Raw genomic sequence first — 144,179 nt, 5'->3', positions numbered from 1 at the left:
ATCGTTCCTTGGATTACCAGATGCTGCCTGGTGAATGCATCTCTCACTTGCCTGGACCGCCTTCTCAGGCACCACGTTCTATGCTCCAGTTATCTACTGGCTGAAAAAAAAAGTTCTTCCTTATTTATTCATTGGGATACAGCGAGGAATTGGCCCTTCTGACCCTTCAAGCCACACTGCCCAGTAAACCCCCGATTTAATCCTAGCATAATCACGGGTCAACTTACAATGACCAATGAACTTACCTACCAATTTATCTGAATGGTGGCCGATTAGGAAAAGGGGAGGTGCAACGAGACCTGGGTGTCATTATACACCAGTCATTGAAAGTGGGCATGCAGGTACAGCAGGCGGTGAAAAAGGCGAATGGTATGCTGGCATTCATAGCAAGAGGATTCGAGTACAGGAGCAGGGAGGTACTACTGCAGTTGTACAAGGCCTTAGTGAGACCACACCTGGAGTATTGTGTGCAGTTTTGGTCCCCTAATCTGAAGAAAGACATCCTTGCCATAGAACGAGTACAAAGAAGGTTCACCAGATTGATTCCTGGGATGGCAGGACTTTCATATGATGAAAGACTGGATCAACTAGGCTTATACTCTCTGTAATTTAGAAGATTGAAGGGGGGATCTTATTGAAACATATAAAATCCTAAAGGGATTGGACAGGCTAGATGCAGGAAGATTGTTCCCGATGTTGGGGAAGTCCAGAAAGAGGGGTCACAGTTTGAGGATAAATGGGAAGCCTTTTAGGACCGAGATGAGGAAAAACTTCTTCACACAGAGAGTGGTGAATCTGTGGAATTCTCTGCCACAGGAAACAGTTGAGGCCAGTTCATTGGCTATATTTAAGAAGGAGTTAGATATGGCCCTTGTGGCTAAAGGGATTGGGGGTATGGAGAGAAGGCAAGTACAGAGTTCTGAGTTGGATGATCAGCCATCAAATCAAAGGCTCAATGTTTCCAAATTATTTAGATACATCTACAATTTTTTTGAGGAGAGAGAAAAGTGTGGACAGTAGTTAAATGCTAGTACATTGTAGTATGGACACCATCCCTGCCATACTTTTTCCACTGGAGACACAAGCAACTGCAGATGCTGGAAGCTGGAGCAACACAGAAGAAGCTGGAGGAATTTTGCAGGTCAGGCAGCACCTGTGGGAGGAAATGGACAGTCAAAGTTTTGGGTCGTGACCCTTCTTCTGGACTAAAGATAGAGGAGATGGCCAGTTTTCCATTTCCATAGAGTAATTTCCCCATATTCAGTGTTTTCCAATCCTTTCTCACCCATCTCAGTAACCTCTCCGGATCCACAACCCTGCAAGATCACTGTGCTACTATTACACCTCACTTTACCTCTGATTTACTTATTCCACCATTAATATCTGTGCACTCAGCTGTACAAAACTCTGGAATTCTTTCCCTAAATTTCTCCTCACTCGCTCCCACTTAAAGGTGTTCCTTAAAACCTTCCTTTTTGACTGAACTGTTAATCATCTGCCCGAACATCTTTTTACGTGCCTCAGTGCTGATTTTTGTTTGATAACACTGCTAGTAATCATCCTCACAGTTTTTATTTTGTTAAAGGCACTGTAGAAAAGTAAGATATCATTACAGTTTTCACAAGACCATTCAGGGTTTTTTATGTAACTTTAGTATCCAGCCAGCCATTTCTGGATTAATGTATTACTGTGTCTGTGATTTACAATATACCCTGGCAGGACTTGTGCTAAGCTCTTTTACAATTAAACAAGCAACTAAGCCCAAGAGAACATTAAAAGCGCCACACACAAAATGCTGGACGAACTCAGCAGGTTGGCAGCATCCAAGGAAATGAATAAAGAGTGGAGATCCTACTTCAGGACTGAGAAGGAAGGGGGAAGATGACAGAATAAAAAGATGGGGGGGAGGGGAAGGAGGCTAGCTGGAAGGTGATAGGTGAAGCCAGTTATGTGGAAAAGGACAAGAGCTGGAGAAGAAAGAATCTGATAGGAAAGGAGAGAGGACCATGGGGAAAAGGGTAAGAGGAGGGGACCTAGAGGGAGGTAATGGGCAGAGTGGGGATGGGGGGGGGAATTCTTTGAACTAGAGGCAGAAATCGATATTCATGCCATCAGGTTGGCGACTACCTAGCTGGAATATAAGGTGTTGCTCCTCCACCCTGAGGGTGGCCTCATTTTGGCACAACAGGAGGCCATGCTCTGACATGTCAGAACTGGAAAGGGAATTGGAATTAAAATGTTTGGCAACCTGGAAGTCCCGCTTGTGGCAGATGGTATGGAGGTGCTCGACAAAGTGGTCCCTCAATTTGCGACGGGTCTCACCCATGCTGAGGAGGCCACATCGGGAGCACCAGACACAATAGGTAACCCTAGCAGATTCACAGGTGTAATGTTACCTCATCTGGAAGGACTGTTTGGCACCCTGAGCAGAGGTGAGGGAGGAGGAGATGGGCAGATGTAGCAGTTAGGCCACTTCTCGGGATAAGTACCAGGAGGGAAATTAGTGGGGATGGACGAAAGGACAAAGGAATTGTGGAGGGAGTGATTCCTGTGGAAATCTGGAGGGGGGGAGGTGATGGTAATGATAGGTTTAATGGTAGGATCCCTTTGGAGATGGCAGAAGCTATGGAGAATGTGTTGAATACAGAAAGTGATGGGGTATTAGGTAAGGACAGGAGGAACCCTCTCACTGTTAAGGTAGTGTGAAAATGGGGTGAGCGCAGATGTTCAGGAAATGGAGGAGATGCTGGTGAGAGCAGCATCAGAGGTGGAGAGAGGGAAACCCCATTCTTTGAAGAGGGAAGACATCTCTGATGCCCTAGTCTGGAAAGCCACGTCCTAAGAACAGATGCGGCGGAGCCAAATGAACTGAGAAAAAGGAATAGCATTTTTACAGGAGATAGCGTGGGAAGAGGTCGAGATAACCATGGTAATCAGTAGGTTTATAAAAGATGTCGGTTGACAGTTTGTCTCTAGAGATAGAGGCAGAGAGATTGAGAAAGGAGAAGGAGGTGTCAGAAATGGACCAAGTGAATTTAAGGGCAGGTGGAAGCTAGAGGCAAGGTTGATAAAATTGATGAGCTCAGCATGGGTACAGGAAGCAACACCAATGCGGTCACCAATGTAGTGGAGGAAGAGTTGGGGAGTATTAACAGGAAAGGCTTCAAACATGGACTGTTCTAAGTAGCCAATGAAGAAGCAGGCCTCGCTGGGGCCCATGTGGTTGCCTATGGCTACCCCTCAAGACTGGAGAAGGTTGGAGGAGCCGAAGGGAGATTGTTGAGGGTGAGGACCATTTCTGTCAGATGGAGTAGGGTGGTGGTGGAGGGGAATTGACTGGTTCTTTTGTCAATGAAGAAGTGAAGGGCTTTGAGGCCTTCTTGATGGGGAATAAAAGTGTGTCAGGACTGAACATACTGGTGGAAATAAGGTGGTCAGGACCAGGGAATTGAAACTTACTGAGGAGATCGAGGGTGGATGTAGGTGGGAAGGGACTGAACCAAGGGGAAGAAAATGAAGAGCTGAAGGATGAGGATAGGAGTTCAATGGGGCACCAGCAGGCAGAGACAATAGGCCTAAAGAAACATTGCTAAATCTGACTTGGACCCAATACTATCCAAACAAGATACAATCTTGAATAATTCCCATGGAAAACTTTGGAAACATGACAAAGCCCCAACAAAATATGTTCAAATGAAAAACTTGAGGACTGAAGTTGTGATGAAGAGGACTATTTGTTGCTTGAGTGCCATTAAAGGTCAGAGTTCAAAGTTCAAAGTAAATTTATTATCAAAGTACATATATATCACCATATACAACCCTGAGTTTCATTTTCTTCTAGGCATACTCAATAAATCCAAAATAGGAAGAACACACCAACTTGGTGTTCAACTAGTGAGCAAAAGGCAACAAACTGTGCAAATATAAAAATAAAGAAATAATAATAATAACAATAAATAAATAAGCAATATATAGCAAGAAAATGAGATGAAGAGTCCTTGAAATTGAGTCCATAGGTTGTGGAAACATTTTATTGATAGGGCAAGTAAAGTTATCTGCTTTTGTTGAAGAGCCTGATGGCTGAGGGGAAATAATTGTTCCTGAGCCTGGTGGTGTGAGTCCTGAGGCTCCTGTACCTTCTTTCTGATGACAGCAGCGAAAAGAGATCATGTCCTGGGTGTTGGGGGAGGGTGTGGGGTCCTGATGATATTTTTGCAACAACATTTCATGTAGATGTGCTCAATGGTGGAGAGGGCTTTACCCGAGATGGACTGGGCTGTGTCCACTACAGCCCAGTCCATCAGCATCGATTAGTGTCCCAAGACAGCTTCTGCAAAACAAAGGGTTAATCTGACTTGGTTAATTCTTTGGGATCACCTTTTTCTCAGGGAATTCTCTGAAACACTGACAGACTTATGCAGCCACTCGACCTCCCCTTTGCTTCCCCACTGGAATCAGACCAGTGAGTCATGTGCTTAGAGCAAACTCTGCAGGTCAGGCAGCATCTGTGGAGGCAGAAGGATAATTGACACATTGATTTGAGACCTTACATCAAGGCTGAGAGTGCATAGGGGACATCTTCCACGTGTTCACACACTTCAAAGGGCATTCGATAGGGTGTGGCATGATGCACTCTGGGCCACAATGAAGAAATACCACGTGGGCCAGACACCGATCCAAACCATCAAGCATCTCTACACCAAAGCTAGCAGTGCGGTACTTGTTCAAGGCACATTTGGAGAGTGGTTCTACATATCAGTTGGAGTCCAATAAGGCTGCCTCATTTCACCCAGGCTGTTCAATATTTTCCTGGAACAAATAATGACAGATACCCCAGAAGACCATATTGGCGCAGTCAGCATCAAAAGACAAATCATAACCAACCTCAGGCTTGCCGAGGACATTGATGGGCTGGCAGGAAGTGAGGATTAATTGGCCTGCCTCGTGAACCACCTGGACAATACATCTATCAGATATAGCATGGAGACCAGCACAAAGAAAACCAAGCTGATGAGAAACAGTGAGTAGCCAATCACGACAAAAATCACAGTTAGTGGACAAGAACCAGAGACTGTCAAACAGTTCAAGTTTCTTCACACCATCATCAAGCAAGAAAAGTCAAGTCTGAAATCCTTGCAAGGACAGCCCAAAGGACAGCAACACTGACTAAACGAAAACTAATCTGGAGAGACAATTACATTGCTCTCAGATCCAAGTTTGAACTCCTGCAAGCATTTTTCTCTCCATCTTCTTGTGCACATGCAAATCATGGACTTTGAGACAGAACTGCAAAAGAAGGTCCAGGCAGTAGAAATGAGATGCTTCAGACAGCTCCTCGGCATCTCTATACAGACAATCATGAAGTACAAAGAACCATCACCCAGCACATGAGGCACTGCGAAGATCTACTGTCCATACTAAAGAAGAGGAAACTGAGATGATCTGGCCTTATAACAAGATCAAGTGGACTCTGAAGAACCATTCTTCAGGGAACGGTGTAGGGGAAAATTGAAAAAGGGCAGACAGAGGGAGAAACAGGCAGACAACACTGCAGAGTGGACCAGAGGGAGCTTTGCCGCAACCAAGGGATTTGCCCACAACCGTGAGAGATGGAGGCAACTTGTGCAGTGCTCATCTGTATAGAGTCCCTACGACCCAGTTGGATTGCGGGATCCATAACCGTAACCATTAGTGTAATTAGACCTATCTCTCAACAGCTCATTCCACATATGCACTATAATATATGTGAAAATTTTGCCACTCAGGGCTCTTTTAAATCTTCCCACCCCCTCACTTTAACCCTATGTCCTCTAGCTTTGGACTCTTCTACCTTGGGGAAAAGACTTTGGTTATTCACCTTATCTATTCCCCCGATGGGTTTATCAGATGGAATCCACTCCAATAACTTTCCCAACACTGATGTTTGGTTCACTGCCCTGTAGTTTCTTGGCCTGTTCTTGAAAGAAAAGCATAATGTTAGCCACCCTTCAAAACCAGATCTCATCAGGAGCTATCAAGGATACAATATCTCCACGAGAGCACACATACCTCCCGCAATTTCTCCCACCTTTACCAAACTGTCAGTGCTACTGACATGGCATTGGAGAGTTTGGTGTTGATGTGGGGAGGGGATGATAGACAAAGAACTGGAGAGATTGCTGTTGATAGGGGAGGTGGGAAAGAGAGGAGCATTCCAAAGGGGGCCAGCGTGGGCAGGACAGTCTGGCATTTTGTCTGATTACTGAATGTTGGCATTAGCAAGGGAAGCAAAATATTTCCCAAAGCTTGACAAACAAGACATTCTTTATTCTATTCTGTATATGATATCCTTTTATGGGGTAGTACTCGAATACATTATATCAAATATTTACTCAAATAATTTATCATTTGAACTGTGCCTGCTGCCTGTTAACTTGTTGTTTCATTAAATGATAGGGAAATGCAGAAAGTAAACAACAGAGAGACATGTTTGTGCAAAATTTTTCCTGGTTAAAATAAATTATCCTGACCTAAATAACCAGTCCATATTCCATTTACTGGAAAGACTCTCCTTTCAAATCCTTCCTTAAATGTAGTGTCACAGCTGTAAGAGTTCAAATTGTGGCTTTAAAGTCATAAGGAAGGAGGCAGTCCAAGGAAAAGCAGTCTCCAAATCCCACTTCCCAGTTCTTGAGAGTAGCGGTAGACCAGGTTATAACATGGCTCCACCTTACGCCATTCCAAAGTGGTTTATGGATAAATTTAACCAAAGTATAATTGTTCTAATGTAAGAAACCTCTGAGATTCCCAAAGCCTCTCCAGCACCAAGGTCCAAGTTGGAAATGTGATGGAATGCTTTCTGCATGGTTAGTTGATTTCTGACAGCACTCAAGAACACAGAATACAGAACATTACAGTACAATACAGGTCTTTCAGCTCATGATGCTGTGCCAATATTTTAACCTACTCTCAGGTCAACCAATAACCCTTTGCTCCTACACAACACTCAATTTTTTATTCATTCATGTGCCTACCTGTGAGTTTCTTAAATGCCCCTAAGGTATCGGCCCCACCACTACACTTGGCAGGCCGTTTCATGCACCCAGCACTCTCTATAAAAACCTTACAGTATCTTGGACATCCTCCTTGTACTTACTTCCAATCATCTTAAAATTATATCCCTTGAATTAGCCAAAAAGCTTGGATGAAGCAACCTGCTTCATTCATACCCCATTCACCACCAAGGGTGCCATCTATAAAATCTACAGCAGTTACTGGCCAAGGGTCTCTAACTGGACGTACCAAATCTATACCACTGGCCAAGAGTTTCTGACGGGACATCCCAAAATTTGTACCACTGGCTGAGGATCTCTGATTGGACATCCCAAATCTATACCACTGGCCAAGAGTTTCTGACTGGACATCCCAAGTTTGTACCACTGGCCAAGTGTCTCTGACTGGACATCCCAAATTTGTACCACTGGCCAAGGGTCTCTGACTGGATGTACCAAATCTATATGTAACCCTCAGGATCGGCCTGCGGTGTTGGTCTAGGGAAGACAGTCTCTGGCACACCAAACGTGTGAAATCTGAGGGGTAAAACTTCTTGTCTGTGTGGATGCTGCGTGATGTGTTCCCCTGTTACAAATCAGTACCATGAAATAACAAACAGTACACCATATGCAATTAAATTACTTAGTTTTATAACTCTTAATTTGACTAAAGGGTTAGTATAGAAAAACACAAAGAAAAGGGCCCATTTTAATTAAACTAATGTGCACGTTGGAGCTCACGGTGTCCTGTCCATTAGTCCTCCATCGATTTCCCCCGGGCGTCGTCGACTCCCGGCTCCTTTCCAAGTCCACTCCATCCTGGGGTTTATGACCTCTCCGTTTTGACATCTTCTCTCTCCATCTTCCACCGGACAAAAGCCCTGGAACAACTCGCTCTCAGGCACACAACAAGAAAAAAACATTCCCTTCATTGAACGGTGCACATTCCAAAGCCCCTGTTATCTCTAGTCATAACCCAAACGTTGCTGTTACAGAACAACCATTACATTTGCAGTGAAACCTTTCCCAGGACGTTAGATATACCACCAGCCAAGGTTCTCCGACTGGACATACCAAATCTGTACCACTGGCCAAGGGTCTCTGACAGGACATCCCAAATCTGTACCACTGGCCAAGGGTCTCCGACTGGACATAACAAATCTGTACCACTGGCCAAGGATCTCCGACTGGACATAACAAATCTGTACCACTGGCCAAGGATCTCCGACTGGACATCCCAAATCTGTACCACTGGCCAAGGATCTCCGACTGGACATAACAAATCTGTACCACTGGTCAAGGGTCTCCGACTGGACATAACAAATCTGTACCACTGGCCAAGGGTCTCTGACTGGACATCCCAAATCTGTACCACTGGCCAAGGGTCTCCGACTGGACATCCCAAATCTGTACCACTGGCCAAGGGTCTCCGACTGGACATAACAAATCTGTACCACTGGCCAAGGGTCTCCGACTGGACATACCAAATCTGTACCACTGGCCAAGGGTCTCTGACTGGACATCCCAAATCTGTACCACTGGCCAAGGGTCTCTGACTGGACATCCCAAATCTGTACCACTGGCTAAGGGTCTCCGACTGGACATCCCAAATCTGTACCACTGGCCAAGGGTCTCCGACTGGACACCTCAAATCTGTACCACTGGCCAAGGGTCTCTGACTGGACATCCCAAATCTGTACCACTGGCTAAGGGTCTCCGACTGGACATCCCAAATCTGTACCACTGGCCAAGGGTCTCTGACTGGACATAACAAATCTGTACCACTGGCCAAGGGTCTCCGACTGGACATCCCAAATCTGTACCACTGGCCAAGGGTCTCTGATTGGACACCCTGAATCTGTACCACTGGTCAGGGGTCTCTGACTGGACATCCCAAATCTGTACCACTGGCCAAGGGTCTTTGACTGGACATAACAAATCTGTACCACTGGCCAAGGGTCTCCGACTGGACATCCCAAATCTGTACCACTGGCCAAGGGTCTTTGACTGGACATAACAAATCTGTACCACTGGCCAAGGGTCTCTGACTGGACATCCCAAATCTGTACCACTGGCTAAGGGTCTCCGACTGGACATCCCAAATCTGTACCACTGGCCAAGGGTCTCTGACTGGACATAACAAATCTGTACCACTGGCCAAGGGTCTCCGACTGGACATCCCAAATCTGTACCACTGGCCAAGGGTCTCCGACTGGACATCCCAAATCTGTACCACTGGCCAAGGGTCTCCGACTGGACATCCCAAATCTGTACCACTGGCCAAGGGTCTCTGATTGGACATCCCAAATCTGTACCACTGGCCAAGGGTCTCTGACTGGACATCCCAAATCTGTGCCACTGGCTAAGGGTCTCCGACTGGACACCTCAAATCTGTACCACTGGCCAAGGGTCTCCGACTGGACATAACAAATCTGTACCACTGGCCAAGGGTCTCCGACTGGACATAACAAATCTGTACCACTGGCCAAGGGTCTCTGACTGGACATCCCAAATCTGTACCACTGGCCAAGGGTCTCCGACTGGACATCCCAAATCTGTACCACTGGCCAAGGGTCTCCGACTGGACATAACAAATCTGTACCACTGGCCAAGGGTCTCCGACTGGACATACCAAATCTGTACCACTGGCCAAGGGTCTCTGACTGGACATCCCAAATCTGTACCACTGGCCAAGGGTCTCTGACTGGACATCCCAAATCTGTACCACTGGCCAAGGGTCTCCGACTGGACACCTCAAATCTGTACCACTGGCCAAGGGTCTCTGACTGGACATCCCAAATCTGTACCACTGGCTAAGGGTCTCCGACTGGACATCCCAAATCTGTACCACTGGCCAAGGGTCTCTGACTGGACATAACAAATCTGTACCACTGGCCAAGGGTCTCCGACTGGACATCCCAAATCTGTACCACTGGCCAAGGGTCTCTGATTGGACACCCTGAATCTGTACCACTGGTCAGGGGTCTCTGACTGGACATCCCAAATCTGTACCACTGGCCAAGGGTCTTTGACTGGACATAACAAATCTGTACCACTGGCCAAGGGTCTCCGACTGGACATCCCAAATCTGTACCACTGGCCAAGGGTCTTTGACTGGACATAACAAATCTGTACCACTGGCCAAGGGTCTCTGACTGGACATCCCAAATCTGTACCACTGGCCAAGGGTCTCCGACTGGACATCCCAAATCTGTACCACTGGCCAAGGGTCTCTGACTGGACATAACAAATCTGTACCACTGGCCAAGGGTCTCCGACTGGACATCCCAAATCTGTACCACTGGCCAAGGGTCTCCGACTGGACATCCCAAATCTGTACCACTGGCCAAGGGTCTCCGACTGGACATCCCAAATCTGTACCACTGGCCAAGGGTCTCTGATTGGACATCCCAAATCTGTACCACTGGCCAAGGGTCTCTGACTGGACATCCCAAATCTGTGCCACTGGCTAAGGGTCTCCGACTGGACACCTCAAATCTGTACCACTGGCCAAGGGTCTCCGACTGGACATAACAAATCTGTACCACTGGCCAAGGGTCTCTGACTGGACATAACAAATCTGTACCACTGGCCAAGGGTCTTTGACTGGACACCCTGAATCTGTACCACTGGTCAGGGGTCTCTGACTGGACATCCCAAATCTGTACCACTGGCCAAGGGTCTTTGACTGGACACCCTGAATCTGTGCCACTGGCCAAGGGTCTCTGTCTGGACACCCTGAATCTGTACCACTGGTCAAGGGTCTCTGACTGGACATCCCAAATCTGTACCACTGAGAAAGAATATGTGGGAGCGCCAGTACTTGAAGATCCCACATCCACAGTCTCCTGGGTCGAATTAAACCCTGGAATTTATTAACTAAGTGTATTATGGGAGCACGTTTACCACAAGGTTGCATGTCATGGCTGGTAGGTTTGAGGAGTCACCTAGCTAAATGGACATCTTGGTCATAGTGGCCTCTCTGGGTCTGACAAATGGCATGTTGCAAGTATTTGTGCTAAGTCTACTGCTTTTGTTACATTAATTGACAGTTTAGATGAGAGTATAGCTTGTGTAACACACATAAAAACACACATAAAAATGCTGGTGAATGCAGCAGGCCAGGCAGCATCTATAGGAAGAGGTACAGTCGACGTTTCAGGCCAAGACCCTTCATCAGGGTTGAGTATGCAGCTGGCACCAGTACTGGTGGTGTGGCGGATAGAGAATCGGGTTGTATAAGTTTACAAACATGACCCAGGTCAACTAGGAATGTCGGCTGAGGAACGGCAGATGGAACTTAACCCAGACAAGTGTGAGCGATGCACCAGGGCAGGATTTACACGATGAGTGACGCTCCTGGCGAATGTTGTTGGGGCTTTGTGTTTGCAAGCTTCATGAAGTTTTGCTCTCTGTGTGATTAATTGAGGCTGAGTCTGTGGCCTACACAGGCTGCTCCAGACTTCGTGTCTATGGACCCACTTTCATTCTGACTACTAGTGCTTGCTTTTATAGTTTCCTCGATTTGTGATTTTTTTTCTCTCTCTGCACATTGGGTGTTTGTTGGTCTTTCATTCATGGGTTCTTTCAGGTTTCTTGTTTTGTGGCTACCCGTAAGCAGACGAATCTCAAGGTTGTATAATTTATACGTACTTTTATAATAAGTGCACTTTGAACTTGGAACAGAGAGACCTTGGGATGCAAGTATGTAGTTCCCTAGGGTGGTGGCATATAGCACTACCCTCATATAACAAGACGCCAAGAGTTGAGACATCATGTTGCGCTTATACATAATATTTGTTCGGCCACACTTGGATTCCTGGGCACTGTTCTGGCTGCTGCACTGCAGGAAAGTTGGGATTAAGTTCGGGAAGCTGCAGAACATATGCCAGATTGAATTTTGGCAGGGATTGGGTAGACTGAGTCTATTACCTGGAGAAAGGAGATTGCGAGATGACATGACACAACCGAAAGTGAGGCAAAGACAGATATAGATATAGGCAGAGTCCAATTCTCATGCCTAAATTAGAGTGAACAGGTTTATATGTGAGGGATGGGGTTTTAAAGGAAATCCAAGGGATAATTTTTCACATAAACATTAGCAGTATCTAGAACAAGCTGGCAAAGGAGGTGGTGCAGGCAGGAGCAGTAATGTTTAGGACTATTCTCCCCTCCATGGACTCTCCCTCCACTTCTCACTGCCATGGTAAGGCAGACGAGTCATCTTGTGTTTAGCACTCCCTCAGTCCTGCACTGAAGGAGCAACACACACGCACACACAAAAATGAAAGAACGCAGATGAAGGAAACTCTGAGCAACACGCACAAAACCCAGCAGGTCAGAGAGTATCTTTGGAGAGGAACACACAGACAATGTTTCAGGCTGAGAGATTTCATCAGGACCGGAAAAAAACAATTACTCTGCTCACATTCCCAGAATGTGTGTCAATCCTACAAACACTGGGCTCAGAACCAAGAATGCAATGCACATAACTATACTGTGATCATACAGATGTTGTGGTTCCTTGTGATCCATTGAAAACTGAAAGTAAATTTATTATCAAAATATGTATGAATGTATAAGTATGTATGAACCCTCTCCAATGTCAGTATAACCTTTCTCAAATAAGGAGCCCAAAACTGCACACAATATTCCGTGTGGTCTCACGGGTGCCTTATAGAGCCTCAAAATCTCATCCCTGCTCTTATATTCTATACCTCTAGAAATGAATGCCAACATTGCATTTGCCTTCTTCACCACCGACTCAACCTGGAGGTTAAACCTTCAGGGTATCTTGCAGAAGGACTCCCAAATCCCTTTGCATCTCTGCATTTTGAATTCTCTCCCCACCTAAATAATAGTCTGCCTGTTTATACCTTCTACCAAAGTGCATGACCATACACTTTCCAACATCGTATTTCTTTCTTTTTCAATCTTTTTATTAGTATTGTAATGATAAAGATGAGCATAACAATCATACAAAATTATTGGGATTACATTGTTGTAATTATCATATATAAGTATAAACCCAGTTAATACATGGATATTAAACCTCCCAATCTTACAGGATACAAATGTTATATATATATAGACAAATTAACATGAAAAAGGAAGAAAAATATACCCCCCAAAAAAACTAATCTACAAAATAGACCAACTAACCTACAGAAAACAAAAGACATGGGCTGTTGTGAAACATAATTAAAAAAAACCATTAGTGTCGTTGACTCTGCTCCCCTCAACATATACTAAAAAGAAGTAGCGTAGGCTTGGAAAAGGTCAAATTACATCATATGGAAGCATTGAATAAATGGCCTCCAAGTCTTTTCCAATTTAATAGAAGGATCATAAATAACACTTCTAATTTTTTCTGAGTTTAAACACAACATAGTTTGAGAGAACCAATGAAATATGGTGGGGGGATTGGTCACTTTCCAATTCAGCAAGACGGATCTTCTGGCCATTAGTGTAAGAAATGCAACCGTCCAACGAGCTGAAGATATTAAAAGATCTGGTTCTATCATTGGTAAACCAAAAATTGCAGTAATAGCGTGGGTTGTAAATCAATACTCAAAACAGTTGAAATAATATCAAAGATATTTTTCCAGTATTTTTTTAAAAGAGGACATGTCCAAAACATATGAGTTAAAGAAGATATTTTGGAATGACATCTATCACATATAGGATTTAAAGTAGTGCATAGGGTTCACATGTCCAAGGATAAATTAGCTCGTTATTACTCTCATTTTCTCTGTTTTCTCAGCACTTTCCGCTCCTCCACCTATCTTTGTGTCATCGGCAAATTTAGCCACAAATCCCTAAATACCGTAGTCCAAATCATTGACATAAACATCGTAAAAAGCAGCAGTCCCAACACTGACCCCTGTGGAACTCCACTGGTAACTGCAGCCAGCCAGAATAGGATCCCTTTATTCCCACTCTCCGTTTACTGCCGATCAGCCAATGCTCCCCCCTTGCTAGTAACTTCCTTGTAATTCCATGGGCTCTTATCTTGCTAAGCAGCCTCACGTGCAGCACCTTGTCAAAGGCCTTCTGAAAATCCAAGTACACCATGTCTACTGCATCTCCTTTGTCTACTCTGTTTGTAATTTCCTCAAAGAATTGCAGTAGGTTTGTCAGGCAGGATTTTCCTTTCAGGAAACCATGCTGGCTTTGGCCTATGTTGTCATGTGCCTCCAGGTACTCCATAATCTCATCCCTCACAATTGATTCCAACAATTTTCCAACCACTGATGTCAGGCTAACAGATCTATAGTTTCCTTTCTGCTGTCCACAACCCTTCTTAAATAGCAGAGTAACATTTGCAATTTTCCAGTCATCCAGTACAATGCCAGAATCTATCAATTCTTGAAAAATCATCGTTAATGCCTCCGCAATCTCTCCCGCTACTTCCTTCAGAATCCGAGGGTGCATTCCATCAGGTCCAGGAGATTTATCCACCCTCAGACCATTAAGCTTCTTGAGCACTTTCTCAGTCGTAATTTTCACTGCACAAACTTCACTTCCCTGACACTCTTGAATGTCCAGTATACTGCAGATGTCTTTCACTGTGAAGACTGATGCAAAATACACATCCAGTTCCTCTGTCATCTCTGTGCCTCTCATTACAATATCTCCAGCATCATTTTCTATGGGTCCTATATCTACCCTCAACTATCTTTTACACTTTATAAACTTTAAAAAGCTTTTAGTGTCTTCTTTGATATTAGTCACCAGCTTCCTTTCATTATTCAACTTTTTCTTCCTAATGGCCTTCTTAGTTTCCTTCTGCAAGTTTTTAAAAGCTTCCCAATCCTCCACCATCCCACTACTTGTCAGCCACGGTAATGTCCTTCCTCCATTTGAAAATTTCTTCTTATTTGGAATATATCTGTCTTGCGTTTCCTTCATTTTTTCACAGAAACTCCAGCCACTGCTACTCTGCTGTCCTTCCTGCTAGTGTCCCTTTCCAGTCAACTTTGGCCAGTTCCCTTCCCATGCCATTGTAATTTCCTTTATTCCACTGAAATATTGACACATTGGATTTTAGTTCCTCCTTTTTAAAGTGAACTCGATTATATTGTGAACATTTTTTTTGTGAAACTCAGTCTGTTATTTATGGGTTTCATTCCTGTTGGCTTAAAGGAGATTATTAGTTGGCAGCAGTTTCCTGACTTTTTGCTGTTTGGAGTTTAAGTATATCCAGTATCTCAACCAGTGCTCGCAACCTTTCGCAATATGGAAATATTAGTGAAGTGCGGAATGTTTTGGAAGGAGAGATGACAAGCTGCAGAATTAGCTGCTAAGAGGGAAGGCAAAATCTGGGACTTCGGCGAGAAGGTTTGGGGCCAACGTGCCTGAGGGAGCAGTTTTAAATCAAGGCTGTTTAAGATAACCCAATGTGATGCCTAAGGCAGAGTTAACACAAACGGCACATTTCACTGAGTGTTCCATGTGTTTGTGGTCTTCTGCTGCCGTAGCCCTAACACTTCAAAGTTCGCCGTCGTGTGCGTTCAGAGAAGCTCTCCTGCACACCACTCTTGTGAAGGCTTGGCTACCTGGGTTACAGTTACCTTTCTGTCAGCTTGAACCAGTCTGGCTATTCTCCTCAAAGTTCCAAAGGTTCATTATGTTAGAAAAGTATACAACTCTGAAATTCTTCAGTTCTCCGGGTAGCCATGAAACCAAGGAAGGGGGAGAAAAAAGACAGCATAGCCATCAAACCCCAAATCTCACCACCCTGCAAAAAAAATTGAACAAAAATGGAACAGGCACATCAACCCCCAAATTCCTCCCTGCAGACAAGAAAAATTAACAAAACGGATCAGGCACATAAGCCCCCCCTCCCCAAATCCCCTTCCTCGCATGAAAAAAACATGAAGTTCTGGCGAGAAAACAGAATATGAAAACACTAAAACGGAAAAAAAAAGATTTTATAATCTAAATCCTCATCCAAACTGCAGAAAAAGCCTGGGGACACTCTCTGGGTACAGCAACAGGCTCTCTCCTCTCTGGAACAGTGCAACTGCTCAAATAACAGGACTCTCTCATTAACAAGGCATTTTCGCCCACAGAACTGTCACTCACTGGGTGTTTTTCATCTTTTGCATCACTCTCTATAAACTCTAGACACCATTGTGCATGAAAATCCTAGGAAATCTGCAGTTTCTGAGATACTCAAACCACCCCATCTGGCACCAACAATCATTCCAGGTCAAAGTCACTTAGATCACATTTCTTCCCCATTCTGATATTTGGTCTGAACAACCATTGAACCTCTTGACCATGTCTGCATGCTTTTATGCATTGAGTTGCTGCCTCATGATTGGCTGATTAGATATTTGCATTAATGAGCAGGTGTACAGGCATACCTAATGAAGTGGCCACTGAGTGTATGTTTCAATTTGGCCATGATAAATATATCTGAATCTGACTGTTGCTGGTTCTGAAGAGAACTGCTGCCTGCCAGCCGTTCTGACAGACTGTATTGGGATCCCATTCATTTGAAGCACCAGAGACAATCTGTGAGTCAGATTTATTTTTTGTATCCTCTCCCTCGGTGTCGGATACACGGTCCAGTAATATGACTCGAGTTTGGTGGAAAGGCTGGTTGCATTCTGCATTGGAAGAGAGGCAGAATGGGACTGAAGGGAGCCAGTGTTGACGATGGGCCAAATCAACTGGTTCTAAGGTGAAATCATTTAGGAAGGTCATGATTGGCATGGGCATCATAGAACTGTAAAAGTGTTATAACCAGGAGGAGATCATTGGGCCCATTAGGTTGAAGACATACTGTATATCATAGCTTTGAATTCCAATGACCAATCAGAAACCGACCTCAACGTCTTTGAGTATAATGGTGGAGGAATAAAGCTGTTATTTGTACCTTGGTGAATAATGTCCCATTTTGAGTTAACGTTTGGGGCCATGAAAGGATTCAAACCCCAGAGCAAAGAGCAGAAATCTAGGCATCAACATCTCTGAGGATCTTTCCCCTGGCCCAACGTATTGCTGCAATCACAACAAAGGCATGCCAGTGGCCATAACTCATTAGGAGTTTGAGGAAATTTAGTATATCTCCAAGGACTCTATAGCAAATTTCTACAGAGGTACAGTGCAGAGTATTCTGACTACTAGCATCACCTCCTGGGATGGAGGCCCCAGTGCACAGGATTACTAAAAGCTGCAGAGGGTTGTGGATGCAGCTAGCTCCATCATGGGCACTAGCCACCCCACCACCCACAGCATCTTTAAAAGGCAACCCCTGAAGGAGGTATCAACCATCATTAAAGGACCCGTGACTCCCAGGAGTTGCCTTCTTCTCATTGCTACCATTAGGGAGGAAGTGCAGGAGCCTGAGAATGTTTCAGGAATAGTTTCTTCTCCACTGCTATCATATATCTGAGTGGTGTGTGAACCCATGAACACTATGTCACTAGTTTGCTCTGTTTTTGCACTATTCCTTATATTTCATATTGCAACTTACAGTAATATTTTATGTATTGCACTGTACTGCTGAAACAAAACAATAAATTTCATGATGCATGCCAGTGAAAATAAGCCTGATTCTGACTGTGCTGTTAGTTCCCTGGATCTGATCGAGTTAGACTTCTCACAACACTGGTCAAAGTCAAATCAGGGGTGAGTTTTTTGTCAAATACACAAAGAAATGTATGCACTGGTGCAATGAGAATCTTCCTTCACTGGTATCACGGACACACAGCATCAAATATTCAACATTCACAAGAGAAACCTAAATTAAACATCTACAGGAAAGAACACAATTGGAACCAAAACCATTGTAGTGCAAAGTGGCCATAGTGTCGTTAAACTGCGGTAGCGAAGGTTGTGCTGGCTGGTTCAAGAAGTGAATGGTTAAAGCGAAGTAGCCACTCTTGAACCTGTTGGTGTGAGGCTTCAGGCTTCTGTCCCTCCTGCCTGAAGGGACTGGAAGATAGAACGGTCTGGATTGTGGGCATTTTTGACGACAAATGTTGCCATCTTGAGGCAGTCCCTCCTCTAGATACTACAGACAGTGGGCAGGGGTGTGCCTGTGTTGTCTTTCTCCCTGGGTTACTAATGCCTGCCTTACGTACAGATCATGCTTATGACCGAATGGTTAGGAGACCACTGGGATGGACTCACTTGTTCAGACCATAGGACCATAAAGCATAGGAACAGAATTTGGCCATTTGGCCCATCGAGTCTGCTGTCATTCAATCATGGCTGATCCTGTTTTCCTCCCCTCAGCCCAACTCCCCGGCCTTTTCCCCATAAAACACCCTTCAACACCTTGTGTCTTCCACAGTAAAGACTGATGCAAAATTCTCATTTAGCTCATCTGCTATCTCCTGTTATTATTTTTCTGGCCTATATTCACTTCCATCTCTTTAATGTACATGAATAAGCTTTTTCTATCCACCTTGATATTGTTTGTTAGCTTGCTTTCATATTTCATCTTTTCCCTCTAATGATTCTTTTAGATACTCTGTAGGGTTTTAAAAGCTTTGTAATCCTCTATCTTCCCTCTAATTTTTGCCTTGTTGTATGCCCTCTCTTGTGCTTGTACATTAGCTTTGACTTCCATTGTCAGGCACAGTTGTCTATTCTGCCATTTGAGTATTTCTTTCTTTGTGGAATACATCTATCCTGCATGTTCCTCATTTTCCCCAGAAACTCAAGGCGTTGCTGCTCTGTTGTCATCCTTGTCAGCATCTCCTTCCAATTTACTTTGGCCAACTCCTCTTTCAAACCACTGTAATTTATTTTATACCACTGAAATACTACTATATCAGACTTCATTTTCTCCCTAACAAATTCCAAGTTGAACTGAATCATATTGTGATCACAGCCTCCGAAGGTTTCCTTTATCTTAAGCTCCCTAATCAGCTCTGGTTCATTACATAACGTCCAATCCGATATCGCTGATCCCCTGCAGGAGAAAATCTGCAAATGCTGGAAATCCGAGGAACTCAGTTCCTCCAGTGTTTTGAGTGTGTAGCTGACTCCCTAGTAGGCTGAACAACAACAACAAGGTGTTTCTACCACCTGGGAACGCTGTAGCCACATTTCTGAGTTGTGAACTGTCCGGATTACAAAAGATTTCCAGGAACAAAAACCCTGCTGTAACTTTGGTGAGGAGCTGTATCAGAGCAACCACTTGAAACACTAACACATGGAAAGGTACAGACCAGGGGCTGGTAAATGGAATCAATTTAGATGCTTAGTTAAACTAATCTCTACATGGCCCAGACTCTCTGACTATAGATTTTGTCAATTTCAACCAATTATTTACAGCTGCCCTGGAGAGGGATATGGGAGTTGGAGGTGGTGTGGTGCAGCATTGAAGCTGGAGTCAGTGCTGCCCCCTGTGTTCGCTTGGCAGAAGACAACTGTATTGTGTTCGACTGCAGACTGCTGCAACATTCATGGACTCAGGGTCTTGGATGATTTTTTTTTTGTGTTACTGATACCTTATATGTACTGCTGTCTTATATGCGATACATGTGCCTTGTGTTGCGTGTGACTGTTGATATTGTGTTTTCCACCTTGGCCCCAGAGTAACGCTATTTCGTTTAGCTGTATTTATGGGTATTCCATACATGGTTGAATGACAATTAAACTTGAACTACAAACTTGAACATAATATAAATCTTGCTGCATAGTTTCTGTTCTCTTTGTTTGGAGTACTGGGCCCTTCCAGTCTTTGCTATTTAGACCGTATAATTTTATGCTTCTCAGTTAAGTCGCCTCTCAGTCCCAAAACCACAGACTGGGCAGTTTGTCTGGAGCAGTAAAACTATCCAAACCTGGTATCATCCTTGTTGATCTCTTCCACAGAGAGAGAGGGGGGAAGGGGAAGGGAGTGGGAGGGATGAGAGCGAGACAGAGAGAGAGAGAGTGGAGGGGACGAGAGTTAGTATATTATATGAGGTCAAAACAATAATTTCATCAATATGGCACTTTAATATATCAGAATTATCTCAAGTTGCTTCACCAGTCTGTTCTCAAATGCAGTCAGCCAAGTAAGGATCTGTTAAGGAAGGTGATCCCTGTTCTTAGGAAGAATATCAAATGGGGAGAAAGAGATGAAGAATTGGAATGGGACCTCTCAGCCCAAAATGTCGACTGTTTACTCTTTTCCATAGATGCTGCCTGTCCTGCTGAGTTCCTCCAGTATTTTGTCTGTGTTGCCTTGTATTTCCAGCATCTGCAGATTTTCTCTTGTTTGTGATTGGTTTACTACAATGCGAAGTCTCTTCCAGGGAAGCCTACCCCGAAGAAGTTTAAATCTTCCCTTCAGTAGGAGTTCAGTGAAGCCTTCCCTCACTGAACCTCCTCTGTGATCTCTGCTGCCCTCCGATTCTTTGACCATGTGCTCACCCTGACCCGCTACCACAGTCACGTGTCCTTCCTGGGAACACGTCTTCACCGCCATCTTGTGCCACATGGCTTCCAGATCTGTTTTGAAGTTTCTCGATTTAGACCCTCTGAGGATCCAGGTACTCACATTCAGCTGACGACATCTCCCGCTGCTTCCCCCATCACATTCTATGCACCATGCTTTCTGCCACGAGGAGGTACATGGTGTCCCTACCCCAGTTGCTCCCACAACTCTGGGAATCTCTCTCTTCCACCTACAATGGACCTGTCCGATACCCTATCCTCTGCTGCTCTTCAGGATCCACGTTTTCAATCGCCGGTTCTTCGTCTACTCACGTCCTGCAAGGATTGGAAGATCGCCTGTCTACAGACTACATAACCTGTCAAATCCAACACCGGCAGCCACGGTCGTCCCCAGATCGCAACCTCTGGTCTCAATAATCCCGGACAGATTCAGAACCTCCACCAATCCGGGTTCCAATCATCCCAGACACCTTCAAAGTGCAACTGCACAACCTCCAACTCCGACTCCAACCTTGACTGGCAGCATCTCCAAGCTGGGACTGTCACTGGAACCTGTTCTCCCCTTCCCCTACCACCTCTCTGCAATCCTGTGTCTCTCAGGTCCCACTGCCCACTCTTGAATTCTTGGAGACTCCATCTTCCTCTCCCCCGCACCCCCCCACCCACCGTCCCTGGAAACCCCAACCCTCTCCTCTCCCCAGACACTATCAAACCTCTTCCCCCCTCTGATCCCAGCTCTTATCCATGCCCGGTCTTCACAATTCCCTCCGAGATTCCCCTCTCTGAGGCAGAACATTCCATTCTCAGTAAGGGCCTGTGCCTACACTCAGTGAGTTCCGTGCCTGCCATGACACTGAGGTCTTCTTCCACCACCTCTGTCTCTGTGCCTACTTCTTTGGCAAGGACTCTCCAGCCCGCACTGATGGCCCCTTCTCCCGTCTTCAACCCTCCTCCTCTGCCTGGACACCCCACTCTGGTCTTCTGCCTGCTCTGGGTCTTTTTGTTGCTAGCTTCCAACAAGACATCAACCATCTTGACTTCATCACTCCTCTCTCTAATTCTAACCTCACTCCTTCTGAAAGCACTGTTCTCTACTCTCTCTGCTAATCCTAACCTCATGGTCAAACTCATAGATAAGGGGTGTGCTGTAGAAGATTGACTGACTGACCTCCGACTTGCTGAGGCCTGGCGAAAACTGTCAGACCCCTCCTCTTACTTACCCCTCGACAGGAGCCCACTAAGGAGCATCAGGCCATTGTCACCTGCACCATTACTGACCTTATTAACTCTGGGGATCTCCCATCCACTGCCAGCAATTTCATAGTTCCCTTACCCACACCTCCCATTTCTACCTCCTAACCAAAATCCACAAACCTCCCTGTCCAGGTAGACACATTGTTCTGGCTTGATTTTGCCCCACTGAACTCATATCTGTAAACCTCGACTGTTTTATTCCCTCTGGTTCAGCACCTTCCTACCTACATCCGTGACACTTCACACCCTCTATATCTTTTCAATGACTTCAAGTTCCCTGGCCCCAGTTTCCTCATTTTCACCATGAACTTCCAGCCCCTATTGACCATCAGGAGGGCCTCAAAGCTCTCTGCTTCTTTCTAGATACCAGGCCCACCCGTTCCCCTACACCACCAGTCTCCTCTGTCTGGTGGAACTGAGCTTCAGTATCAATAATTCCTCCTTTGGCTCCTCCCACTTCCTTCAAACCAAAGGTGTAACCATGGGCTCTCACAAAGCTATGCCTACCTTTTTGTCCGCTATGTTGAACAGTCTATGTTCCAAGCCTACACCAGTATCACACTTCAACTTTTCCTATGCCACATCGACGACTGCACTGGTGCTGCTTCCTGCACCCACGCTGAGCTCGTCGACTTCACTGACTTTGCCTCCTACTTTCACCCTGCCCTCAAATTTACCTGCTCCATTTCTGACACCTCCCTCTCCTTTCTTGATCTCTCTGTCTCTGTCTCTGGAGACAGATTATCTACTGATATCTTTCATAAGCCCACGGATTTTCACAGCTACCAGAACGATACCTCTTTACACCCTGCTTTTTGTAAAAATGTCATCCCTTTTCTCAGTTCCTTTGTCTGTGCCGCATCTGCTCTCAGGATGAGGCTTTTCATTCCAACTAATGAGTCCTCCTTCTTCAAGAAAGGGGCTGCCTTTCCTCTACCATCAACACTGCCCTCACCCACATCTCTTCCATTTTGTGCACGTTTCCCCTCACCCCATCTTACCGCCACCCCACCAGGGATAGGCTTCCTCTTGTCCCACTAGCTTCTGTGTCCAGCACATAATTCTCCATAACTTCTGCCATCCCCAATGGGATCCACCACCAAGCACATCTTTCCCTTCCTTTCAGGTGGAACAAGTGCCATACCTGCCCCTACACCTCCTCCCTCACTCTCAGGGCCCAAAACAGTCCTTCCAGGTGAGGCGGCACTTCACCTGTGAGTTTGTTGGGGTTGTCTAATGTATCCGGTGCTCCTGATGTGGCCTCTTGCATATCGGTGAGGCCCAATGTAGATTGGAAGGCATCGAACACCTGTGCTCTGTCCACCAGAAAAAGTGGAATCTCCCAGTGGCTAGTCATTTCAATTCTACTTCCTATTCCCCTTCCACAATGTCCATCCATGGCTTCCTCTACTGCTGCAATGTGGCCACATTCAGGTTGGAGGAGCAACACCTTATATTCCATCTGAGTAGCCTCCAACCTGATGGCATGATCATCGATTTCTCAAACTTATGGTAATTGCAACCCTCCTTCACCATTTCCCATTCCCATTTCCCTCCCTCACCTTATCTCCTACCTGCTCATCACCTCCTTCTGGTGCTTCTCCCCCTTCCATGGTCTTCTCTCCTCTCCTATCAGATTCCTCTTTCTCCAGCCCTTTATCTATTTCACCAATCAACCCCAGCTCTCTACCTCACTTCCTCCTCTTCTCCCGGTTTCACCTACCACCTACCTCCTTGTACTTTTTCTTACCATCCCCCATCTTCTCGCTCTGACTTCTCACCTTTTCCTTCAGTCCTGATGAAGAGTCTCAGCCTGAAACGTTAACTGTTTACTATTTTCCATAGATGCTGCCTGGCCTGCTGTGCTCCCTCAGCATTTTCTGTGTGTTGCAAGAACTGGCGGGGTTTTTAAAGGGAATTCCTGAAGTCGTGCCTTGGCAGCTGAAGGTGCAGTCACCAGTGGCCAACTAAATAAATCCCGAGATTATGAAGTAGCCAAAATTGGAGGAGTGCAGAATTTTAGAAAGGTTTCAATACTGGAAGAGTTTACAGAGATAGGAAATAGAAAGGCTTGAAATTAGGATGATAATTTAAACTAAGGTTTTGCTTGATCAGGAATGGGCATCCATTTCTGGAGGCCCCACTGTAGGAAGGATGTTGAGGCTTTGGAGAGGATGCAGGAGAGGTTTACCAGGCTGCTGCCTGGCTTGGAGGGCATGTGCTGTCATGAGAGGCTAGATTAACCATTTGTTTTCTTTGGAGTGGCCGAAACTAAGGGGAGATTTTTTAGAGGTTTATAAGATTATGAGAGGTACAGTTAGAGTAGAGAGGGAGTATCTTTATCCATGGTAGAAATCTCTAATACCAGAGGGCATGCATTGAAGGTCAAAAAGGGTGGGTTCAAAGGCGATGTAAGGGGCAAGTTTTTTACTCAGAGAATGGTGGGTGTTTGGAATGTGCTGCCCGGTATGGTGGTAGAGGCAAATACATTAGAGGCTTTCAAGAGATGTTAAGTCGGCACATGGATGCAAGGAAGATGGTGGGATATGGACATGGTATAAGTAGGACGGATTAGTGGTTCAGCACAACATTATGGGCTGAAGGGCCTGTTCTTGTGCTGTACTGTCCACTGTTCTATGACTTTGTGATGTGCGTGATGTTGTGGGGATGGAACTGGACTCTCTGACGGTGGTGTCTGAAAAGAGGATGCTGTCCAAGTTGCATGCCATCTTGGACAATGTCTCCCATCCACTACATAATGTACTGGTTGGGCACAGGGGTACATTCAGCCAGAGACTCATTCCACCGAGATGCAACACTGAGCGTCATAGGAAGTCATTCCTGCGTGTGGCCGTCAAACTTTACAACTCCTCCCTTGGAGGGTCAGACACCCTGAGCCAAAAGGCTGGTCCTGGACTTATTTCCTGGCATAATTTACATATTACTATCTAACTATTTATGGTTTTATTACTATTTAATTATTTATGGTGCAACTGTAATGAAAACCAATTTCCCTGGGGATCAATAAAGTATGACTATGACTATTGGTGATGGTTGACTTGAAGGAGATAGGGTGAGGGCAGCTGTTTTGAATAAGTTCAATTTACAGGAATGGGGGGGTGGGTGTGGGGAAAATGTGCATGTGACTGGAGACTCATCAATATGTTTGGATTTTAAATGCTCCTGAAGTAATCTTACAAGGCAGCCAAGGTTCAGATTGAAGTACATTTATTATCAAAGTATGTGTAGATTATACAGCCTTGAGACTGGTCTGCTCACGGACAGCCACAAAGCAAGATACTGTACCCGAGAGGATCCAGTTTTGAAAAAAGACCAAACACCCAATGTGCAGGGAGGAAAAAAGCCACAAATCATTAAGAGCAAGCAACAGCTTTCAGAGTCGAGCTGAGTCCACAGACACAGAGCTCAGAGCAGCTGAAGTAGACCCATAGCTTCGGTCTCGGTTCATCATGCAGTGGGCAAGTCGCCATGAAACTCACAGATACGAAGCCCAGAGCAGCCTGACAGCCTCATCGTCACGGAACAGTGAGCAGAATCAGCCTGACCCTAGCCTCTGGTCCCAACATCTGACATTATTTGTGTATCTGGGCTGGTGTCTTAATTGTCCAAACACTGAGGTGTCCCCCGCACTAGGATTTGGGCCCCACCGCAGTGATACTCTCTGGGCCTCGATCCTGTCATCCAGCCCAATGCCATACTCGAGCTTTCTAATTCGGCTCGGTGCATAGGTTGATCCAACCTCACTCCCAGTTTAGGTGGACGAGCTCCAAAACTCCTCCCCACCGACTCCTCTCTGATTCGCTCACTCCATCTCCATCTCGAACATGCCTCGATCTCGCTCTGACTTTGCATCACATCGGTATGCCTTGACCTCTGAGTCAGCCTTGCCTTCGCTTGCCTCTTCATTGTTTTACAATTCACCACATTATTAATAAAGTATTTAGTCCTAATTTTTGCCTTATGAACCACCAGTAAACTGTCAGCCAACTGCAGTCAGGCCATCTTAAACCAAAACATATTTACAGGGGATCTGGGAAACAGAGGCAGGTGAATTTGAAGAGCTCATGGGAACTAAGACCCCATATGTTCAAGGATCAAATTTCAAAGTATATTTATTATCAAAATATGTCTATGTCACCATATACTACCCTGAGATTCACTTTCTTGTGGGCATTCACTGTTGAACAAAGAAACACAATAGAATGAATGAAAAACTATTCACAAAGACTGGCAAATACCCAGCTTGCAAAAGAAGACAAACTGTGCAAATACAAAAAGAGAACAAATATTAATAATTGATAAATTGTAAACAAATTTATTTGTACATGAACATGATTTGTGCAGTCCTTGAAAATGAGTCCATAGGTTGTGGAATCAGTTCAGTGTTGGAGAGAGTGAAATTATCCACGCTGGTTCAGGGGTCTGATGGTTAAAGGAGAATAACAGTTCCTGAGGCTGTTGGTATGGGACCTAAGGCTCCCAAAGCACTGACTGAGTGGAGAGGGAATGTGGCCAACATCACCCGATGAGCCAGACATAGCAGCTGCTCCTCTAGTAGAGAATGGCCTTTGTTTACAGTTCTTCATCTTGTAATTTCACTTGCGTCACTGGATTAATAAAAGATTATGGGTCTGTAATGTTACTATCCCTCAACAATTGGGCTGTTGGACAAAAGAGGATAACTACATTCACTTGCCCCATCATTGAGATGTTCCCACAACCAATGATCTCACTTAAGGGACTGTTTATCTCATTATTTTATGTTCTTGTTATTTATTGCTATCTATTCATAGTTGCATTTGGACAACTTGTTGTCTTCTGCACTCTGCTGAGTACTGATCCTGTTATAGTTACTATTCTATGGATTTGCTGAGTTTGCCCACAAGACAATGAATCTCTGGGTTGTATATGATGACATATATGTACTTTGATGGTTAAGTTTATTTGGAATTTTGATATCAACATTCATTGGAAGTAATGTGAAGTTTGTTCATTACTTATATCAAAACAGTGATTCTGGTTAACTGGACCAATGGTTAATCAGGGTAGCCACTTATTTGAGACAACTCTTAATAGGGGCAGGAGACTATTGCTGAACAGTTTCTAATTAATCACAGCCTTGTGCACTTGTTGTGGCCATTTGACACAGTAGCATGCTTAGAGCGAGCTGTTCTTAGTTTGTTTTAGTTGTGTATGTTTTTGTGATAGCAGTGATTTCTGTCACTGATAGTTGGAGAGAAATGAGCAGTAAGACTAATTCAGAACTCTTTTGCGCGCCACGGTTTCAAACATTCAGGCTTGGAGATGCCAGAATTGGCCAGGAGTGAAAATGAAACAAGATATTGACAATTATTTTATTTAATCTAGAATGCTTATTCTTCCATATATAAGAAGATACAACAGAGTCAAGAGAATCAAAAAAGGATTTAGGAATGAAAACCGGCAATGCCTGAAAAAGATAGTACTAAAAACATTGTACCAAGGTAGTCCATTATCTACAATAGGTGTCTGCACTGATGTTGTTCATTATTGTCAATCAACAGAACACAGTAGCATACACTGGATGAATTCCTTTGTTGATAACAATTAGGAAGTATATGCAGTCTGATAGTACTGTAGTAGTGTTGGTAGTGTTCTAATTTGTTTGGTATTTCATTTAAATGCATAATTTGTTACTTAGTTAAATGGGAATTTGCGTGTTTTATACCATTTTAACTATTTCCATGAATTTTTCACTATTTGGGGTAGCCACTGAATTGGGCCAGAATGTACTGGTCCTGAAGTGTCCCAATTAACTGGAATCCACTGTTCTTCTTCTGTTGACTGTATAGCCTCTGACTATATCTCTTGACTCCATAACAAAGACTCACTCATGTCAAATATGAACACAGGCCTAATATTAGTCTGGATTTATCTTGCATCAAGTTGACAGAGGAGCAGTTGGAGGCAGCGTTGGGGTGGGAGAGAGTTGTCACAGGTACTGAAGATAATGCCTTTGAGACTTGCAATGGCTAGAAGTACTTTAGTTCATGGAATCATATGTCCCCAGGATTAGTAAACTGACCGCGTTCCAGTTCAAGCTCCCATTAAATCTCTCTCTTGCTGTTTTCTCATGACCATCTGAAACGACCTTTGAATAGGTTCGTCAAAATCCCACAGCCTGGTAATCCCATCAGCCATTCTGAATGGAAAAGCATTGTGTTCAACAGAATTCTATTGACCCCACTTCATGTGGGGTGGGGTCCTGTGAAGAGGGGAATGACAAACATGTTCCTATCTCATTTTTTTTGCTTTAGATGAAGATATTGATATTGGGTTATTATTGTCACATGCACTGAGAAACAGTGATAATCTTGTTTTGCATACTGTTCAAACAGATCAGATCATTGCACAATGCATTGAGGTAGAGCAAGGTAAAGCAATAACAATGCAGAATAAAGTGTTAAGGCCACTGAAAGAGTGCAGTGCAGGTAAATGATAAAGTGCACGATCATAATGAGGTAGATTGTGAGGTCAGGAGCCCACCTTGTTGTACAAGAGTCTAATAACAGAGGGGTGAAGCTCCCATTGAGCCTGGTGGAGTGTGCTTTCAGGCTTTTGTACCTTCCGCCCGATGGGATGGGGGGTAAAGGGAGAATGTCCGGGGTGGGTGGGAGACTTTGATTATGCCGGCTGCTTTACCGAAGCAGTGAGAAATGTAGACAGAATCCACGGAAGGGAGGCTGGTTTCTGTGATGAGCTGAGCTGTGTCCACAACTCTCTGCAGTTTCTTGCCGCCACAGGCAGAGCAGTTGCCATAGCAAGCTGTTATGCATCCAAACAGATTGTTTTCTATGGTGCATGAATAAAAATTGGTCAGAGTTGTCAAGAAATGTTGACTTTCTTTAGCCTCCTTCTTGGCTGTGATGCTAGCAGGGATGTGCTCAGCTTCTCCCGTTCTTAGATGACCAGTGACCTGTGTCATTGCCAAATCACTGGATGTACTCATTCCTCAACCACACTTTACGTTACTTGTGCATCAGGAGAACAGCGTGGCCCCGTCGCCATACTGACCAGAGAATTGACTGGTAGTGACTGATACTGACCAACTGTGTACATTTGAATCCCGTACTTGCAAGAACAATCACCATTCGTAATACAGGTGTTAAAAGTCAATAGCTGACGACCGATATTGCTTTGAAGTTAGTAAAGTAATTATCCCTTAATTGGTTTGTGTCTGTTTTGCATCCTGCTGCTGAATTCTTATCTCGTCTGCAGTTAGTAAGATGGCTCTGCTGATGTGTTATGCAAAGGGAAGCTATGCCCTTCAAAGTACTTTCTTGCACTCTATCCTTGCCTGGACATTATGTTAACTCTTGCCTTGCTGTAACGTGCACACTCGCATGCACTTTGGTCTCAAGCGTCCCAGTATTTTGGCCCCAATCCCAACACTTATCCCGAGAGCTTCACACTCATGTTTGTGGGCTGCGCCTGTACCAACAGATTGTGGGTTCAAACCCCACCCTGAATGCGAAAATCCCAGGTTACAGTTTTGAGGAATTGCTGCACTTTTGGAGATACCGTCTTTTGGTGGAAATTGAAGCCTTTTTGGTCACTCAGGTGGACATAAATGGCATGACCTTGTAAGGCAAGGAAACTCTCCCTGGTGTCCTGCCCAATATCTACTAGATTATCTGCTTACTATCACATTGTCCTTCACTCAGTGCCTTGGTTGATGACTTTCTATATTACAATAGTGATAACACTTCAAAAGTATTTCATTGATTGTGAAAGCCTTTTGGCATCAAAGTCACAGAAATTAAATCGGCCTTTCCTTTGTTGTCTCTGTCTCAAAATCCTTCCAGTAACACATGTCTGATCTTCCAGCACGTAGATGTTTTTTAAGTCAGTCTGGTGCCAGACCCACACATCGACCATGGCCTTGATTAGGAATGCTGTGCATATGTCTTGTCTCTCATCTAAACAAGAGGGATTTGGAGATTTACAAGTGGGCCTTTGCTGAATCTCTCAGATGAAAACTCTAATCCTGTTATTTAGGATTAAGATAATTTGTGCGTAATAATTTCCAACAACCCAATGGTATTATTAGAGTCTGTGGAAATAAACACCCACTTGTACAAACCAGTAGAACATATATAGAGAAGGCAAGGGGAGGATTCCATACATGCAAAAGTTTTACAATGCCTTAATTTGGTGCTGTCATGACCAACATTTGGCAAAAATATTTATCCTGACAGCACTTTGCACATTTCTAGAACACTCTAAACTCTTTACTGCTAATAAAATTCTTTTGTAGTATGCTCACTGTTGAAATGCAGGAAATAAATTAGCCAAATTGTGTGCTGCAGTCTCCTTCAGATAGCAATGTGCTGGCAACCAGGCAACCCCATTAGTATGGCGTTGACTGGTTACCTGCAGAACTTTGGGTCAAGTTGAGTTTGAAACATTCAGGCACAGCTTGAAAAGTAATGTGTGCGCAACATAACATCCGAGTAATGAGCCCCTTCAACAAGGAACTGTCCAGTCATCTCAGCTTAACATTTAGTGGCATCACCACCTGAACCATATCAGATCGATTGTCAGAATGTGACAAGTGCACAGGTGGGCTGGTTGATGGCGCAGTGAATCCATCGAGCCTCCTATGTGCAGGCGGTCCTGTCTTTTTGAACGCGCCTGTTTCTGTCTTGGTGGAAATGGTTCGTTGCTCCCGTACTGTAAGATACCCAGCATGTACCATGGCTACCATTACTCAGTAGAAACGTTTAATCCTGCATTGTAGTTCTTGCCCTGTGCACATGTAACACCACCCTCCAAGAGGACCACAACCCAGCCATAGGGTTTGGAGGCTTGCGTGCCTCGATGACCCGGAGAGCTATGCTGGCTGGAGTCAGGGCTTTATGCTTTGGCTCATGGTAGGGTCACCCCTGCTGAATAGATCAAAGGGTAGAGGTCAGACTAAGAGTAGTCCGCCGGTTTCGGGGGTTTAGTTCAGGGCTAATAACTCTGACTGGTAAAACAAAATTGTTATGATAACAGGAAAGAAGAATCCTTCTACGCCTGGGTGCGATGGTATTCCTGAGCCTCCATCTGAGACTTACATGGCTGACAGGAGTGAAACCCTGACATGATGAATGAAGCCCTGAATACCACCAGAGCTGGAGGACCTTCAGTATTGCCCTAAGTGCCAGCGGTGTACTGGGTGGTAAGTAAGTAATTTAACAGCATTAATATATATTGGCGAGACCCGACGCAGACTGGGAGATCGTCTCGCTGAACACCTACGCTCTGTCCGCCAGAGAAAGCAGGATCTCCCAGTGGCCACACATTTTAATTCCACATCCCATTCCCATTCTGACATGTCTATCCATGGCCTCCTCTACTGTAAAGGTGAACCCACACTCAGGCTGGAGGAACAACACCTTATATTCCGTCTGGGAAGCCTCCAACCTGATGGCATGAACATCGACTTCTCTAACTTCCGCTAGTGCCCCACCTCCCCCTCGAACCCCATCCATTATTTATTTCTATACACACATTCTTTCTCTCACTCTCCTTTTTCTCCCTCTGTCCCTCTGACTATACCCCTTGCCCATCATCTGGGTTTTTACGCCCCTCCCCCTTTTTCTTCTCCCTGGGCCTCCTGTCCCATGATCCTCTCATATCCCTTTTGCCAATCACCTGTCCAGCTCTTGGCTCCATCCCTCCCCCTCCTGTCTTCTCCTATCATTTTGGATCTCCCCTTCCCCCTCCCACTTCCAAATCTCTTACTAGCTCTTCCTTCAGTTAGTCCTGACGAAGGATCTCGGCCTGAAACGTCGACTGTACCTCTTCCTAGAGATGCTGCCTGGCCTGCTGCGTTCACCAGCAACATTGATGTGTGTTGCTTGAATTTCCAGCAGCTGCAGATTTCCTCGTGTGAGCATTAGTAAGTATCTGCTCCCAGTTAACAGTCTGGGGTCACCACTGACCACATAAATAACGTGGAAGCAAAGTCAGAATCTGGGTACAGGTACTCAGGCTATCAAATTGAGTTTTCTCGTCGTGTACACAGTTACAGTGAGGCACAGGTACAATGAAAATCTCACTTAAAGCAGCATGCAGGGAATGTAGGTACAGATGACACACAGACTATCCTGCAAATTATACCAGACACTGAGGAGAGATTAAGAGACTGTGCAAAAGCAAGACTTTGGTGCAGAAGTATAGAAGTAACCAGAGAGTGCATGAGAGTGCAAGAGGTGATCCCTGGTGCTGCAGAGGTAGGATCTGGTTGGTTCAGGAATTTGGTGGCTGTAAGAACGTAGCATTTCCTGAACCTCCTGGATTACGATTAGATTAGTTTGCAGTGAAACATTCAGTGAAAGGCGTTTTTTTTGCGTCAAATTAAATCATCAAGGACGTGGTGGGCAGCCTGCGGGTGCTGCCACGCGTCTGGCAACAACGTAGCTTGCCCACAGCTCACTAACCCTAAGAGTACATCTTTGGTATGGGGGGAGGAAACCCACGCAGTCACAGGGAGATGGATGGACAGCAGTAGGAATCTAACCCCAATCTTACAGCTGGTGCTAGGAAGCAATACATCGACAGTTACGCTATCGTGCTGCCCACGTTGTGGGGTGGGACCTCTGCCGTGAGAAGAGGGCATGGTGGGCATCCTTGACCTTAATGCTGCCAATGGTGTTGGAAATGTCTCGCTCCCTGACATCTCAGTGTTTCTTTTCATTTACTGGGCTCAAGTGAGGAAAGGAAAGGGATGATATTCAGGAGAGGAGGGAGTAGCGTTGAAATTTGCACAGGATTCCATCAAACGTATTAATGAGCAGATGGTGGTGGCATGACATTGTCTGGGGGCCAGAAACTGGACCAGTACCTGGGGCGACTCCATGACCAGTTCTTCTGGGGATATGCAAGCAAACCGGAGCATTTGAGGATAGCCCACAGGCCGAGCTTGCAGACTCTACATTTACAGCATCAGAAATGATGATTAAACTTGGTTCATTGGAACTGTGATGTAGCAATCGTCCATCCCCCACCCCCCAGGCTAGGAGTACTTGATTTACAGGCACTCCCACATGCAGACAAGGTTCTAAAATACTCATATGTTCAAGGCTCTGATGTGCATACATATGTTCATTCATATGAATGGCAGGACTAGTTTCCTCTGGAACACAAAGCGTAGTTTGGGAGCAGACTTCTCAGCCCACAGTGTTGTGCCAAAATAATTATACTAATGACAGCTAATCCCCTCTGTCTGTATGTTTCATATCCCTCCCTTTCTCCATATTCTTGTTCCTGTCTAAGATCATCTTAAGCACCTCTATCTATCTGTCTCCTCCACCAACCCTGGCAGTAAATTCCATTCACCTGCCTCTCTCTCTCTGTAATAACTTCTTCTCATCTTAAATGCATGCCCACTAGTTTAGAGATTTTGACCTTGGGAGAAAGTCGCAGGTTGTCTATACCTCTGAAAATTGTATAAACTTCTATCAGGTCTCTCCTCAGCCTCTGCAGCTCCAAAGAGAACTACTTAGTGGGCATGGGCCACCGACAATGGCTCGCCAGAGTCTCCTGTCCTTGTCCAGTCTTTCATGTTGTTCCCAGGTGTAGCCCATTGAAGATCCTTCCTCTGTCAAGGATACGGTCCCTGGAGATTCTGTTGATGTTTCTGTAACCCTGGCTTTTTATGGGAGCGGTTACTAGCCCCATGCCCAACTCTCCTCTTTTTATAGCTAGGCTTGAGACCATCCATAGTAGGGTTCTGAGAAAACAACTCTAGTTTTTAAAATTTCAAAATTAAACTTTGTTCATAATAACAAAATACTTACAAGAATGAACCATGCAATACCTTTCATAGACAATGTTTGAAGTAGAGTTCCATTACATTTGTTAAAATCAATAAGACTATTGCAACTCATGTGGCCTTCTTGGGGTGGTACGCTACTACAGAATTGAGGGGCTTCCAATGTGGCCCTCACTGTCTAGTAGTGAATGGTCCGTGTACTGTGGTCATTCTCCAACGTGGCCCTCACTGTCCAGCAGTGAAGGGTCTGTATTCTGTGGTCCTTCCCCAATGAGACCTTGTGATGGCTGCATCAAGCTTCAGTGTGTCCTCAGCCTGGAATGTGCCAACAGGCAGCATTTCTTTATGAGCAGCAACACTAATTTGTTAACCTCTCCTTATAACACATGCCTTCTCATCCATGCATCACCCTGGTAAACCTCCTCTGAAGCCCCTCCACAGCCTCCACTTTTTTCTTTTAATGGAGTCTACAAAATTGAATGCAATACCTCAGATGCGTCCACCAGAATTTTATAAACATGACTCTCAGACTCATTCTGTCTACGTTTAGTTATCGTCCTACTGTGTGCAGCTACAGTTACCAACTTATTGAAACAAAACAACTTATAGGTGTCCATAAAAGTGGAAACGTTCATTACCAAGGGAGAGTTTATATTCTGCGACCTAATCTTCCATTTCATACCACACAGGGTGGATTATAGATGAAATTAAAACTAAATACAGACTGTATGTTTAACACAGTATTACTACAGAACAAAAGTTCATTAAGGCCACTGTTGACGTGATGAATTCAATGGTAATTCCCCCTTGCCCTGTGAACTTTGATGACTCCAGATGTCTATTTCCATTTGTGATGGATGCTGAGCCAACAGATTGGCTCAGGATTATCGAGCGATTCACATCTAATAAACTAAGTTTAAGAGTAGAGCTCCAAGGATGAATAGTAAACTTCAAAGCAAACTTTGAATGTCATCCTCATTCCCTGAGAAGAACTACTTCCAACACACCACAGGACCATTTGATGCCAAAGGATTCAGTATTCATCTGGTAAAGGCTAAGCACTATGGCAAAGTTATTACAGGTGTTTTCTCACTTCCTCAATGGGTCAGGATTAATCCTGACCTTGGGTGTTATCTGTGTGGAGTTTGCAAGTTCTTCTTGTGACTACATGGGCTCTCCCTGGTTGGTCTGGTTTCCTGCCACATACAGCATGACCATAAGACACAGCAGCATGATTAGGCCGTTTGGCCCATCAAGTCTGTTCTGCCTTTCGAGCATGGCTGATTTATTATCCCTCTCCACCCCAGTCTCCTGCCCTCTCCCCATAACCTTTGACACCCTTACTAATTAACAACTCATCATCTCAACGACAGGTTAGTTGGTGACTGTAAATCTGTAAATTACCTTTTAGTGAAGGAAAATAACAAAAGCAAATCCAAGGGAATTGACGTGTGTGCGTGTGTGTGTGCGTGCGCGTGCGTGTGGGTGTGTGAGATAGAGAGGACAGGGGTTTGGGGAAATAAGGAGAGGAGAATAGTACTGCCAGGGTAGGGGTTGAACAGCCTCATTCTATGTTATCATGTGTACAACATGTCAGGCAGCATCAGAAGGGAGAGAAATTGATTTGACCATATTTTACCAATGCAGGGAAATCTCTCTCTTTGGTGTTTCCCTTAAAGTGTCGGCAGACTTGAATAATGCTAATCCTGTTCTTAGAACTGCGGATGAAGAAATAACAGGAAGAAATCCATGTTGTGCTGTGGATAAGGAGGACCAGACCAGACCAGACATACAGGCAGCACACTTGCTCGTTGCTCTCTGTTCACGGACAGTAACAGGTCATAGTGTTCTCCGGGAGCTGATTAATTCCTCTGGTGTCAGTTTTAGCCAGCTGCTAGGGAGTATTTGCCCAAAAAAAAGTTCAAGGAGGAAAAGTTAAGTTCTTTTTTTCAAGAGTAGCTGTGACTGCAATATAATTGGAAGTATTTGTGTGTCAGAGGGTTGAAACTATCATTACCTGTCCTGCCATTTCTGATTAAATGTAAGGCTACTGTAGGGCACTTGATTTTAATTCTTAGTTTCATTTCTTTTTCCAGTCTGCCTGAACTTTATGTTAAATGAACTGAAGAAAATTATTATGGGAACATACGTCAGAACAGATTTCCAATAACAGACAGCTTTATAAACTTGCATTTGCAGTTTCGGGACATCACGAGGCACCCCACAGGCAATGAACTGCTTTCACTGCGAGTTAAAAATGACAGCCAATTTTTATTTTTTATTTTTGTCAATAAGATTGAAGGATTGCAGAGAAAATTTACAAGGATGTGGCCGGATCTGAGGACCTGAGATACTGGGAAAAGTTGAACAAGTTAGGACTTTATTCCCTGGAGCGTAGGAGAGTGACAGGAGTTTTGATAGGGGTTTACAAAATTATGGGGGCTAGAGATAGGGTAAATGCAAACAGGCATTTTCCGATGAGGTTGGGTGAGACTACAAATAGAAATCATGGGTTAAGGGTGAAAGGTGAAGTGTTTAAGGGGAACGTGAGTGAGAACTTCTTCATTCAAAGGGTAGTGAGAGTGTGGAATGACCTGTTATGGTGGATGCAGATTCAATTTCAATATTTAAGAGATATTTGGATAGGTATATGGATGGGAGGTCTATGCAGGGCTATAATCTGTGTGCAGGTCAATGGGACAAGGTAGAATAATCATTTGGCATGGGCTAGATGGCTGAATGTCCTGTTTCCGTGCTGTAGTGTTTTATGACTCTATAGGTCCATGTAGGGACCAATGACATGGGTAGGAAGAGTGAGGAGGTCCTGAAAGGTGAGTTTAGGGAGTTAGGAGCCAAGTTAAAGGACAGGACCTCCAGGATAGCAATCTCAGGATTGCTACCAGTGTCACATGCAGGCAGGTTTAGAAATAGTAAGATAGCGCAGATCAACACGTGGCTGAAGACATGGTGCAGGAGGGAGGGCTTCAGATTTATAGATAATTGGGCAGTTTTCCAGGGAAGGTGGGACCTGTTCCGGAGGGACGGTTTACATCTGAACTGGAGGGGGACAAATATTCTTGCAGGTAGGTTTGCTAGGGAGGCTGCGGTGGATTTAAACTAGATACAAGGGGGGAGGGGAACAAGAGTGTAGGAACAGATGTAGGGAAGAAGGAAGAAAAAGAAAATAGTAAAGTTGTTTGCACCGTTAGTGATAAACAGAGAGTAAGAGGTAGCAAATTTCTTAAATGCATTTATTGTAATGCTAGAAACATTATAAGAAAGGTGAAAGAGCTTACAGCATGGATTGATACCTGGAAGTATGATGTGGTAGCTATTAGTGAAACATGGTTACAGGAGGGGTGTGATTGGCAACTAAATATTCCTGGATTTAATTGCTTCAGGAGTGATGGAATCGGAGGGACAAGAGGGGGAGGTGTTGCATTGCTTGTCAGAGAAAATATTACAGCGGTGCTCTGGCAGGATAGATTAGAGGGCTCATCTAGGGAGGCTATTTGGGTGGAATTGAGGAATGGGAAAGGTGTAGTAACACTTATGGGGGGTGTATTATAGACCACCAAATGGGGGAGTGAAAATTGGAGGAGCAAATTTGTAAGGAGATAGCAGATATTTCTAGTAAGCACATGGTTGTGACTGTGAGAGATTTTAATTTTCCACACATAGACTGGGAAGCCCATACTGTAAAAGGGCAGGAAGGTTTGGAGTTTGTAAAATGTGTGCAGGATAGTTTTTTGCAGCAATACATAGAGATACCAACTAGAGAAGGGGCAGTCTTAGATCTCCTGTTAGGGAATGAGATAGGTCAGGTGACGGAAGTTTGTGTTGGGGAGCACTTCAGGTCCAGTGATCACAATGCTATTAGTTTCAATATAATTATGGAGAAGGATAGGTCTGGACCCAGGGTTGAGATTTTTGATTGGAGAAAGGCTAACTTTGAGGAGATGCGAAAGGATTTAGAAGGAGTGGATTGGGACAATTTGTTTTATGGGAAGAATGTAATAGAGAAATGGAGGTCACTTAAAGGTGAAATTTTGAGAGTACAGAATCTTTACGTTCCTGTTAGGTTGAAAGGAAAAGTTAAAAGTTTGAGAGAGCCATTGTTTTCAAGGGACATTGGAAAGTTAGTTTGGAAAAAGAGAGATATCTGCAATAAATATAGGCAGCATGGAGTAAATGAGATGCTCAAGGAATATAAAGAATGTAAAAAGAATCTTAAGAAAGAAATTAGAAAAGCTAAAAGAAGATATGAGATTGCTTTGGCAAGTAAGGTGAAAATAAATCCAAAGGGTTTCTACAGTTATATTAATAGCAAAAGGATAGTGAGGGATAAAATTGGTCCCTTAGAGAATCAGAGTGGACAGCTATGTGTGGAGCCAAAAGAGATGGGGGGAGATTCTGAACAATTTCTTTTCTTCAGTATTCACTAAGGAGAAGGATATTGAATTGTGTAAGATAAGGGAAACAGGTAGGGAAGTTATGGAAACTATGATGATTAAAGAAGAGGAAGTACTGGCGCTTTTAAGGAATATAAAAGTGGATAAGTCTCCAGGTCCTGACAGGATATTCCCTAGGATCTTGAGGGAAGTTATTGTGGAAATAGCAGGGGCTCTGACAGAAATATTTCAAATGTTATTAGAAACAGGGATGGTGCTGGACGATTGGCATATTGCTCATGTTGTTCCATTGTTTAAAAAGAGTTCTAAGAGTAAACCTAGCAATTATCGACCTGTGAGTTTGACATCAGTGGTGGGGAAATTGATGGAAAGTATTCTTAGAGATGGTATATATAATTATCTGGATAGACAGGCTCTGATTAGGAACAGTCAACATGGATTTGTGTGTGGAAGGTCATGTTTGACAAATCTTATTGAATTTTTTGAAGAGATTACTAGGAAAGTTGATGAGGGTAAAGCGGTGGATGTTGTCTATATGGACTTCAGTAAGGCCTTTGACAAGGTCCCATATGGAAGGTTGGCTAGGAAGGTTCAATCGTTAGGTATTAATATTGAAGTAGTGAAATAGATTCAGCGGTGGCTGGATGGGAGACACCAGAGAGTGGTGGTGGATAACTGTTTGTCAGGTTGGAGGCCGGTGACTAGTGGTGTGCCTCGGGGATCTGTACTGGGTCCAGTGTTATTTGTCATATACATTAATGATCTGGATGATGGGGTGGTAAATTGGATGAGTAAGTATGCAGATGATACAAAGATAGGTGGAGTTGTGGATAATGAAGTGGGTTTTCAAAGCTTGCAGAGAGATTTAGGCCAGTTAGAAGAGTGGGCTGAAAGATGGCAGATGGAGTTTAATGCTAATAAAAGTGAGGTGCTACATTTTGGTAGGACTAATCAAAATAGGACATACATGGTAAATGGTAGGGCATTGAAGAATACAGTAGAACAAAGGGATCTAGGAACAATGGTGCATAGTTCCCTGAAGGTGGAATCTCATGTGGATAGGGTGGTGAAGAAAGCTTTTGGTATACTGGCCTTTATAAATCAGAGTATTGAGTATAGGAGTTGGGATGTAATGCTGAAATTATACAAGGCATTGGTGAGGCCAAATTTGGAGTATTGTGTACAGTTCTGGTCACTGAATTATAGGAAAGATGTCAACAAAATAGAGAGAGTATAGAGAAGATTTACTAGAATGTTACCTGGGTTTCATCACCTAAGTTACAGAGAAAGGTTGAACAAGTTGGGCCCTTTGGAACGTAGAAGGTTGAGGGGGGACTTGATAGAGGTATTTAAAATTATGAGGGGGATAGATAGATTTGACATGGATAGGCTTTTTCCATTGATAATGGGGACATTGAAACAAGAGGACATGAGTTGAGAGTTAAAGGGCAAAAGTTTAGGGGTAACATAAGGGGGAACTTCTTTACTCAGAGAGTGGTAGCTGTGTGTTGTGGGCATGTGGCCAAGTGGTTAAGGCATTGGACTAGCGACCTGAAGGTCGTGAGTTTGAGCCCCAGCCGAGGCAACATGTATTCTGTCCTTGAGCGAGGCACTTAATCACACATTGCTCTGCGACGACACTGGTGCCAAGCTGTCTGGGTCCTAAAGCCCTTCCCTTGGACAACATCGGTGTCATGGAGAGGGGAGACTTGTAGCATGGGCAACTGCTGGTCTTCCATACAACCTTACCCAGGCCTGTGCCCTGGAGAGTGAAGACTGGTAGCTGTGTGAAATGAGCTTCCAGCAGAATTGGTTGAGACAGGTTTGATGTTGTTGTTTAAAGTTAAATTGCACAGCTATATGGACAGGAAAGGAATGGAGGGTTATGGGTTGTGTGCAGGTCAGTGGGACTAGGTGAGAGTAAGAGTTCAGCACGGACAAGAAGGGCCGAGATGGCCTGTTTCCATACTGTAATGGTTATATGGTTTAACTCTAATTTCTGCACAGCAAGAATAGTCAACTGACCAGAGATGATCAAAAATTGTTTCGCTAGTGATGGTTGAGTTGTAATTTTGGTGAGGAGGCTCTGAGTATCTTTGTATAATTTTATCAATCATTCACTCAGATTCAGGAGAATAATCAGTTTGTGGAACTCATGATTCTTCCCGGACTTTAGTGGTTAAATAACAAAATGATACTAAAGTACTTCCAATCTCTTGAGCAAAGTCTCTTCATTGATGGAGATGCACCTTGAGGATGTGTGCTTAGCCCACTGCTCTACTCTCTCTACACCCATGACTGTGTGACTAAGCACAGCTCAAATGCTATCTGTAAATGTGCTGACAATACAACTATTGTTGGCAGAATTTCAGATGGTGATAAGTCCAGGAGCGAGATAGGTCAGCTGGGTTAGTGGTGTTGCAGCAATAATCCTGCACTCAACGTCAGTGAGACCAAAAAAATTGATTGTGGACTTCAGAAAGGATAAGATGAAGGAACACACACCAGTCCGCAAAGTGAGCAATTTCAAATTCTGGGTGTCAGTATCTGGGAGGATCTATCCTGGACCACACATATTGATACAGCTATAGATAAGGCATGACAGTGACTATATTTCACTAAGAGATTGCATAGATTTAGTGTATCACCAAAGACACTGCAAATTTCTACAGATGTACTGTGGAAAGAATTCTAACTGGCTTCATCATTATCTGGCAAGGGGCGGGGATGGTGGTTGGAAACTACTGCACAGGATCAAAATGAGCTGCAGAGAGTTGTAAACTTAGTCAGCTCCATCACGGGCATGAGCCTCCGCAGTATCCAAGACAGCTTCAAGGAGCGATGTCTCAAAAAGGTGGCGTTCATCATTAAGGACCTCCATCACCCAGATCATGCCCTCTTCTCATTGCTACCATATGGAAGGAGGTACAGAAGCCTGAAGGCATGCACATAGTGATTCAGGAACAGCTTCTTCCCCTCTGCCATCCGATTCATGAATGGACACTGAACCCACAAACACTATCGCACTACTTTTTTGTTTCAGTTTTTGCACTACTTATTTCATTTAACTACTATATATATATATATAATTGACAGTTTTTTCTCTATTATTATGTATTGATTGTACCGTCACCACAAAGACAAATTTCACAAGGTGTGCCGGTGATGTTAAACCTGGCCTGTTTCTGAGTTGATAAGGGGAGACATGCTGCTGGTGAAGTGGAGAATCACTCCACGCACTCGTTCAGCTCCGACCTCAGGCGTTACTTGTCTGGAGTCTCCATGCCCTCCTTGGGTTTCCATTTGATGATCCGTCCTCCCCACATGTGCTGGTAGGTTATTGATGACTATAAACGACTCCTTTTTCAATGGAAAAGCTAATCAATGCATGGGGAAAGACAGTACAGCAGTCAACTTACACAGCTGACGGTAAAGCCACATTCATCTGAGCTTTATACTTCTTTATATTCAGTGCATTCACTCAGTGGCCACTTTATTAGGTACATCTGTGCACCTGCTTGCTAATACAAGTATCTAATCAGCCAATCACGCGGCAGCACAGAGGATGATGAGAAAAACAATAAACATTCTGTGGTGGCCATTCTGTGGGCGGAAGCGCCTTGTTAATGAGAGAGGTCAGAGGAGAATGGCCAGACTGGTTCAAGCTGACAGGGAAAATATAGTAACTCAAATAACCACATGTTACAACAGTGCTGTGTAGAAGACATCTCTGGACGCATAACAGATTGAAGTGGATGGGCTACAGCAGCAGAAGATCATGAGCATATACTCAGAGGCCACTTTATTAGGTACAGGAGGCCACTTTATTATACTCACAATGCGCTGGAGGAACTCAGCAGGTCAGTCAGCATCAGTCGACGTTTCGGGCCGAAACCCTTCGTCAGGACTGAAAGGAAGAACTCTGGGGAGGGTTTGAAGAATGCTGGTAGTTGAAAAAAACAGTAATTTTAAAGAGAAAGGGGTGGGGGAGGGGAAGCAGGGAGGTGATTGGCAGGAGAACAATGCGCTGTAGTAGAAGGAGGCGGAACTATGAGGGAGGTGATGTGAAATAGGGATAGAGGAGGGAGGGGGAAGGAATTACTGGAAGTTGGCGAACATAGAATGGTATGAACATAGAATTCTCCAACTTCTGGTAATTCCCTCCCCCTCCCTTCCTCTATCCCTATTTCACATCACCTCCCTCACTGTTCCGCCTCCTTCTACTACTGTGCATTGTTCTCCTGCCAATCATCTCCCTGCTTCCCCTCCCCCACCCCTTTGTCTTTAAAATTACTGTTTTTTTCAACTACCAGCATTCTTCAAACCCTCCCCAGAGTTCTTCCTTCAGTCCTGACGAAGTGTTTCGGCCCGAAACGTCGACTGATGCTGACTGACCTGCTGAGTTCCTCCAGCGCATTGTGAGTGTTCCTTTGACAACAGCATCTGCAGATTATTTTGTGTTTACACTTTATTATACACTGAGTGTATAATCTACAAGGCTGTATAAAGTAGGAACACAAGTCCCTGGGAGAAATGAGCAAGTAATTTCCCTATCGCATGCCCTGATATCGTTTTGAAGTAAGGCACGGGATTTCAATGATGTAATTTTTCTCCCCTCATTGCAGGGTATAAACCTGCTTTCAGGAGCCCTTACTGTGGTTTCAGTCATGAATCAGTTATCGGCAACTGTCTAAATAGTCCCTGTTGGCTGTGAGTTACATCCTCTACCTGTATTCACCACATCTGCTGGCAGCTTGTTCCACGTTCTCACTCTCACTTTAAAGTGGACACAGAGTGTTTATTGTAGTTTTCTATCAATTTTAAAAGGAAATGCAGAGATTTATGGTGTGTGAAAGGAAATGTTGAATCAGACCTGGGCCTTAACTTGAACCATTGTCCACGTGCACCAAATGCAAACTCATGTATTGTGTATTAGTGATAAACACAAGAGATTCTGCAGATGCTGAAAATCCACTCTCCATTCTTTTTCAGCTCTTTAACTTTTCCACCTATCACTTTCCAGCTTCTTACTTCATCCCTCCTCCTCTGCCCATCTCCACTGTCTCCCTCAACTAGTCTCCCCCTTCCCCTTCTCCTTACCATTTCAGTCCTGGTGAAGGGTCTTGGCCTGATAGCTGGACTGTTTATTCGTCTCCATAGATGTGGCCTGACCTGCTGAGTACCTCCAGCATTTTGTGTGTGTTGCTCTGGATTTCTGCATCTGAAGACTTTATTGTGTTTGTCACCTTTCACCTCACCCCATCACAGCTTCTTATTCTGACATCTGCTTCCCTTCCTCTCCAGGCCTGACGAGGGTCTCGAATGCTTATTCCTCTCCATAGATGCTGCCTGACCTGCTGAGTACCTCCAGCATTTTGTGTGTGTTGTGCTTTTATATTAATGATTTGGATGTGAATCTAGTTGGCTTGTTTAGTGAATTTGTGGATGATACCAAATTTGGTGGTATAATGGAAAGAGAATAAAGTTTTCCAAGGTTACAACAGAATCGAGATCAAACAAAAGATTTGAAGTACATTTACTTCGCGGGAGGGAGGGGAGCTGTGGGGGACTTTGAGGTTCTAACATTTAACTGTCATTCTTTGGGGCACTGCTCTGTTTTTGTGGATGGTTGCGAAGAAAAGGCATTTCAGGATGTATATTGTATACATTTCTCTGACATTAAATTGTACCTCTGAACCTTTGAAATTATACAACTTTGAGATTTGTCTGCTTACAGACAAGAAAGAACCCAATTAATAGAGAAGTCCATCACCCAATGTGCAGAGAATAAAAAACACAAACCACACGAACAATAGAAGCAAGCAACAGCATTCCGAACCAGATTGAGTCCATAGGCTCGAATCCTGGTGCAGCTGGAGTAGGCCTAAAGCCTCAGTCTCAGTTCGTCATATAGCAGGGCAAATCACCACAAAGCTCGCAGACACGAAATGTACAGCAGCCGGAGCATCTCACAGCCTCAGCGACGTGAAGAGAGCAGGTGGAATCGTCCTGGTCCTCGCCTCCGGTCCTGACATATTGCCTGTCCAGTCTATCTTGGTCCCGCATTTAAATCGTCCGAACACCAGATTAGGCCGCACACTGGGACCTGGGCCTCGCCATCTTCGAACTTAACCCAGGAAAGTGAGGAGTGTTGCATTTTGGGAAGATATTCCAGGTCAGGAGTTACACAGCAAATGGCAGAGCTCCAGGGACTGGTGTAGAACAGAGAGACCAAGGTGTACATGTACATAGTTCCCTGAAAGTGGTGAGACAGGTGGACAGAGTGGTGAAGAAAGCATTTTCCACTCTTGCCTTCATCAGCCAGGGAATTGAGTACAGGAGTTATGACGTCGTGTTACAAATGTGCAAGATATTGGTGAGTGCACACTTGGAGCATTCGGTGGAGTTCTGGTCACCTAGCTATAGGAAGGCTGTCATTAAGCGGGTTAGGGTGAAGCATAGATTCACACGGATGCTACTTGAATTGCAGCACTAGAGTTCTAAGAAAGGCTGACTTTTTCCCTGGTGAAGGAGGTTGAGGGATGACCATATAGCAGTACATAAAATCCCAGGGTACATACTTAGATGAGGTGAATTGTCACAAGCTTTTTCCCAAGGTAGGGGAGTCTAAAACTAGAAGGAATAGCTTTAAGATGACAGGGGAAAACACTTAAAAGGAACCTGAGGGTTATTTTTTCAAAAACTGGGTGGTGGGTATCTGGAATGAGCTGCTAGAAGATGTTGTAGAGGTGGGGACAATTACACCATTTAAAAGACAGTTGCACAGGTACATGGATAGGAATATTTTAGAGGAATAGGGACCAAATGAAGGCACATGGGACTAACTTGGGTACGCAAATTGGGGTCAGCGTGGATGAGCTGGATCGAAGGGTCTGATTTCCTGCTGTTTTGCTCTCTGGCTCTATGAAAATGTGCCCTGTACAACTCCAGAAGATAGTGGTCAATGCTACCACCTCCAGGTCATGCACTATCCTGGCTATTCCTACACAATGATGCAGTCTTAATAAAAATCATACTGGTAAAGTCCAGGATGTCCTTTCCCCACTAAACTGTTTAACTGTACTGAGATACAGTTAAAAACTCATCTTGCATATTGTTGATCAATGAATTAATTCCAGCAGCGCATTGAGGTGAATGAATTGTAAAGCTATTAACAGAGTGCAGAATACAGTGTAAGCAGTAGAGAGGACATGCAGTACAGATAGATAATACAGTGCAAGTTCACAATGACTGGGCTGTGATTTCTTAACGTACTAAGCAATTGCTCAGTAATAATATAACGGTGTGATAGAATTGGTTCTTCTGCCTGGCGGTATTTGCTTTCAGGCTTTTGTAGCTTCTGCCTCCTGTGAGGGTGGAGAAGAGAGGACATCCGGACTGGGTACGGTCTTTGAGTATGCTGGTTGTCTTACTGAGGCAGCGAGACGTGTAGACAAAGTCCACAGAGGGGGGAGGCTGGTACCTGTGATGTGCCGGGCTGTGTCCACAACTCTCTTGCGGTCAGTTGCCACACCGAGCCGCGATGCATCTGAATAGAATGCTTTTATGGTGCATTGATAAAAATTGGTGGCGGTCAGAGGGCATGTGCCAAATTTCTTCAGCCTCCTGAGGAAGTAGAGGTGCTGGAGAGATTTCTTGGCCGTGATCTCAACACGGTGGGACCTATTGGCGATTGGTGATGGTGAATTTGAAGTCCTTAATCCTCTTAGCATCAGCACCATTGAAGTAAAAGGAGCCTATGCACAACCTCTCCTCCCCAACCTTCCAGAAGTCAATGATCAGCTCTTTTGCTTTGATCCATTGAGAGAAAGATTATTGTCATGACACTATGTCACTAGGCTCTCTTGGACTGTTGTGGATTGAAGGGGCGTTCTCATTTCATTTCAGTTCCTTTAATATCAGAGAATGTATACAATATACAGCCTGAAATTCTTACTCCTCACAGACATCCACAAAAACAAGTGCCCCCCATAGAATAAATGCTAGTACATCGAAAACCCTCTCTCCTCTCCCCCCCAACCTTCACAAAAGCATCAACCCCACTCCATTTGCTCCAGCACAAGCACCAACCACCCCCCCCATGCCCCAACACCCCTCCACAATGCAAACAACAGCAAAAGCCTCTAAAGAGACCTTGATCTAGAGCCCATCAAAAGTACAGTCCACCACTTCGGTCCTCCAGGCAGGCTCTCTGTCTCCAGTGAGGGAGAGAGAGGTCACTCCTGCAACAACAATGCCAGAGAGGCTGACCTCAAAGCCAAGACTCGCCAGTGGTGTTCTCAATCTGACCATGACTAACAGAGCATGGAAAGATCTGACTGTTAGAGTGGATTTCTTTTTGGGTAGATGATTTGTTTACACTTAAATGACTTTGGCCACCAGACTTCTATTTTATCTGTTTGATAAAGGACTGTGGATTGAGTCCACCACAATGGGCTTCCTAAAAGGTGTAAATACCAGATGCTTCTGGTGCCTGATGCTGTAGTTTTGAAGGCAGTATCACCTATACATTATAAATATTAATTGTCTTCTATGTTAGCACGGGAAATGCCAAATAAATGTATTGTAGACTTGGCTTACATTCTTAAAGACTGTGGATACCAACCCAGACATGTTGGCGTCAGAAGGAAAGGATGAAATCCGAAGGTATGATGTTTGTATGTAGTTTCAAAAGGAAGCATTGTCTAAGCATTGACTATAACTTTAAAGTAGCGATTGCCTTTGTGTTTAGCATATAAATATCGAGCCCACATTTTAGCTAGCAGACCTTTTGGCGGAAAGCGTCTCGAGATGCCTGCTGTACTTTGTTGTGTCGAATAAAGAAGCTGCTTTGTATCTACCGGTGACTGTCTCTCCGGTAATTTCATCCACGCTACAACACTGACGAGCAGTAATTATGATAAGGCTGTGAGAGAATGGATGAAGGAGAACACAGAATTGAAAGCCAAATGGTTGTAAGTGCATAGATAATGTATTATTTAAACAATGATGAGGGAACTATAATTAGTTGTATGACATTGGTTCAGAACTCATGTTGGCTCATAAATCAGAGTGATGGGCTCTACTCTGCTTTTTGCCCCAAGAATTCTATTTAAGTTGTGAACATTTTAAATCATTTTGAATTATGTTTGGTTTTGTTTGGAACGAGAGAATTCAACTGACTGGCTCTGGAGCTAGACCATGCATTACACCGTTGGCAAGCTCCTGGGTGGGGAGTATAGGAGGGCTGATGATTGCCAGCTTGTTCATTTGGCTGTCTGCTGGTGGTGTAGTGACTTACCAGTCAGGGGTTGACCAACAAGTGCAAAACAGCAGAACAATGAGAAGATTGTAGTGCAAAAGAAATCAGCAAATACGAGTCATTGAGTCAAGAACACAGCGGCAGAGAAACAGGCCTTTCAGCCCATCTATTTCATGCCAAACTATTACCCTATCCTACTTCCATCAATCTGCATTTGGACCATAGCCCTCCATGTACTTATCCAAATTTCTCTTACACATTGAAATCGAACCCACATCCACCCCCTGCGCTGGCAGATCGTTCCACACTCTCATGACCCTCTGAATGAAGAAGTTCCTCCTCATGTTGCCCTTAAACTTTTCACCTTCCACCTTTAACCTATGACCTCTAGTTGTAGTCCCACCCAATCTCAGTGGGAAAAGCCTATCTATACCCCTCATTGTATTGTATGTGTCAGTCAGATCTCCCCCAATTCCAGAGAATAAAGGAAAAACGAGATATGCAGGAATTTCTTCACACGGTGGGGTGGTGAACCTCTGGAAGACTCTATCCACGTATTAATGAAGTGAAGATCAATGGGTCTGTTTAATAAAGGAAGTAGTTAGCAAAAACCAATCCCACACAAGGGCACATGCAAGTAACGTGAGGCCGATGCTCCAATGCAGGTCTACACTGAGCGACACTCCTCGCAGTGCATGTACTGAGGGTAGCATTCTGACCGAGATGGAGGCTTCAATGAGCAGGATCAAAAGAAGCTTCAGAGGACTGTAGACTCGGCCACTCAGCTACCTCCATCACGGGCACAGTCTTCCCCACCATCAAGCACACCTTCAAAGGGTAGTGCCACAAGGAGGCAGCATCCATCCTTAAAGATCCTCACCTTCTGGAACGTGTCCTCTTCCCATTATTACCACGAGGGAGGAGGTACAGGAGCCTGAAAACCCACACTCAACATTTTAGGAACAGTTTCTTCCCTTGGCCATCAGAGTTCTCAGCAGTCCATGAACCCATGAACACTATTTTGCTAATCCTCTTCTGCAGTCTCTTTCTTTATTTATCTGTTTATTTATTGATATGGTAATTTGTAGTTTTTTATGATTTGCACTGTACAGCTACCACAAAACAACAAATCTCATAACCTATATCAGTGATAATAAACCCAATTCTTATCCACCTGTCCACTCGAAATTTACTGTGAAAATTTCTTATTCTACTAACAGCTAACAGCTAACTGGGTGAATTGAGGAGGTGATAGACAATCAGCATCCGATAGTCCTGAATATTCATTAGTCTGGCACCAGCACTACCTAAATCCCGAGTCTGACAGATTACCAGAGTTTTACAGGACAGTAATTGCAAATTGGCTGCTGAATTTAAATGTAGTGGATTCCTATTTAATTGGGACACATCAGGACTAGTACAGTTTGGCCCAAGTGGCTGCCCCAGTTAGCCAAAGTTTCATGGAAATAGTTAAAAGGTATAAAAAAAGGCAAACTATGATTTAACTGATGAATAATTTATCAGAAGCAGGTTTAATATCATCGGCTTATGTTGTGGAATTTGTTACTGCAGTGGTACAATGCAATATATGACAAAGAAATACAGAGAACAAAAAATTCTCTACATTAAGTTTATATAGGTCTATTAAATAGTTAAGTTAAAATAAATCGTGCAAAAAACAAATAAAAAAGTGGCGAGGTAGTGTTCATGGGTTCAATGTCCCTTCAAAAATAGGATGGCAGAGGGGAAGAAGCTGTTCTTGATCACTGAGTATTTCAGGGTTCTGTAGCTCCTTCCCGACAGTATCAGTGAGAAGAGGGTATGCCCTGGGTGGTGGAGGTCCTTCCTAAAGCACCACTCCTTGAAGACTTCTTGGATACTACAGAGGCTGGACCCATAGTGGAGCTGACTAATTTTACATGGTCTGCAATTTACTTCAATCTTGTATACGTATTTAAATGAATTACAGAGCAAATTAGAACACTACAAATACCCTTACAGTACTATAAAATTGTATATTAGTTCCCTATGTTTATCGATGGAGAAATTCACCTGCTGTGTTCTTTTGATTGACTGCAAATGAACAAAATCAACACAGACACTTTGTGTAGATAATGGACTTCCTTCATAAAATACTTTAGATGACTTCATCCCCTAAATCTTCATTTTCACTGTAATGTTCAAGATGATAGCCGATACCTTTTAAGTTCATTACAGTTCCTAGCTTGTTGAAGCCTGAATGTTTGAAACCTCAGTGAGCAAAATAGTTCTGAATTGTCTTACTGTTTATTTCTCGCCTGCTCTCAGTGACAAAAATCACTGCTTTCTGAACACAAACTTATGCAATTGATGTTAATTAAAAACTGATCGCTCTGAGCATGGTGTTGTGTCTAATGGCCGTGCAAGTGCACACAATTGATGCTAGTAATAGACTGTTCGGGAGCGGTCCCGGTTTCCCAGCAGTTTTCTTCATTTAGCTTTCGTTCTTTAAGTTTTCCCAAATCAATGCCTGTCCCAATTAACCAGCTCAATTAACTGGAAGACGATATAAATCTGAGACACTTGTTAAGACATCAAGCAATTGTTTGTTGAATGTATTATAAAAGGAAATTCAACTGACATTCAAACCTTTAGTTCTTTGGCAAGCTTTGATAAACTGTTTGACCATAAATGAAAGAAAACATTTTCAATTTGCTGAATTGTTATCTACTGTACCTAATAAAGTGGCCACTGAGTGTATGTTCATGGTCTTCTGCTGCTGTAGCCCATCCACTTAAGGTTCAACATGTCGTTCTGCATTCAGAGATCCTCTTCCGCATGCCACTGTTGTATCGGGTGGTTATTTGGTGACTTCCCGTCAGCCTGAAGCAGTCTGACTTTTCTTCTCTGACAATTCTCATTCACAAAGTGTTTTTAACCATTGAACTGCCACTCACTAGATATTTTCATTTTATTTTTGCACCGCTCTCTGTAAACTCTAGAGACCGCTGTTTGTGAAAGTCCCAGGAGATCAGCAGTTTCTGAGATACTCAAACCACCCTGTCTGGCACCAACAATCATTCCAGGGTGAAAGTCACTGAGGTCACATTCCTTCCCCATTCTGATGTTTGGTCTGAACAACTGAACCTCTTGGCCCTAAATGCATGCTTTTATGATTGATCGATTAGATAACTATGCTAATGAGCTCATGAAGTGGCTACTGAGTGTAATTCTGTTTCACATAGTTCATCTACTGGCCATGTGTTAAAATCCTCTGACAAAAGACTTTATCATCGTCCGTGCATTGTGAGTAATCTTTGCTGATGTCGGTGGCAACAGCTTGTGCCCTTGATGGAAAGGAACCGCTCCCTAAACTCTGAAAATCCAGCAAATGCCTGATGGTTCGACATCTGGATTACCCATTGGTCTGCAGTGTGAGCTATGGGTTCAGAGATTAAGCAGGAATGGAGCTAGCAGCTGGGTGTCCAGAGTACAGATGGGGTTGGAGACCACACTATAGGCTGGGTGTGCGGCTGGAGATGGGGTTAGGGGGCTTGGAACACTGGAAGTCAGGAATGTGGGATGGTTTAAGGCAGGAGCTGGGGTCTGGAGTGCTTATATTCCCTATTTCTTTTCAACTTATCAGGTTTGGTCTTGGTGTTGGTGTTGGAATAGGCTTGATATTGTCACACGTACAAAGTTATTCTTTGCGTGTCACCCAGGCAGCTCATTCCATGCTTAAGTACGTTGAGGTGAGGAAGAAAAGGGTTGACTATTTCTAAACGGAGGGAAGATTAAAAAATCTGAGCTGCAAAGGGACTTGGAAGACCTCATGCAGGATTCCCTGAAGCAGGTGGAGTTGGTGGTGAGGAAGCCAAATGCAAAGTTAACATTCATTTCGAGAGGACTAGAATATAAAAGCAAAGATATAATGTTGAGGCTTTACTAGACACTGGTGAGGCCTCATTTGGAGTGTTGTGAGCAGTTTTGGGCCACTTATTTAAGAAAGGATATGCTGACATTTGAGAGGGTCCAGAGGAGATTTATACAAATGATCCCGGGAGTGAAAGGGTTACCATATGAAGAGCATTTGATGGCTCTGGGCCTGTACTCACTGGAATTTAGAAGAGTTTCTCATTGAAACCTATCATTGAGACCGAAAGAAACTGCAGAAGATTGTAAACACGGCGCAGCACATCACACAAACCAATCTTCCGTCCTTGGACTCACTTTACACCGCACGCTGTCGGAGCAGTGCTGCCAGGATAATCAAGGACACGACCCACCCAACCAACACACTTTTCGTCCCTCTTCCCTCAGGGAGAAGGCTCAGGAGCTTGAAGACTCGTACGGCCAGATTTGGGAACAGCTTCTTTCCAACTGTGATAAGACTGCTGAATGGATCCTGACCGGGATCTGGGCCGTACCCTCCAAATATCCGGACCTGCCTCTTGGTTTTTTTGCACTACCTTACTTTCCATTTTTCTATTTTCTATTTATGACTTATAAGTTAAATTTTTAATATTTACTAATTTTAAATATTTTAATATTTAATATTTGTAATCCAGGGAGTGGGAAATGCAGAATCAAATATCGCCGTGATGATTGTACTTTCTAGTACCAATTGTTTGGCGACAATAAAGTATAAAGTATAAATATTGAAAGGCCTAGATAGAGTGGTCATGGGGAGGATGTTTCCAATGGAGGAGTCTAGAACAAGAGGGCACAGCCTCAGAATAGAAGGATGTCAATTTAGAAAGGAGATGAGTTTCTTTAGCCAGAGGGTGCTGAATTTGTGGAATTTGTTGCCACGTGTGAAGTCATTTGGTGTGTTTAAGGCAGAGGTTGATAGATTAGTCAGGACTTGAAGGGATACAGGGAGAAGTTTGGAGATTGGGGCTGAGAGGGAACTGGATCAATCATGACGGAATTGCAGATTGACAGGATGGCCTTTCTCTGCTCTTATGGTCTTATGGAGGTAGTGAAAAGGAAAAACAAAAATCAGAATAGAGTGTCACAGTTACAGTGAAATAAAGTGTAAGAAGGGTCACAACAAAGTAGATTGGAAGATCAAGAGTTTTAGTGGAAGAGAGTCCTGTTCAAGAATTTGACAAAGTATCAAGAGCAGTACAAAAGATGTCCTTGAGCCTCGTGGTGCATACTGTCAGTCTTCTGTACCTTCTAGATGGGAGAGCGGAAAAGGAAGAATGACTGAGGTGGGAGGAATCCTCGATCTGTTGCCTGTTTTCCTGAGGCAGTGGGAAGTGTTGCTGGGGTCAATGGAATGGACCATTGTGTGGTTTGTGTGATGCACTGCGCTGTGTTCTTGACTGTCTGCAATTTCTTGAGCCATTATGATACAAGTCTGTAATACAGTCTATACCACCATGTATCATGCTTTTAAAAAAAGTGAAATAACATCTAATAGTCCAGAGTATCAGCTGGTCCAGCACCAACAAAACCCAAGTGTGGCAGATTATAATAGTTTTGCTCGACACAAGATCTGCCACTCAGGATATTTGCCAGTTTTTGCTCAGCGGGTTTAACACAGAGGGAATGCAGCATTATTAGTGTGCTGTCTTGGTTGGTTGAGAGGTTAAACTGTCTGTTTCTCAAGTGGTCAAGAAAAATCCTGTGATAGTTTTATGCAGCGAAGGAGGACAACTCTCCCTCGAGACCAGCGACGGTTGATAATCCCTTAGAATGATCATATTGCTGTTTGTGGAGGGCTTCCTGCTCATTACTCACATAGAACATAGACCAGTATAGCACAGGAGGAGGCCCTTCAGCCCAACGTGTCTTTCCTAACCATGATGCCAATTTAAACTGCACATGCTGTATATCCCCCATTCAAGTTCAAGTTTATTGTCATCTGACTTTATATATACACAGCCAAATGAAAGAGCATTCCTCTGCTCCATGGTGCACCCATAAAACACACTTCACACACAGCACTTAAAACAACATTTCATGTGCTCGTCTGAGCTCCTCTTAAACTTTGCTTTCACCCAAATCCCCTGACAGCTCATTCCAGATACCCATGACCCTTTCTGCAAACAAACCTGCCTTATAGATCACGTGCATGAGAAAATCTGCGGATGCTGGAAATCTGGAGCAACACACCCAGCAGCTCAGGCAGCACCTATGGAAAAGAAGTAACAGTCCATGTTTCGGGCCCAGATCCCCTGAACCCTTCCCTCACAAAAAAACAGCAACGGTAGCATCAACTCCCCCTCCTCACAGAAAGGAACAGCGACGATCAAGATGCCCTCGATGTTGTGGAGGGTTGTGGCCGTGATGGCGCTGTCTGTGTCTACAACGCTCTGCAGCCTCTGTCGGTCCTGCGTATTGGAGCCTCGTATCAGGCAGTGATCCAGCCAGTCAGAACGCTCACCACTCTGTATCTGTAGAAATTTGCTGGCGTCTTTGATGGCATACCAAATCATGTCAAACTCCTAATGAACTAGAGACTCAGGCATGCCTTTTCGTAATTGCATCAATGTGTTGGGTCTAGGGTAGATTCGGGATAGATTGGGGCCTGTCCTAAGGATAGCCAGCAGCATACAGCCACTGGTATGCTAACATTAGTGTTAAATTACATAAATGGTCCCATTGCTCTGCACTGTGAAATGGTTGCTCACTTGCTACAGACCAGTGCATTACTGATAAACACAAGGGATTCTGCAGATGCTGGAAACCTTGAGCAAAACGCACAAAATGCTGGAGGAACTTAGCAGGTCAGGCAGCATCTATGGAGGGAAATGAACAACTGATATCTCTGGTTGAGACCTTTCATCAGGACTGGAGAGGAAGGGGGCATAAACCAGAATAGGAAAGTGGGGGGAGAGGAAAGAGGGCAAGCTGGCAGGTGATAGGTGAGTCCAGGTGAGGGGGAAGGTGGGTAGGTGGGGGAGAATGAATGAAGTAAGAAGCTGGGAAGGGATAAGTGGACCATAAAGCCATAAGACCATCTGTGATAATGAATTCCATAGATTCACCACCCTCTGGATAAAGAATATTTCTACATCTCTTTACTAAGTGGATGTCCCTCAATTCTGAGGCTGTTCCTAGACTCCCCCACTATAGGAAACATTCTCTCCACATCTACTCTATCAAGGCCTTTCAATATTTGATAAGTTTCAATGAGATCACCTTCATTCTGCTAAACTAAAACAAGTTCAGGACCAAAGCATCAAGCGCTCCTCATATGTTAACTCTTTCATTCCCGGGATAATTCTTGTGAAACTCCTCTGGACTCTTTCCAATGCCAACACATCCTTTCTTGGCTAAGGGCCCAAAACTGCTCACAATACTACAAGTGCAGTCTGACCAATGCCTTATAAAGCCTCAACATTACATCCTTACTTTTGTATTCTAATCCTCTGGAAATGAATGTCAACATTGCATTTGCCTTCCTTACAACCAACCCAACCCGCAAATTAACCATGCCAGTATCTTTCCTGCAATAACATAGGCTCTTATCTTAGCAAGCACACTCATGTGCAGAACCTTGTCAAAGGCCTTCTGGAAATCCAAATAAACAACATCCACTGACTCTCCTTTGTCTATCCTATGTGTTATTTCCTCAAAGAATACCAACAGATTTATCAGGCAAGACTTCTCCTTAAGGAAACCATGCTGACTTTGGCCTACCTTATCATTCGCCTCCAAGTACCTGAAACCCTCATCTTTAATAATGGACTCCAACATCTTCCCAACCATTGGTGTCAGACTAACTGGCCTATAATTCCCTTTTTTTTCTGCTTCCCTCCATTCTTCAAGAGTGGAGTGACATTTGCAATTTTGCAGTCCTCTGGAACCATTCCAGAATCTAGTGATTCTTGAAAGATCACTACTAATGCATCCACAATCTCTTCAATTTCAGAACCCAGGTGTGTAGACCATCTAGTCCAGGTGACTTATCTACTTTCAGACCTTCAGCTTCCCAAGTGTCTTCTCATTGGTAGTAGCAACTAGAGTACATTCACTGGTGCCCCCTGACACTCGCATTTCTCACATTCTGTTAGTGTCTTCACGGTGAAGACTAATGCAAAATATGGATTAAGTTCATTGCCACTTCTTTGTCTCATTTCTACCTCTCCAGAGTCACTTTCCAGTTGACCAATATCTACTCTCGTCCTTCTATAACTCTATATATCTGAAAAATCTTTTTGTATCCTCTTCGATATTACTGGCTAGCTTACCTTCATATTTCATCTTTTACCGCTCTTTTAGTTGCCTTCTGTCAGATATTAAAAGTTTACCAAACCTCTAACTTCCCACTAAATTTTGTTATATGCCTTCTCTTTAGCTTTTATGTTGTCTTTGACTTCCCTTGTCAGCCAAGCTTGTCTCATCCTTCCATTAAAATACTTTATTTTTTGGATGTATCTATCCTACACATTCTTAAATGGCCCCCAGAGACAGCAGCCATTACTGTTCTACCATCACCTCTGCTAGTGTCCCCTTCCAATCAAGGTTGGCCTGCTGCTCGCAACAGCCTCTGTAATTCCCTTCACACTACCTAGTTGTACACCAACTGCCCCCACCTCAGCCCTGTCACTCTGGTTCCTATCCCCCTGTCAAATTAGTTCAAACCCTCCCCAACAGCTCTGGCAAAGGATATTGGTCTCCCTTGGGTTCAGGTGTAACCTGTCCTTTTTTTACAGGTTGCACCTTCCTTAGATCCCAATGATCCAGAACCTTGAAACCTTGCCCCCACACCAGTTCTTCAGTCACACATTCATCTGCCAAGTCATCCCAATCTTTACACAGGCTGGTGCATGGCACAGGCAACAGTCCAGAGACTACTGCCTCTGGTGAAAGAGGTAAAGGGCTGATGAAGGAAAAATCTGATAGGAGAGGACAGAGGGCCATGGAAGGAAGTAGGAGGGGAACCATAGGGAGGTGATGGGCAGGTGAGGAGAAGAGAAGGGGTGAGAGGTTAACTAGAATGGGGAATATAAAAAAAGAGGAGGGTGGTGGTGGGGAGGGGAGTGGGGTACGAGGAAGTGATTGCTCTTCCAACCTGAGTGTGGCCTCATCGAAGTAGTAGAGGGGCCCATGGACAGACATGTCAGAATGGGAGTCTTACTGAGTTCCTTTTTTTAGTTGTTGTTGTCTGATTGGCCACTAAAATTGCACTAAGTATGCAATTAAACGAGCTCATTTATCACAAACCAGATCGACCTGTCCAAGCTATCTTTTCCTCCCAGCAAACATTGTGTGGTTGATTGTTTTCAGAAAATACGGCACTCCTTGCAGTCGAGGAGTTCCCCTTACAGAGGCCACAATGATGGAAGGTTCGAGTGATGAGGAAACTATGTACAAACCCAATCAGAAAGGAAGTGGATGAAACCCCATTGCAACAACGGACTGCGTTCACACTTGTGAGGCAACATATTTCAAGGTGATTCACAGGAGAGTTCTCAGTTCAGATTTGAAGGCAAGTGACCTGCTTAGACTGGTCAGTCTTAGAGAGATTTAAAGAAGAAGTGGGGGAGATGGATGTATGCAGAGAGTTTAGAGAGCTGTAGAGCCTGGCAGATGAAGGTAAACTGGTAACTTGATTTATTATTGTCACATGTGCATTGAAAAACTTGTTCTGCATGCTATCCGTAAAGGGCATTTCATCACATCAGTGCTTTGAAAAGGTACAAGGAAAATCAATAACAGAAAGCAGAATAAATTGGAAGTGCAGGGTGGTCAGACATAAAGTCCAAGGTCATAATGAGATAGATTGTAAAGTGAAAGGCCCATCTTATTGTACCAGGGACAGTTCAGAAGTTATGCAACAGTGGGACAGATGCTGTTCTAGAGCCTGGTAGTAGGTCCTTTTGGGCTTTTGTATCTTCTGCCTGAAGGGACAAGGAAGCGGAGAGAATGTCTGAGCTGGGTGTGGCCTTTGATTATGTTGGCGGCTCTACTGAGGCAGCGAGGAATACCGAACAGCAGTGGAGCAAATCACAGTTGAGCAAAAGGGCAGAATCGAAGGAGTGCAGAGATGCCCGAGGGCTGAGGGAGAGCAGAGAGATAGGCGGCGTGAGATAAAGGGTTCATCTGAAACCAAGAACGAGAATTTTAAAAACAAAGTATGGTCAAACCAGGAAATCATTTAAGATGGTTTGGGTCTTCAATCTCAAAGATTGAATTTTGTCTAAAGGTGCTTCTGTTGAACTTCTGGAAATGCTTTGTGATGTTAAAGAAGAGGAAGAAATGAAGCCTGAAGCAAATCAGCCATCATCATACTGAATGATGGGCCAGACTTCACGGGCTGAGTGGTCTGCTCTTACTCAGACTTAACGGTGTTCGTGTAGAGCTGATGCTGTGTTGTTCAGTTAATGTAAAGCACCCTCTGTGAGGCACTGGCTCAAGAAGACGACATCTGATATCACAAAGGCGCATCATCCGGGTCACACCCTCTTCTTGTTGCTACCATCACTCAGGAGGTACAGAAACCCGAAGTCCTGCACCCACAGGCTCAGGAACAGCTTCTTCCCCACAGATTCTGAAGTGACTTGCACAACACTAACCAAACCTCAGCACCTCCACTTCAACGAGCATGGACTTGACTTGGAATTTTTGTACGATTGCCTTGCTTGGCATGGTCTTTTACTCTGAAGTTTTATATAATTTATATACAATTTATGTCTCATTTATGTTGTGTGTGTTGTTGTCTGAATATATGAGCCTGTGATGTTGCCGCACATAAGTTTTTCATTGTACCTGTACCCGACTGCAGTTGTGCACATGACTCGGGAGTTCAGGGAATGGATCGGATAGGCTGCGTTGTGCACAGAGGGTAGTACCACTCCAACGACCCAGGCCGGCGCTCCCTGTATGCTCCTCTCTGTGACTGTGTGAGATCTCCTCTCATCCCACAGGAGGTTAATTGGCAGTTGTAAATTACCCCAGTCTGGGTGGCGCAGCAGAACACCATGAGAGTGAATTTTTACAGAGAACGTACAGTTCACGTGACGCTATGAAAGCGTGAAGTGACCTGGGTTCAGTTCCACCACTGCCTGTAATGGGTTTGCGCGTCTCCCCATAACCCCAAGGGTTTCCTCCGGGTGCTCCTGTTTCCTCCCACAGTCTAAAGCTGTATGGGTTGGTGAGCTAACTGGTCACATGGGTGTAACTGGCTGGCACCGGCTTGTTGGGTTGTCTCTAGTTGACAACTAACTAAATAGATAGATGGAGAGATAAATAGATGAGATGATGAATAAACAAACAAATAAATAAACAGGGAAGTGTGATTGATGGGATTGATCTGAAACCTGGCATAGACTTAATGGGCTCAATGGGCTCCTATGTTGTAACAAAGCATCATAATGATGCAAATTGCCTCATTAAGACAACACAGAGAAGTCACTCGACAGAATGCAAGCAAAAAACAGAAGTAACAGTGCTGTGTTTGAGGAACAGGTGACACATGGCTGAGCCATGAGTGAAAACACAGAAAGTCCCATTGCTTGCAGAGTTCAAGGAAAGACAAGAGGTCCCCTTGCAGAGTTCAGGGAAAGACAAGAGGTCTCATTGCAGAGTTCAAGGGAAGACAAGAGGTCTCATTGCAGAGTTCAGGGAAAGACAAGAGGTCCCCTTGCAGAGTTCAAGGAAAGACAAGAGGTCCCCTTGCAGAGTTCAAGGAAAGACAAGAGGTCCCATTGCAGAGTTCAAGGAAAGACAAGAGGTCCCCTTGCAGAGTTCAAGGAAAGACAAGAGGTCCCCTTGCAGAGTTCAAGGAAAGACAAGAGGTCCCATTGCAGAGTTCAGGGAAAGACAAGAGGTCCCATTGCAGAGTTCAAGGAAAGACAAGAGGTCCCCTTGCAGAGTTCAAGGTAAGACAAGAGGTCCCCTTGCAGAGTTCAAGGAAAGACAAGAGGTCCCATTGCAGAGTTCAAGGGAAGACAAGAGGTCCCCTTGCAGAGTTCAAGGGAAGACAAGAGGTCCCCTTGCAGAGTTCAAGGAAAGACAAGAGGTCCCCTTGCAGAGTTCAGGGAAAGACAAGAGGTCTCATTGCAGAGTTCAGGGAAAGACAAGAGGTCCCCTTGCAGAGTTCAAGGAAAGACAAGAGGTCCCCTTGCAGAGTTCAGGGAAAGACAAGAGGTCCCATTGCAGAGTTCAAGGAAAGACAAGAGGTCTCATTGCAGAGTTCAGGGAAAGACAAGAGGTCCCCTTGCAGAGTTCAAGGAAAGACAAGAGGTCCCATTGCAGAGTTCAGGGAAAGACAAGAGGTCCCCTTGCAGAGTTCAAGGGAAGACAAGAGGTCCCATTGCAGAGTTCAAGAGAAGACAAGAGGTCCCATTGCAGAGTTCAAGGGAAGACAAGAGGTCCCCTTGCAGAGTTCAAGGGAAAGACAAGAGGTCCCATTGCAGAGTTCAAGGGAAGACAAGAGGTCCCCTTGCAGAGTTCAAGGAAAGACAAGAGGTCCCATTGCAGAGTTCAAGGAAAGACAAGAGGTCCCATTGCAGAGTTCAGGGAAAGACAAGAGGTCCCATTGCAGAGTTCAAGGGAAGACAAGAGGTCCCATTGCAGAGTTCAGGGAAAGACAAGAGGTCCCATTGCAGAGTTCAAGGAAAGACAAGAGGTCCCATTGCAGAGTTCAAGAAAAGACAAGAGGTCCCCTTGCAGAGTTCAAGGAAAGACAAGAGGTCCCCTTGCAGAGTTCAAGGGAAGACAAGAGGTCCCATTGCAGAGTTCAAGGGAAGACAAGAGGTCCCCTTGCAGAGTTCAAGGAAAGACAAGAGGTCCCCTTGCAGAGTTCAGGGAAAGACAAGAGGTCTCATTGCAGAGTTCAGGGAAAGACAAGAGGTCCCCTTGCAGAGTTCAAGGAAAGACAAGAGGTCCCCTTGCAGAGTTCAGGGAAAGACAAGAGGTCCCATTGCAGAGTTCAAGGAAAGACAAGAGGTCTCATTGCAGAGTTCAGGGAAAGACAAGAGGTCCCCTTGCAGAGTTCAAGGAAAGACAAGAGGTCCCCTTGCAGAGTTCAGGGAAAGACAAGAGGTCCCCTTGCAGAGTTCAAGGGAAGACAAGAGGTCCCATTGCAGAGTTCAAGAGAAGACAAGAGGTCCCATTGCAGAGTTCAAGGGAAGACAAGAGGTCCCCTTGCAGAGTTCAAGGAAAGACAAGAGGTCCCATTGCAGAGTTCAAGGGAAGACAAGAGGTCCCCTTGCAGAGTTCAAGGAAAGACAAGAGGTCCCATTGCAGAGTTCAAGGAAAGACAAGAGGTCCCATTGCAGAGTTCAGGGAAAGACAAGAGGTCCCATTGCAGAGTTCAAGGGAAGACAAGAGGTCCCATTGCAGAGTTCAGGGAAAGACAAGAGGTCCCATTGCAGAGTTCAAGGAAAGACAAGAGGTCCCATTGCAGAGTTCAAGGAAAGACAAGAGGTCCCATTGCAGAGTTTAGGGAAAGACAAGAGGTCCCATTGCAGAGTTCAAGGAAAGACAAGAGGTCCCATTGCAGAGTTCAAGGAAAGACAAGAGGTCCCCTTGCAGAGTTCAAGGGAAAGACAAGAGGTCCCCTTGCAGAGTTCAGGGAAAGACAAGAGGTCCCATTGCAGAGTTCAAGTAAAGACAAGAGGTCCCATTGCAGAGTTCAAGGAAAGACAAGAGGTCCCCTTGCAGAGTTCAAGGGAAAGACAAGAGGTCCCCTTGCAGAGTTCAAGGAAAGACAAGAGGTCCCCTTGCAGAGTTCAGGGAAAGACAAGAGGTCCCATTGCAGAGTTCAAGGAAAGACAAGAGGTCTCATTGCAGAGTTCAAGGAAAGACAAGAGGTCCCCTTGCAGAGTTCAAGGAAAGACAAGAGGTCCCCTTGCAGAGTTCAAGGGAAGACAAGAGGTCCCATTGCAGAGTTCAGGGGAAGACAAGAGGTCCCATTGCAGAGTTCAAGGGAAGACAAGAGGTCCCCTTGCAGAGTTCAAGGAAAGACAAGAGGTCCCCTTGCAGAGTTCAGGGAATGACAAGAGGTCTCATTGCAGAGTTCAGGGAAAGACAAGAGGTCCCCTTGCAGAGTTCAAGGAAAGACAAGAGGTCCCCTTGCAGAGTTCAGGGAAAGACAACAGGTCCCATTGCAGAGTTCAAGGAAAGACAAGAGGTCTCATTGCAGAGTTCAGGGAAAGACAAGAGGTCCCCTTGCAGAGTTCAAGGAAAGACAAGAGGTCCCATTGCAGAGTTCAGGGAAAGACAAGAGGTCCCCTTGCAGAGTTCAAGGGAAGACAAGAGGTCCCATTGCAGAGTTCAAGGAAAGACAAGAGGTCCCATTGCAGAGTTCAGGGAAAGACAAGAGGTCCCATTGCAGAGTTCAAGGGAAGACAAGAGGTCCCATTGCAGAGTTCAGGGAAAGACAAGAGGTCCCATTGCAGAGTTCAAGGAAAGACAAGAGGTCCCATTGCAGAGTTCAAGGAAAGACAAGAGGTCCCATTGCAGAGTTCAGGGAAAGACAAGAGGTCCCATTGCAGAGTTCAAGGAAAGACAAGAGGTCCCCTTGCAGAGTTCAAGGAAAGACAAGAGGTCCCATTGCAGAGTTCAAGGAAAGACAAGAGGTCCCATTGCAGAGTTCAGGGAACGACAAGAGGTCCCATTGCAGAGTTCAAGGGAAGACAAGAGGTCCCATTGCAGAGTTCAGGGAAAGACAAGAGGTCCCCTTGCAGAGTTCAAGGGAAAGACAAGAGGTCCCTTTGCAGAGTTCAGGGAAAGACAAGAGGTCCCATTGCAGAGTTCAAGGAAAGACAAGAGGTCCCCTTGCAGAGTTCAAGGGAAAGACAAGAGGTCCCCTTGCAGAGTTCAGGGAAAGACAAGAGGTCCCCTTGCAGAGTTCAGGGAAAGGCAAGAGGTCCCATTGCAGAGCTCAGGGAAAGACAAGAGGTCCCCTTGCAGAGTTCAGGGAAAGACAAGAGGTCCCCTTGCAGAGTTCAGGGAAAGACAAGAGGTCCCCTTGCAGAGTTCAGGGAAAGACAAGAGGTCCCATTGCAGAGTCTGGGGAATGCACAGAAGCCACTACTGCAGACTGCAGGGAATGCAGAGAGGTCTCATACAGCATTTCTGGGAAAACAGAGCTAAATCTATTGCTGCCAGGGAAAACACACTCTGCTGATTTCATGGAAAGTTTAGCTCTCACACTATAGTTCAGAAAGCACAAGATTTCACACTGTGAGTTCAAGATACAATACAGAGCAGAGCCATGCTGAGGTCACTGCCATAAAGTTCACAGTGCAGAGGTCAGGGAACACACTGCCTTCATGGTGGAGTTAAAGAGTGGAGAGTGCAGGGAGCCCACAGGGTTTGGGGAGCACTCAAGGATCACAGAGACACAAGAGGTCGGAATATCCAGCAACAGTATACTGACAGAACTCAGCAGGTTGAGCAGCATCTGTGGGAGGAATTGGGAAGTTCAGGGAACACACAGACCTCACACTGCGGAGTTCAGAAAAACACAACGGGAAGCTTCATCAGGATCATATGTCCTCATGAAGGGTTTCAGCGTGGTGTCGACTGTTTATTCTCCCCCCATAGATGCTGCCTGACTGACACTTAGTGTGTGTTATCCTCAGTGTCAAACAGCACAGAACGAGGCCCCTCAACCCACCATGTCCTGCTGCCCAGTGATTCCAATTACCTTCTAAATGAGCTCCTATTCCTTGGTAATTTAAATATTTTACTCGATGCTTCATAAATCTCATGAGAGTATCTGCCTCCTGTCAGCCGGCCAGTTGAGTGGTGGCAACCACACCAGACTTCGAGGAAAGTGGTCCAGGGTTCGAATCCAGCTGGCTCCTTGCATGCTTTCCGTTTGTGCTGGGTTGAGCAGTGAGCTAGCAACTCGGCCTCATTAAAAAAAACAGAGAAAATTGCAAAGGAAATGACAATGGTTGCCGACCAATGTACCACAAGGCACAGAAAGGAACAACAATCTGCCTTCACCCTTGCTCAAGTAACACATTCCAGGCTCCAACCACCATCTATGTGGAAAGAAACTCCCCCTCAGATCCCTTCTATATCTCCCACATCTCTCTGTGAATCCACAATCATTAAAATTTTATCTTCAGATTATTATTATTATTTCCCCTATCTATCCCTCTTGTAGTTTTGTACACCTCATTCAGCCCCCCATCCTGCTCAGGTTCAAGGTAAACAAGTCATCCGATCCATCAGGTCAGGCAGCGTTTGTGGAAAAAAGCCCTGTCAACCTTTCAGGTTGAAACATTGTCTGTGCTTTTTCCCACAGATGCTGCCTGGCCTGCTGAGTTCCCCCAGCAGTTTATGTGTTTTGCTCAGATTTCCCGCATCTGCAGATTTTCTCTTGTTCTTTCCACTGTATCCATTCTGTCTTCCTAGCTGTAATGCTCCAACCCCAATGGCAACAGAACTAGAGGAAAGGGTAAGAGATTTAGAGGGGGATCTGCAAGGCATCTTTTTTACCCAGAGAGTGGTGAGTGCTGGGAATGCACTGCCAGAGAGAGTGGAGGGTGCAGAGTCACAGACAATATTTAGGATGTGTCCAGAAGAGCATGTGGAATCGCCCAGGCATCGAACTCTCTGGGACCAAGTGCTGGGAGATGGGCACAGTCGGTTAAAAGACCTCCTTACCTGTGGGACAACTCTAGTAGAATCGCAGGTTACGGAATTCCGGCCGAGCTCATAAATGGCCCACAGGGTGAGCCACAAAGAGCTTGTCTGCTGTCTCTCACTCACAACCCCAGTAAATCCGATATGCACTAGGACCCTATACCATCTCCAGCGTAATCACATCCTTTATACAGTGTGGTGACCGGAACTGCACATTGTACAGTACTGTGTGCCCTGACTAATGTGTTAAAAAGATGGGAAAACTTAATAAAATTGAGAAGTCTTTTGAGTCATTTAGATTCCTGAAGGCTTAATGTTTGATTCATCTAATAGTGTGGCTAATTGGTCTTTAAGTACAGCTTTCATTTGTGGGTGTTTGGGAAATGGCTGTAATGGTGTTTGTCTGGCAAAAGAGTATGCCAGTGGGAACTGACCTCGTGAGCTATTTCCTTAATGTCACACAGTAGGTCTGGCCAAGTTATCATTAGGCAATAAGTGATGTTGGCAGCTTATATCCCTGAGCTGTTGGCTGGACATCCACTTGCATTTCAAAATAAGGAATTCACATTATTTGTCATTGGTCCATACAGTGAAATGTTTTGTTTGTGTAAAATCAAATTGGCCTGGATTGTGCTGGGGTCAGCCCAGGAGTGTCACCATGCTTCCGGCATTAACATAGCATGCCCACAACTCACTAACCCTAATGGCCCACAACTCACTAACCCTAACGGCCCAGAAATCACTAACCCTAACGGCCCACAACTCACTAACCCTAACTGCCCACAACTCACTAACCCTAACTGCCCACAACTCACTAACCCTAACGGCCCACAACTCACTAACCCTAACTGCCCACAACTCACTAACCCTAACGGCCCACAACTCACGAACCCTGACTGCCCACAACTCACGAACCCTGACTGCCCACAACTCACTAACCCTAACGGCCCACAACTCACTAACCCTAACTGCCCACAACTCACTAACCCTAACGGCCCACAAATCACTAACCCTAACTGCCCACAACTCACGAACCCTAACTGCCCACAACTCACTAACCCTAACTGCCCACAACTCACGAACCCTGACTGCCCACAACTCACTAACCCTAACTGCCCACAACTCACTAACCCTAACGGCCCACAAATCACTAACCCTAACTGCCCACAACTCACGAACCCTAACTGCCCACAACTCACTAACCCTAACTGCCCACAACTCACGAACCCTGACTGCCCACAACTCACTAACCCTAACGGCCCACAACTCACTAACCCTGACTGCCCACAACTCACTAACCCTAACGGCCCACAACTCACTAACCCTGACTGCCCACAACTCACTAACCCTAACGGCTCACAACTCACTAACCCTAACTGCCCACAACTCACTAACCCTAACGGCCCACAAATCACTAACCCTAACGGCCCACAACTCACTAACCCTAACGGCCCACAACTCACTAACCCTGACTGCCCACAACTCACTAACCCTAACTGCCCACAACTCACTAACCCTAACGGCCCACAAATCACTAACCCTAGCGGCCCACAACTCACTAACCCTAACTGCCCACAACTCACTAACCCTAGCGGCCCACAACTCACTAACCCTAACGGCCCACAACTCACTAACCCTGACTGCCCACAACTCACTAACCCTAACGGCCCACAACTCACTAACCCTAACGGCCCACAACTCACTAACCCTAACAGCCCACAAATCACTAACCCTGACTGCCCACAACTCACTAACCCTAACGGCCCACAACTCACTAACCCTGACTGCCCACAACTCACTAACCCTAACGGCCCACAACTCACTAACCCTAACGGCCCACAGCTCACTAACCCTGACTGCCCACGACTCACTAACCCTGACTGCCCACAACTCACTAACCCTAACGGCCCACAACTCACTAACCCTGACTGCCCACGACTCACTAACCCTAACGGCCCACAACTCACTAACCCTGACTGCCCACAACTCACTAACCCTAACGGCCCATAACTCACTAATCCTGACTGCCCACAACTCACTAACCCTAACGGCCCACAACTCACTAACCCTGACTGCCCACAACTCACTAACCCTAACTGCCCACAACTCACTAACCCTAACGGCCCACAACTCACTAACCCTGACTGCCCACAACTCACTAACCCTAACGGCCCACAACTCACAACCCTAACTGCCCACAACTCACTAACCCTGACTGCCCACAACTCACTAACCCTAACGGCCCACAACTCACTAACCCTAACGGCCCACAGCTCACTAACCCTGACTGCCCACGACTCACTAACCCTGACTGCCCACAACTCACTAACCCTAACGGCCCACAACTCACTAACCCTGACTGCCCACGACTCACTAACCCTAACGGCCCACAACTCACTAACCCTGACTGCCCACAACTCACTAACCCTAACGGCCCATAACTCACTAATCCTGACTGCCCACAACTCACTAACCCTAACGGCCCACAACTCACTAACCCTGACTGCCCACAACTCACTAACCCTAACTGCCCACAACTCACTAACCCTAACGGCCCACAACTCACTAACCCTGACTGCCCACAACTCACTAACCCTAACGGCCCACAACTCACAACCCTAACTGCCCACAACTCACTAACCCTGACTGCCCACAACTCACTAACCCTGACTGCCCACAGCTCACTAACCCTGACGGCCCACAACTCACAAACCCTAACGGCCCACAACTCACTAACCCTAACTGCCCACAGCTCACTAACCCTAACGGCCCACAACTCACAAACCCTAACGGCCCACAACTCACTAACCCTAACGGCCCACAACTCACTAACCCTGACTGCCCACAACTCACTAACCCTAACGGCCCACAACTCACTAACCCTGACTGCCCACAACTCACTAACCCTGACTGCCCACGACTCACTAACCCTAACGGCCCACAGCTCACTAACCCTAACGGCCCACAACTCATTAACACTGACTGCCCACGACTCACTAACCCTGACTGCCCACAACTCACTAACCCTAACGGCCCACAGCTCACTAACCCTAACGGCCCACAGCTCACTAACCCTAACGGCCCACAACTCACTAACCCTAACGGCCCACGACTCACTAACCCTGACTGCCCACAACTCACAACCCTAACTGCCCACAACTCACTAACCCTAACGGCCCACAGCTCACTAACCCTAACGGCCCACAACTCACTAACCCTAACGGCCCACAACTCACAACCCTAACTGCCCACAACTCACTAACCCTAACGGCCCACAACTCACTAACCCTAACGGCCCACAACTCACTAACCCTAACTGCCCACAACTCACTAACCCTGACTGCCCACAACTCACTAACCCTAATGGCCCTCAACTCACGAACCCTGACTGCCCACAACTCACTAACCCTGACTGCCCACAACTCACTAACCCTGACTGCCCACAACTCACTAACCCTAACGGCCCACAACTCACTAACCCTGACTGCCCACAACTCACTAACCCTAACGGCCCACAACTCACTAACCCTAACGGCCCACAACTCACTAACCCTGACTGCCCACAACTCACTAACCCTAACGGCCCACAACTCACTAACCCTGACTGCCCACAACTCACTAACCCTAACGGCCCACAACTCACTAACCCTGACTGCCCATGACTCACTAACCCTGACTGCCCACAACTCACTAACCCCAACGGCCCACAACTCACTAACCCTGACTGCCCACAACTCACTAACCCTAATGGCCCACAACTCACTAACCCTGACTGCCCACAACTCACTAACCCTGACTGCCCACGACTCACTAACCCTGACTGCCCACAACTCACTAACCCTAACGGCCCACAACTCACAACCCTAACTGCCCACAACTCACTAACCCTAACGGCCCACAACTCACTAACCCTAACGGCCCACAACTCACTAACCTTGACTGCCCACAACTCACTAACCCTAACGGCCCACAGCTCACTAACCCTAACGGCCCATAACTCACTAATCCTGACTGCTCATAACTCACTAACCCTGACTGCCCACGTCTCACTAACCCTAACGGCCCACAACTGTCACCGTTGAAAGTTCTCCTGAGTTAGCTCAAAGTTTCTAGTCTGCACCACTAATCTGCTTCTTAAAAAGGCATAGCAACACCTTTTAAGTGGTACATGGAGGTTCTCGAACTTGGGTGGCAAAGTACCCGGTGATTTCAGTTATCCTCAGCATTTCCAAGGCTAGGGGTAGTTCACCTTTCATGTTTGCTCATTTAGTGAACAACGCAGTTGGTCTTGCCAGTTGTTTTGGATGAGATGTCAAACAGAGGCCTTGACAAGGAGCTACAAAGAGTTTTACAAGGTGCTCCTACATTCACAAAGAGCACTGCCACAAGAATGCAACATCCATCACCACGGACCCTCACCATCAAGGCCATGCTCTCTTCTCACTGCTGCCATCTGGAAGCGGGTACAGTCGCTTTATGTCTTACATCACCAGGTTCGGGAACAGTTCAAAAATAAGGCCCCTGAACCAGCATGGACAACTTCACTCACCTCAACTCTTCACAACCTATGGATTCACTTTCAAGGACTCTGTAACTCGTGTTCTCAGTAACTTTCTTTCTTTCTTCATTTCTTTCTTTCTTCTTCTTTTTCTTTTTCTTCTTCTTCTTATTATTACTACTACTACTATTGGATAGAAGATTGGTTGACTGCCAGGAGGCAAAGAGTGTGAATAAAAGGGGACTCCTCTGGTTGGCTGATGGTGACTAGTGGAGTTCCACAGGGGTTGGTGTTGGGACTGCTGCTTTTCGCAGTACATGTCAGTGATATGGATGATGGAATAGATGGCTTTCTGGCCAAGTTTACAGATGATATGAAGACAGTTGGAGGGGTGGGTAATGTTGAGGGAAAAAGGAGTCTGCAGAAGGGCTTAGACAGATCGGGAGAATGGGCAAAGATGGTAGTGCAGGGAAGTCATGCACTTTGATAGAAGGACTAGAGACATATACTTATTTCTAAAAAGGGAGAAATTTCAAAAATAAGAGGTGCAAAGGACTTGGGAGTACTTCTGCAGGATTTCCTGAAGTTTAACCTGCAGCTGAGTCGGTGGTGAGGAAGGCAAATGCAACGTTGACATTCATTGTGAGCAGTTTTGGGCCCCTTACTTAAAATGCTCACTACTAAAATCGAGGTGAGAAGACTGCAACTAGCGGGGCACCGTCTACGCCACCCCGAGCTACCTGCCAGCCTAGTCATCATATGGGAGCCCAAGCATGGGAGGATGAACCCTGGGCACCCTCCTAAGACTATGGTCAACGCGCTCCTAGAAGACAGCAGCGTGGCTAATGTAGATGAACTGAACACACTGATGAGGGAGAGGGAGAAGTGGAGAGTCTGTCATCGTGCCTGACGCTGGACCCCTAGGCCTGAGTTGACATAGTAGTATCTAATGAAAGGTGAGCTGGCACTGGAGACCCAGAGAAGGTTCACGAGAAGGATACCGAGAATGAAAAGGTTAATGTATGAAGAGTGTTTGATGGCTCTGTGCCTGTGACTTGCTGGAATGTAGAAGAATGAGTGTGAACTTGTTGAAACCCATTGAATATTGAAAAGCCTAGATGGAATGGATGTGGAGAGGATGTTTCTTAAAGTGGGTGAGTCTAGGATCAGAGGACACAGCCTCAGAGATGAGGAGGAATTTCTTTAGCCTGAGGATGGTGAATCTGTGAATTTCATTGCTACAGATGGTTATAGAGGCAAAATCATTGGATATATATAAAGTGGAGGTTGATAGGTTCTGGATTAGTCGAGGCATCAAAGGTTATAAGGAGAAGGCAGGAGAACAGGGTTGAGAGGGACAATAAAACAGCCATGACAAAATGGCAGAGCAAACTTCATGGGCCAAATGGCCTAATTCTGCTCCGATATGGTTTTATTATTATTATATTTTAATTTTTTTCTCTGCTCAAGCTGGTAAAACCTGAGGTACAGGCATAGCCAAGCACACTCATTTGTCAATTTCTGGTAACTTCTAGACTATTCTAGTGGTGTTTAGCATTATGGCTTTCTGAAAATTTATCTATTATCTATAAAGTAAGTGTTCTTGCCTGTTTATCCTGCGATATCATATCCGGATGTTTATTACGGATTGTGCTAGCTGTAATAATGGATATATCTGTCATAATATAATTTGTGGGACTCTTACTCTGAAACTGTATCAGACTTGCATTTCCAGTAAGGTATGGTGTCTTTTATGAGTTGGTATTTTAAAGCAAGGTTTTGGTGAATGATGTCTGCCACTTGATTGTGCCTGTGTAACTAATCAGATTGGGTTAAACTGCTGCAGGCTCCTGTCGTGTATAACCTTCCTATGGTGAGGGTGCCTGTAGACACCTAGTTTGGATAAGGCTTAAAATCTTCTGTGAGTTTCGGGCTTTTTGGGCAGAGAACCCAGTAACATTACCTGTGTCGGGTGCCGATGTTGTGGGTCGAAAAGCCCATTCCTGTGCTGTCCTGCTCAATGTTTAACCTGCTGCTTCCAAAGTCAGCAAACCACGCCCCCCCCCCATTCCTAACCAGTGTGGGAATTCATTTCCATGAAGGAAGTTGACAGAGCAGCCATAAGTAAAGCTCTGTAATCAATCACACACGCACAGTGTTTGATCATCTGAAGTAAAGACCGGCGTATGTCATGAAATTTGTAGACTTTGTGGCTGCAGTACAACACAATACATAATCATAGAAAAATATGAATTACAGTAAATATATATATACAATACTTAAATCAAATAAGTAGTGCAAAAATAGAAATAAAATATTAGTGAGGTAGTGTTCATGGGTTCAATGTCCATTCAGAAGTCTGATGTCAGAATTGGATTGACTTGATTACATCCTTCATATACATGAGGAGTAAAAATCTTTATGTTACATCTCCGTCTAAATGTGCAATGTGCGATTACGTACAATAGGATAGTCAATATGACATAGAAATACAGTTGAGTAGTCTGATGGCCTGGTGGAAGAAGTTATTCTGGAGCCTGCTGGTCCTGGCTTTTATGCTGCGGTAACATTTCCCGGATGGCAGCAGCTGGAACAGTTTGTGGTTGGGGTGACTCGGGTTCACAGTGATCCTTCGGGCCCTTTTTACACACCTGTCTCTGTAAATGTCCTGAATCATGGGAAATCCACAACTACAGATGCACTGGGCTGTCCGCACCACTCTCTGCAGAGTTCTGTGTTTGCGGGAGATACAGTTCCCATACCAGGCAGTGATGCGGCCAGTCAGGATGCTCTCAATTGAGCCCCTATAGAAAGTTCTTAGAATCCGGGGGTCCATACCAAACTTCTTCAGCCGTCAGAGGTGAAAGAGTCACTGTTGTGCCTTTTTCATCACACAGCTGGTATGTACAGACCATGTGAGATCCTCAGTGATGTTTATGCCGAGGAATTTAAAGCTGTTCACCCACTCAACCCCAGATCCATTGATGTCAATAGGGGTTAGACTGTCTCCATTCCTCCTGTAGTCCACAACTAGCTCCTTTGTTTTTGCGACATTGAGGGAGAGGTTGTTTTCTTGACGCCACTGTATCAGGTTAATGACTTCTCTGTGGGCTGCCCCATTATTATTCGAGATTAGACCAATCGGTGTAGTTTCAGCAGAGGAGAAGAAGCTGTTTCTGAATCACTGAGTGTGACCCTTCAAGATCCTGTACCTCCTTCCTGGTGGTAGCAATGAGAACCATCCTGCCCTGGGTGATGGTAGGGTCCTTAATGATGATGCCACCTTTTTGAGGCACCACTCCTTAAAGGAGTCCTGGAAAGTACAAAGTCTAAAGCCCATGATGGAGATGACTAAGTTTTCAACTTCCTGCAACTTTCTTTGATCCTGCGCAGTAGCCCCCTACTTCCTGTCACATTCCCCCCCGCCACCCCCTTAACAGATGGTGATGCAACCTGTTGAAATACTCTCCACAGTGCATCGGCAAAATTTTTCTGGTAATATCAAAGTTAAGTTTATTGTCATATGCACAAGTACTTGTATGCACAGGTGCAATGAAAAAACTTGCGTACTGCAACATCACAGGCACGTAGCATCAGATATACAACCTTCACAAGAAAAGCATAAATTAAACCTAAATTATACCAAACTAGACAAGAAAGCACACACAAGAGAAAATCTGCAGAAGGGTCTCAGCCCGAAACGTCGACTGTTCTTTTTTCCACAGATGCTGCCTGTATCCTGCTGAGTTCCTCCAGCATTCTGTGTGTGTTGCTTGGATTGCACATGATTAGAACAAAAAAAAACCTAATGTTAAACTTACTGGGACCCTCACCTGGGCAGGCAGAGAGTGTCCACCATGCTCCAGTCTGGTGCTTGCCCATTAGCCTTAAACCATCCTTGGTCCACCAACCACCCGCTGACTCCTGCTTCCTCAGTTTCCATCTCCTCTTTATACTGCCCACCTCCCCTTTACTCTTACGGTTCTATAGCAGGCTTTTGACTTGAAATGTGACAGTTCCCTTCCCCTCCTCACCAACCCCAAAGATGTTGCTCGACCTGTTGAGACCCTTTAGCAAATGTTTTTGCTGCTCCAGATAAAAACATTTGTAGTCTCTTGGGTCTGGTTACTCAGCCTCTTGTTTTAACTCCCTTGCTATCCCTACCACGTCTCAGGACTTCTGAAAGCACTTTACATCCAGCAATCCATTTGGGATCTGGTCACTGCTGTAATGTAGAAAGTCCCGCAGCCAGTTAGTAGGTGGCCAGCCTCCATGAGCTGCAGTTCACCGGTGAACAAGATAATCTCTGTTTGTAAATGGCCGGGAGAACGCTCCAGTCCTGCCACAGACTAGTGCTACATATTCTTGCACATTGGTCTGTGAACCTTCCTGTCACTCTTCCTGCCTGCCTGCTGCAGAATCAACTCTCCTGCCTGCCGTCATCTTGGATTTTCGTCTTGACGAAGGGTCTGGGCCTGAAACGTCGACTGTACCTTTTCCTAGAGATGCTGCCTGGCCTGCTGCGTTCACCAGCAACTTTGATGTGTGTTGCTTATCAGCTTCTTTCTTCTTTTCTGTACACTCTTACCTGCTGGGCCTGTCCCACAGACTTACCATTACCAGTAACACATTACACAGGCAAAGAAACTGCCCAGATGAAGGGTCTGAGCCCAAATTACTGAGTGTCCCTTTCCCTCCTCAATAGCCAGCTGACCTGGTGAGCTTCTCCAGCAGTTTCCAGCAGGAGGGGTGTGATTGGCAACTAAATATTCCTGGATTTAATTGCTTCAGGTGTGATAGAAGCAGAGGGACAAGAGGGGGAGGTGTTGCATTGCTTGTCAGAGAAAATATTACAGCGGTGCTCTGGCAGGATAGATTAGAGGGCTCGTCTAGGGAGGCTATTTGGGTGGAATTGAGGAATGGGAAAGGTGTAGTAACACTTATGGGGGTGTATTATAGACCACCAAATGGGGAGCAAGAATTGGAGGAGTAAATTTGTAAGGAGATAGCAAATATTTGTAGTAGGTTGTGATTGTGGGAGATATTAATTTTCCACACATAGACTGGGAAGCCCATACTGTAAAAGGGCTGGATGGTTTGGAGTTTGTAAAATGTGTGCAGGATAGTTTTTTGCAGCAATACATAGAGATACCAACTAGGGAAGGGGCAGAGTTGGATCTCCTGTTGGGGAATGAGATAAGTCAGGTGACGGAGGTATGTGTTGGGGAGCACTTTGGGTCCAGTGATCACAATGCCATTAGTTTCAATATAATTATGGAGAAGGATAGGTCTGGACCCAAGGTTGAGATTTTTGATTGGAGAAAGGCTAACTTTGAGGAGATGCAAAAGGATTTAGAAGGAGTGGATTGGGACAATTTGTTTGATGGGGAGGATGTAATGGAGAAATGGAGGTAATTTAAAGGTGAAGTTTTGAGGGTACAGAATCTTTATCTTCCTGTTAGGTTGAAAGGAAAGGTTAAACGTTTGAGAGAGCCATGGTTTTCAAGGGATATTGGGAACTTGGTTCAGAAAAAGAGAGATTCTATAATAAATATAGGCAGCATGGAGTAAATGAGATGCTTGAGGAATATAAAGAACGTAAAAAGAATCTTAAGAAAGAAATTAGAAAAGCTAAAAGAAGATATGAGATTGCTTTGGCAAGTAAGATGAAAATAAATCCAAAGGGTTTCTACAGTTATATTAATAGCAAAAGGATAGTGAGGGATAAAATTGGTCCCTTAGAGAATCAGAGTGGACAGCTATGTGTGGAGCCAAAAGAGATGGGAGAGATTCTGAACAATTTTTTTTTCTTCAGTATTCACGAAGGAGAAGGATATTGAATTGTGTAAGATAAGGGAAACAGGTAGGGAAGTTATGGAAACTATGATGATTAAAGAAGAGGAAGTACTGGCGCTTTTAAGGAATATAAAAGTGGATAAGTCTCCAGGTCCTGACAGGATATTCCCTAGGACCTTGAGGGAAGTTATTGTGGAAATAGCAGGGGCTCTGACAGAAATATTTCAAATGTCATTAGAAACAGGGATGGTGCTGGAGGATTGGCGTATTGCTCATGTTGTTCCATTGTTTAAAAGGGTTCTAAGAGTAAACCTAGCAATTATCGGCCTGTGAGTTTGATGTCAGTGCTGGGTAAATTGATGGAAAGTATTCTTAGAGATGGTATATATAATTGTTATATGGTTATATGGTTATATCTGCACTGTCTTGTGTCACAGGCTTGGTCTGATTTACATGAAGTGCTTCCTCAGAAAGCAGCAACCAGCATCAAAGGCTCCCACCACCCAGACCATGTTCCTCATCTCACTAGAACCATCAGGGCAAGAGGTATAGAAGCCTCAGGTCCCACTCCACCAGGTTCTGCATTAGTTACCTTTAACCATCAGGCTCTAGAACAAGCATGGATGTGTTTAATCACCACTACTCTGAACTGACTCCACAACCTGTTGGCTCACTTTCATGGACTCTTTACAATTCATATTATAGTTTTTATTTTTTATTTGCAGAGTTTGTCTTCTTTGCACATTGGTGTTTGTCAGTCTTTGCCTGTTTATGTATAGTTTTTTCTGTCAAATTCTATTATATTTCTTAATTTTCCCTGTAAATTCTTGCAAGAAAATAAACCTCAAGGTAGTATATAGTCATATAAATGTACTTCGATGATAAATTTACTTTGAACTTTGAGCCTTGATCATAACTGCTCCTTCACAGCACACAGGTCAGGCTGCATCTATGGAGGGAAATGAACAGTCCATGTTTCCAGTTGAGACCCTTTGTCAGGACTGCAAGAAAGAGATAGTCAGCGTAACAAGGTGGATGGAAGGGGAGGAGAAGGAACTGGCAGGTGACTTGGTGGATTCGATTGATGGGAATGAAGGTATGGGGGAGGAATGGGAATACTGTTGGAAACAGGAACCTGAAATGTTGACTATCAATTTCCCTTTGCAGATGCTGACTGAGGCAATGGGTTCCTTTAGTGTTTTAAGCACTGCTTCAGATTCCAGCATCTGCAATCTCCTGTATCTCCAGTGTTCAGAATCAGAACCTCATTTAATATCATGGGAATATGTCATGAAATTTGTGGCCTTTGCGCGAGTGGAAAAATACATCTGCGCTGCTGCTGCAAAGACAAAGGGTCTTGATGATTTCCTTTCCTTTGATGCTTTTAACTTCAGATTTCCAGCATCTGCAGGCTTTTGATTTTTATTTCACCTAAAAGATCTGCTGTTTTAGTAATTCAAGTCTTATCCATTATTTAACTGCATGGTGACCTGTACCATGGCGACAAGCTGTATCATGGCAACATCCTGTATCATGGCAATAACCTGCACGTGATTTCCATGCTGGTTGGTTTCAGGACGTTTGTGGTGTTTCTGAGGTCCGATGATGAAGTGATCGGGGAGCCATCCTCCAACACTGACCTCCAGACCTCCAGCTGCCATTTCTCAGGAATGTATGAACCCAATAGGTAGAGAAAGAGGCCATTCATCCCACTGAGTGCCTTCTATCATTCATTGTCATTATGGCTGACCGTCCCCTTAGCCCCGTCTCCTTTCTCAGAAAATCTACCAATTTCATCCTCAAAAGGTCCAACTAATACCCCTCTTTAGCAGCATGAGTGTGAGCTGTAGGTTTCTATCCCATCTCCTGCAGATATTTTATTTTGATACACAGCTTCCAAATCTCTTGGTTAGAATTCAGATTTTAACTCAGGCAATAAAGCAATAAAACTTCAGACCCTGCAGTGTGTTAGAATATTGCTTGTCCTGGATCAGTCTGGGTAGAACAGTGGTACCATCACTAGAACTGTTTTGTTCGAAGATCCAGAGACCCAGATTTAATCCTGACCTTGGGTGCCATCTCTCTGGAATTTTCTTTTTCCTGTAAGGAAAGAGTTAAATGTGATTCCTTCTCGGTATATGTTAAAATAGAAATGGAAATCTGTAAGACAAGATGGTGTTAGCTTGGAGTGGGATTGCTTTGAGAAAGTACGAGAGAACCAGTCCACAGCAATGCTTTGAGAAAGCTAAGGGAGAAGAGGTCTATATGTTTTTCTGGGGAAGGCAAGGACGTTGTGCAGGTGCAGGTACCAGATGCATGGAAAAGTACCAGGGCAAGGGGTTTTGAAGGGTTTAAAAGGCGTGCCTTCTTCGTGCAGGGTGGTGGGGGGGGGAGAGCTTTGACTCAGGTTGGATCACAGCTGGTGCTGAGATAGGGAACAGTACATCGCGAGAATCAGAGTTAGAGAGAGAGAGTAAGCATGTGAATTGTCAGATCTGTGGCTCCCCCCAGACTGGCTTGTTCAGTGAATGATAAGTATTATTTTGATTCTGTACCACCACCACTGTAATTTGTTTCTCTCTCTGTGCTGCATTTGTGCTAGTTCTAATAAAGCGTTTTCTTGTGGCCTAGAGCACAAGCGTCGTTTCCTTTGTTTGCGAATACACTGAGCGGATCCAGGAAAGAACACACGTCAAGTTTTAAAATAATTTTCATTTATAGTTGCCCTGTGGGTTCCCTCTGTTCCTCCCACACTACAATGTGGGTTGGTGGGTTTATTTGTCAGATTAAATTGCCTACCATCTATGGATGAGTGGCGGAATCTGAGGGGAGGGGAGATGATGGGAAGCAGGGGAGAACGTGGATGGATTAGATTGGCTGAAGGGCCTGTTTCTGTGCTTTGATGGCCTAATTAAGTTGGATTTATTTAAATGGATGCTTAATAGTTGGTGTGGTTGTGAATAGGCCTGTTTTCAGTGACAAATGATATGAGCAGGTAAGACCAATAGGAAAGAGATAGGATTAAGGGTAGAAGTTGTTTCTAGTGGGAAATGGTCCATCATGTCAATGGGATATGGATGACAAGATCATCTTCCAACTCCTATTAACATCTCAGTGAGAAAGAGAAGATTGAGCAACACACACATAAAATGCCCAGGGAACTCAGCAGGTCAGGCAGCATCTGTGGAGGAAAATGAACAGCTGATGTTTTGGGACAAGACCCTGCATCAGGACTGGAAAGAAAGATAGAATAAGAGTGTAGTGGAATAGTGGGGTGGGAGGTGGAAGTGAGTGAGCTGGGAGGTGGGTGGGTGGTGGGAGAGTTTATCAGTCAGTCCGTGCCTTCCAACAACACATGGGCAATGTGGCTCAGTGGACAGGCTGTGACTTGAGGATCCACTCCACAGACACTAAAGTTGAGAGATTGTCATGAAAACAAAAGTAAGAAGGGTCACAGAATCACATGTTATTGGAAAAAACACTTCATCCTGCAGGGCACAGCAAGCATCCATTCATGATAATCCTACATGAGCCCCGATTTATTCTCCTGGCATTCCAAGCAACTTCCCCAGATTCCACCACTCACACACTACAACAGCACACAGTGGCCAATTAACCTACAAAACCCATGTGCCTTTGGGATTCCACAATCTACAGACTCTCTGTCAAGGACTCTTTACAACTTACATTCACAGTATTATCTATTTTTTAAATACACATTCGTACTCTTTTTCACATTAGTTGTTTGTCTTTGTTTAGGTAGTTTTTCATTAGTGCTATTGTATTTCTTCATTTTCCTGTAAAGGCCTGCAAGAAAATGTATCAGGGTAGTATACGGTACGTATATGATAGAGGCAGATGTCAAGTTTTTAACCTCACCAGTGGGAGGTGGTGCTTTAGCACTGCTGGCCCACCACCTCGAGGGAGTCTTGATCATAAATGGGCCGAAACTCCTGAAGGCAGGTGGCAGATCAACTGATGATCCCACTGGTGATAGCACAGGACAGTTAACATCTTAGTCCAAGTGTATTTTTTTTTAAATTTTATTTTTATTTGGATAAGGAGTTCACAATTATCATGTACTTTTTTCACACATATAACCTTTTCCATTTTTTTATGTGTATAAAACTACAATTATTTATACATTCTTAAGTACACATTGAGATGATATAAAAGGAAAATAAACATTTAAATAGATAATTATGTACTGTGGTAAATCTAACCTATTAGGCTAAGTAATGAAATTAGTTGTTAAGAAAAATGGTAATAATAGTTTCCATACAACCCTTCTGGACCATTTCCACTGGTCCAAAATGTTGCATACATATGTCTGCGGGCAGGAACAAGCACGAACAAATTGGGATATAAACACCAAGTGTATTTTTAACTCTGTTACCATATTCCGATCTAAAGATTCATTTTGATAATAAATTTACTTTGGCTTTGGCTTTGACTGGAGATCTTGAACAAGCCCTTGCAGAACATTCAAACGCCCCACAGGCATCACCGAGAGGCCAAGATTGAACCCAGGTGGCTGGAGAGGTGACACAGTAGCTGTTGTGTATTTAATACTGTAGTAATCTTGTATACATATTGTTTGATCAAGTATTCTTGTTCATTTAAATAACTACGTGGTATGTATGTATAAATATGCGAATTGCAAACGTCATCATGCTACCACGTGATACATGCATTCCTCGCTTAAAGTAAACTCAAAGTTAGGCCCACATTTTGAACTCCCATGCCTTCCTTTGAATTAGTTTAATGTTTTGAAGTTATAAAATGTAACAGCCGTTCTATCAGCTGTGCTAATGTGCCACCCAAAGTCCTGATGAAGGTCTCGGCCCGAGATGTCGGCTCTTTATTCCTCCCCATAGATACTAATTGGCCTGCTGAATCCTTCAGAGTTACTCTTGCTCTCAGTTTGTATTTTGTACCAGTATTGTTGATGGGCTGAAGGGCCTTTCCTTTGCTGCACTGTTCAGTGTTCTATGTTGTATCATTTTTCACGAGAGTAGGCTGGGACAACTCATCGCCATCAGACTCACAGGTGAAGGTCTTCACAAACCTCCGAGCAACAGTTGACAATCTACAAGGTTTACGAGCAGCGACTGGGGAAAAGCATCGTGTCATGTTATGGGGGGAGCTTCAGGGCGGTGAGAGTGTGGACTGAACTGCCAGCACAAGTGGTGGATATGGGGTCGATTTCTGCGTTGAAGAGAAATTTGGATGAGAAGGGTATGTAGGGCTATGGTCTGGGTGCAGGTCGATGGGATTAGACAGATTAATGGTTCGGCACAGACTAGATGAGCCAAAGTGCCTGCATCTGTGCTGTAGTCTATGACTCTACAACTCTATTACTGATTAATCTAACTAATGAAGTCTTTGATGAGGGAGAAAGAAAGGAATATCCATGCAGTGATCTATTACTCTTGGTGATAATGCGCCATAAACATGTAATAAACCTTCATAAATCTGAAGGATATAACTTCCTGCAGTTTATTTTCTCATGGAACTAAACCATGCAGGATAAAACTACCTGGATTAAAGGCATATCCTGTTTATTTTCGTCAGTGTTGATGTTTTATTACTAGACACTTAATCCATAATTCAAAAGCAAACAAATTTTTAAACAATTACAGAATTGAGGGCACGGGGTAACTGGCACAGAAGTGAAACTCAGGCCAGCTGTAGAATGAATAGCAGGCCAGGGTTGAGGGGCCGAGTGGCCTCCTCCTGTTCCTGTTTACTTACCTTCTAGATCTGGGTTAATATTCTGAAAATCAAAGACTCCAAATTTGACCACGACAATGCACTTAAAGAATCTGGGATTAGGAAGTGTGAGCTGGTAATGGTGAAGCTGCTGAGCAAATATCAAGGTCACTGCAGACGGAGCTAACACCCTCTGGTCTACGTGACTCCGACCCATTGGACTGTGCTTGATTCTGCTGTGGTGCTCCAAACCTCTCTGCCGTGTCCGTTCCAGTAACGCTGACGTCTCATGATTGGATAAAAAAACTGCAAAGTTCGTCATGGAACAGAAGTGTTTGGAGGGCACGTGTTCAGTGATAGGGAACTGCTCCTTTAGTTCCCTATGGAATTAATGGAGACCATTCAGCCCATCGAGAGCATGCCAGTTCCTCCAGAAGCTCTTTCTTTTAATGTTTAAAAAGTGGCATAATCTTAATGGGCCAAATAGCCTCCATCAATTCCCCTACTAATCTTACCTGTAACCTATTCACCCTATCAACATTACTATCACTTAGTTGTAGAATTGCACTACAGAGAAAGAGGCCCTATTGTCCAACTCTCCATGGTAGCCAAGGTGCCTACCTGGGCTACTGTAGTCGATGCATTTGGGCCAACACCTCGTAAACCTTCCTTTCATACACACTAGGGACAAGTTAAGGTGGTCGGTTAACTGGCTGGCCTGCAAGCCTTTGGGATGTAGGAGGGACCTGAAGCCCCCGGGGGGAAACCAATGCAGTCACAGGTGGAACATACATGCTCTGCACAGAATGAGGGTCATCAGCGCCCTGAGGCAGTGGCTCCTCCGGTTGTGCCACTCTGCCAGCCTGAACTTTAAGTTGTGAGTGGCATCATTTCAAAGTCTGCAGATGGCATAAACCTTTGGAATGCAGTAAAGAGTGGCAAAGGGAGTGACATCCTTCAAGATGAACCCTAAATAGAGGGAATCAGTCATAGAGCTGTGGAGCTACTACTACGTCAACTCAGGCCTAGGGCCGGCATCGAGCAAATAGAGCACTGCAACACACAACCAGTCCCTTTAGCCCATCTAATCCATGCCAGCTTGGTTAGCTGCCTCATCATCGACCTACACCCACACTGTATTCCTCCGAACCCCTCCCATCCATGTGCTGATCCAAACTGCTCTTACATGTTACAATTGAACCCTCATCCACCACTTCCACTGGCAGCCCTTGAGTGAAGATGTTTCCTCTTACATTCCCCTTAAATGTGTCACCTTTTACTTTAAAACTATGACCATAGGTTCTGGTCTCATCCAAGCCTGCATGCATTCACACTATCTGTACCCCTCCTTACTCTGTAAGATCACCCCTCATTCTCCCACGTTCAAGGGAATAAAGTTCTAACCTTTTCAACCTACCCCTGTAACTGTTTATTTTGTATTTGCTTCCCTCCTCCTTTATGTGACGCTGGTGTGGTGGGTTCTGTGCCTGGAGTGTGGAGAAAGAGGCCTCAGGCTCCACCTGTGCTGCACTGGACTTGCAATTCGACCTTATAAACCTGACGAACATGAAAGAAGCAGCAAGGTTGCCACCCGATGCGCCAAATGAGGTGCAGGGAGGAACATTACATTTTACCTTCTTTCTACAACATTGACACGGTTTGGCAGGAAGACGGAGAGGAGTTAACGTAAAAGAAACGGACATGCAAAAAGGCTGACAATGCTGGAATCCGGAGGGAAAAGCAAACTGCTGAGGAAACACAGCAGCTCAGGCAACCTCTGGAGAGGGACAGCAACATTTAGAGCACCAGACCGCTGAGGAGAATCTGGAGCTGGAGACAAACTGCTGGAGAAAATTTCCCTGCACAGATGCTGCCTGAGTTCCTCTGGAACTCTTGTGTTTTTGTTGATCAAAACAAAGGGTAGAGTGTTATCGAGGAATGCAGGACCAGAAGGACTGGGAGGTGAAAGGTCACACCTGTGAAGGTGCAGGCCAGCTTATAAAAGACCGTAGAATAGTACCGCACAGGAACAGGCCCCTCAGTCTATGGTGTTGTGCTGAACCAGTTAAAAAGTAAAAAAAACTCCAAAAACTAATCCCTCCTACCTACACAATGTGCATATCCCTCCATCTTTCTCATATTCACATGCCTGTCTGAACACCTTTTAAAACCTCTGGTTCTTATTTAGTTATTATTTATTGAGATACAGTGTGCAATAGGCCCTTCTGGCCCTTCGAGCCATGTCACCTAACAATCCCCTGACTTAATCCTAGCCTAGTTATGGAGCAATTTACAATGACCAATTAACCTACCAACCAGGACTGTGGCAGGAAACCAGGACACCCAGAGGAGACCCACAGGGTCATCGAAAGAATGTACAAACTCCTTACAGGCAGCAGTGGGAATTGAACCCAGGTTGCCTGTATTGTAAAACATTGTGTTAACCACTCACTACCATGCCTCCCAAATGAAGTATTTGCCTCTACCATCGTGCTGTTTTTAATGGCTTTCTTGGTTTTATAAACCTAGGAATGGATTGCGAAAGCGAGGAAGTTGTTCTCAATCTTTGCTAGATCTTGCCTGGACAGCCTTGCTGGCAACTGATGAGGTAACATCTTTTTGAACTTGCTCCTACCTTATCTATCTTTTTATTTCCTACCAGTTTTTTGAAACCTTATTATAAATCTCAATATTGCTCTATTATGTCTATGAGAAGGACTAAAGCCTCTGCAAAAGAAAAAGAAGGTGATTCTCCAACCACTTTGGAATCAATTGGAGATTTCCTTAAAAAGCAAAGTACAGAATTTTCTGAAGAATTTAAACATCTTAACGTTAAGTTGGACATGATTCAACAAACTCTAATCGAACATGAAAAGTGAATTAAGGAGAATAAAGAAACTTCGTCGATACTGGAAGCGGACTTAGGAGACATGAGTAAGCTCTGCAAAAAGTTATCATTATCTACTGAAAAATTAACAAAGAAGATTACCAACCTGGAAAGCAGAAGCAGAAGGAACAATCTACGTATTCTGGGTCTTGAAGAATCAATTGAAGGTGCCCACCCCACAGAGTTCTTTGCAAGCTTTCTGAAGCAGCTATTCCCTGATTTACTGCCATCTGTGCCTAAGTTGGACAGCGCCCACCGGTCACTGGCCCCGAAACCAAAGTCGGAGGAGCAACCTAGGTCGGTTATTTTATGTTTTCATGAATTTCATACTAAGGACCTTTTCATCCGTCATACCCGTCGAGTAGGAATGATCGATTACAACGGGAAGATGATCAGATTCGTGGAAGATTATACACCGGAGGTTATGGCTGAATGTGCCAAATATAAAGAGGTCATGTCGCTGCTTTATAACAAAGGGTTTAAGCCTTCCCTTCGCTTCACCGCACGTCTTAGAATCGTTCAGAAAAATGGCGTGCAGAAATGGCTGGGATCGGTTGAACATGCACAGAAGTTTTTGAAAGAAGAAGATAAATTGTGTTAAATCTCTTACAAGAGCAATTATCTTTTTAATATTGGATAGAATAAGGTTTTAAAAAATTTATGTTTTGACTGTTTAAATATATTGTTTTTTGATATTTTCTTTGATATTTTTTATTACTTTATTATTTTTTTGAGGTTTTTCTATATATATTCTTTTTGAAATTGTTAAAATGAATCCTCTTACGTTTTGGATTTCTGATCTAAGTTTTTTTTTGTCTGTTTTGTCTTGGTAGGAACATAATAACCTTGAGTGATTGGAGTTTTGCCAGCAGGATTTCTTTGGGAGGGTTGTCTTTAGGGTTTAGCATGCCCACTGTCCTTTGGCTGGCTTTTTGGCTTTGGGAGGGGGAGAGGGGGTCTCTTTTTTCCTTTTTTTTCTGGAAGCTGGGTTGGGTTATCATTCAAATTTTCTGTCTGAGTACCTTATTTTATGGTTCATTCTCTGGTTCTAATAATTTATGGTCAGATCTTTTAACTCTTCTGTTAATTAGTATTTAAAATGGATCGAAATATTAACTTACTTAGTTTTAATGTGAAAGGGTTAAATCATCCTGTGAAACGGAATAAGATTTTTGCTTATATTAAAAAGTTAAGGGCCCCCATTATTTTTCTACAAGAAACGCATGTACGTAGTTGTGACAACGCACACCTTTTTAATCGGTGGAGGGGTTTACAATTTCATTCTTCATTCAGAGCAAAATCTCGAGGGATCTCGATTTTTATAGACAATACAATTTCTTCTATTCAACATAAAGTTGTCTCTGACCCTAATGGGTGATTTGTCATAGTGTCAGGGAAACTAGATAATAAATTAATTGTATTTGCCAATGTGTACGCTCCCAATGTGGATAACCCAAGATTTTTTGAGCGTTTCTTTTCATTCCTGCCAGATTTGAGTCTTTATTTCTTAGTGATGGGAGGAGATTTTAATTGTTGTCTAGACACAGTATTAGATCATTCTTTTCTTAAATTAGCCACACCTAATTAATCAGCTTTACTTATTCAATCCTTTTTAACAAAATGTGATATTGTTGATGTCTGGTGTCTTTTTCACCCAGCAGAAAGGGAGTATTCATTCTTCTCTATTGTCCATCATTCCCATACCAGGATTGATTATTTTTTTATTGATAGTCAAATGATTCTATTAGTTCAATCCATTGAATATAAAGAAATAGCTGTATCCAACCATTCTCCTGTATTTCTATCTTTAAATCTTCCTGGTTTCACTCATATGAACAGATCCTGGTGTTTTAATTTAACTTTGTTATCTGATAAAGACTTTCTAAAATTTCTGGAGAATTTTTTTTTTGAAGAAAATGTGTTGGAAGAAACTTCTAGTCTTATCATTTGGGAAGCTTTTAAGGCCTATATTAGAGGACAAATTATCTCCTATACTGCATATATTAAGAAAAAAGCTAATAAAGAGAGAACTGACTTATTTAATCAATTAAAACAATTAGACCAGAAATATGCTTTGGCACCAGACCCTGAACTATACAAAAGACATATTGAAGTTAAAACTAAATATGATCTTCTTATAACGTATCCAATTGAAAGCCAACTTTTAAAAGATAGAAGCCAACTCTATATACATGGAGAAAGAAATGGTAAACTATTGGCTAATCAGCTGAAGACCTTTATAGCTTAATGGTAAATTAAAGAAATTCGCAAAACCAATGGTGATTTGACAATTGACCATTTTGAAATAAGTGACACTTCTAGAGAATTTTATTCTAAACTGTAAAGTTCTGATTTTGTTAAAGATAATACTGCAATGAACGATTTTTTAAACCAATTAAATATTCCTGGACTTTTGGTTAATAATCGAAAGCAATTGGATCAACCAATTTCTCAGGAAGAAATCACTGAGGCTATACGTTCATTGCATTCTGGGAAATCTCCAGGACCTGATGGATTCTCTGGAGAATTTTATAAGGCTTTTTCTTCATTACTTATACCTCATTTATGTTCTACCCTTACTGATTCCTTCAAGGTGGGTAGGTTGCCACAGTCTTTTTATGAAGCTTCCATTTCGCTTATTCTTAAAAAGAATAAGAATCCCACTGAATGCTCTTCATATAGACCAATCTCCTTACTCAATGTTGATGCTAAGATCCTATCTAAAGTTTTGGCCCGTAGACTCGAGAATATTATACCTTCTATAATATCTGATGATCAGACAGGATTTATTAAAAATCGATATTCCCATTTTAATATTCGGTGATTGTTAAACGTTATGCATTCTCCATCCAAGGAAAGATCGGAATGTGTGATTTCTCTGGATGCAGAGAAGGCTTTTGACTGAGTTGAATGGAATTACCTATTTAAAATCTTAGAATAATTTAATTTTGGGCCCAATTTTATTCTTTGGATTAAATTACTTTACTTATCTCCCTCCACTCGGATCCTTACCAACTTTCAGAATTCTAAGCCAATTAAACTCCAACGTGGAACATTGGATGTCCGTTGATCCCTTTGCTTTTTGATTTGGTATTAGAACCTTTAGCAATTGCCTTTCGAGAGTCTAAAGATATCACCAGTATTTTAAGGAAAGGTATTATTCATGAATTTCGCTTTATGCTGATGACCTATTGCTTTTTATATCTATTGTTACAACTTCTTTACCCTCTATGTTTCTTTTACTGACTAATTTTAGTTAGTTTTCAGGATATAAATTGATTTTACGTAAGAGTGAATTATTTCCTTTAAATACTTTATACCTTATACTTTATTGTCACCAAACAATTGATACTAGAACATACAATCATCACAGCGAAATTTGATTCTGCGCTTCCTGCTTCCTGGATTAATTTGATACCAATTTGATATCAACCGATATTAACCTTCCTTTTAAAATTTTAAGAAAACAATTTACATATTTAGGTGTAACAATCACTAAGAACTAGAAAGACCTATTCAAAGAAACTTTTCTAACCTTAATGAATTATGTGAAAAAGACACTTTGAAATTTGTGCCTCTCTCTTTATCATTGATTGGTCAGATTAATTCTATTAAAATGAATATTTTACCTAAATTTATACACCTTTTTCAAGCTGTACCTGCTTTTATTCCTGTCTTTTTTTGATTCTTTAGATTCGATTCTTTCTTCCTATATATGGAAGAACAGAAAACCCTGATTAAATAAAGCCCACCTTCAAAAAATTAAAAGGAATGGAGGTCTTGCTCTACCCAATTCTGGGTTATATTATTGGGCAATTAACATACAAAATCTTACCTTTTGGTTATATTATATTAATCGTGAGGATTGTCCAATATGGGTCTTTTTGGAAGCCAACTCTGTTACGAAATGTTTTATTATTTCTCTTCTTGGATCCTCTCTTCCTTTATCTTTAAATAAATTAACTGACAGTTTGGTGGTTAAACACACTTTGAGGATCTGGCTACAGTTTAGAAAACATTTCGGTTTATTGAGATTTTCTCTTTCTAGTCCTATTTTTTCTAATTTTTTAAACCATCTACAACCGATCTGTTTTCTAGAGGATGGGATAGATTAGGCATTAAAGGATTTCAGGATCTGTTTGTTGGCTTTTGAGCAACTCTCAGTGAAATATAACCTATCAAATACCCACTTTTTTCGATATCTACAGATTAGAAATTTTTTAAGATCTTTCTTTCTTTTTAAATCTTTTTATTGAATAAGTATACAAAAAGGTAAGCCATATAGGCACTAATACACTGTTAGAATATAATAAAATTACAGAAGATATTAATACAAAAAAAAACTACAAACAATGTAATTTAAACATAACGTACCAAGGTAACATAAAAGTATACTAATTTTTATATATATATCAATAGAGAAAAGGAAAAAAAAACCCCCAAAAAAAACCCACCGTGCAACTAACTAAAAGCAAAGCAAAGCAATGGGCTAACTTAAAACCAAACAGTTAAAAAACTTAAAATCACGTCCTCAATCCCGACCTCCATTAAAAACAGTAAAAAAAACAAGAAGGGTATATATTACATTAAATGAAAATATTGAAGAAAAGATCTGCAGGTCTGTTCAAATTTAAATGAGGAATCATAAAGACTTCTAATTTTCTCCAAATTCAAGCATAATATCATCTGAGAAAACCAAAAAACGGTAGATGGAGCATTGAGCTCTTTCCAATGTTGTAAGATACATCTTTTCGCCATTAAAGTAAGAAATGCAATCATTCTATGGGCTGAAGGGGAAAGATTACTGGAAATTTTAGGTAGTCCAAAGATAGCAGTAATAGGGTGAGGAGAGATATCTATATTCAATACCTTGGAGATAATATTAAAAATGTCTCTCCAAAAAGTTTCCAGAGTAGGGCAAGACCAAAACATATGAGTTAAAGAGGCTATCTGCCCCGGACATCTATCACAAAAAGGATTAAAATGAGAATAAAAGCGCGCTAATTTATCTTTGGACATATGTGCTCTATGAACAACTTTAAATTGAATTAGGGAATGTTTAGCACAGATAGAGGAAGTATTGACTAATTGTAAAATCTGCCCCCAGTCATCCACAGAAATGATAAACCCCAATTCCTGTTCCCAATCTACCCTAATCTTATCAAATGGAGCTTTCCTAAGTTTCATAATAATATTATAAATCATAGCCGATGCACCTTTCTGACATGGATTAAGGTTAATTATAGTATCTAAAATGTATGTAGGAGGAAGCATTGGAAAGGAAGAAAGTATAGTACTTAGGAAATTTCTAACTTGTAGATATCTAAAAAAATGTATTCTTGATAAGTTATATTTATTAGATAATTGTTCAAAAGACATAAGGGAACCATCTAAAAATAAATCCAAAAACCGTGAAATACCCTTAGTCTTCCAAATTTGAAAAGCACGATCCGTAAAAGAGGGAGGAAAAAATATGTTACCTAAAATAGGAATCGCTAACCCAAATTGATTAAGATCAAAAAGCTTTCTGAATTGAAACCAAATACGTAAGGTATATTTAACTATCGGGTTAGACACCTGTCTAAGGCGTTTCAAATCAAAAGGAAGAGAGGAACCTAAAATAGAGCCAAGTGTAAAACCCTGAACAGATTGTAATTCCAATGCTACCCATTTAGGAAAGGATAGTATATCCTGGTAGATCTAAACTACATATATTTCCTACCAGCCCAGATAAGAACATAATAGATGTAATTTTTAATTTGAAACTTTTTGATAATGGCTCAATATCTTATATTTATGGTCTGTTGTTGGGACTGAGAATGGCTCCTTTAGACAAAATTAAAAAAGATTGGGAAAAGGATTTACAGACTTCATTATCTGATGAGACCTGGAGGGCTACTTCAAATTGGTTAATTCCTCATCATTGTGTGCTGGTCATTCCCTCCTACAGTTTAAAGTGGTACATAGGACTCATATGTCTAAAGACAAGCTCGCTCGTTTTCTTGCAGATATATCTCCTTACTGTGACAGATGTAATAATGGAGAGGCTTCATTAATTCATATGTTTTGGTCGTGTTTGAGCCTTGAAAAATATTGGAAAGATGTATTCCAAACTTTGCCTGTACTTTCTAAAGTTAATTTTAAGCCCAATCCTTTGACTGCTTTATTTGGTATTGTTGAGGAAAGGGCTATTATTTTGGAGCCTTCTCATTTGCGGGTACTGGCTTTTATTTCTCTTACGGCTAGGAGGGTGATCTTGCTTAAATGGAAGGAGGTTGCCCCCCCTACACATGCTCAATGGTTATAGAAACATAGAAACATAGAAAATAGGTGCAGGAGTAGGCCATTCGGCCCTTCGAGCCTGCACCGCCATTTATTATGATCATGGCTGATCATCCAACTCAGAACCCAGCCTTCCCTCCATACCCCGTGACCCCTGTAGCCACAAGGGCCATATCTAACTTCCTTTTAAACATAGCTAATGAACTGGCCTCAACAGTTTGCTGTGGCAGAGAATTCCACAGATTCACCACTCTCTGTGTGAAGAAGTTTTTCCTAACCTCGGTCCTAAAAGGCTTCCCCTCTATCCTCAAACTGTGACCCCTCGTTCTAGACCTCCCCAACATCGGGAACAATCTTCCCGCATCTAGCCTGTCCAATCCCTTTAGGATCTTATACGTTTCAATCAGATCCCCCCTCAATCTTCTAAATTCCAACGAGTACAAGCCCAGTTCATCCAGTCTTTCTTCATATGAAAGACCTGCCATCCCAGGAATCAATCTGGTGAACCTTCTTTGTACTCCCTCTATGGCAAGGATGTCTTTCCTCAGATTAGGGGACCAAAACTGCACACAATACTCCAGGTGTGGTCTCACCAAGGCCGTGATGTTATGTCATGTTTAAATTTAGAGAAGATTCGTTTTCGATTTCTGATTCTAATCAAGATTTTCAAAAGCTATGGGGACCCTTTCTGAACTACCTTGAAAATCTTTGAATTATTATTGTTATTAAAATATAGATCTGGGCTATTATTATAAAACACTATATGATAAAGTACTCTTTTTTTTCTTTTGTTTTTTTACCAACCAGCTTTGTCTTGGTAGTGGATGTCATATATATTAGTGATCTGGATGATGAGGTGGTAAATTGGATTAGTAAGTATGCAGATGATACAAAGATAGGTGGCATTGTGGATAATGAAGTAGGTTTTCAAAGCTTGCAGAGAGATTTAGGCCAGTTAGAGTGGGCTGAAAGATGGCAGATGGCGTTTAATGCTGAAAAATGTGAGGTGCTACATTTTGGTAGGACTAATCAAAATAGGACATACATGGTAAATGGTAGGGCATTGAAGAATGCTATAGAACAGAGGGATCTAGGAATAATGGTGCATAGTTCCCTGAAGGCGGAGTCAACAAGGACGTGACATGTTCCCCCACCAGAGGTGCTACCCCTCCCTGACGCCCCTGACATCCCACTTTAAAAGGATATCAACCCCTTGGAAAGCAATATGGAGGAAAGTCACTAGAACAAAGCTTCAGTTCGGTGGGGACTGGAGAAACTTGGCTTGTGCCAGAAAAGGTTTGATCAAGCTGTTTGAATTCCCAAGAAAATGGTCAGTGTAGTAAAGATAGACATTTTCCATTACCTCATTGTAAAGTTGGGAAGTAATTCAGTAAATGAAATGAGAGAGAAGAGAGTCCTGATGAAGAATCTTGGCCCGAGACATTGGCTATTTACTCTTCTCTATAGTTGCTGCTGGTTTGCTGAATTCCTCCGGCATTTTGTGTGTCAGTAGATGAAGTGTTAGGGGAGGGGAGTCCAGTAAATGGAGATTTGGCCTTCATTAGGTAATGTTGAGGTAATTAAGTAATTAGCCATGAGGTAAAGTTGCAGCTCAATAGAACCCTGGTTAGATCACACTTGGAATATTGTGTTCATTTATGGTTACCTCATTATTGGTAGGCTGTGGAAGCTTTAGAGAGGGTGCAGAGGAGAATTACCAGGATCCTACCCAGACTAGAATGCATGACTTATGAAGATAGGTTGAGTGAGTGAGGGCTTTTTTTCTTTGGAGTGAAGGAGGATGAGAGATCACTTGATAGAGGTGTACAAGATGATAAGAAGTATAAATAAGGTGGATAGCCAGAGACTTTATCCCAGAGCAGAATTGACTAATACAAGGGGACATGATTTTAAGATGATTGAAGGAAAGTATAGGGGGGGATGTCAGGGGTAGGTTTTTTCACACAGAGATGGGTGAGTGCGTGGAAGACCCTGTCAAGTCTGGTGGTGGAAGCAGATACTTTAGGCGCATTTAAGAAACTCTTAGATGGCCACGTAGATGACAAGAATGGGGGGCTATGTAGGAGGGATGGGTTAGATTGATGGTACATTAGGTTAAAAGACCAGCACAAAATGATGGGCAGAAGAGCCTGTATTGTGCTGTAATGTTCTAACTATCCTGTCACAGTGTGTGCTGACAAATGGCTGAACCCAGGTGTGGAGGAATAAATGACTCTTACTTAGAGACAGAAACGATAGTTTATTCAAAGGAATTCCAACAGAGCATCAGGGGCTTGACCAAGCAACACCGCGAGATGAATCATTCTCAAAACACAAGGACACTGCGATAAGCACTAAATGGGAGTCCGCATTAAATAATCAAAGTGTGTGGAAAACCCGTGCCAGTCAACATAAGTTTGACAAGGTTAAACAGAAAGCACAGGGGCTAAATAAGACAACAATGGGCAAATACAGGTGCACATGCTTGCAGAACTCATGGCAGATCTAGTAAATGGGGAGGCGGGGTAGTGTTGGGAATTGTTCTGTCAGTGGGGAATTGAGAACGGAGCAATTTTGGTGGTAAAAATTCAGTTTGAGGTTAATTGGTAAAAGGTGTGGCGGGGAGGTTTGCAAAGGCTATTGGGGAGAGTTTAAACTAGAATGGCTGGGGGGTGGGAACCGCATTGAAGAGATGGAGGGAGAGGCGGTTGGCCCACAAACAGAGAAAGCTTGGAGATAGTGTGAGTGGAAGGATAGGCAGGTGATAGAGAAGGGATGCGCTCAGGCCAATGGAGATTAGAGCGTGGATCAGTACTTGGAGCTATGATGTTGTGGCCATTACAGAGACTTGGATGGCTCAGGGGCAGGAATGGTTACTTTGAGTGTTAGGCTTTAGATGTTTCAGAAAGGACAGGGAGGAGGGCAAAAGAGGTGGGGGCAAGGCACTGTTGATCAGAGATAGTGTCACAGATGCAGAAAAGGAGGAAGTCATGAAGGGATTGTCTACGATGTCTCTATGGGTGGAAGTTAGGAATAGAATAGGGTCAATAACTCTACTGGGTGTTTTTTATAGACCACCCCATAGTAACAGGAACATCGAGGAGCAGATAGGGAGACAGATTCTGGAAAGGTGTAATAATAGCAGGGTTGTCGTGGTGGGAGATTTTAATTTCCCAAATATCAATTGGCATGCCCCTAGAGTGAGGGATTCAAATGAGATGGATTTTCTATGTTTCTATATAGTTTCTAGAGTGAGGGGTTTAGATGGGGTGGAGTTTATTAGGTGTGCTCAGGAAGGTTTCTTCACACAATATGTAGATAAACCTACAAGAGGAGAGGTTGTACTTGATCTGGTATTGGGAAATGAACCTGGTCAGGTGTCAGGTCTCTCAGTGGGAGAGCATTTTGGAGATAGTGATCACAATTCTATCTCCTTTACCATAGCTTTGAAGAGGGATAGGAACAGACAAGTTAGGAAAGTGTTTAATTGGAGTAAGGGGAAATATGAGTCTATCAGGCAGGAACTTGGAAGCATAAATTGGAAAGAGATCTCTCAGGGAAATGTAGGGAAGAAATGTGGCAAATATTCAGGGGATATTTGTGTGGAGTTCTGCATAGGTACATTCCAATAAGACAGGGAAAGGATGGTAGGGTACAGGAACCATGGTGTACAAAGGCTGTTGAAAATCTAGTCACGACGAAAAGCAAAGCTTACGAAAGGTTCAAAAAGTAGGTAGTGATAGAGATCTAGAAGATTATAAGGCTAGCAAGAAGGAGCTTAAGAAAGAATTTAGGAGCGCCAGAAGGGGCCATGAGAAGGCCTTGGCGGACAGGCTTAAGGAAAACCCCAAGACATTTTACAAGTATGTGAAGAGCAAGAGGATAAGATGCGAGAGAATAGGACGAATCAAATGTGACAGTGGAAAAGTGTGTATGGAACCGGAGGAGATAGCAGGGATACTTAATGAATACTTAGCTTCACTATTCAATATGGAAAAGGATCTTGGCGATTGTGGGAATGATTTATGGCGGACTGAAAAGCTTGAGCATGTATATATTAAGAAAGAGGATGTGCAGGAGCTTTTGGATAGCATCAAGTTGGATAAGTCACTGGGACCAGATGAGATGTACCCCAGGCTACTGTGAGAGGTGAGGGAGGAGATTGCTGAGCCTCTGGCAATGATCTTTGCATCATCAATGGGGACGGGAGAGGTTCCGGAGGATTGGATGGTTGCGGATATTGTTCCAGTATTCAAGAAAGGGAGTAGAGATAGCCCAGGAAATTACAGACTAGTGAGTCTTACTTCAGTGGTTGGTATGTTGGTGAAGAAGATTCTGAGAGGCAGGATTTATGAACATTTGGAGAGGCATAATATGATTAGGAATATTCAGCATGGCATTGTCAAAGGCAGGTTGTGCCTTACGAGCCTGATTGAATATTTTGGGGATGTGACTAAAGACATTGGTGAAGGAAGAGCAGTAGATGTAGTGTGTATGGATTTCAGCAAGGCATTTGATAAAGTACCCCATGCCGGGCTTATTGAGAAAGTAAGGAGGCATGGGATCCAAGGGGACATTGCTTTGAGAATCCAGAACTGGCTTGCCCACAGAAGGCAAAGAGTATTCGTTGATGGGTCATATTCTGCATGGAGGTTGGTGACCAGTGGTGTGCCTCAAGGATCTGTTCTGGGACCCCTACTCTTCGTGATTTTTATAAATGACCTGGATGAGGAAGTGGAGGGATGGGTTAGTAAATTTGCTGATGACACAAAGGTTGGGGGTGTTGTGGATAGTGTGGAGGGCTGTCAGAGGTTACAGTGGGACATTGATAGGATGCAAAACTGGGCTGAGAAATGGCAGATGAAGTTCAACCCAAATAAGTGTGAGGTGGTTCATTTCGATAGTTCAAATATGATGGCAGAATATGGTATTAATGGTAAGACTCTTGGTAGTGTGGAGGATCAGAGGGATCTTGGGGTCCGAGTCCACAGGACACTCAAAGCTGCTGCACAGGTTGACTCTGTGGTTAAGAAGGCATACGGTGTATTGGCCTCCATCAACCATGGGATTGAGTTTAAGAGCCGAGAGGTAATGTTGCAGCTCTATAGGACCCTGGTCAGACCTCACTTGGAGTACTGTGCTCAATTCTGGTCGCCTCACTGCAGGAAAGATGTGAAAACCATAGAAAGGGTGCAGAGGAGATTTACAAGGATGTTGCCTGGATTGGGGAGCATTCCCTTTGAGAATAGGTCATGTGAACTCGGTCTTTTCTCCTTGGAGCGATGGAGGATGAGAGGTGACCTGATAGAGGTGTATAAGATGATGAGAGGCATTGATCATGTGGATAGTCAGAGGCTTTTTCCCAGGGCTGAAATGGTTTGTATGAGAGGGCACAGTTTTAAGGTGCCTAGAGGTAGGTACAGAGGAGATGTCAGAGTTTAGTTTTTTACGCAGAGAGTGGTGAGTGCGTGGAATGGGCTGCTGTCAACGGTGGTGGAGGTGGATACGATAGGGTCTTTTAAGAGACTCCTGGACAGGTACATGGAGCTCAGAAAAATAGAGGGCTATGGGTAACCCTGGGTAATTTCTAAGCTTTGCGGGCCAAAGGGCCTGTATTGTGCTGTTGGTTTTCTATGTTTCTATGTTTCCTCTACATTGGTGAGACTCGTTGTAAATTGGGGAACTACTTTATCGAGCAGCTCTGCACCATCCACCACAAGCAGGACTTCCTGGTGGCCAAACAGTTTAATTCTGATTCCCATTCCTGTTCTGACCTGTCAATCCATGGCCTCCTCTTGTGCCAAGAAGAGGCCACGCTCAGGCTGGAGGAGCAACAACTTATATATGTCAGGGTACCCTTCAACTTGATGGTATAAATATCAATTTCTCCTTCTGGTAAACAAATTCACCGCCCTTCCTTCCTCTATTCCCCACTCTAACCTTTCAGTTCGTCTCACCTGCTCATCACTTCCCCCGGGTCACCTTCTCCTTCCATCTCACCCATTGTCCACTCTCCTCTCCTATCAGATTCTTTCTTCTCCAGCCCCTGACCTTTCCCACCCACCTGTATTAACCTATCACCTTCCAGCTAGCCTCTTTCCCCTCCCCTCAACATTTTATTGAGGTATCTCCCCTCTTCCTTCCCAGTCCTGCTGAAGGGTCTTGGCCCGAAACATCGACTGTTTACTCTTTTCTATAGATGCTGCCTGATCTGCTGAATTCCTCTGACATTTTGTGTGCGTTGCAAAGAATATTCTGAGCTGTTGTGACCTAAAATTAAGTGATTGAAAGGACAGAAAGAGTTTCAACAGGAACTTTCACAAAGGAACCGGATAAAACCTACAAAATGAAAATATGCGTAAACCCAAAGAGCAGTCACAATCATTGTGAATGGTTCCCTCTCGCCTTGTACCAAGTTCTTTTTTGGACTCTCTTACAATAACATTAGTAGCTGATGATCTGTAACATTGCTCAATTTCTCAAGAAGCAACAGGAAAAAAACAGGTTACATAATCATATAAAGCCAGAAGATTTCACAAGTGTATCAATCTCTTGCAAATTATCCAGTCCTCTCAGGTTTCCGTTCAAAATTTCATAACATTGTCTTATCTGCTGCTCTGTTAGACCATAAGGCATAGGAGCAGAATTAGGCTATTCAGCCCATTGAGTCTTCTGTGCCATTTCATCATGGCTGATTTACTATCCCTCTCAACTCCATTCCCCTCCTTCTCCCTGTAACCTTTCAGCTTCTGGCTTATAGATACCCAATGACTTGGCCTGAACTGTTGCCTGTGGCAATGAATTCCACACATTCACCTCCTTCTGGCTAAAGAAAATTCTCCTCAACTCTGTCTAGATGGATTTCCCTCAGTTACGAGGCTGTACCCTCAGGTCCCAGACTCCCCAAATATAGGAAAGATTCTCTCCACATCCATGCTATCTTGGCTTTTCAAGATTCGATCGGTTTCAGTGAGATCAGCCTTCAGTCTTCTCAAATCCAGCGAGTACAGGCCCAGAGCCATCAAACACTTCTCATGCATTAACCCTTACATTGCTAGGATGATTCTCATGAACCTCCTCTAGACTCTCTCTCATGTCAGCATGTTTTTTCTTATAAGGGGCCCAAATTGCTTACAATATTCCAAATGCAGTCTGACCAATGCCTTATAAAGCTTCAGCATCATGTTGTTGCTCTTGTATTCTACTTATCTCAAAATGAGTGATAAGATTGCATGTGTCTTCCTTACCACCGACTCAACCTCCCCGTTAACCTTCAGGGAATCCTGCAGGAGGACTCCCAAGTCCCTTTGCATCTCTTATTTTTGTAATTTCTATCTGTTTAGAAAACAGTTTATTCTTCCTGCTGCTTCCCAACACTGCATTCCACCTGCCACTTCTTTGCACATTCTCTTAACCTACGTTCTTCGGCAGACATCCTACTTTCTCAACACTGCCTTCATTTCCCCACTTACTTTCATATCGTTTACAAACTTGGCCACAAAGCCATCAACTCCTTCATTCAAATCATTGACATTTAATGTGGAAAGAAGCGGTCCCAACACTAAACACAAAATAACCTGTAGATGCTGGGGTCAAAGCAACACTCACAACACACTGGAGGAACTCAGCAGGTCGGGCAGCATCTGTGGAAACGATCAGTCGATGTTTCTGGCCAGAACCCTTCGTCAGGACTGAGGAGGGAAGGGGCAGAGGCCCTATAAAGAAGGTGGGGGGAGGGTGGGAAGGAGAAGGCTGGTAGGTTCCAGGTAAAAAACCAGTAAGGGGAAAGATAAAGGGGTGGGGGAGGGGAGGCAGGGAGGTGCTAGGCGGGAAAGGTGAAGAAGGAATAGGGGAAAACACAATGGGTAGTAGAAGGAGGCGGAACCAAGAGGGAGGTGATTGGCAGCTGGGGGAGGGGGCAGAGTGAAATAGGGATAGGGGAAGGGAATTACCAGAAGTTGGAGAATTCTATGTTCATACCAAGGGGCTGGAGACTACCTAGACGGTATATGAGGTGTTGCTCTTCCAACCTGAGTTTAGCCTCATCATGGCAGTAGAGGAGGCCATGTATGGACATATCTGAATGGGAGTGGGAAGCAGAGTTGAAGTGGGTGGCTACTTGGAGATCCTGCCTATTGTGGTAGACGGAGCGGAGGTGCTCGATGAAGCGGTCCCCCAATCTGCGTCGGGTCTCACCGATGTAGAGGAGGCTGCACTGGGAGCACCGAATGCAATAGATGACCCCAACAGACTCACAAGTGAAATGTTTCCTCACCAGGAAGGACTGTTTGGGGCCCTGAATGGTGGCAAGAGAGGAGGTGTAGGGACAGGTGTAAGTGTAGTCTGTAGGGGTCATCTATTGCATCCCGTGCTCCCGGTGCGGCCTCCTCTACATCGGTGAAACCCGACGTAGATTGGGGGACCGCTTCGTTGAGCACCTCTGCTCTGTCCGCCATAACAGACAGGAACTCCCGGTAGCCACCCACTTCAACTCTGCTTCCCATTCCCATTCCCATTCAGATATGTCCATACATGGCCTCCTCTATTGCCATGATGAGGCTAAACTCAGGTTGGAGGAGCAACATCTCATATACCGTCTAGGTAGTCTCCAGCCCCTTGGTATGAACATAGAATTTTCCAACTTCCGGTAATCCCTTTCCCCTCCCTTCCCCTATCCCTATTTCACTCTGCCCCTCCCCCAGCTGCCTATCACCTCCCTCATGGTTCCGCCTCCTTCTACTACCCATTGTGTTTTCCCCTATTCCTTCTTCACCTTTCCTGCCTATCCCCTCCCTGCCTCCCCTTCCCCACCCCTTTATCTTTCCCCTTACTGGTTTTTCACCTGGAACCTACCAGCCTTCTCCTTCCCACCCTCTCCCCACCTTCTTTATAGGGCCTCTGCCCCCTCCCTCTTCAGTCCTGATGAAGGGTCTCGGCCCAAAACATTGACTGATGGGTCCCAACATTGACTCTTGTGACACACAGCTAGTCACTGGTAGCCCCCTTTATCCTGTTTCCTGCCAGTCATCCAATCTTCTATTGATGCTAGAATCTTTCCTTTAATAACATGGGCTTTTACCTTGTTTAGCAGCCTCATTCTGCAGTACTTTGCCAAAAGCCTTCTGAAATCCAAGTAAACAACATCCAGCTTTCTCTACCCTGCCTGTTATTTCCTCAAAGATTTCCAACAGATTTGTCAGGCATGATTTCCCCTTAAGGAAGTTATGCTGACTTTAGCCTGTTTTATCATGTGCCTGCAAGTACCCTGAAACGTCATCCTCAGCAATAAATTCTAACAAAATACACAAAGTGCTGGAGGAACTCAGCAGGCCAGGCAGCATCTATTGAAAAATGTTATCAGTCAATGTTTCAGGCTGATACCCTTCCTGAGCCCTGATGAAGGGTCTTCGCCTGAAAGGTCGACTGTTCACTCTTTTCCAGTGCATTGCTTGGATTTCCAGCATCTTCAGATTTTCTGTTTGTGAATATATTCCACTATTTTTCCCACCAATGAAGTCAGGCTAACTGGCCTATCATTTCCTTTCTTTCTGCCTCCCTCCTTTCTTAAAGAGTGGAGTGACATTTGCAATTTTCCACTCCTTCCGAACCATTCCAGAGTCAAATGACTCTTGAAAGACCATTACAATGCCTCTTCAATTCCATCAGCTATTTCTTTCAGAACCTTGGATGTAGTGCATTTGGCCCAGGGTGACTTTTCTACCTTCAGACTTTTCATCTCCCCAAGCACTGCTCCGTAGTAATAGCAGCTAGACTCATTTTTGACCCCTGACACTCTCATTTTTAGAATTCTGCTGATGTCTTCCACAGTGAAGACTGACACAAGGTACTTAGTAAGTGTGTCCGCTATCTCTTTTCCCCCATTAGTACCTCTCCAGCATCATTTTCCAGTGGTGTAATATCCACTCTTGTCTCTCTTTTACTCTTTATATAGCTGAAAACACATCTTGTATCTTGTATCCTCTTATATATGATTGGGTAGCTTACCTTCATATTTCATCTATACACTCTGTATGGCTTTTTTGGCTGCCTTCTGTTGTTTTTAAAAAGCTCCCCCCTTTAGAATACTTCTTTATCTTTGGGATGTATTTATCCTGCATCTTCTGAATTTCCCTCAGAAGTACCAGCCATGGCTGCTCTGCCGTCTTCCTTGCTAGTGTCCTGTTCTGATCAACTTTGGCCAGCTCCTCTCACATGCCTCTGTAATTCCCTTTACTCCAATGTAATATTGACATATCCAATTTTACCCTCTCCTTCTCAAACTCTAGGGTGAATTCTATCATTATGATGACTGTCTCCTAAGAGTTCCTTTACCTTAAGCTCCTTAGTCAAATCTGGATCATTACAAAACACCCTATCCAGAATTGCCATTCCTCTAGTGGACTTCACCACAAGCTGCTCTAAAAAGCAAACTCATAGACATTCCGCTATTCAATTGACTTGAACTGAATTGAATTCTACAAAGTTCCCCTCTTGGGATCCAGCACCAACCTGATTTTTCCAATCTACATGCATATTGAAATGCCCCATGATTATCACAACATTTGCCCATTTTTCATGCTTTTTCTATGTCCTATTATAATTAGTAGCTCATGTCCTGGCCACTACTGATGCCCATGGGGACTTCATGTTTTTTCTGTTATTCATTCTTTAGAGTTTTTCTTCTGTTTCGAACGTGTTTGGGGAGAGAAAGAACTTCAGGTTGTTTATTGTATACATTCCCTGCTAGTAACTGTAACCATTGAACCACTGAACTATACCTCTTCCCACCCTGTCTCCTGTAGAAATGCTATTCCCTTTTCTCAGTTTATTCGCCTCTGTCATATCCGTTTTCAGGATGTGGCTTTCCACTGATGTCCTCCTTCTTTAAAGAATGGGATTTCCCTCCCTCCACTATTTATACTGCCCTCATCCGCACTCACCCCAACTTCTGGCTGCCTTACCTACCACCCTATGAACTTCCGTATCCAACATATTATCCTCCACAACTTCAGCTATCTCCAAAGGGATCCTACCACTAAACATATCTTTACTGACCCCCCCCCACCTCTGCTTTCAGCAGGGTTTACTCCCCTCATGATTCCCTTGTCCAGTCGCTCCTTACCTCTAATCTCCTTCCCTGCAAGTTCCCATTCAGCTCCTCCTTCACCTCCGTTCAAGGCCCCAGGCAGTCCTTCTAGATGAGGCAACATGTCATCTGTAAATCAGCTGGGGTTATCTATTGTGTCCGCTTCGTTGAGCACATCTGCTCTATCTGCCACAAGTGGGACATCCTATTGGCCAAGCATTTTAATTCCAATTCCCATTCCCATTCTTCCCCATAGCTCCATAGCCTCCCCTTGTGCCACAATGAGGCCACCCTCATAGTGGAGGAGCAACACCTAATATTCCATCTGGATAGCCTCCAACCTGATGGCATGAACATGGATTTCTCCTTCTGGTAAACAAATTCCTCCCCCCCACTCCTTTACTGCCCACTCTGACCTTCTGTCTTTTCTCACCTGCTTATTACTTCCCCCTGGGTCATCTCCTACTTCTCTTTTTCTTATAGTCCACTTTCCTCTGCTCTCAGATTCCTTCTTGTCCAGCCCTTGATCTTTCCCACCTACTTGGCCTCACCTATCACTTTCCGGCTAGCCTCCTTCCCCTCCTCTCACCTTTTTATTCTGGCATCTACCCCCTTCCTTCTCAGTACCGAAGAAGGGTCACGGCCCAATACATCAACTATCTATTCATTTCCATAGATATTGCCTGACCTGCTGAGTTCCTCCAGCATTTTGTGTGTGTTGTCTTGGATTTCCAGCATCTGCAAAATTTTGTGTGTTTATTGTTTGGAGGCCTGTATATATCTCCCATCAGGATCTTTTTACCCATGCAGTTTCATAACTCTACTCACAAGGATTCTACATCTTCTGATTCTATGTCACCTCTTTTAAAGATTTGATTTTTTTTATCAACAACCAGAGCCACCCCACCCCTTTTGTCTACTTGCCTGTCCTTTCAATACAGTGTGTTTCCTTGGAAGTTAATCTCCTACCTATGATCTTCTTTCAGCCACGAGTCAGATGCCCACAGTGTCATACCTGCCAATCTCTAACTGTGCTACAAGATCATCTACCTTATTCTGTAAACTGTGTGCATTCAACTATAACACCTTCAGTCCTTTATTCATCACCCTTTTTTATTTTTGCCCCTGTTCTACTTAAACTCATCCCACTGACTGTAATTTTACCCAATCATCTGCCTGTCCATCCCCACAATCTCACTACACACTGTTTCTAGTTGAATACCAGCAGCCTCATCTTCAGCCCTATCACTACAGTTCCCATCACCCTGCCAAATCAGTTTAAGCCCTCTCCAACAGCTCTAGAAAACCTACCAGAAAGGATATTGATCCCCCTCCAGTTCAGTTGTAACTCATCCTATTTGCACAGGTCCTACCTTCCCCAGAAAAGATCCCAATGATCCAGAAATCTGAAACCCTGCCCCCCGAACCAATTCCTTAGCTACACATTAATCTGCCAATTCATCCTATTCTTACTCGTACTGGTATGTGGCTCAAGGGATTACTACTCAGGAGGTTCTAATTTTCAGCTTTATGCCTAACTCGCTTAATTCAGTCTTCAGGACCTCCTCCCTGGTCCTGCCTATGTCATTGGTGCCAGTATGTACCATGCCTTCTGGCTGTTAACTCTCTCCCTTTAGAATGCTGTGGACCTGATCCTAGACACCTCTGAACCTGGCACCTGGGAGACAACATATCAATGGATTGTCTCTTTCACATCCATAGAATCTGCTGTCTTCTCTTCTATTTATGGAATCCCCTATCCCTCCTGCACTCCTCTTCTTCCCCCTTCCCTACTGAGCAATAGAGCCAGACTCAGTCCCAACGAGCCGGTCACTGTGGCTTCCTACTGGTAGCTCAGCCCCACATCCTACACCCCAACAGTGTCCAAAGTGCTATACTTATTATTGAGGAGAACAGCCACAGGGGTACTCTGCACTGACTGCCTATTCCCTTTCCCTCCCCTAACAGTCACCCAGTTACCTGCTTCCTGCAACTTGGTGCGATTACCTCCCTGTAGCCCTAAGAGCTGCAGCTCCAAACACTGCATGTAGATGTACAAAGTAGTCATCAGTGAGACTGGAGATCCCCCAGCATTCCCACATCTCACACAAAGAACATAACTACTTCTAACAGAAAAGGAACTTACTAGAAACTTACTTAGAACCTCTGACCATACTTGCTCAAGTGTGTTAAGCCAAAGCCAGACCACTCTAACACTACCCCACTCCAAAAATGGCCACTCTGCTTATACCTCTTTTCGCTTTATTGGCCCCATGCTGATTCCAGCTCACTGAGAAGCACTTGAGCTCTTTCTTAACCCCATCGAATGACCTCTTGCATTAACTGCAGACTGCTGAAACTGGGTACAGGCTGTGGGAGAGATGCAAAAGCTTTGGAGAGAGAGGAGAAGAGATTTGCTAAAGTAATTCCAGAATCAGAGACTTCAGGCAGTGTGGTAGCATAATGGTTAACAGCAGTAGTAATTGGAAAATTGCACTTAACTAACTTGATCTCCTCTGTTTTCAATTCCTGCTGCTGTCCGTACATTCTCCTGTAACCGTGTGGGTTTCCTCTGGTTTCCTCCCACATTCCAAATACATTCGAGCTATGGATAATAAGTTGTGGATATGTTATGTTTGTACCAAGTTGCAAACTTTGTGGGCTGTTCCCAGCACATCCTCAGTCTGAAGGTTGATGCAAAGGACGCATTTCAATGTATGCTTCAATGTTCATGTGACAAATAAAGCTAACATTTATCCTTAGAAAAATCTTCTTTCAGCTATCAAACGTTATTTGTTGTCATATGCACAAAGTACACGTACCCAGAGCTGACATGTAAAACTTACTTGCAGCAGCGTCTCTGGCACAGAGCATCAGATAAGGAGGACCATTCACAAGAGAACACACATTATACATGAACAGGGCGGAAAACAAAACCACCGTAGTGCAAGGTGGTCCAGGTGGTCGTAGTGTTGCTTTGCTGAGGTAATGAATGGGGTTGGTTCTAGAACCAAATAGTTGAAGGGAAGTATCTATTCTTAAAGTTGGCGATGTGGAACTTCAGGTTCCTGTACCTCCTGCCTGACGGTAGCTGTGAGAAGATGGCATGGCCAGGATGGGCCCTTTGATGACAGATGCTGCAGATAACACCTCATGTGGGGAGTGATGTGCCCATGAAGTATTGGGTTGTGGCCACTGTTCTCTGCAGCTTCTTACATTCGTGTGCATTTGTACTGCTCTATCAGACTATGATGCAATTGTGTAGGTAGAATGGAGAAATTAAGGTTGTTCTCCCTGAAGCAGATGAGATTGTGAGCGGACCTGGTAGAAGTGTTGAGAAGAGTATTGGCAGAGTAGATGGAGAAACAGGAAGAGTAAATCTTCCAGTTAGTGGTTAGGGTCTGGAGTGCAAACCCAAGGGTAGCAATGGAGCTGATTCAATTGCCGTTCAAAAACGAGCTGGATAATTATCTAAGAGATTTTGCAAGACAATGTGGAAAGAATGGAGCAGTCAAACTAAGTGGTTTCTTACAAAGAGTCATAAACACAGTCGCCTTTTTGGCCCCACTCTTCGTTTTTCTCTTCTCACTGGCTCATCACCTCCCTCTGGGGCCCTCCTCCTTCCCTCTCTCCCATGGTCCACTCCCTTCCTTTATCAGATTCCTTCCTCTTCAACCCTTTACCTCTTTCACCTATTTCCTCCCAGCTTCTCACTTCACTTCCCCGCACCCCCCCCACACCTGGTCTCACCTATCTCTTGCCAGCCTGGACTGTACTCTTTCCCCTCCCCCCACCTTCTTATTCTGGCTTCTGCTCTCTTCCTTTCCAGTCCTGATGAAGGGGCTTGGCTCGAGACATCAACTATTTATTCCTTTTGACAGGTGCTGCCTGATCTGCGGAGTTCCTCCGGCATTCCTGCACGTCGCTCTTCCGAAGATTTGAAGAGTTTAACGGCTTCCTTCTGTGTCGCAACCACTCTGTAACTCCTAACCTTGAGTAAACGACACTGACTCGCATTCCTATCTGACAAGCAAGGTCACAGAGAAATCCCGTACACCCTCTAATTTTCCCTGCAACCTATCATTTCACACTTCCTTCTACTGCCCCCGGATTGTACCTCTCTCCTACTGGGGTTCTTACATGGTCTACAAATAACTGACTGATCGACATGTCTTTGGGAAGTGAGGAGAGACGGGAATGAATGTGTGAAATTCATTTGGTCGCAGGGGGAATGTGAAAACTCCACACAGTCAGCACCAGAGGTCAGGAATGCTATGAAGCAGTGGTCCTATGATCTGTCCCAGCGTTCCACCCAAACAAATTCCTTGGTTTTCATGTGAGAGTTGGTGTGGTACACATTCAAAAAGAAAGGTGATGCTATAAAACGGTATGGAATTTCACATCATCAGCTGGTGTAAGGCCACAGAACTACTCCTCCTCCCTCCTGCACTCAGCTTTGTCCAGTTTTGAATCAGAGAGAGAGAAAATGAGTTACCTAAAATTGTAAATTTTGATACTGGATGCAGAAGGGTAAAACATGCCCCTACAGGAGTTAAGGTGTTCATTCCTCAGGCTGGTGCTGAGCATTACTGAAACAGAAAAGAAGACCACAGAGAGGCCAGAGTGGGATTGGGATGGTGAATTAAAGTGGGAAGCTTGTTGTCGCTCTTGTGGACTGAACACAGATGAGCAACAACCTGCACTTTGTTTCTCTGGTCTATAGGAAACATCTCTTTCTCAAGGAAAACTTACATGAAACATAAATTGTATGTATCTTCATGAGAAAGAACACACTTAGGATAAAGTCTATTTTAATAAAAAATGAACAACAGTGTGACTAAACTGTAGCAATTAGGGTTCACATGCTCAAATGGAGTATATAAAGCTTATGTCTGTAACAACATGGGACATTTCTAACAGTTGAAACCACATAGAATCAGGCTCTTTGGCCCATAGTGTCTGTGTTGACCATAATAGGCATCCGTTAGTCTCATGAGACCATGGATTTGTGCCTTGGAAGGTTTCCAGGGCGCAGGCCTGGTCAAGGTTGTATGGAAGACCAGCAGTTGCCCATGCTGCAAGTCTCCCCTCTCCACGCCACCGACGTGTCCAAGGGAAGGACACTAGGGCCAATACAGCTTGGCACCAGTGTCGTCGCAGAGCAATGTGTGGTTAAGTGCCTTGCTCAAGGACACACACGCTGCCTCAGCCAAGTCTCGAACCAGCGAACTTTGAATCACTGGACAAATGCCTTAACCACTTGGCCATGCGCCAACATAATGCCAATTTAAACTAATCACTTCTGCCTGTACATTGCCATTATCCCTCAATTGCCTCCCTGTTTATGTGCCAGTTTTAAATGTCTGCTTCCATCATTTCCAGACCCCCTGCCACACACTGTGGAAAAACTTGCCTCATAAAACTCCTTTAATCTTTCCTCCTCCTGCTTAAAGCTGTGACCTCTAGTATTTGACGTTTATACCCTGGGAAGAAGATCATCAATTCTATCTATGCCTCTCATAATTGTATCTATTTCTATCAAATTGCCCTCAGCCTCTGACACTTCAGAAAAAAACAATCCAAGTTTGTCCGATCTCTCCTTATAGCTGATACTCTCTAATCCAGGCAACATCCTGGTGAACCTCTTTCACATCCTGTCTGAGGCCTCAACATTTTTCCTAGAATGCGATGACCAGAAGTACATACAGTATTCTGAATGTGCCCTAACCAAGATTTTACACAACTTTACTATGATTTCCCAATTGTCCTCGTCACTGATAGAGGAAAGAATCTTGCAGGTCTTCTTTACCAGCTTGTTTACTTGTGCCGCCACTTTCAGTGACGTACATAATTACTCAGTGCTCTAAAGGTCCTACCATTTACTGTATGCTTTCCTCAAACATTTGACTTCTCAAAGTGTGAATATCTCCCACTTGTCTGGATTAAACTCCATCTGCTATTTCTCTGCCCAAGTTTTCAGCTGCTCTATATCCAGCTGAATCCTTTGACAACTTTCCTCACTACCCTCAACTCTGCTAACTTCCGTGACATCTGCAAAATGGCTGATGAGTACAGCTACATTTTTATCCAAATTGTTTGCAGATATCACAAACAGCCGAGGACCCTGCACTGACCCCTGAGGAACACCACTGGTCATGGGCTTCTAAGCAGAGCAACGCCTCTCCACCACGTATTCCCCTTCAGGATTACTACAGCTGCAATCTGCAGCACAGACAATGCTGTAAGCAACATTACCTCAAGTTGTTTACGTTGCAGAATTGGAAGGTTCAGGAGTACTGACCACCCAGAGAGCCAGTGTCACAGCTGGAAGTTCAGGGGATCTCTGCATTTTCTCAGGAAATGTGGCTGTTAGACAGGGCTGCAGTTAAAACTGAAACATAGGACCCTAAGAAACCACCTCTCTGCTATCCTCCAGACTAATGTATAGTCTCTGGAAAACTGAAGACCTTAGAGCAAGATTACAATACCAGAGGGACATCAGGGACTGCTGTGTACTCTGTTTCACAGAGACGTGGTTGACCTCAGCACTCCATTCCAAGGGCTACACTGATGACTGCATGGACTGGACAGCAGCATCAGGTAAAGGCAGAGGTGGCAGTGCTTGCTTCATGATTAACTCTTCACAGTACACAGATGTGGCAGTTCTGTCTCAGATCTGCTTCCCTGATATGGCGGCCAAGTGTCTAATCTCTCTGTGAGGGAGTTCATTGCCCTATCCTGGTCAGAATGTACATTCCTCACATGGCTAACGTGAGGCTGGGACGGGAGGAGCTAAGCACTGTGAGCAACTCTTATGAGACAGCGCACCCTGCTACTTTCCCAATTATTGCAGGGAATTTCAACGAGGTCAGCTTGAAGGAGTCTCTGACCAACTACTACCAACATGAACCAGAGGAGACAACACACTTGATCACTATTACACAGCCATACTGTGTTATCCTACTCTTGCATCTCGGCATGTCTGATCACTTGGCTGTACCTCTATTCTCAGCATATAGGCAGAAAAACGAAGGATTCCAGTGCCAGTGGTGAACACCATGAAGGTCTGGTCAAGGGAGATAGAGAGTGATCACAGGACTGCTTTGAATTGGTGGACTGGGTTATACTCAGTGATTCATCTTCGGATCTGAATAAATATGTCACGGTCATCACTAACTCATTGAAACCTGTGTGGATGGGTGTGTGTGTGTGCCTTCGAAGACATACTAGGCATTCCCAAACTAGAAGTCCTGGACGGACCAGGTGATTTGCGGTCGGCTGAGGGCTAGATCTGTGGCATTTAAAGCCAGTGATCCAGAACCCTACAAGAAGTCCAGTTATGGCCTATGGAAGGCCATCATGAGAGCAAAAAGACATTTCCTTGCGAAGTTCGACACAATTGGACGCGCAACAGCTGTGGCAGGGTTTGTATGCCATTACTTCTAACAAGATGAAACCTTACAGCATAAAGGGCACTGATGCTTCACTCTGTGATGAGTTCAACTTCCTTGATGTATGCTTCGAGAGGGAGAATAAAACTACACCTGTGCAAACCCTCACTGCGGCTAGCAATCCTGAAATCTCTGTCTTGGATGCCGACATCAAAACGTCCCTCAAGAGGGAGAACCATCACATGGTGTCAGGCCCCGATGGTGTAATCTCCCTGGGTAATGAAAACCTGTGCTGACCAGCTAGCTGGCGTGTTCAAGGACACCTTCAGCTTCTCACTCTGCAATCAGAGATCCCCATCTGCTTCATATGAGCATCAATCATACTGGGACCAAAGCAGAGTAATGTGAGCTGTCTCAATGACTTCCACCGGTTATTCACATATCTTACTGTGATGAAGTGCATCGAGAGGTTGGTCAAGGCTGGAGTTAATTCCTGCCTAAGCAAAAATCTGGACTCACTGCATTTGCCTACCGCGCACATCTGCAGTGGGTGCGATCTCACTGGCTCTCCACTGGGCTTTGAACCACCTGGACAACAACAAAATATACGTCAGGTTGCTGTTTATTAATTACAGCTCAGCATTTAACACCGTAGTTCCATCAGAAATAACCAACAAGCTTCAAAACCCAACGCTCTGAACCTCCTTCTGCAACTGGACCCTTAGCTTCCCCATCAGGAGACAACAGTCAGTGACATTCTCTCCGGTCAGTGGCATAACTCCCACACCTCTTTTACCTCCTTCTCTTGCACATCTATCCGGTCAAGATGGCGCCAACAGACAACGCTAGTTTGGGCCTCCATCTTCAGATGGTCCATGAAACTGTTCCTTTCAGGTTTTTTCATCTTGTTTTCATTTTAAATGCATTTCCGGCTCTGTTAGAGCCCGTGATCTACAGTTTGAAGACTGATTAAGCAATCTGATGTTTTGCTGTCTCCAAGAAGATTCCAGTAGGCGAGTGGCATCCAGGCCTACAAGCTTAGAGATGGGCGCAGGGCCATTTCTCACCAATTAAAGCATCGAGGAAGATTGAAACAGCAAAGTGAGTGTGGAAGGCAAGCGAGTGTATAGCGCTGTCTACCTGCCTCGCTCACTGTGTCTGAATTGTGCCTGTGTGTGACAATCTCTTTCTCACTGCTCCTGCGGGAAGGCCCCTGCCTTCGGATGGCTTGTTTCTCTCCCTCGATGCTGTTGGAGAACGATACTGATATTCTGTATGCGATTTATGGATTGGACTCTACTTCACTTGGACTCTTTCAGTTTTATGTCTTATATTGTATGTTTTTGCCTGTTCTTTTGTGTTATTGTTTGCAAGATTTGTTTGTATTTTTTGCATGGGGGAGTTGATTAGAGTTTGGGCTTTGATATTCTTGTTGCCATTTGCACAACTTGTTTTTTTGCGAATGGGGGGTGGTCATGGTTTTCTTTAAATGGATCTATGGTTTTCTTTGTTTCATGGCCATCTGTAGAAGACAAATCTTAGACATACTGCATACATACTTCGATAATAAAAGTACCTTGACTGTTGAACATCTGAAATATCCAAACAATGGAACATTGCGCCATTAGTCCTACCCTTCCCTCAAACAAATCTCAGGAATGGCTACAACATCATAGTTCCATGCACTAATGCAGGCTCTAAACTCATCTGCCTTACCTGTAGTATTCATTGCATCGAAATAAATACACCTCATCCCATCAGCCTCCCTGTGTTCATTAATCTGGACCTGCCTGACCTTTCTTTCAGTCTTGATCTGTCTCCACCTTCTCCTCAGTCCTTCCTCTTTTGGACTGATTACTCTGGTTCTAATACCCTGCCATCCTAGCCTAAGCCCTCCTGAGTAGCAGTAGGAGAGCTCTAGTTTAGATGCGCTCTGTGTCCTTCTTGTACAGGCCTCATCTGGAAGAGAACCCAATGATCCGTGTACCTGAGGGGCATCAGTTGCTGAAGCACTCACTTAACTGCACTATCTTCTTCTCCCTTGCCTCACTAGTGCAGGGCACAGGGAACAGTCCTGACGTTACAGATGGTGCACCTAGATGACAGACTTGAGGGGAGCACCAACACCAGGCTGTGTACAAGAAGGACCAGAGTCACCTCTACTTCCTGAGAAGACTGAGGTCCTCTGGAGTATGCAGGCCTCTCCTTCACATGTTCTACCAGTCTGTTATCGCCAGAGGTGGTGGTGGTACGCTGGGGCAATGGCATCAACACGGGTGATGCCAACAGGCTCAATAAACTGATAAGAAAGGCTGGTGATTCAGGAATAGCTTCTTTCCCTCTACTATCAGATTCCTAAATGAACATTGAAGCTTTGGACACTACCTCACTTTTTTTAATATACAGTATTTCTGTTTTTGCACATTTAAAAAAATCTATTCAATGTATGTAATTGAGTTACCTGTTTATTTATTATTATGTTTTATTTTATTTATTATTATTATTGAAGCTTCGGACACTGCCTCACTTTTTTCTTTTCAAATCCTTTTTTTTTCCAAAATATACACAAGTACATCAAAGTAAACAGCACTTACAATGTCTCAAGAAAGAAAAACATTATATAAAGATTGAAAAAAATTTTGTGATAAAAAAAAACCCTACTAAGCAAGAAAAGTGGGAAAAAAGAAAAATCCCATTAGGTGTTCAACCCCAGAGCCATGCGTCATACATAAAGCTTCTAAAGATAAGCATTAAACCGCTAGCAAAAAAAAAGTACCCAAAAAAATTTACAATTAGATCATGGAGAATCCATCAATTAACTCAAATGATAATAACGAGCAAATGAATCCCATCTTTTCTCAAAATCAAACATAGGTTCAAAGGTTCGACTTCTAATTTTCTCCAAACTAAGACATAGCATCACTTGAGAGAACCATTGTGACAAAGTGGGAGCCGTTGTATCCTTCCACTTCAACAAACTGGCCCTCCTAGCTATCAATGTAACAAATGCAATAACATATTGGTCAGACACAGAAATACCATGGATATTTTGAGGAATGATTCCAAAAAGCACAGTTAATTTGTTAGGTTGTAAATTAATTTTAAGTGCTTTAGAAATTGTTGAAAAAACTGACTTCCAGAACTGTTCCAGTATAGAGCAAGACCAAAACATGTGTGTCACTGTAGCTGTCTCAGTTTTACATCTATCACAATAACTATCAACATTAGGGAATATTTTAGACAGTCTCTCCTTCGTCAAATAGTAACGATGTACAATTTTAAATTGAATCAGTGAATGACTAGCACAGATCGAAGAAGAGTTAACCAGCTTCAGAATTCGTGTCCAATCCTCTGTCGTAAGAGTCAAATTAAGTTCCTTTTCCCAATCTTGTTTAATTTATCGAAACTACTTTTTAAAACCTTCTTTGAGTGATCCAATTTTTTTTACTTTGGAAAAGTAAAGGTATTAATTCTTTTTTGGATTTATTTAAAGAAGGTAGACTGACGTCCTTTGAACAATTAGTTGATAAATATTTTCTTTCATACTCACACTTTTTACAATATCTCCAACTTAGATATTTCTTACAAAAGTATTGAAGTAATTTTCCTTACATATTGGATGCTGACCTGTTAGATACTATTATGAGTATGAATCCTTCAATAAAGGGTTCCATTGGAAGAATTTATAATTTACTTTTACAATGGGATAAGCGTCCTTTATTTAAGATTAAACAAGATTGGGAAAAGGCCTCACTTTTTTAACATACAGTATTTCTGCTTTTGCACATTTAAAAAAATCTATTCAATATATGTAATTGAGTTACTTGCTTATTTACTATTATGTTTTATTTTTTTTTCTCTCTCTGCTAGATTACGTATTGCATTGAACTGCTGCTGCTAAGTTAACAAATTTCACGTCACATGCCGGTGATAACAAACCTGATTCTGATTGTGGTTCTGTTATAGGCGTCAAACTGGATGCACTGGAGACTGTGGTAGAATAAAGGACCCTCTGGAATATCCTGACAATTCTGGACAATGTTTCTCACCCTCTGCATGCCACCTTGGCTGAACAGAGGAGCACTTTCACTAACAGACTAAGACAACTGCACTACAGCAAAGAGCGCTATATGAGTTCGTTCTTACCCTCAGCCATTAGGCTCTATAATGAGTCAGCCTACAGCTGGGGAAGTGAAGATCCACTCCTGCTAGATTGTTTTTGGTAACTTATTTTTTATTCTATCTAGTTCTATTCTAATATTTATACCTGTGCACTTGTAATGCTACTGTGACTCTGTAATTTCCTTTGGATTAATAAAGTATCTATCTATCTATCAATCTATAGATGTCTTACTCTTTAACTCTCATTGTTCCTATCTAGGTCCTTTGTGCCAATACGGGCAATAACCTCTGGCCACTCACCCTCCCTTTCAGAATGTCCCAAGCTCTCTGAGGTGCATCATTAATTCTGGAACCACGTTATCCTGGAATCTCACTTGTGGCCACAGAAACGCCTATCTGTTCCACTGACTATGGAGCTCCCCTATTGCTATGGCAAACCTAGACTCTGCTGTACCCTGCTGATCAACCGAGAATTGCGCCTCATTATCTCCTGAGAGGTTATCCCCCTCCAATCTTTTTACTCAGGGAGTGGAGGATGCCTGGACTGTGCTGTCTGAAAGTATGGTGGTAGAGGCGAATACATTGGAGGCTTTTAAGAGATGTTTAGATAAGCACATGAGTTAGATATGGCCCTTGTGGAGTTAGATGTGGCCCTTGTGGCTAAAGGGATCAGGGGGTATGGAGGGAAGGCAGGTACAGGGTTCTGAGTTGGATGATCAGCCATGATTGTACTGAATGGCGGTGCAGGCTCGAAGGGCCGAATGGCCTACTCCTGCACCTATTTTCTATGTTTCTATGATATGAGGAAGATGGAAGGATATGTGCATTGAGGGTAGGTAGGAAGGGTTAGTTCCTTGTGGATTTTTTGATTTACTTTTTAGCCGGTTCATCACTTCATTGTGATCTGAAGGGCCTGTTCCTGTGCTGTACTGTTCTATGTTCCAACAGCATCCCAAGGTGGAATACTTGAAGGAAGAACAGCCCCAGGTGAATCCAGCACTACTGGCCTGCCTCTCCCCGTGGTCACTCATTTTTCTGACTGAACCTTCGATGTGACCACCTCCCTGAATCTCCTGTCCAGCGCATTCTCTGCATCCTATGAGCTCCTCAGCAAGTCCTGTTGCCTTTCCAACTAATTAGTGCGGCCTGAGAGGCACTCTCTTTGCAGACATAGTCATCAGGGACACTTGGATTTTCCCCGATCTCCCAGATCTCACAGAAGGAGCAGTCCACTCTGCTGGCTGACATCACCACCCCTCTTAACAACCAGTGAAACCAAAGAAAGGAAAGAAAATGAAATTGAAGAATCTTGTTGGATATTCCCTTCTCACTGAACTCCGTTGTTGACCAAAATCCCCACTTCAACCTACAACTGCAATTCCATCTCGAAGCATCTAATTCAGCTGCTCCATTGCCTCCTGTGCAGAGCAGAGAACATTGTGAATGAACACTGGCATGGAGCTTCCAGCTCGAATGGCCTCTTCGGTCACCATGACACCACACCCAGATCCGCTCGGTACCTTGCATACAAGAAACCAATACGCCGCAAACCCACCAAACCACAGCCTGAGGATTATTTAGCTGCACTGTTTCCTGGAAGGTATGAAAATGATGCTGACACCAAAGCAAACAAGGTGACAATGAAAAATGGAAATAAAAATGCTGGTTTCTAGAGACCCAATCTAACTTAATCCCTTGATCTGGCACACAGTCAATGAGAAGTATCTCCTCAATTACATTAAGGCAGGGTTTGCTGCTGGAACCGTCAGGTTTAAGATAAAATAGGATTATAAGACATAGAAGCAAAATTAGGCCATTCAGCCCATCAAGTTTGCTCCATGATTTGATCATGGCTGATATATTTTCCCTTTCAACTACAGTCTCCTGACTTCAAGAATCTAATAACCCCTGCTTTAAATATACCTAATGACTTGGTCTCCACAGCCGTCCGTCGTAATGAATTCCACAGATTCACCACCCTCTGGCGAAAGAAATTCCTCCTCACCTCTATGCTAAATGAGCATCTATTCTGAGGCTGTGCCTTCTTGTCCTATACTCCTCCATTATAGGAAACTTCCTGTTTACATCCACTCTACCTGCACCTTCCGGTATTCAATAGGCTTTAATGAGATTCCCTCTCATTCTTCCAAACTTCAACAAGTACAGCCCCAGAGCCATCAAACACTCAGGAAGCCTTGTGAATATTCATGTCTTCTGCCTCTTACAAACTGAAAATGCCTTTTACACACGTTTTACGTTTATGTTAACCCTTCAATCCTGGGATCACTCTCATGAATCTCCTCTGGACCTTCGCTAATGCCAGTACGTCTTTTCTCAGATATGGGACCCAAAATTTCTCACAATGTTCCAAATGCAGGCTAATCGATGCCTCAAAAATGCCCCTGTTAAACTGCGGTTTCATCCTCTTTGTCAAAAAGCAAGGCAGCCAAATTATGCGCACCGAGATTGCACAAGACCTGTTGTTGGTGGTGTTGGTTGAGGGGTACATACCACGTGGAACAGTGCATCATGGGAACAGGCCCTGCAGCCCACAATGTTGATCCAAATTAAATTAGTAATCAAATACAGTTAGGGCAGCACAGTAACAGTGGTCTGAACAACAACTGAACCTCTTGATGGTGTCAGCATGCTTTTATGCATTGGGTTGGAATAGGATCAGAGAAAGCTGCAGATTGTTGTAAACATAGCCATCTCCATCAAGGGCACAATGCTCCCCATCACTGAGGACATCTTCAATAGGTGACACCTCAAGGAGGCAGCATTATTGAGAACCCTCAGCATCCAGGACATGCCCTCTTCTCACTACTCCTATCAGGGAGGAGGTACAGGAGCATGGAGACACATACTCTGCATTTTAGGACCAGCTTCTTCTCATCTGCCATCAGGTTTCCGAACGTACCATAAACCCATGAACAGTACCTCATTTCTTCCTGTTTAATTGCACATTTTAAAAATATTTTTATTGTAAGTTAGAGTAAATGTTTATATGTTGCGCTGTACTGCTGCCGCAAACCAACAAATTTCATGACACATGCCAGTGATAATCATCTTTATTCCAGTTCTAATTCTGGACCAGTCTGGTTGACTCTGTGGAATCAAGGAACTGATTGGACCAGCTCACTGCTCTTGAGGGATAGGGCTGCCAAAAGTGTTACACTTTCCACTGAGATGTAATTTTTCTGCCTGATCATATGCTAAAGTCAACTCGATTGTCTAAACAAATGGGGAAAGTTTTCCAGAACCAGATAAGCCCTTACCCTCTGACCAACATCTCCGATGGGCAAGAGATCATCTGTTCCCTGCCATGAGCTGATTTCTCCCTTGAAGAGTGACTTAGTAACTTGCAAAGCATGATCAGGGCTCTGAGGAAAACCAGAACACTGCATCAGTGAGATTGTTTTTCTGTACTGATTTTACAGAGAGATACAAGAGAAGTAGATTAACAGCAGCAATTTGTTATCTTTCTCTGGAGTGTTCTGGGGGAAACATCTTGCTGATTTTCACAGCAGTGAACCTACATAGTTATCCTCATTCCACTCTTCCTATTAATGGATCCAGATTTTATCCAACATGGGGACCAGCAGGAGATTTGTGCTTTGTGGTGAACTGATTTAATAAGCAGCGTACATTAAACCACAGCTTCACGTAGCCTGTCAAGGGCAGAAACATCCCTTATGATTTTTGTAGTAACATCACTGTTTATTAGTTAAATCTCTTTACTGTGAGGTCACTCATTCTAAGCCACGCTCCAGTACAAAACCAATTGGGAACACAAAGCTGGATGTGCTGATTTCTGGACAGATGTTAAACTGAAAAGAGTGGGCAGCTTCATGTTCTTGTAGACTACAGGAAGGGGAAGTCAAAAGAACACGCACCAGTCCTTACTGAGGGGCCAAAGGTCGAAAGGGGGAACAGCTTCAAGCTGCTGGCTGCCAAAATTTCAGAGGATCTATCCTGAGTCCAGCATAATGCTGCAATCAAAAAGAAGGCACACGGACAGCTATATTTCATTAGGAGATTTGGTACGTCATCATGGACTTCTAGCAAATTTCTATTGATGCACAGTAGAGAGTGATCTGAGCAGTTGCATCACCAGCTGGCATGGAGGATTGCATAGGATTGGAACAAGCTTCAGAAGGGTGTAAACTCAGCCACCTCCATTTCATGTCAGTGTTTCAATTCTTGTAGCTATCCTACTGCCTATCAACTCGTCTTCCACGGTACTCACGTGCTAGGGCTTCCTGTCCAACCTCAAGGTTGCTTGCTGATTTACTTGGCAACTGGCTGAACTGTGTATTTCTGCACTTTCCTCTATCTCTGGTTTCAGGAAGCCGATGCATGATCTCAGATTCCTGTTCATGAGCAACACTGCTGGTGTTTGACTTGTTACATGAACAGAGTTCTGATATACAAAAAGGAAGTTGTCCACCTTGTGCTGTAGAAAAAATATCACTCTTATCCATAGCTTTAATGGGCTTTTTGAAGGTCTGGATAAACCTTTCAGCTAACCCATTTGTTGCTGGGTGGTGAGGAGCTGACTTGAAATATTTGATGCCATTTTTACTTCATGAACAGTCTGAACTCCTCTGACATGTATTATCGTCCATTATCACTCTCAATTTGGTTTGGTAAGCCATTTCTGGTGAAGATAGTCCTCAGAGTGGTAATAGTCTTTGCTGAGGTGGTTGACTTCATTGGTATGACCTTCAATCACTTCGAATGAGCATCCACAGCAATCAGAAGCATGGAGTCCATGAATGGCCCAGTGAAGTCAATTGTACTCTTTGCCATGGTGAAGATGGCCACCCTGACAGGTGCAGCGGTGCCCGTAAGGGTGCATTTTGAACTTTGTGGCATCCCAAACAGCTTTTGATTAAGTCTTCAAACTGTCTGGTGATTCCTGGCCACCTCACGTGGACGTGGACATGACTCTTCATCTTGACTGTACCCAGGTGTTCTTCATGCAGATTCTTTAACACTCTGGTGTGCAGTTCAGAGGGAATCACTACATGAGATCCACACATTAAGGTACTTTGACATACTGACAGCTGGCTTCGTCTCACTGAGACTCTGGAAACATAAGGTTACCATGAGCTGGCCATCCTTGCATGATGATGCCATAGACTTTTGACACTTTTGGGTCATCCCCTCCTTCTATTTGTATTTCAGAATTTGTTACTGACAGCTGGTCCACCAATGCTGTGTGGAACACCTCTGCTGGGTCACAGAATGGAGATTTTTCTTCTTCACTTGCCAACAGTGGAAGGTGTGATAAGCCATCAGTGTTGCTGTGTTGTTTGTTACCCTTGATCTCTATGTCATATGAGTGGGCTCCTATGAAAAGTGCCCAATGTTGCAACTGGGTAGCAGACATCACTGGGATTCCCTTCCTGGGATTGAAAATGGACGCAGGGTGCTGGTCGACTGACACAAGAGTAAACTTTTGTCCGTAGAGGTAGTGGTGGAACTTCTTTACTCCCTATACTAGACTAAAGGCCTCTTGGTTGATGGGCGTAGTTGCGTTCTGAGCTCATCAGTGATCTAGATGCAGATCCAATTGGGCGTTCAGATCCATCCTTCATAGTGTGTGACAGAACACCACCAATGCCATAAGGTGCCTGTCTGATGGGCAGCGATGTGAACATAACGACTGAACAGTTCATCTGATGTTATGTCTCTTTGTTTCCTTGAATGTGCTTTCACATTTTTCTGACTATTTCCACTTTGCTCCTGTCTGTAACAGTGTGTTCAACGGATGCAGCTCTGTCACAACGTTTGGGAGGAACTGGTGGTAGAGTTTACGAGACCCAGGTATGACGCAAGTTGTGACACATTTTCCAGTTTGGGTGCCTGTAGCACTGCTTCAATCTTCTCTTGTGACTTATGTAAGCCGTGCTTGTCAATGACATGTCCACAATATTACTTTTTACTTTTTATACTTTATACTTTTATTCTTTATTGTTGCCAAACAATTGATACTAGAATGTACAATCATCATAGTGATATTTGATTCTGAGCTTCCTGCTCATTCCATTCTTGAAAGACTCACATTTCTCTCTCTTTGCACGCAGACCATACTCACTCAATCTGGTAAGCATGGGAGATCATTCTTGCCAGCCATGCAGATATCATCAAGGTCGTATTGTGCCCCTGTGATATCTTGGAGCATTTGGTCCATTGCTCTTTGCAAGATTGCTGGAGATGATATGACACCAAAGACGAGACGATTATGCTGGAACAGTCCTTTGTGGGTGTTGATTGTGAGGAACTTCTTGCTTGACTCCTCAATCTCAATTTGCATATAGGCTTGTGACAAGTTATTCTTTGAAAACCTCTCCCTGCCTGCCAAGATGCAAGTGTGTCTTCTATTTGTGGCAGGGGATAATGCACAGCAGGCAGCACAGAGCTGATGATCACTTTGGAGTCCCCACATATGAGAACAGCTCTGGCTTTCCCTTTCTGGGACAATGGGCATCACCCAATCATTCTACACAGCCTTGGAGAGAATGCCAGATTCCTCCAAGCTCTGAAGGTTAGCATTCACTTTAGGATGTAGTGCGTTCGGTACTGGACGTGCTTTTTGGAATCTTGGTGTTGCTGCTTCATCCAGTTCAGATCTGGCCTTTATGTCATTGAGTTTACCAATACCCTTCTCAAACTCCTTCTCATTAGCACTAAGCAACTGTGACAGTCTCTGGTTAGTGCTACCATTTGGGCTACAGTTGCCTAGTGATGACACATTGAGAGCTTTGATCGTGAGCGAGTCTAGTGGATTTTCTCAACCATTCACACCTAAAAAGTGCTGGCCCTCCACTTTTCAACAGCTAAGGCTCTAAGTGCTGTGTTTTGCTGCTGAATGTCACATTTACTTTTATTTTGCTTTTGGGTAGGTCTTTAGAAGGTCTTTTCTAAAGATAGCTTAGAAAGCAGCCTGTTGTAGTTAGCCTCTGAAATTATAAACAAAACTGACCCTGTATCCAGCTCCATTTTTAGTTTTACACCAGACACGTCTGTTGTGATGCAGATAAGTTTGTAACCTTTTTCAGTAATACTGTACAGTTCAGTGTACTACGTGTTGTCTGATTCTGTTTCACATTCAGTTACTTTATGCATTTGTTTAATTTTGTGTTTGACCCTTGTCCCTCTGTGTGGTTTTTCTCTTTTGTTGTGTTTTTTGTCTGCCTTGCACTCTCCCTCTATGTAACCTTGTCTGTGACACTTCTTGCAAGCTTTTTCTTTGAACCAACAACCATTTGCTTCAGGGAAGGGTTTGGCACATGAATAAAATTTTTGGCTATTTACACAATTCAGGGACATTTTGTGCATTTCACATTCTAAACTCTTTTTCTGTGGTTCTACTGCATCCTTTGCACAGCCTCTGGCAATATTGTAATGGTCAATGCCTGTTCTAAAGTTATGTCTCTTTCTGACAGTAGCCCCTTTCGAGTGCTTTGATGATGCATGTCACATATAAGCCTGTCACTTAATGCATCAGAAAGTCCATCTCTTAAGTCACAATATCGGGAAAGTTTATGTAGTTCTGCAATGCTTTCAGTTAGAAATGTTTTCATCCTTTGGTTCCTTTTGTGACCTGTAAATCTCTTAGCAATTACTAGTGATTTTGGGCTCAAGTGATTTTGCAAAAATTGCCACAATTTTGTTGAAAGTCTTGCTTGTTCACTTATCAGGAGATACAAAGTTGTGTGAGAGTCTGTACATTCTAGCAACCATTAAGCTAAGAAATGTGGAAATTGTCTTTAACTCATCCACATTGTTAGCATTACAACCGTCCCAATACCTTTTAACCCTCTCGATATATAATTCCCAGTCCTCATTAACACTATTAAATTTGTCAACTTTCCCAACTAAGGCCACCATCACGTTATTTTCACTTTAGCTTTGCTAGTTGTGCGTCTTTCTCTGTGTACTATGCGCTGTTACTCACCCATTCTTTTCTAGCATCCGCGACTGCCTTCTCCATCAATGTACGGGTTCAGTTCGCTCTCCCTCTCACTGTCTCTCTCCCTTCCGCAGAATTCTGTCACCTCATAACTGTCGGTGCAGTCGGTGATATCCGCTGACATTCAGGTTCGTACTCATCGCCAATTTGCGGTGTTCAGACAACTACATACCAAATAAATAAATAAAAGCACGGACTTGGGGAAGAAGTTATCATTTTTATTTACTTTGCAGAGAAAGCAACAAAGCAATGCACATATATAAGTTATCAGTCAATAATTAGTGCTAAGGGGACTCATTGCACCAAGAGGAATAGATCTATACATTACACTGGGGCCAAGGTGCAAAACACAGTACCAACAGCCTACACAGCACAAAACACAAAGCACAAAGCAGAAAGATAGAAAGCACATAAAGATATCAGTAAAATATAGCAATGCAATAAAAAAGTCCAGACTCGAGCCATAAATGCCACAGAAATCTGCAGTTGACCACTGTATACTTTGTCTTCTGCCAAGCGAACACTTGTAACAGAGCAAAATATTTTCATATGTATGCATACCGATGAAGACAAACGAGATGGAATGGCAGGAGTTCATGTAGAGCAGGTGTAGTAACAGGAATCAGATGGGCTGAAAGGCCTGTTACTGTAGCATGCAACCCTTTCTCCCTATGTGTTTTCTTCAGTTTCTCTTTAAACATATCTTGATGATTCATCCCAATGTAGCCATACGTTCCACCTTCTCAGAGTTCTCTGAAAAATCTTTCTTCCTTTACAGTTGAATTTCTTGTTGGTTAAATTATAATGGTGACCTCTAGTTCTGGGTTCCCCTTCATTTTCTTTGCAATTACTATTGGCTCCTTTTAGCATCAAACATCTCCCTCAGGTCAAGGACTTCGAGCCAGAGTTCAGAGCTGGTTTGGAAAAGACGTGCAGTGTGTTGTAGATTGAGACAGCTCCCTCAGGAGCACTAGCCTTCCCGTCATTGAGGACATCTTCAAAAAGCAATGCCTCCAGAAATCAGCATCCATCTTGAAGGACCCCAGCTACACAGGACATGCCTTCTTCTCATTCCTACCATCAGGGAGGAGCTACAGGAGCCTGAAGACATACATTCAATACTTTTTTCCTCTTCACCATCAGATTTCTGAACTGTCCATAAACTATGAATGCTGCCTCACTAATTTCCTCTCTTTTTGCACTATCATTCTTTTAACAGTCTTCTTGCAATTTCTTTTTATGTATTCCACGATACTGCTGTCGCAAAACCAGAAATTTCATGACGTATGTATGTCAGTAATAACAAATGGAAGAGATTCTGCGAATGCTGGAAATACAGAGTAACACACACACATCGCTGGAGGATCTCAGCAGATCAGGCAACATCTATTGGGAGGAATAAACAGTTGATTCTTCCACCCCTTCATCAGGACTTTTGTAACATCTTGGCCCAAAATTTTAACCGTTTATTTTTCTCCACAGCTGCTGCCTGACCTCCTGAGTTCCACTAGTACTTTGTGTGTTGCTCAGTGATGATACACCTGATTCCGAGAGGGACTACAGTGAGAGAGGGGGATCATAGAACATAGAATAGTACAGCATAGTACTGGCCCTTCGGCCCACAATGTTGTGCCGACCCTCAAATCCTGCCTCCCATATAAGCCCCCACCTTAAATTCCTCCATATATCTGTCTACTAGTCTCTTAAACTTCACTAGTGTATCTGCCTCCGCCACTGACTCAGGCAGTGTATTCCACGCACCAACCACTCTCTGAGTAAAAAACCTTCCTCTAATATCCCCCTTGAACTTCCCACCCCTTACCTTAAAGCCATGTCCTCTTGTATTGAGCAGTGGTGCCCTGGGGAAGAGGCGCTGGCTGTCCACTCTATCTATTCCTCTTATTGTCCTATGTCCCTATGTCATAGGGACAACGACAGGATGGAGTAAGGAAGCAGTTCTGTGTGATCAGCATGACAAACTGGACGCAGCAGACCACAAAAGTTGGATTACATGAACTGTGTGCAAATCAGTCCTTGATAAAATAAGATGAAGGAAGTTAGTACGTAGCTCAGAGACTGGAGTGGTAGAAGTGGGTTCTAGTTCATACAGTGCTGGAAACCCTACTTGTGATAGTGGGGACTAGACCATTACTGCAATAGCACTTGGACTGATGTTGTAAGAAGCTGCTGAATTAAGGAAGCAGAGAGGATTTTGTACTAAATAGCGAGGGCAAGGGATCAAAATTGAAAACAACGAAACCAGTAGAAACAAGCATAACTGTTGTGGTGAAAGGCAAACAGGCCGTGATTGAGAGCACAATGTAGATTAGTAGATATGGCTAAAAGTTATTAAAGTGGAACGAAAACAGCAGGCTTTGTGTCTTAATATGGTAGCATTGAGGAACAAACAGCTAGATTGAAAGTGCAAAGAGAAATAAGTATAGATAAATAGAAATAAAATATGTAACTAATATATAAAAATAACATTTAAATTATGTTTGAATTATAAGCAATAATTATATCATAACAAATTATTTAAGAATTAAATATGAATTTATAATTAATAAATAGATAGAAGTAAAATTGATCTGAAAAGCAGTATATAACACAAAGCTGTACAGGACATGAAAAGGGCCTTTGACTTGCGAAGCTGTGCCGAACTGGTTAAGCTAATGACGTGGAATTGAATGAATCCTTTTTGCCTGCACACGGTCCATGCCCCTCCACTCCCTGCACATTGATGTGCCTATCTAAAAACATTGTAAATGCCCCCATTGCCTCTGCTTCCACTCCCACCCTGGTAGAGCATACCAAGCACCCAGCACTCTGTGTAAATCAACTTGTGTTGCACATCTCCTTTGAACTTACCCCCTTTCACCTTAAATCCCTGTGCTCTGGTGTTAGACATTTCAATAAGACCATAAGACCATTCGGCCCATTGTTTACTCTGCCATTTGATCATGGCTGACCTATTTCCCTTTCAACCCTGTTCTCCCCACAACCTTTCATGCCCAGACCTATCAAAAATCTATCAAACTCCATCTTAAATATGCAATATGACCAGGCCTCCACAGCTGCCTTTTGCAACAAATTCTAAATGGATATCCCTCTGTTCAGAGGTTGTGTCCTCTGGTCTTAGACTTCTCCACTATAGGAAACATCATTTCCACATCCACTCTATCTAGGCCTTTCAACATTAGATAGGTTTCAATGAGACTCCACCCTTATGCTTCCAAATTCTAGTGAATATAGGCCCAGAACCATTAAACATTTCTCATATGGTAACTCTTTCATTTCTGGAATCATTTTTATGAACCTCCTTTTAGCCCTCTCCAATGTCAACACATCCTTTCTTAGATAATGGGCCCAAAACTGCTCACAATACTCTGTGAGGCCTCTTCAGTGCCTTATAAAGCCTCAGCATCATATCCTTGTTTTTACATTCTAGTCTTCTCAAAATGAGTGCTGATATTACATTTGCCTTCCTCACCACCGACTCAACCTGCAAATTAACATTTAGGGAGTCCCTTTGCACCTCAGATTTTTAAATTTTCTCTCCACTTAGAAAGTAGTCTATGCTTTTATTTAGAAAACATAGAAACATAGAAAACATACAGCACAATACAGGCTCTTCTGCCCACAAAGCTGTGCCAAACATGTCCCTACCTTAGAACTACCTAGGCTTTACCCATAGCCCTCTATTCTTCGAAGCTCCATGTGAGTCTCATAAAAGACCCTACCGTTTCCACCTCCACCACCGCCGCTGGCAGCCCATTCCACGTACTCACCACTCTCTGCGTAAAAAACTTACCCCAGCATCTCTGTACCTATTTCCAAGCACCTTAAAGCTATGCTCTCTTGCACTAGCCAGTTCAGCCCTGGGGAAAGGCCTCTGGCTATTCACATGATCAATACCTCTCGTTATCTTATACATCTCTATCAGGTCACCTCTCATCATCCGTCGCTCCAAGGAAAAAAGGCTGAGTTCACTCAACCTATTCTCATAAGGCATGCTCCCCAATCCAGGTAACATCCTTGTAAATCTCCTCTGCTCCCTTTCTATGGCTTCCACATCCTTCCTCTAGTGAGGCGACCAGAACTGAGCACAGTACTCCAAGTGGGGTCTGATCGGGGTCCTATGTAGCTGTAACATTACCTCCCGGCTCTTAAACTCAATCCCACGATTGATGAAGGCCAATGCACCGTATGCCTTCTTAACCACAGTCAACCTGCGTAGCAGCTTTGAGTGTCTTCTACCAAAGTGCATGACCATACACTTCCTGATTCTGTATTCCATCTGCCACTTTTCTTGTTCCTCAAATCTGTCTAAGTCCTTCTGCAGCCTCTCTGCTTCCTCAGTGCTACCTGCCCTCTATTTATCTTCAAACAACAGGAATTCTGCAGATGCTGGAAATTCAAGCAACATACATCAAAGTTGCTGGTGAACGCAGCAGGCCAAGCAGCATCTATAGGAAGAGGTGCAGTCGACGTTTTAGGCCGAGACCCTTCGTCAGGACCCTTCCTATAGATGCTGCTTGGCCTGCTGCGTTCACAGCAACTTTGATGTATGTTGCTCTATTTATCTTATTGTCTGCAAATGGCCACAAAGCAACCAATTCCTTCATCTGAATCACTGGCATATAATGAAAAAAAGAACACGTGCACCGACCACTGTGGAACACCACTGGTCACTGGCAGCCGATCAGAAAGGGTTCCCTTTATTCCCAATCTTTGCCTCCTACTAATCAGCTGCTACTTTATCCATGCTGGAATCTTTCCTGTAACACCAAGAGCTCTTGTCTTGCTAAGCAACCTCACTTGCAGTACCTTGTCAAAGGCCTTCTGAAAATCCAAATACACAGCATCCACGGATTCTCCTTTCTTTCTTGCTTGTTATTTCTTCAAAGAATTCCAACAGATTTGGATGAACCAGGAGGTATGTCATCTGCTGAAGGCCAGATCTGTGGCATTCAAGTCTGGCGACCCAGGCCTGTACCAGAAAACTGGGTATGATTTGTGGAGGGCTATTTCAAGGGTGAAGAGACAATTTCGAATGAGGTTGGAGGCAACATCAGATGCATGACAACTCTGGCAGGGTTTTCAAGATATTATTTCCTGCAAAGTGAAATCCAATAACATGAATGGAGCGATGCTTCACTACCAGATGAACTCATCGCTTTCTATGCCCGTTTTGAAAGGGAGAATATAACTGCAGCTGTGAAGATCCCTGCTGCACCTGATGACCCTGTGATCTCTGTCTCAGAGGCTGATGTTAGGCTGTCCTTAAAGAGGGTGAACCCTTGCAAGGCAGAACGATCTGATGGAGTACCTGGTAAGGCTCTGAAACCCTGTGCCAACCACCTGGCAGGAGTATTCAAGGATGTTTTCAACCTCTCACAGCTATGAGCAAAAGTTCCCACTTGCTTCAAAAAGTCAACAATTATACCAGTGCCTAAGAAGAATAATGTGAGCTGCCTTAATGTATATTGTCTGGTAGCACTCATATCAACAGTGATGAAATGCCTTGAGAGGTTGGTCATGACTAGACTGAACTCTTGCCTCAGCAAGGGCCTGGACCCATTGTGACTTGCCAGTCTCAATAGCTCTTCACATGGTTTTAGACTACCTGGACAGCACAAACACCTACGTCAGGATACTGTTCATCGACTACAGCTCAGCATTTAATACCATCATTCCTACAATCCCTATTAAGAAGTTACAGAACCTGGGCCTCTGTACCTCCTTCTGCAAATGGATCCTCGACCTCCTAACGGGAAGACCACAATCTCTGCGGATTGGTGATAGCATCTCCTCCTCGCTGATGATTAACACTGGTGCATCTCAGGGGTCTATGCTTAACCCACTGCTCTACTCTTTCTATACACATGACTGTGTGGCTAGGCATAGCTCAAGTACCATCTATAGAATTGCTGATGATACAACCATTGTTGGTAGAATCTCAGGTGGTGATGAGGCGTACAGGAGAGAGATATGCCAACTAGTGGAGTGGTGTCACAGCAACAACTTGACACTCAACGTCAGTTAGACAAAACAGCTGATTGTAGACTTCAGGAAGGGTAAGAGGAAGGAACACATACCAATCCTCATAGAGGGATCGGAAGTAGAGAGAGTGAGCAATTTCAAGTTCCTGGGTTTCAAGATCTCTGAGGACCTAACCTGGTTCTAACAGATCAATGCCTTTATAAAGAAGGCAAGACAACGACTATACTTCATTAGGAGTTTGAAGAGATTTTGTATGTCAACAAATACACTCAGAAACTTCTATAGATGTACTGTGGAGAGCATTCTGACAGGCTGCATCACTGTCTGGTACGAGGGGGGGGTGGTGGGGGGTGACTACTGCGCAGGACCGAAAGAAGCTGCAGAGGGTTGTAAATTTAGTCAGCTCTATCTTGGGTGCTTGGCTACAAAGTACCCAGGACATCTTCAACGAGCGGTGTCTCAGAAAGGCAGCTTCCATTATTAAGGACCTCCAGCACCCAGGGCATGCCCTTTTCTCATTGTTACCATCAGGAAGGAGGTACAGAAGCCTGAAGGCACACACTCAGTGATTCAGGAACAGCTTCTTCCCCTTGGCCATCCGGTTCCTAAATTGACATTGAACCCTTGAACAATACCCCACTTTTTTAATATATATGATTTCTTTTTTTTTGCATGATTTTTAATCTATTCAATATATGCATACTGTAATTAATTCACTTATTTATATTATTATTATTTTATTTTTTTCTTCTATGTTATGTATTGCATTGAACTGCCGCTGCTAAGTTAACAAACTTCACGACACATAATAAACCTGATTCTGTGATATTTACCAGGCAAGATATTCCTTTATGGAAACCATGCTAACTTTGGCCTATTTTACCACGTCCCTTCAAAACCCTGAAGCATCATCCCTAACAATCGATATGGTGTATGGTGATGGACCAAGTGCAGAGGGAGAGACACTGAAGCAGATGAACAATTCACTCAAGTTTTAATAAGAACCGTACAGAACAAAAGGAAAATAATAAACACTAGGCCAACAGTGCCGCTAACTAAAACTCTCAAACTAAAATCTAATGGTATCACTGCAGCTCAGAAGCAGTAGCTTAAAACTCAATGAACACTGCTCCTTTACAGAGTTAATCTAAAACGTAATCTTCTCACCCGGAACGTGGACTAAGGTAAGCAGGGAACATTACTGTCACTTTGCTTCGGTTAAAGCTTGACTAGACTGAGATGAAAGGAAGGGAGTTGAATACAGCCTCCAAATACCCCCGAGAGGGTAGAAATTGCATTCTCATCGAGCGTGGTTGGTGACCCCTTCTGCTATCCCACTGCAAGGTGCCCAATCTCCATGGCAGGGACCCCGGTTGAGCATTAGCAGAGGTGGCAATAAAACATACCAGAAATACGTACGACCACACCTCTTTTTGGAAATTTCTGTCTTCCTGATTTAAACTGTCTTTAAAGCACAGCTTTGTCATTCACGTGTGCGCGACCTCCTTCCCTGCAGGCCCATTGCAGTTCACATATCCTTATCACCTCCGCTTCAATATCTGATAAATAAAACTCAGTAGTGGCCGTCAGTAGTTACCCTGTGGGCAGGGACACAGTGAGGTAAATTTGCTTCTGGTTCACAGGTAACATTCCCACTCCATGCCATGATGGAAGATTGACAGAAGAATCTGACAATAAGTCTCTCAGTCCTTTTGATTGATCTATAGGAGAGTTTAGCTAGTGTCTATTTGAATAAACCTGTCTTGTGAAGTGCTGTGGGCGGAACTGAGAAATAAGAAAGGTATGATCATGTTAATGGGGCTTTATTACAGACCACTCAACAGTTCTAGGGGTTTGTAGGAACAAATTTGTGGAGAGATCAAAGACTGTTGCAAGAAGCATATGCTTGTTATCGTTGGTGATTTTTACTTTCCACATATTGACTACGACTCCCGTACTGTAAAGAGACTAGAGTTTGTGAACTGTGTTCAGGAAGGTTTCCTTAATCAGTACGTAGAAGTTCCAACAAGAAAATATGCGATAATTGATCTGCTATTGGGGAGCGAGACAGGGCAGGTGCCAAACATTTGTGTAGGGGAACACTTTGAACCTAGTGATCACAATGCCATTAGTTTTGAAGTAAATATGCAAAAAGTTAAGTATGGTCAAGGTCTGGGATTCTAAATTGGAGGAAGGCCAATTTTAATGGTATCAGAAAGGATGTGGCAAGTTTGGATTGGGACAGGCTGATTTCTGGCAAAGCTGTAGTTGGTAAGTATTCAAAAATGAGATGTTGAGAGGACAAAGCTTGTGTGTGTCATCAAAATAAAAGGAAAATTAACATGTTTAGGGAACCTTGGTTTTCAAGAGATATTGAAGGCCTGGTAGGATCAAATGAGGTGCTAATGGAGTATAAGGAATGCAAGTGAACACTTAAGAAAGAAATCATGAGGGCTAACAGCAAGCACAAGGTTGTCCTAGTAGACAAAGCAGATTCTACTAAAGGATTCTACTGATATGTTAATTGCAAAAGGATTACAAGGGACACATTTAGCCCTCTGGAAGATTGAAATGGTAATCCATGTGTGGAGCCAAAAGAGACAGGGAGATGTTAAACTAATTTTTTGCATGTGTATTTACTAGTGAGGATGGACACAGAATCTGAAGAAGAGAAGCCAAGCAGATCATGGACCCTATATAGATTACAGAGGAGGAGATGTTTACTGTTCTGAGGGAAATTAGGGTGGATAAATCCCCAAAGCCTGACAAGATGTTCTCTCGGACCTTGAGGGAATCAAGTGCCAAAGATGTCGGGGCCCTAGCAAAGTTATTTAAATAGTCTTTAATGACAAGTGATGTATCAGAGGATTGGAGGATAGCTAATGTTCTTCCACTGTTTGAGAAAGGCTCTAAGGATTTTGGAGGGGAGGGAGAACAGCCTGATGCTTTGGTACATATTGGTACCAATGACATAGGAAGGAAAAGCAAAGAGGAAAGAGAAAATTTAGAGAGCTAGGTAGATAGCTGAGAATGGAGACATCCAGGGTAGTAATTTCTGAATCGCAGTCTGTGCCACGCCAGTGAGGGTAGAAATAGGATGATTTGGCAGATAAATGCGTGGCTGAGAAGCTGGTGCAGGGGGCAGGGATTCAGGTTCTTGGATAACTGGGATCTCCTCTGGGGGAGATATGACCTGTTTAAAAGTGACGGGTTGCACCTGAACCCAAGGGGGACCGATATTCTCGTGGGCAGGTTTGTTAGAGTTGTTGGGGAGGGTTTAAACTAATTTGGCAGGGGATGAGAACCGGAGTGAAGGGACTCAGGATAGGACGGATGGTAAAAAAGTAAAGATAGCGTGTACTCAGACTGTCAGGAAGGGCAGGCAGGTGATGGGACTTAGTTGAAGCCAACAGGCTGAGTATCAAATCATTAGGGACGCAGAATCAGAAAGGATAGCAAATACTGTACTCAAGGTGTTGTATCTAAATGTGCGTAGCATAAGAAATAAAGTGGATGATCCTGTTGCACTATTACAGATTGCCAGGTATGATGTTGTGACCATCACTGAATCGTGGCTGAAGGATGGTTGTAGTTGGGAGCTGAATGTCCAAGTTTGCATGTTATGTCGGAAGGTTAGGAAGGTAGGTAGAGGGGCTGGTGTGGCTCTACTGGTAAAGAATGGCATCAAATCAGTAGAAAGATATGACATAGGATCGGAAGATGTTGAATCCTTATGGGTTGAGTTAAAGAACTGCAAGGGTAAAAGGACATTGATGGCAGTTATATACAAACCTCCCAACAGTGGCTGGGAGATGGACCACAGATTACAACGGGAAATAGAAAAGGCATGTCAAAAGACAATGTTATGGTAGTCATGGGATATTTTAACATGCAGGTCGATTGGGAAAATTAGGTTGGTAATGGATCTCAAGAGTGTGACTTTGTTAAATGCCTAAGAGATGGCTTTTTAGAGCAGTTTGTCGTTGAACCTACTAGGGGATCAGCTATACTGGATTGGGTGTTAAGTATTGAACTGGAGGTGATTAGAGAGCTTAAGGTAAAAGAACCCTTAAGAACCAGTGATCACAATATGATTGTGTTCAACTTGAAATTTGATAGGGAGAAAGTAAAGTCTGATGTAGCAGTATTTCAGTGGAGTAAAGGAAACTACAGTGGTATGAGAGAGGAGTTGGCCAAAGTAAACTGGAAGGAGCTGCCGGCAGGGATGACAGCAGAGAAACAATGGCATGAGTTTCTGGAAAAAATGAGGAAGGTGCAAGATAGAAGTATTCCAAAAATGAAGAAATACTCAAGTGGCAAAATAGTACAACTGTGGCTGATGAGGGAAGTCAAGATTAATCTAAAAGCCAAAGACAGCACATAAAATGAAGCAAAAACTAGCAGGAATTTAAAGGATTGGAAAGCTTTTAAAAGCCTCCAGAAAGTAACTAAACAATCATTAGGAGGGAAGAGATAAAATATAAAAGCAAGCTAACTAACAATATCAAAATGGATAGTAAAAACTTTTCCAAGTATAAGTTAGGGAGATGAGATTGGATATAGGACCACTAGAAAGTAAGGCTGGAGAAATAATAATTGGGGACAAGGAGATGGCTGCTGAACTAAATGAGTATTTTGCATCAGTCTTCACTGAGGAAGACACCAGCAGTGTGCCAGATGTTGAAGGGTGAGAGGGACGTGAAGTGAGTGCAGTTACTATTACAAGAGAGAAGGTGCTCAAAACCCTACAGCTATATAAGTCACCCAGACCAGATGAACTGCACCCTAAGGTTCTGAAGGAGGTAACAGTAGAGATTGTGGAGGCAATAGTAATGATCTTTCAAAAATCACTTCCAAGAGGAGTGGAAAATTGCAAATGTCACTCCACTCTTTAAGAAAGGAGGAAGGCAGCCGAAATGAAATTATAGACCAGTTAACCTGACCTCAGTGGTTGGCAAGATGTTGAAGTCAATGATTAAGGATGAGATCTTGGAGTACTTGTGGATCATGAAGTACAGGACAAGATAGGACAACGTCAGTATGATTTCCTTAAGAGAAAATTTGCCTGACAAACCTATTGCAATTCTTTGAGGAGGTTACAAGTACGATCAATAAAGGGGATGCAGTGGATGTTATATATTTGGACTTCCAGAAGGCCTTTGACAAGGTGCCACACATGAGGCTGCTTACCAAGTTAGAGCCCATGGTATTACAGGAAAGTTACTGGCATGGTTAGAACATTGTCTGATTGGTAGGAGGCAGCGAGTGGGAATCAAAGGATCCTTTTCTGGTTGACTGCCAGTGACTAGTGGTGTTCCACAAGGGTTGGTGTAGGGACTGCTTCTTCTTATACTATATATCAATGTTTTCGATGATGGAATAGATGGTTTTGTTGCCAAGTTTGCAGATGATATGAATATTGGTGGAAGGGTAGGTAGTGTTGAGGAAACAGGTAGGATGCAGAAGGACTTAAACAAATTAGGAGAATGGGCAAGAAAGTGGCAAATGAAATACAATGATGAAAAATGCATGGGGTCATGCACTTTGGTTGAAGAAATAATTGTGCAGACTATTTCCTAAATGGGGAGAAAATCCAAAAATCGGAAGGCAAAGGGGCTTGGGAGTCCTTGTGCATAACACCCTAACATTTAACTTGCAGGTACTGTCCGTAGTGAGGAAGGCAAATACAAGGTTAGCATTCATTTCAAGAGGTCTAGAATACAAGAGCAAGGATGTGATGCTGAGGCTTTATAAGGCACTGGTGAGGCTTCACCTTGAGGATTGTGAACAGTTTTGGGCTCTTCATCTAAGAAGAGATGTGCTGGAATTGGAGAGGGTCCAGAACAGGTTCACAAGGATGATTCTGGGAATGAAAAGGTTATCATATGAAGATCATTTGATAGCTCTGGGTCTGTACACACTTGAATTTAGAAGGATGAGGGGGAATCTTATTCAAACCTTTTGAATGTTGAAAGCCTAGACAGAGTAGCTGTAGAAAGGATGTTTCCCATGGTGGGGGAAATCTAGGACAAGAGGGCACAGCCTCAGGATAGAGGGGCATCCATTTAAAACAGAGATGCAGAGAAATTTCTAAGATAGAGATTGATAGGTTCTTGGTAGGCCATGGCATCAAAGGTTACGGGGAGATGCCAGGAAGTGGGGTCGAGAAGGAGTAAGAAAAGATCAGCCGTGCATGAATGGTAGAGCAAACCCGATGGGCCAAATGGCCTAATTCTGCTCCTATGTCTTGTGGTCTAATGTTCTAAAAGAAGGAAATTGTAGTAACACACACAAAATGCTGAAGGAACTCAGCAGGCCAGGCGCCATCTTTGAAAAATAGCATAGTTGACGTTTTGGGCGAAGACCCTTCATCAGGACTGGAGAACGGAAGATGAAGAGTCAGATTTAGAAGGCCTATAGATCAGCAGGTTATGGGCCAGTGAGCCTGATATCAGTAGAGGGAAAGTTGTTGGAAGGTATCCACAAGGAGAGAGGGTCGTAAAGAGAAGAGTACTTTTGGCACATTGACGTCATAAATCAAGATTCCTTGTAATACATCATCCCATCTCCTCCCTTCTCTATTGTAGTTTTAGCTAAGGCAGTCTTGAGTGTTCGGTTCATCCTTTCTATTATTCCTGAGCTCTGAGCGTGGGCGGGTACATGGAATCATCGTTGAATCCCGACCAGACTGCACACCCCCTTCATCACTTTCTCTGTGAAATCTGCTCCTTGATCCGAGTCCATGTTGCCTGGGGTTACCGGCCTGGAGAGGGTCTCCTGAGCTAAAACCCCTGCTGCTGTGCTGGCAGTACAATCTCTTGTGGGGAAAGCCTCTGCCCACTGGGTGATCTCTAGCCGGTGACTTTTCCCCCTGCTTTTTGGCAGGGGCACCATGTTCTCCCAGGCCTGATGCATCACCCCGTGATATCACTCGCGGTATCTGTCTAAAGCATGCTGCGGTAACAGCGACTCCTCTCCCATGTATCCAGCTACCGTCCGGTCCCTCCTTTGCTCCTTCTCGTCTCCAATTCTCCTCCTCCTCTGCCTCTACGTCCCCGTATGATTTTACTAGATCGACTTCGGTAGGTGTTCCTCTTACACTGGCGATTTCTATTGGCTCAGTTTCTTCCTTCTGCTGCTCTTTTTGCCCTGTGGTTTGCCCACTTATTGCCTTTTCACTCTCTGGTGAGTCTTTAATCACTGCTACGACTGCAGGCAACTTCACAGCTCTTAGCAGTTCTTGTATTAGGTGTCCGTGTTGAATATCTGCACCTGTTGAGGTTATGAATTCCCCTCCCCAATGCCCTTGCCATCAGATAATCATGCACCACACCAAGAGTGTACCTGCTGTCTGTGTCTACGTTTACTTCCCCCCCCCCACCCCCCGTAGTGTTCTGCCTCCTGAGCTGAGCATCCTCCCAACATTGCTGTTGCAGCTCGTTCCTCTCCTGTCACTGTCACCATGGTCCATCCAGTCTGTGGCTTCCCTCTACGTACCTCCAGAACCCATGTATAAAAGTCTCCTCTACTTCCCCGTCCAGTGGTTTTTCCTTTACACCAGTATTGTCCTTCTCCTCTACCTCCAGCTGATGCCTATGTGTCGCATCCTCGGTTAGTGTGTCTCACTATTGTTACTGACTGGTCTTTGGGGATGAGGACTGCCTTCCAAGCTGCCCTTTGACGGTCTGTGGCTGCTCGCAGTCTCCCAGTATTCAGGAGCTCTACAATGCTGTGCAGAGTGTGTAATATGAACTGCCCCACCACTATCACAGGCTCACAAACCCACATAGCCCAAGCTGCACAGTCCAAAGCTGCAGAACACCAAGCAATTCTGGCTACAAGAGGAGTCTGTTTTGTTGAATCGTATATTACTGGACTTTTCTGTATCCCTATGGTCCAGTACTATTACTGTACCCTCCTTGTTGCTACAGTAAAGGTGAAAGGGGCGACTCACAGCCGGTAATCCTAAAGAAGTTTCAGAAACTTGGGCTTTTTTAAATATCTGTGAAGGCCTTCTCTTCTACTGGCTGCCTCCCCCCACTTCACTTCCTCCAAAGGAGGTTTCCCTCCTTTGACCAAAGTCTGCACTGGGGCCACCAGTGTTGTATGAAGTTGAGGCAGTAATCGAACACTTTCATTACCTCCTTCACTCCTCTCACAGTTGCTCTGTATTGTAACTCCAAAACATGAAACCAATTGAAAGGAAAACAAGGGAGCCAGGAATCTGAGTGTAACTTCATTATTACTTTAAGCAAGGCATGCACGTGTCACATGGTAGTGTCATGACATATGCGTTTCACTAATTTTTACATATAGCCCGTAATGAATTACTTAAAATAGCAAAGAATACCATGATCTCATTCAAACCAATTAACGTAAACCCATTGACCAGTCTGATCTTTTACCTTCAATTTATTACCTGCAATTTACGATTTACATCAAGAGCTGAAGATGACTTGTTTGAATTAATATCTGCTATATTTGCATAACTCCAGAATATTCCCTGACAATGAAAGCAGATCCCACAGATATGAACTGGCAAGTTAGGTTAACGAATCAGTCAGACAGGGTGCAGTAACCTATGTTTAATGAGAGCATTCAAAATACACATAACTTTGATTCATTCTGGCCAGAAAGAATAATTCCAAACAGATGATGCATTATCTGAGTTTAACTAAACGATTTCAAGAGAATAAAAAAATTGAAGAAAAAGTACAAAATTGCACAAAGTCAATAAGGATACTGGAAATAGCTGTAAATCAAGAATTAGATGGGAGAGAGGGACCCAGTGAAAGAATCGTCATCAAGGACAGGGAACTGAGAAAATGGGTGACCTCTGGTTTGGGAGGGTTTCATCAAAGAAGTCTCCAATGAAGCAGTCAGTATGATGGCTAATTTTAATTTTTCAAAGTACCTTTGATTTGGTAAATGTTTAGTGCAGACCCTTCCCAGCTTACAAGTGTCTGACTTATTTACAGCCTGTATATATGAGCAAACACTAGGGAGACCAGCAGGATTGATTTGCCATCTGTTACAGGGTTTCAGGCATCTTCTGCTGAGTGGGAACTCGATCCATGGATATACTTCTGACTCGTGGATGGTTCGGCTTATGAATGGCTCATATGAGTGGAACCCTGCGAAATTTGGAGAGGAGCTGTAAAGGAACAAATGTAACCCCTTTATTAACAAACAGTGAGAAAGGCAGAGAACAGGAAAGTACAAGCAATAGAACTCAAAAACTGCAGATGCTGGAAACGTGACACTCAAACTGAAAATGCGGTAAAACTCAACAGATCAGTCAGCATCTGAGGAAGGAGAAACAGCCAACGGTTTGGGTCTGCAATATTTGACCAGACTCTCAGATATTATAATTATTGAGTATTTCTCTTTCCACAGATTCTGCCTGACCTGTTGAGTTGTTTCCCCCCACATTCTCTACTTATGGTTCAAATGACAAACTATCCTTGAGCCTGTTACAGGGAGAGCACAGGAAGCTCTCCTAAAGATATTACAGTCAGGCAGTTTGAAAAAAATAAAGCAAAGTTAATGAGCTTTTATGAAAGAAATTAATGTTTGACAAATTTATTGGCAGTTTCTGAAAAACATAACTCGGGTGGTGAATATCAGCTAACCACTGAATGTACTATACCCGGATATCCAGAAGCATGTGATAAGATCAAAGCTTATTGTGAAAAATATAAGTGTATGATGTAGACTTAACACATTGGCGTGGCTAGAAGATTGCCTAGCTGACAGAAACGGAGTTAGGAGTGAATGGGCCTTTATATGGGAACATGGAATGAACTGAATATTGAATTGAATTGAATTGACTTTATTACTTACACTCTTTATACACATGAGGAGTAAAAATCTGTACGCTACGTCTCCATCTAAATGTGCAATGTGCAATCACAGTAATTTATAATAAATAAAACAGTCAATGTAATATAGAGTACACTCAAATCAGCGTGAGTTCATCAATCTGATGGCCCGGTGGAAGAAACTGTCCTGGAGCCTGTTGGTCCTGGTTTGAAGCTGCGGTACTGTTTCCCAGATGGTAGCAGCTGGAACAGTTTGTGGTTGGGGTGACTTTGGTCCCTAATGATCCTTTGGGCCCTTTTTACACACCTGCCTTTGTGAATGTCCCAAGTAGTGGGAAGTTCACAATTACAGATGTGCTGGGCTGTCCGCACCACTCTCTGCAGAGTCCTGCGATTGAGGGAGGTACAGTTCCCATACCAGGCAGTGATATAGCCAGCCAGGATGCTCTCAATTGCGCCCCTGTAGAAAGTTTTTAGGATCTGGGGACCCATACCAAACTTCTTCAACCATTTGAGGTGAAAGAGGCGCTGTTATGTCTTTTTCACTACACAGTCAGTATGTACAGACCACGTGAGATCCTTGGTGATGAGTGGTTACCACATGAAACAGTGTTGACGTTTCATTTTTTTACAATTTATATCAAAAACCTGGATGTGATTTATATCAAAAACCAAAAGGCATGATTGCTATATTTGGAACTGACACAAAGGTGGGCAGACTATTTGGCTGAAAGTTCAAGTTCCTGGGCATCAACATCTCAGTGCATCTAACCTGAGCCCAACATATTGATGCAAACTCAAAGAATACATGCCAGTGGCTACACTTTATTAAGAGTCTGAGGGGATTTTTTATGTCTAAGATCATAGAGTCTTAGAAAAATACAGCTCATAAACCCATCTAATCTGTGCTGAACCATTTAAACTGTCCAGTCCCATAAACCTGTACCTGGACCAAAGCCTTTCATCCTCCTGCCATCCATGTACCTATCGAAACTTTCCTTAAACAATGAAATTGAGCTTGCATACACCAGTCACGCTGGCAGCTCATTCCACGCTCTCAAGGCCAAAGACTCAAGCAAATTGTCACCAAAGACTCTGGCAAATTTCTACAGATGTACTTTGGAGGATGTTCCGACTGGCTGCATCAACACCAGGTATTGGAGGCTCCAATACATAGGATTAAAAAAGGCTGCCCAGGAGTTGTAGACGTAGTCAACTCCATCACAGGCACAACCCTCCCCACCATCGAGGACATCTTCAAAAGGCGGTGCTTCAAGAAGGCGGCAACCATCATCAAGAACGCTCAGCAACTGGAACATGCCCTCTTCTCATTACTACGTTCAGGTAGGAGGTACAGAAGCCTGAAGTCACACAATGTTTTACTTCTCCTCTGACATTGGATTCCTGAATGGCGCATGAATGAATGAACGCCACCTCACCATCCTCTTTTGCACTGTTTATTTAGTTTGTTTCTTTATTGTAACTTCCAATAAGTCTCTTTATGTCTTGCACTCACTCTACTGGTGCCAAAAAAGCAACAAAACTTCACAACATATGCCAATGGTAACAAACCTGATTCTGAAAGAGATAAGGAGGTCGCAAGAGGATATTGATAGGTTAACTAAATGGGCAAAGACCTGGCCAATAGAGTATAATGTTCAGAAATGCAAATTTATTCATTCTGGTAAGAAAATAATTAACTAGATGTTAATTTGCAGGTTGAGTCGGTGGAAAAGAAAGGAAATACGATGTTGACATTCATTTCAAGAGGACTAGAATATAAAAGCAAAGATGTAATGTTGAGGTTTTATAAAGCACTGGTGAGGTCTCACTTGTGAGCAGTTTTGGGCCCCTCATCTAAGAAAAGATGTATTGACTTTAAAGAGGGTTCAAAGGAGGTTCACAAAAACGATTCCTAGATTGAAAGGCTTGTCAGATGAAGTGTGTTTGATGGCTCTGGGCCTCTCCTCACTGCAATTCAGGAGAATGAGGGATAACATCATTGAAGCCTATTGAATGTTGAATGGCCTCAATAGAGTAGAAGTGGAGAGGATGTCTCCTGTGGTGGGGGAGTCTAAGACCTGAAGACACAGCCTCAGAATAGAGGGATGCCCTTTTAGAACAGAGATGATGAAGAATTTTTTAAGCCAGAGAGTGGTGAATCTGTGGAATTTACTGGCACAAGTGGCTGTGCAGGTCAACTCATTGGGTATACTTAAGGCAGATGTTGATAGATTCTTGATTAGTCAAGCATGAAGGGTAAAGGAAGGAAGGCAGGAGATTGGAGCTGAGAGGGAAAATGGAACCAATGGGCCAAATGGCCTAATTCTGCTCCTACATCTTATGGTGTTATCAAGGAATCTGGGAATCACAAAAGGCAGAGTAAGTTGGAATGCTGAAGTCTCCCACTTAGTAAATGGACCACTGGTCATTCCAAATACATTCAAATTGAGGCTAGCCAGTAATCAATGCAGATTAATCCTTAATGAAAGTAGTCCTGTACGTGGGGAATGTTTCACCTCTGAGATCAATAGTTAATATGTTACAGTAAAATCAAGGTCCTTGATAATTTCAGGTTTTAATATATTAATGGAGATATTGATTAAACTGGTCTTACTAAGTAAAATGCCTCTGCCAAAAATGTGACAGGATTGCATGCTGATGGAAGCAGAACATATGATAAACACAAATAAAGTTCCCGGTAGTTTTTCATTTGCAGATAAAGTTTTTCATTTGCAAATAAAGTTCCCGGTAGTTTTTCAAATCGAGGAGCTCTTGATACAGAGGAAGGTACTCTATTGCTAATGGCATACTTTTGAAGTGTAGCAAAGTGTATAGCAAATTACAAAACAGAGTTGACTGGTGTTGCAGAGATAGACAAGATCATTGTGGGACGAGAAAGGTGAGAAACCTGAATGGAGGGTGGGGAAGGTTATACAGGTTATGTTTGTATGTGCTGGAATATAGAAAGGGCAACAAATGCTGTTCAGGTATCCCAAAGTGTATGTGGAGAGAGTGTTTTCACATGCAAAATATGTGAATTTACTATTTCTACAGTATTTGAATAATATTGTTTGATTAAGCATTTTTGTTTGTTTACATAATTCATTGCATGTTTTATGTAAAAAATTCTGAATTGCATACATCATGATGCTACCATGTGTAATGTGTGTGCCTTGCTTAAAGTAAAAATGAAGTACAAAAGTAATTGCTGGGCTTTGATCTTTTCCTTTCAATTCTTTTTTGGAGTTAGAAAACATAACAGTGGCAACGAGGAACTTTTATGAATCCGAATCAGGTTTCATTATCGACGGCAAGTGTTGTGAAATTTTTTTAACTTAGCAGCAGCAGTATAATGCAATGCATGATCATATAGAAAGAAGAACAAGTAACCAAGTAAATCAATTGCAGTAAGTATATATATGTATATTGAATAGATTAAAAATAGTGCAAATCAGAATTAATATAAACTAAAGAAAAAGTGAGATAGTGTTCATGTGTTCAATGTCCATTTAGGAATCGGATGGCAAAGGGAAAGAAACTGCTCCTGAATCGCTGAGTGTGTGCCTTCAGGCTTCTGTACCTCCTTCCTGATGGTAACAATGAGAAGAGGGCATGTTCTGGGTGATGGGAATAGACATCACAGCCTCTCAGAATGTCAGAATGGTACATCTATAGAAGTTTTCAAGTGTTTTATTTGACAAATCGAATCTCTTTAAACTCCTAATAAAAGATAGCTACTGTCTTTCCTACTCTATAGCTGCATTGATATTTTGGGACCAGGTTAGATCCTCAGAGATTTTTAAATGAACCACTGACCCTGCTGAAGAGCAGTGAGGCATTCGAGTTAAAAAATGCACAGCACATATTTCTTCACAAAAGGAAAGATGATGGAGTAAAAATCTTAAAGGCAGTAAACAGACAAATTCACAGGTTCATAAACAATGAGTGATAACAATGATAACAATCAGAAATTAGGAAAAAAAACTGAAATAGCTGTCTACATCAGAAAGATAGACACATTCACTTACATCAGAGATAACTGGAAAATATATACTGAACTGACTGAACAGTATTTTAAAGCAAATGAAATAGCCAATGAGAAACAAGTAGCAGCTTTGTTGAGTGCATTAGGTTTAAAAGCATACAGCTTGCTTCGAAGTTTAACTGCACCAACCAAGCTAACAGAAATGAGTTTTGCTGATATCGTGAAGGTAATGTCAGAACATTTAGAAACAAAACCATTGCTGATTGCAGAACACTTTAGTTTCGTATGCAGAATAAAAAGGAAGCAGAGTCCATTTCAGCATACATGGCTGATTGAAGAAGTTATCTGAGCTTTGTTAGTTCATTAATGGGCTTAATAATGCACAGGGAGATTGTTTAGCCTGTGCAATTTTACAAGAAAGCATTCATTCAAAAATGACTTCTCGTGGAAGTACAAGAGCAGTTGAAATCGCTGTATCAATGGAAACAGCAAATAGAGCTGCAATTGAGTTGCAGTCAGGAATGAAAGTGAGTGTGAATAAAATTGCAATGTCTAACAGAAAATGGCCTGGCCAAACAAATTATTTTACTGCTGTGGCAGGAGTTCACATACACCAAAACAAGGGGGATTTAAAATTGAGATTGTATGGGCTTTTATGTGGTAAAAACAGGAGGGTCAGCATTGTGGGGTGTGAGTAGCTGAGACTACAACTTGATTGGAGAATCATCCACCATTTACGTACCATATCCTCTGCAATAGATTCAACCGAAAGAAAATGGAAAAAGGTAATTGACAATGCCACAGGAATGTTGTGGCACTCACGTTGATTCCTGACTGCAACTCAATTGTATCACTATCTGCTGTTCCATTGATACAGCGATTTCAACTGCTCTTTGTGCATTAGGAAACTCAAAGATATCAAGGGATGGTAGACTACAGCCTTCCCTGCTGTCCTAACAGTTTGCTGTATTTTTTTGTATATTTTGAGAGGATTCTACACCAAACTAGACAGTAATGGCTGATAGTATTTGACATTTCCACCCTGGAAAAAAAGACTACCTACCCTGCCTATACCTCTTTCATTTTGTAGATTTCTATCACATCACCCCTCAGACTTTGGCATTCCAGAGAAATGTGAAACAATCCACAACTCAGATTAAGATGTCGCCTTTTAAAACAGAGGTGGTGAATCTTTGGAACTCTTCCTCAAAGGCAGTGACTGCTCTTTATGATAGAGATAAATAGATTCCTTTTTAACAAGACACTCCATTTGTTGGCCATGGAGGAATTAAAATATGGAAGAAAACATCAAACTCGAATGTGTCAAGGAGAATGGAAGTAGATAAATCAATTGAGTTTGTTCTTGCCACATGCTTGAAGAAAGGGAGGCTCCCATTTTGTGAAGCTGCTTTGTATCGTCCATTTTGTGAACTGTTGGATATACTGGTTCTTGCTCTGGGACAACTCGATCATAGTGATTAAATGTGGACACAAGGAGCTTCTACTATTGACCTACTAAATGTGAGATCATTCTCAGAGAAGCTGTGTATTGTGTACAAGGGCAGATTTGTAGAAATAATTTCATTATCTCAACCCAGTGTCTGAGTGACCTGCTTTGACAGGTTTGAACCAGAGTTGAAGAGAACAGAAGAAGTCACAAAAGGACTACATCCAATGGGAAGGTGTTATAGGTCAGTCAGATGATCTCAAGCCAACAGGAATGAAGTGCATCATTTGATCTGATAAGAAGCGTTCAAAATAAGGATCTCCAAATGCAAAGGCACAACAACTCTGAAGACTAAGCATTGTAAGGAAGAACCCCTGGTCAGCGGTTGGGAGAAGAAAGGATCGATCGTCTGGCCAACAGGAGATCCCCATTTTGATGTTATAAATTGAAAAAGTGGTTAGCACAAGGGGAACATGTCTTAAATTGTAGGCCTGGGGTCAAAGTAGTTTCATTGTTGTTTGTGCAAACAATGAAGTACGAACTTTGATATATTAAGAGTTGCGTAGTGAGTTCAACTGATGAATGGTCAACACAGTGTTACTGAGGTTAGATGAGAACATGGAGCTGAGGTTGCTATCAGCCATGGAGACACAAGAACCTAATCCTAACCCTAATACCGATGCTGGAATGTGGATTAATGCACAAACTGTTGAAGGGACTCAGCAGATCAGGCAGCACCTATGGAGGAAACAGAGCAATAATGTTTTGGGGTGACAGGAACAGCACCTCAACTTCCCCCTGGGTACTCTCCAATCTGGTGGCAGAAGCACCGATTTTTTTTCCCCTTTTTGTTAACCGCTACACCTGTGTCCCTTTTCTCTTTTATCTTTCCTCCTGGTACATCTGGATCCACCACCCCATCTCTTTCCCCTTCCCCAATGTCTCCCTCTGCCCATCACCTATACACTTCCCTCTGGTTCCCCTCCCCATCTACTCCCCTTGATTCTGAGCTCCACCCTCCCCTATAAATTGGTAAATTAGTTTACTGTTGTCATATGTACCAAGGTGCAGATGACTTCTAGACAACAGTGCATCAAGGTAGTCCAAGGGAAAGCAGTAACAGAATGCAGAATGTAATGCTAAAGTGCTGTGCAAAACCCATCACTAGGCTATCATCTTCAGCCCTTTGTCTCTATCGTCTTATTCTCTCCAAGCTTCTGCCTCCCTCCCACTCTCCCCATCCCTCATCTGCCTATTCCCTGTACCCTGCCAATTTTACATCACCCCTTCCGTTAGCCCTTTATACTGGATATCACTTCCCTTATCTTTCAGCCCAGGTGAATGTTTCTTGACCCAAAACACTGAATCAGAATCAGAATTCCAGTTAGTCCTGACAAAAGGTCTCGACCTGAAACGTCGACTGTGCTTCTTCCTATGGATGCTGTCTGGCCTGCTGTGTTCCACCAGCATTTTCTGTGTGATCAGAATCAGAATCAGGTTTATTATCACTGGCACATGACGTGAAATTTGTTAACTTAGCAGCAGCAGTTCAATGCAATACATGGCCTAGCAGAGAGGGAAAAAAAAAGAAAAAAAAGATGAATGAATAAATAAATAAACAAACAAACAAACAAACAAATAAATTTATAAAAACAGAAAAACAAGTAAATCAATTACATGTATTGAATAGAATTGAAAAAGTGCAAAAACAGAAATACTGTATATTAAAAAAAGTGAGGTAGTGTCCAAAGATTCAATGTCCATTTAAGAATCGGATGACAGAGGGGAAGAAGCTGTTCCTGAATCACTGAGTGTGTGCCTTCAGGCTCCTGTACCTCCTACCTGATGGTAACAGTGAGAAAAGGGCATGTCCTGGGTGCTGGAGGTCCTTAATAATGGACACTGTCTTTCTGAGACACCGCTCCTTAAAGATGTCCTGGGTACTTTGTAGGCTAGTACCCAAGATGGAGCTGACTAGATTTACAACCCTGTGCAGCTTCTTTCAGTCCTGTGTAGTAGCCCCTCCATACCAGACAGTGATGCGGCCTGTCAGAATGCTCTCCATTGTACAACTATAGAAGTTTTTGAGTGTATTTGTTGACATGCCAAATCTCTTCAAATTCCTAATAAAGTATAGCCGCTGTCTTGCCTTCTTTATAACTACATCAATATGTTGGGACCAGGTTAGATCCTCAGAGATCTTGACACCCAGACACTTGAAGCTGCTCACTCTCTCCACTTCTGATCTATAAGGATTGGTATGTGTTCCTTCGTCTTACCCTTCCTGAAGTCCACAATCAGCTCTTTCATCTTACTGACGTTGAGTGCCAGGTTGTTGCTGCAGCACCACTCCACTAGTTGGCATATCTGACTCCTGTACGCTCTCTCGTCGCTACCTGAAATTCTGGGCTGTCTATTTCTCTCCATAGATGCTGTCTGACCTGTTGAGTTCTTCCAAAGGTTTGTGTGTTACCCCTTATCATGTCACATGGCGGTGGCTAGGAACAGACCCAAGTGCAAGACACAGACACTGAAGTACTAGGGACAGGACTAGGATACAGGGTGAGGGCAAGGACATGGACACAAAAACCGGGAACCCGGAACAGGACTGGACAAGAGAGCTAGGAGCCCGGGCTTGGACTCTGAGCCAGAGACTGGACAAGGACCCAGTACCTGGGTCTTGCCTCTGGCTCGGACCCCAAAACTAGGCAAGAACGAGGCTTGGCTGGCAGGCAGGACGAGGCTGGAGTCTTCAGGCTTGAGGCTTGAGGCTAGAGACTAGAGGCAAGGCTTGGCAGGAGGCAGGAGGCTGGAGTCTTCAGGCTTGAGGCTAGAGACTGGAGGCTGGAGGCTCCTCCTGGGCAGGGCACGGATCACTACCCGACGGAGGCAAGGGTTAGGAAGGGACAGAATCAACCGTAGGTAACGGCAATATGGCTTGGCTTACCCAATGGAGGAAAGGGACAGGAAGGGACAGAACCAACCATAGGTAATGGCAATACAGCCTGGCTTAACTGACAGAGGCTAGGGACGGGAAGGGACAGAATCAACCGCAGTGTAATGGCAAGACGGCCAGACTTACCCGGCGGAGGCAAGGGACAGGAAGGGAGCTAGGTACGGGGTGGCTCCAGGACAAGACTGCAGGCGAGACAAGGCGAGAGTTACCAGCAAGACCAGGCAAGGCTTCAGGTAATGCAAGGCAAAACGAGAGCTTCAGGCGAGGCGAGAGTTACTGGCAAGGTTTCAGGCGAGGAAACAGAAGGCAGAGGAAGGGATACAAGGAGTAAGGACAAGAACAATCCAGTAGCCACACCTGGGTCTCTGAAGGTATTTATGCAGCCAGCCCCAACGAGCATCAGCTGCCTCAATTAGAGCTCAACAAGAACAGAAACAGGGTAGACAGGAAAACCTGGAGCAAGGGTCGATGGACCGGACC

The 144,179-nt window shown here is 43.7% G+C and overlaps 1 long non-coding RNA gene across 1 annotated transcript; it reads left to right on the top strand.

Annotated features, from left to right (window-relative positions):
- Positions 1–30,884: 30,884 nt before the first annotated feature.
- LOC134339360 (uncharacterized) lies at positions 30,885–111,662 on the top strand. The gene is made up of 3 exons (XR_010016382.1): positions 30,885–30,915; positions 82,265–82,343; positions 111,348–111,662. It is a non-coding gene; the product is annotated as an uncharacterized LOC134339360 (long non-coding RNA).
- The last annotated feature ends 32,517 nt before the right edge of the window (positions 111,663–144,179 follow it).

This window comes from Mobula hypostoma, chromosome 29 (assembly GCF_963921235.1).
Source record: "Mobula hypostoma chromosome 29, sMobHyp1.1, whole genome shotgun sequence".
Classification (NCBI taxonomy): domain Eukaryota; kingdom Metazoa; phylum Chordata; class Chondrichthyes; order Myliobatiformes; family Myliobatidae; genus Mobula; species Mobula hypostoma.
This window is presented reverse-complemented; position numbering and strand designations above follow the sequence as displayed.